This window comes from Prionailurus viverrinus, chromosome A1, assembly GCF_022837055.1.
Source record: "Prionailurus viverrinus isolate Anna chromosome A1, UM_Priviv_1.0, whole genome shotgun sequence".
Lineage (NCBI taxonomy): Eukaryota > Metazoa > Chordata > Mammalia > Carnivora > Felidae > Prionailurus > Prionailurus viverrinus.
In genome coordinates this window covers 85,077,085-85,221,263 of record NC_062561.1, presented here as the reverse complement: position 1 = coordinate 85,221,263, position 144,179 = coordinate 85,077,085, and the positions used below count along the sequence as shown (strand labels likewise).

The window sequence follows — 144,179 nt, the reverse complement described above, 5'->3', positions numbered from 1 at the left end:
TGATCCCATTTGCACCACAAAAAATAAGATACCTAGGAACAAACCTAACTAAAGAAATAAAAGATTTGTACAATAAAAACTGCAGAACACTTATAAAAGAAATTGAAGATGAAAATAAATGAAAAAAAAAACATTCCATGCACATGGATTAGAAGAGCAAATTTTGTTACAATGATTATACTACCCAAAGCAACATACAAATTTAATACAATCCTTTTCAAAATGCCACCAGAATTTTTTCACAGAGATGGAACAATCAATCCTAAAATTTGTATGGAACCACAAAAGATCTTGAATAGCCAAAGCAATCTTTTAAAAGAAAAATAAAACTGGAAGAATAGTTCTTTATGTATTTTGGATACTAACTTTGTACCAGATATATCATTTGCAAAGATCATTTCCTATTACATAAATTGCCTTTTACTTTTGTTGATTATTGCCTTCATTGTGCAGCAGCATTTTACTTTGATGTAGCCTCAGGTTTATTTTCACTTTTATTTCCATTGATTCAGGAGATTTATCAAGACAAAAATGCTGTTGGTGGCCAAAGTCAGAGACATTACTGCCTATGCTCCCACCTAGGATTTGTATGATTTCAGGTCTCACATTTAGGTCTTTTATCCATTTCTTTGTTTTGTGTGTGGAATAAGAAAATGGTCCAGTTTCTTTCCTTTGCATATTGCTGTCCAGGTTTCTCAAAAATCATTTTTCTTTTTCCCATTGGATATTGTTTCTTGCCGTGTTGAAAATTAATTAACAATGTAGTAGTGGGTTTATTTCTGGAGTTTCCATTCTGTTCCATGGGTTTATGTCTTTGTGTGTGTGTGTGTGTGTGTGTGTGTGTGTGCGCGCGCGCGCGCCAGTACCATACTCTTTTCATTACTACTGCTTTGTAATTTAACCTGACTCCATAATTATGATGTCTACAGCTTCGCTTTTCTTTCTAAGATTTCTTTGGCTATTCAGGGTCTTTTGTGGTTCCATACAAACTTTAAAATAGTTTATTATAGCTCTGTGGAAACTGCTGTTAGTGTTTAGATAGGGATTACTTTAACTGTGTCCCTATCTAAACACTAACAGCAGTTTCCACAGAGCTTGGTGTAGTATAGACATTACACATTTCTTGGTGTAGTATAGACATTTTAAGAGTATTTGTTATTTTAAACCATGAGCTGGGAATGTCTTTCCATTTCTTTGTATCATTTTCAATTTCTTTCATCAGGGTTTTATAGATTTCAGAGTACTCTATGGCTATGTATCTTATTTTTGGTGTAATTGTAAATATACTTATTTACTTGATTTCTCTATTTGCTGTTTCATTATTAGTGTATAAAATTGGAACAGATTTCTGCATATATATTTTGTATCCTGTGACTATACTGAATTTGTTTATTAGTTCTAGTAATTTTTTGCTGGAATTTTTTAGGTTTTCTTTACAAAGTATCAGGTCATCTGCAAATAGTGACTGTTTTACTTTTTCCTTATCAAATTGGATGTCTTTTTTCTGGTCCTGAGTGTTTTTTTTTATTGGGAACTATTTGTAAAATATTCAATTTTATAACTGATATTCTTTCTCTTCAATTTTTTCACTTCTTCCTGCCTCAGTTGTGGAAAACTATGTTTTTCTAGAAATTTATCTATTTTTTCTAAGATGGTAAATTTATTGGCATATAATTTTCATAATATACTCTCATAATCCTTCTATTTCTGTGCTGTAAATTATTTCTCCTTCATTTCTAATGTTATTTATTTGAATCATCTATCTATAATCTATGTATGTAGTATCTATCTATATATCTATCTAGTATCTATCTATCATCCATCATCTCTTTGATGACTATAGCTAGAGTTTTCTTAATTTTGTTTTTTTCGTTTTTTTTTTCCAAAAAAAAATTATCCTGGTTTCATTAAGCTGTTCTACTCTGTTTTTCTTTGTTTGTTTCTTAGTTTCTATTTCGTTTTTAATGTTTCCATCATTATTTTTGTCTTTATACTCTTTGGGGATTGTCTCTTCTTTTTCAAACTCCTTTGTGTGTAAGGTTAGGCTGCTTATTTGATATTTGTCTTGCTTATTGATGTGCGCATGTATTGGTATAATGTTTCCTTCATTCCAAAGATTTTGAAGTGTTGTGTTTTAACTTTCATTTGTCTTCTTGTATCTTTTGATTTCCCATTTGACCTCTTGATTGACCCATTCAATGTTTAGTGCAATGCTATTTGGCTTCCATGTATTTGTGTTCTTTCTAAATATGTTCTTGTAATTGACTTCTAGTTTCATAAAACTATGGTCAGAAAAGATGTGTTACATCATTACAATCTTTTTTAAAGATCTTTTAAAGTTTATTTATTTTTGAGAAAGGGGGAGAGAGCAAGCCGGGGAGAGGCAGACAGAGAGGGAGAGAGAGAGTGAATCCCAAGCAGGCTCCACACTGTCAGCACAGAGCCCATGTAGGGCTTGAACTCACAAACCATGAGATTATGCCCTGAACCAAAATCAAGAGTTGAACGCTTAACTGACTGAACTAAAAACTCTTTAGTTCAGAGTTTTAGTTGTGCCCCTAAAAATCCTTTTTGTCTTTTGTTTTGTTTTGTTTTGTTTTAGACTTTCTTGTGTCCTAACCTATGATCTATTCTGGAGAATGTTTATGCACACTTGAAAAAAAATTGCATTGCACTGCTTGGGATTGAATATTTTGAATACCTCTGTTAAGACTATCTGGTCAAATATGTCATTCAAAGCCATTTTTTTTCTATTTATTATTCTTTCTGGATAATCTACCTATTAATACAAGTGAGATCTTAAGGTCTCCTATAATTTTTTTTTGTCAATAACTCCTTTAACATCTGCTAATAGTTGCTCTATGCATTTTAGTGCACCCATGTTATCTGCATAAATATTTACAATAGTTACATCCTCTTTTAGGACTTTTATCTTTATCATTATGTAATGTCTTTATTTATTATTATAGTCTTTGATTTTAAAAAGTCTATATTGTTTGGTATAAATATTGTTACCCCTGTGTTCTTTTAATTTCTATTTCTATGGTAAATATTTTTGTATCTCTTACTCTCTGTCTGCATGTGTCTCCAGGTCTGAAGTGAATCACTTGTAGGCAACATATAGATAGTCGTGTGTGTGTGTGTGTGTGTGTGTGTGTGTTAATCTGTTCAGTCAACTTATACCTTTGATTGGAGCATTTATTTATGTACATTTGAAGGCATTATTGATAAGTATTTATTGCCATTTTGTTTTTTTTTTTTGTTTTGTGGCTGCTTTTATAGTTCTTTTGCTCTTCTTTTTTTCTCTTGCTCTCTTCCTTTATGGTTTGATGGCTCCCTTTTGTGATATTGGATTGATTCCTTTCTCTTTATGGTTTTTATGTTATCTATTATAAGTATTTTTGATTTCTGGTTAGCATTAGGCACATAAATAAAACATCTCATGCATATAACAATGTACATTAAGCCAGTGGTTGCTTATATTTAAACCCATTTTGAAAACATTAAATTTTTATCCCCTCCTTATGTTTTGTGTATATAATGTCATACCATACAGGCTTTTATTTTGTGAATCTCTTGTCAACTGTTAGACATATTATTTATTTTACTCCTCTTGTGCTTTAAGTTTTGTACTGGTTTTATAGTGATTAATTTACTACTTTTATTTTATGTTTGGAATTAACAGTGATTTTTATTTTTTGTTTCATAATTTTCTTACACATGTTTGTGGCCTTCTTTTCACTCAGCGTTCCCTTTAATGTTTTTGTAAGGCTGGTTTAGTGGTGATAAACTCATTTAACTTTTGTTAGCTTGGGAAATTATTTATTTCTCCTATGTTGAATGGTATCTTTGTTGAATATAGTAATCTATATTGCAAGTTTTTCTTTTTCTTTTTCTTTTTTTCTTTACTTTCAGCACTTTGAGTATATAATGCCATTTCCTTCTGGCTTGTAAATTTTTTGCTGAGAACTCCACTGATAATCTTACTGGCTTTCTAATGTATGCAACTGTTTTCTTTCTTTGTGTTGTTTGTAAAATTCTAACATTTTTTTTCTCATCTTAAGTATGATGTGACTTGTGTAAACCACCTTGAGTTAATTTTGTTGGGAGCTCTCAGTGCATTCTGGATCTAGATTTCTGTTTTCTTCCCTAGATTGGGAAGTTTTCAGCCAATATTAATTCAAATAAATTTTCCAACTCTTTATATCTCTCTTCATTTTCTAGGATCTCTATAATATGAACATTATTCCTCTTGATGATTGTGCTGATTTTCTTAATTTATTCTCATTTTTTATTATTCCTTTTTTTTTTTCCTTTTTACTCTTGGTTGCTTTCCATTTCTCTGCCTTCCAGGTCAAGGATCCATTCTTCTGCTTTCTCTTATGTGTTATTAATTCTCTGTAATGTATTTATTAAATTGCTGAGTTATTGGGGCACCTGGGTGGCTCAGTCGGTTGGGCATCCGACTTCGGCTCAGGTCATGATCTCACGGTCATGAGTTCGAGCCCCGCGTCGGGCTCTGTGCTGACAGCTCAGAGCCTGGAGCCCGTTTCAGATTCTGTGTCTCCCTCTCTCTCTGCCCCTCCCCTGTTCATGCTCTGTCTCTCTCTGTCTCAAAAATAAATGTTAAAAAAATTAAATTGCTGAGTTCTTTACCTAAGACTGGTTATATTTTTTATATTTTCTCTCTTTGTTGAATGTCTCAATGAGATCCTCCACTCCTTTATCAAAACCATTGAGTATCTTTAAGATCATTACTTGGATTTTTCATCAGTCTTATTTATGACTTATGTTCCATTAACCTCTTTGGTGCAGTTTTGTCTTCGTTTTAATTTTAGATATGTTTAGCCACCTCACAATTTTGTGTAACTCTTTGTGCTTGTGTCTTTAGAAAGTAAGTACATTTCTTGATGTTGAAGGTAGTGGCCTTATTAAGAAGTTACTGTGTGTCCTGTAGTGTAATGCCCTATGTTCACCAGAGCCCTGTGCTTTAAGGTTGTGTGTGTGCCTTATTGTTGTGCCTGAGCTATATATTCCTTCAGTTCAGCTAGCTGTAACCAGAGCCTTAGGTTGACATTCTTGTTAAATGTAATCTATTATCACTGTAAATTCTCCTCTTAACATTACTTTAGTTGCATCTAGTAAATTTTGGTACATTATGTTTTATTTTATTTTCTGATATGTTTTTTTTTATTTATTTTAAATTACATCCAAATTAGTTACTATATAGTACAACAATGATTTCAGGAGTAGATTTCTTAGTGGTCCATACCCATTTAGCCCATCCCGCCCCACAACCCCTCCGTAACCATCAGTTTGTTCTCTACATTTATGAGTCTCTTCTGTTTTGTCCCCCTCCCTGTTTTCATATTAATTTGTTTCCCTTCCCTTAAGTTCATCTGTTTTGTCTCTTAAAGTCCTCATATGAGTGAAGTCATATGATTTTTGTCTTTCTCTGACTGACTAATTTCACTTAGCATACTACCCTCCAGTTCCATTCACGTAGATGCAAATGGCAAGATTTCATTATTTTTGATTGACAAGTAATACTCCATTGTGTGTGTGTGTGTGTGTGTGTGTATATATATATATATAGCATATATATATGGCATATATATATGGCATATATATAAACACACATATATATGCATATATATAGCATATATATACACATATATATAGCATATATATATATATGGCATATATATATGGCATATATATATGGCATATATATATATGGCATATATATATATATGTATATATATATATATACACATATATATCACATTTTCTTTATCCATTCATCCATTGATGGACATTTAGGCTCTTTCCATACTTTGGCTATTGTTGATAGTGCTGCTATAAACATGGGGACGCATGTGTCCCTTCGTAACAGCACACCTGTATCCCGTGGATAAATGCCTAGTAGTGCAATTGCTGGGTCATAGGGTAGTTCTCTTTTTAGCTTTTTGAAGAACCGCCATACTGTTTTCCAGAGTGGCTGCACTAGCTTGCATCCCTGCCAACAATGCAAAAGAGATCTTCTTTCTCCGCATCCTCGCCAACATCTGTTGTTTCCTGAGTTGTTAATGTTAGCCATTGTGACAGGTGTCAGGTGATATCTCATTGTGGTTTTGATTTGTATTTCCCTGATGATGAGTGATGAGCATTTTTTCATGTGTCAGTTGGTCATCTGGATATCTTCTTTGGAGAAGTGTCTCTTCATGTCTTTTGCCCATTTCTTCACTAGATTATTTGTTTTTTGGGTGTTGAGTTTGATCAGTTCTTTATAGATTTTGGATACTAACCTTTCATCTGATGTGTCATTTGCAAGTATCTTCTCCCATTCGGTCTGTGACCTTTTAGGTTTGCAGATTGTTTCCTTTGCTGTGAAGAAGCTTTTTATTTTGATGAGGCCCCAGCAGTTTATTTTTGCTTTTGTTTCCCTTGCCTCCAGAGACATGTTGAGTAAGAAGTTGCTGCGGGCAAGATCAGAGGTTTTTGCTTGCTTTCTCCTCGAGAATTTTGATGGCTTCCTGTCTTACATTGAGGTCTTTCATCCATTTTGAGTTTATTTTTGTGTATGGTGTAAGAAGGCGGTCCAGGTCCATTCTTGTGCATGTCGCTGTCCAATTTTTCCAGCACCACTTGCTGAAGAGGCTGTCTTTCTTCCATTGGATGTTCTTTCCTGCTTTGTCAAAGATTAGCTGGCCATACATTTGTGGGTCCATTTCTGGGTTCTCTATACTGTTCCATTGATCTGAATGTCTGTTTTTGTGCCAGTACCATATTGTCTTGATGATTACAGCTTTGCAGTATAGCTTTAAGTCTGGGATTGTGATGCCTCCTGCTATGGCTTTCTTTTTCAAGATTGCTTTGGCTATTTGGGGCCTTTTCTGGTTCCATACAAATTTTAGGATTGTTTGTTCTAGCTCTGTGAAGAATGCTGGTGTTACTTTGATAGGGATTGCATTGAATATGTGGATTGCTTTGGGTAATATCGACACTTTAACAATATTTGTTCTTCCTATCTAGGAGCATGGAACCTTTTTTTTTCATTTTTTGTGTCTTCTTCAATTTCTTTCATAAGTTTTCTATAGTTTTCAGTGTATAGATTTTTCACCTCTTTGGTTAGATTTATTCCTAGGTATTTTATGGTGTTTGGTGCAACTGTAAATGGGACTGATTCCTTGATTTCTCTTCCTGTTGCTTCATTATTGGTGTATAGGAATGCAACCAATCTAGCAGTTCTTTGGTGGAAGTTTTTGCGTTTTCCATATAGAGTATCATGTCATCTGCAAAGAGTGAAAATTTGACCTCCCCCTGGTTGATTTGGATGCCTGTTATTTCTTTGTGTTGTCTGATTGCAGAGGCTAAGACTTCCAATACTGTGTTGAATAAGAGTGGAGAGAGTGGACATCCCTGTCTTGTTCCTCATCTTAGGGGGAAAGCTATCAGTTTTTCCCCGTTGAGGATAATACTAGCATTGTGTGTTTCATATATGTCTTTAATGAGCTGGAGGTATGATCCTTCTATCCCTACTTTCTTGAGTTTTTTTTTTCAAGAAAGGATGCTGTATTTTGTCAAGTGCTTTCTCTGCATCTAGTGAGAGGATCATATGGTTCTTGTCCTTTCTTTTATTGATGTGATGAATCACGTTCATTGTTTTGTGGATATTGAGCCAGCCCTGCATCCCAGGTATAAATCCCACTTGGTCGTGGTGAATAATTTTCTTAATGTATTGTTGCATTTGGTTGGCTGATATCTTGTTGAGGATTTTTGCATCCATGTTCATCAGGGAAATTGGTCTATAGTTCTCCTTTTTTAGTGTGGTATCTGTCTGGTTTTGGAATCAAGGTAATGTTGGCTTCATAGAAAGAATTTGTAAGTTTTCCTTCCATTTCTATTTTTTGGAACAGCTTCAAGAGAATAGGTATTAACTCTTTCTTAAATGTTTTGTAGAATTCGCCTGGAAAGCCATCTGACCCTGGACTCAAGTTTTTTGGCAGATTTTTTATTACTAATTCTGTTTCCTTACTGGTTATGGGTCTGCTCAAATTTTCTATTTCTTCTTGTTTCACTTTTGGTAGTGCATATGTTTCTAAGAATTTGTCCATTTCTTCCAGTTGAAAAGGAACTTTCTTCCAGAGAAAATGAATTAATGAGGTAGAAAAATTGAAATAAAAAAACATAAAATTAAAAATATTAAAATTAAAAATTAAAAACACACCCACAAACAAAAATCGAATAGATGATGCTAGATCCTAGGTGTGTTTTCGTCTGGGTGACGAAAGTGGTTTGACAGATTAGAGGGAATAAAAGGGTCGGGAGGGAAATAAAAGGAAATAGGTTGAGAATTTGAAAAAATGAATACACTGAAATAGACTAAAATGAGATGATGGGGGTAAAATAGAATTTGAAAAAATATACACGAAAGTAAAGAATATAGTAAAAAATTAAAGAAAAATATTTTTAATAAAAATTAAAGATAATTATGATTTTTTATGTATTTAAGAAAAAAGAATGGAAATGAAAAAGAGAAAAAAGTAAAGAAAGAAAAAAGGAAAAAAAGGAAATCGTATGAAATTTGAAAAAGTGAATACATTGTAGTAGACTAAAATAAAATGATGGAAGTAAAATAGAATTTGAAAAAAAAATTACACAAAAGTAAAAAATATAGTAATAAAAATTAAAGAAAATATTTTTAATAAAAATTGAAAATAAAAATGATTTTTTATCTTTCTGTATTCAAGAAAAAGAATTGTAAAAGAGAAAAAAAAGAAAGAACATTGAATAGATGAACCTGCTTCACAGATTGAAGACTGATATTGATTTGTTTTCCCCTAGAAGTCAGTCTATGTAACTCTTTATAGTCCATAAACCAGTCCAGAGGTGAGACTTGTGGTCTTGAAGAGCAAAGTTGGCCCAGTTGGGCGGGGCTCAGTGTAATAGTTTTGCTCTCCACTAGATGGCGCTGCTAGCCTACTGGGGTGGATTGTTGTACAGCAGTGGAACAGCTTTTCCCGTGGGCCTGAGAAAGTCCCAGATCCCACTCTGTTCCTGGGGATTCACTTTTCCCAGCAGACCACCACCAGATATCAAACTGTGGAGTTGCAGCCTTTGCGCTCCCCTTGTTTTCAGTCTTAATGGAATTTAAACCCTCCCCTTTCTCCTTTATCCTTTCTCTTTTTTTAGTTTAGTCCCTGTGGTTGTTTCCAATTTTCCACTTTCTCTCCAGCTGCTTTTGGGGAGGGGTGCTTTCCCCGTATTCTACCCCCCCTCCCCAGTCTCTGTCCTCTCTCCACCCGCAAAAGCAGTTCCCTACCTTTTGTGGCTTCTTGTTCCCCAAATTCACCTCTCCATGCTGTGTACCTGATGAATTCTGTGGTTTGGGTTGTGTAGAATGTGTTAATCCTCCAGTTTTCTAGGTGTGAAGGATGGTTTAGTGTTGGTTTGGTTGTATTTCATGGACGCTAGACACACAAAAAACTTCATGTTGTTCCGCCATCTTGGCTCCTCCACCTGTTACTAATTGTTTTATGTGTTGTGGGTGTTCAGGTTGGGACCATAAATATTTACAATTGCTAGATCTTGTTGTATAGTCCTCTGTCTTTCATATAGTGCTCTTCTTCATCTGTTCTTACTGTCCTTGGTTTGAAATCTACTTTGTCTAATATAAGTATGGCAACTACAGCTTTCTTTCTGTACCCATTAGCAAAATAAATCATTCTCCACCCTATCACTTTTAGACTTTAAGTATCTTTAGGTGTAAAGTGAGTCTCTTGTAGGCAGCATATAAATGAGTCTATTTTTTTAAATATATTTTAATGCTAATTCAGTGTCAGGTCATTACTTTTTTTAATGTTTTATTTATTTTTAAGACAGAGAGAGACAGAGCATGAGTGGGGATGGGGCAGAGAGAGAGGGAGAATCTGAAGCAGGCTCCAGGCTTAGCACAGAGCCCCACGCGGGGCTCGAACTCACGAACTGTGAGTTCATGACCTGAGCCAAGTCCGACGCTCAACCAACTGAGCCACCCAGGCGCCCCGAGTCTCTATTTTTTAGTAAATTCTGATATCCTATATCTTTTGCTTGGAACACTTAGTTCATTTACATACAGAGCGATTATTTATAGATATGAATTTAGTGCTATTGTATTACCTGTAACTTTGTTGTTTCTGAAGGTTTCTTTTCTTTCTTTCTTTCTTTCTTTCTTTCTTGGCTTTGTTGTTTTGTCTTTGTTTCCCACTCAAAAAGTCCCTTTTAAAATGACTTGTAGGTCTAGTTCAATGGTAATGAAATGCTTTGGATTTTGTTTGTCTGGGAAACTCTACATCTCTCCATCTATTATGAATAATAGCATTGCTGGATACAGTATTACTGGCTGCATATTTTTATGATTCAGTTAATTGAATATATCATGCCATTCCCTTCTGGCCTACCAAGTTTCTACTGTTAAGTCTGAAGCTAGCATTATGGGTCTTTCTTTGGAAGGGGATTTCTATTTCCTTCCTGCTCTCAGGATGTTTTCTCCATCTCTGTATTTTGCAAATTTTATTATGACATGTCTTGGTATTGGCCTGGTATTGTTGATGCAGATGGGAGTTATTTGTGCATCCTGGATTTGGATGTTAGTTTCCTTCCTCAGATTAGGGAAGTTTTCAGCTATAATTTGCTCAAATAGTACTTTCCCCCTTTCCCCCATCTTCTTCTAGGATTCCTATTGTATGAATGTTATCATGCTTTATGGAGTTGCTGAGTTCCCTAAGTCTACATTTGTGATCCAAGATTTTTCTTTTCCACTTTCCAGTTTTATTATTTTCCATAATTTTATCTTATATATTACTTACTCATTCCTCTGATTCTTCCAGCCTTGTGGTCATTACCACTAGTTGGTTTCATATCTTAGTTGTAGCATTGTTTATTTTACACTGACTAGTTTTTAGGTCTTTTATCTCTGAACTCCCTTGTGTCTTCTATGTTTTTCTTAAGCCCAGCTAGTATCCTTATGATTATTGGTTTAAACTCTATTTCAGACATTTTACTTACCTCTATTTTGATTAATCCTCTGGCCGTGAACTCTTCTGTTCTTTTTATTGGGATAAATTCCTCTATCTTGTCATTGTTTGCAAGTGTCTGTTTTCTCTGTATTAGGAAATCTTGTTTTGCCTCTTGCTCCTGAGAGTAATGGCTATATTAAGAAATGTCATATACTCACCAATAGCCTGGTGTTTCAATAAGTGTTTCTGGTGTATGCTGTGTGCACTCTGCTATTGTGTTGTGGCTGCTCTTTCCCTCAGGTCGGTCCTCTGCAGAGTTTCCCTTTGCATATAGTGGGAACTTCTTGGGCCTTGTCCAGTGTGTGGCAAATTTTAATGTGATGTGCTTTGGCCTGTTTGTTAAAAAAAGGCTACATCCAATATCCACTAGATCTGAAGATTTGCAACAGTTAATAGTCAGCATACTTGGTGCAACATGGGTATTTGTGCTGGCTTTCTGAGGAAGGGGCCCAGTGTTGCTCTGGATCTCAGACACACTTGCCCTCATAAAAAAGCACCTTCAGAATGCAGAGGGGTAGGGTTGGTTTAAGCAGATCTAGCATCCACTGTGGGTGCAGTATTGCTCACTGAAGTCAGTTTATGCTGATTTGCAGGGCATAAAAATGGAGTCAGTCCCAAGAGAGGGAAGTTCCTGCCATTGCTATTCAAGAAGCTCTCACAGAAGGGTCAGTCTCCCCTCGTGTGGCCCAGGTTTCTTTCAGATCCCTACCTTCACCCTGTGTCTGAACCATCTGAGCATCTGGAGAAACAGTGCTCCTGTATTTTATCTCAGGTACACCAGCTGGGTTTCAAAACTCCACATTTTAAGGACCTGGCATGAGTCAGAACCACATTGATCTTCTGGCAGGAGGTAGTTCTCACTGCACTGAGGCTAGTGCCAGTTTGTCCCCAGTGGACAGTGGCATGATTGCAGGGGCTTGGGGCTCATGATAAAGTTCAGCAAAAAGCCAGAATCCAGGTTAGCTGCCCTCAGTATGCCATTCTGTGCCTATGCTAAAGAAAGAGGCAGCTTAATGGCACCAAAGGGCTCTTTTATCCCTTGACAAGCAGTGCCATCTCTCACAAATGCACTCCAGGAAGGGGAATCTTCTTCTAATGTGATTCAGGGGATCCTCAAAACATGTTGTCTGGGCTTGGGAAACTGCTTTCCTACTCAGGTGTACAACTATGCTTGCCAGTGTGAAACCCAGCAATGGCACAGACTTCTAAAACCAGAATTTGAGCTCCACTGCATATAAAAATTTACAAAAATCACCTCTCATGTTTTCTGAGTCAGTGCTTTTGCGTGTTTTATTTTTCATTTTCTTTTTTCTTCAATTTATACTAGGATTTTTTATATGTATTTATTCATTTATTTATTTTATTTATTATTATTTTTTAACATTTAAATTTTAGTTAGTTAACATAGAATGCAATATTGATTTCAGGAGTAAGAGTGTAATTCAACACTATGTCATATGTAACAACATCCAGTGCTCCTCACAAATGCCCTTTTTAATACCCATCACCCATATCTCTACTCCCACCAACCTCCTTCCATCAGCCCTCAGTTTCTTATCTATTATTAAGAATCTCTGTGGTTTGTTTCCTTCTCTTATATTTCCTCCTTCCAATGTGTTCATCTGTTTTCTTTTATAAATTCTACATATGAGTAAAATCATATTGTGTTTACCTTTCTGTGGCTGGCTTATTTTGCTTGCATAATGCATTCTATCTCAGTCCACATCATTGCAAATGGTAAGATTTCATTATTTTTGATGGCTGAGTAATATCCCATTGTGTGTGTGTGTGTGTGTCACACCTCACTTCGTCTTTATCCATTCCTCAGTGGAAGGATATTTGTGCTCTCTCCATAGTTTGGTTACTGTTGTTTATATTGCTATAAACATCAGGGTGCTTGTACCTCTTCCAATCTTCATTTTTTAATTCTTTGGGTAAATATTTAACAGTACAATTACTGGATCATAGGGTAATTCTATTCTTAGTTTAGCTTAGTTTAGCTTTTACTGTTTTTAGGAATCTCCATACTGCTCTCCTGAGTGGCTACAGCAGTTTGTATTCCCAGAAACACTCAAGAGGGTTCCCGTTTGTCTGCACCCTGCCAACACATGTTCTTACTTGTGTTGCTAATTTTAGCCATTCTGACAGGTGTGAGGTGAAATGTCAAGGTACTTTTGATTTGCATCTCCCTTATGAGGAGTGACATTGACCATCTTTACATTTGTCTATTAGCCATCTCTACATCTTCATTGGAAAACTGCCTATTAACAACTTCTGCTCATTTATGAGCTGGACTGCATGTTTTTTGAGTGTTGAGTTTGATAAGTTATTTTTTTGGATACTAACCCTTTATCACATGTTGTTCAAAAATATTGCCTCCCATTCTGTAGACTGCCTTTAGTTTTGTTGACTTGTTTCCTGTGATTTGAAAAAGCTTTTATCTTGGTGAAGTCCCAATATTTCATTTTTGCTTTTGCCTCGTTTACCTTCAAGGACATGTCTAGTAGGAAGTTGGTATGGCCGAGGTCAAAGAGGTTCCTGCTTGTGTTCTCAAGGATTTTTATGGTTCCCTGCCTCACTTTAGGTCTTTCATCCATTTTGCATTTAGTTTTGTGTATGTAGCAAGGAAGTGGTTTAGTTTCATTGTTCTGCATGTTTTGTGGTCCAATTTTCCCAGCACCACTTTTGAGAGATATTTTTTTACCATTGCATACTATTTCTGACTTTGTCAAAGATTAATTGACCATAGAGTTGTGGGTTCACTTTTGGGTTTTCTATTCTTTTTCATTGATCTATGCGTGTATTTTTGTGCCAGCACCATACTGTCTTGATAACAACACCTTTCTGATATAACTTGAAATATGGAATTGTGAGCACTGGGTGTTATACAGAAACCAATTTGATAATAAATTATATTTAATAGAAAATATGGAATTATGATGCTTTAGTTTTCTTTTTCAAGATTACTTTGGCTATTCAGGGCCTTTTGAAGTTCCATACAAATTTTAGGATTGTTTGTTCTAGCTTTATGAAGAATTCTAGTGGTATTTTTATAAGAATTGCATTAAATGTGTAGGTTGCTTTGGGTAGTATAGACATTTTCACAATGTTTGTTCTTCCAATCCATAAGCATGGAATGCTTTTCAATTTCTTTGTGCTTTCTTCAATATCTTTCCTGTTTTCTATAGCTGTCAGAGTACAGATCTTTTACCTCTTTAGTTAGGTTTATTCCAATGTATCTTATTGTTTTTTGTGCAGTTTTAAAAGTGATTGATTCCCCTGTTTCTTTTTCTTTTACTTCATTATAGGTGTGTAGAAATGCAACAAATTTCTGCACATTGGTTTTATATGCTGTGACTGTGCTGAATTCAGGTATTAGTTCTAGCAATATTTAGTAGTCTTTCAAATTTTCTACATAGAGTATTATGTCATCTGCAACAGTGAAAGTTTGACTTCTTTCTTGCTGATTTTTATGCCTTTATTCATTCATTCATTCATTCATTCATTGTTATCTGTTTACTAGGACTAAAACTTTCAGTACTATGTCAAATAGTAATGCCAATGATGGACATCCTTGTCTTTTTCCTCAGCATAGTGGAATGGCTCTCAATTTTTCCCCCTTGAGGATGATAATTGCTGTGGTTCTTTGTTTTAAGGCTTTTATGCTTTTGAGGTATGTTTCTTCTACCCTTATTTTGTTCAGGGTTTGTATGAAGAATGGATGTTGTATGTTTGTCAATTTCTTTTTCCTAATCTATTGACAGGATCATATGGTTCTTATCCATTCATTTATTAATTCTTTGTATCACATTTATTGATTTGCAAATATTTAACCAGCTCAGCAGTCCATGAAAAAATCCCATTTGATGATGGTGAATACTTTTGTAATGTACTGTTGAATTTGATTTGCTAGTATCTTGTTGAGAATTTTTGCACCAATATTCTTCAAGGATATTTACTGGTAATTATTCTTTTTAGAGGGCCTTTCATTTTGGAATGAAGAAAATGGTGGCTTTGCAGATTGAGTTTGGAAGTTTTTCTTCTATTTCCATTTTTTTTTAACAGTTTGGGATGTATAGATAGTAACTATTCTTCAAATGTCTGGTAAAATTCCTTTGGAAAGGCATCTGGCCCAGAACTCTTCTTCATTGGGAGATTTTTTATTATTGATTCAATTTCCTTTCTGGTTATGGGTCTTTTCAAATTTTCCCTACGTCAGTTTGGCAGTTTTGTATTAGTTTCTAGTAATTTGTCCATTTCTTCTAGATTGCCTAGTTTGTGGGTATATAATTTTTCATAGTATTCTCTTATTATTGTTGTTATTTCTGTGGTATTTTTTGTGATCTCTCCTCTTTAATTCATGATTTTGACCGGTCGGTTCCTTTCTCTTTTGTTTTCAATAAATCCGGGTAGGTGTTTAAAACTTTTCTTAATTCTTTCACAAAACCTGCTTTTAGTTTTGTTGGTCTGTTCTAATGTTTTTTTTCCTCCTATATTGTAACATTTCTTCTTTAATGTTTATTATTTTCCTGATTTTTCTGGCTTTAGAATTTATTTGCTGTACATTCTATAGTTTCTTTAGGTGTAAGGCTAGGTTGTGCATTTGAGACGTTTCTTGCTTCATGATATTGGCCTGAACTGCAGTATGCTTTCCTATTAGGATTGCCTGTTCTTGGTTCCAAAAGTTTGGAACCTTAGGGGTCTGACTGTGGCCCTGCCTACCAAGTTACACCTGACAACACAGGGGAAGTGCCCTGCGGATTGGAGCCACTGTAGAGACTAGCCAAAATGATGAAATAGAAGAATTCTCCTCAAAAAAAACTACAGGAAGTAATGACAGCTAATGAATTGATCAAAAAATTATTTAAGCAATATAATGGAACACGAATTTAGAATAATAGTCATAAAATTAATTGCTAGGCTTGAGAAAAGCATAGAGGACAGCAGAAAATCTATTGCTACAGAGATCAAGGGATTAAGAAATTGTCAAGAGGAGTTTAAAAAATGCTATAAATGAGGAGCAAAATAAAATGGAGGCAGCCATAGCACGGATTGAAGAGGAGAGGAGAGAATAGGTCAATTAGAAGATAAAATTATGGAAAAAGAGGAAGCTGAGAAAAAGAGAGATAAAAAAAGCCCAGGAGTATGAGGGGAGAATTAGAGAACTAAGTGATGGAATCAAACTGAACAATATCTATATCATAGGAATTCCAGAAGAAGAAGAGAGAAAGGGGCTGAAGGTGTACTTGAAAAAATCATAGCTGAGAACTACCCTGATCTTGGTAAGGAAAAAGGCATTGAAATCCAAGAGGCACAGAGAACTCCCTTCAGACGTCACTTGAATTGATCTTGTGCACGACATATCATAGTGAAACTGGAAAAATACAAGGATAAAGAGAAAATTCTGAAAGCATCTAGGGATAAACAGGCTCTAACCTACAAAGGGAGACCCATAAAAGTAGTGGCAGACCTATCTACTGAAACTTGGCAGGCCAGAAAGGAATGGCAAAAAATCTTCAATGTGAAGAACAAAACAATATGCAGATGAGAATCTTTTATCCAGCAAGTCTGTCATTCAGAATAGAAAGAGAGATAAAGGTTTTCCCAAACAAAAACTCAAGGAATCACCACTAAACCAGCCCTACAAGAGTACTAAGAGGGACCTTGTGAGTGAAATGTTGTAAGTACCACAAAGTACCAGAGACATCACTACAAGAATGATACCTACAGATATCACAATGACTTTAAACCCATATCTTTCAATAATAACATTGAATGTAAATGTGGTAAATGCTACAAACAAAAGACATATGGTATCAGAATGGATAAAAAAAAAAAAACAAGACCCATCTAACTTCTATCTACAAGAGACTCATTTTAGACCTGAGGACACCTTCAGATAGAAACTGAGGGGATAGAGAACTATCTATCATGCTACTAGAAGTCAAAAGAAAGCTGGAGTAGCCATACTTATATCAGACAAACTAGACTTTAAATTAAAGGCTGTAAAAAGAGATGAAGAAGGACATTGTATAACAATTACAGGGTCTATCCATCAGGAAGAGCTAACAATTGTATATGTCTATGCACCAAATTCAGGAGCCCCCAAATATATAAAACAATTAATCAAAAACATGAACAACCTTATAGATAAGAATGTGGTAATTTCAGGGGACTTTAATACTCACTTACAACAATGGATACATCATCTAAGCACAGGATCAATAAAGAAACAAGAGCCCTGAATGATACATTGGATCAGATGGACTTAACATATATTTAGAACTCTGCATCCCAAAGTAACAGAATATACTTTCTTCTCGAGTGCACATGGAACATTCTCAAGATAGATCACATACTGGGTCACAAAACAGCCCTTCATAAGTATAAAAGAATTGAGATCATACCATGCACACTTTCAGACCACAATGCTATGAAACTAGAAATCAGCCACAGGAAAAAGCCTGGAAAATCTCCAAAAGCATGCAGGTTAAAGAACAACCTACTAAAGAATGAATGGTCAACCAGGCAATTAGAGAAGAAATTTAACAATATATGGAAACAAATGAAATTGAAAATACAACAATGCAAATGCTTTGGGATGCAGTGAAGGCAGTCCTGAGAGAAAAATACATTGCAATCCAGGCCAATCTCAAGAAACAAGAAAAATCCCAAATACAAAATCTAAGAGCACACCTGAAGGAAATAGAATCAGAACAGCAAAGACACCCCAAACCCAGGAGAGGAAGAGAAATAATAAATATCATAGCAGAAATAACCAATATAGAATCTAAAAAAAACTGTAGAGCAGATCAATGACACAAAGAGTTGTTTTTTTGAATACATACACAAAATTGGCACACCTCTAGCAAGGCTTCGCAAATAGAAAAGGGAGATGACCCAAATAGATAAAATAATGAATGGAAGTGGAATTATTAGAACCAATCCCTCAGAAATACAAGCAATTATCAGGGAATACGATGAAAAATTTTATGCCAACACCCTGGACAACCTAGAAGAAATGGACAAATTCCTAAACACTAATTGATTGGAAGAATAAATGTCGTTAAAATGTCAATACTACTTAAAGCTATTTACACATTCAATGCAGTCCCAATCAAAACTGTGCCTTCATTCATCTCAAAGCTACAACAAGCAATCCTACAATATGTTTGGAACCACAAAATACCCTGTGTAGCCCTGTGTAGTAATTTTGAAGAAGACCAAAGCGGGAGGCATCACAATCCCACACTTTAGCCTCTCCTACAAAGCCGTAATCATCAAGACAACATGGTATTGGCACAGAAACAGACACATCGACCAATGGAATAGAATAGAGACTCCAGAATTGGACCCACAAAAATATGGCCACCTAATCTTTGACAAAGCAGGAAATAATATCTCATGCAAAATTGACAGTGTCATTAACAATTGGTGCTGGGAGAACTGGACAGCAGCATGCAGAAGGTTGAAACTAGACCACTTTCTTACACCATTCACAAAAATAAACTCAAAATGGGTAAAGGACCTGAATGTGAGACAGGAAACAATCAAACCCTAGAGGAGAATGCAGGAAAAAAAACTCTCTGACCTCAGTCTCAGCAATTTCTTACTTGACACATCTTCAAAGGCAAGGGAAGCAAAGGCATTAGAAGCAAAAATGAACTATTGGAACCTCATGAAGATAAAAAGCTGCTGCACTGCAAAGGAAACAATCAAAAAAACTAGAAGGAAACCTACAGAATGGGAAAAGATATTTGCAAATGACATATCAGACAAAGGGCTAGTATCCAAAATGTATAAAGAACTCACCAAACTCCACACCCCAAAAACAAATAATCCAGTGAAGGAATGGGAAGAAAACATGAATAGACACTTCTCTGAAGAAGACATCCAGATGGCCAACAGGCACATGAAAAAATGCAAAATGTCGCTCCTCATCAGGGAAATACAAATCAAAACCACACTCACATTCCACCTCATGCCAATCAGAGTGGCTAAAAGGAACAAATCAGGAGACTATAGATGCTGGTGAGGATATGGAGAAATGGGAACCCTCTTTCACTGTTGGCGGGAAAGCAAACTGGGCAGCTGATCTGGAAAACAGAGTGAAGGTTTCTCAAAAAAATTAAAATTAGGGGCTCCAGGGTGGCTCAGTTGGGTGAGCATCCAACCTCAGCTCAGGTTATGATCTCACAGCTCATGAGTTCGAGCCCCACATCAGTCTCTGTGCTGGAAGCTCAGAGCCTGGAGCCTGATTCTGCTTCTGTGTCTCCCTCTCTCTCTGACTCTAACCCAGTCTCATTCTGTCTCTGTCTCTCTCAAATATAAATAAACATTTAAAAAATTAAAAATAAATCTGCCCCATGACCCAGCAATGGCACTGCTAGGAATTTACCCAATGGATTCAGGAGTGCTGATGCATAGGGGCACTTGTACCCCGATGTTTATAGCAGCACTCTCAACAATAGCCAAATTATGGAAAGAGCCTAAATGTCCATCAACTGATGAATGGATAAGGAAATTGTGGTTTGTATATACAATGGAATACTACTTGGCAATGAGAAAAAATTAAATATGTTGGATGGAATTGGAGAGTGTTATGCTAAGTGAAATAAGTCATACAGAGAAAGACGGATACCATATGTTTTCACTCTTATGTGGATCTTGAGAAACTTAACAGAAGACCATGGGGAGGGGGAGGAAAAAAATGTTAGAGAGGGAGAGAGCCAAACCATAAGAGACCCTTAAAAACTGAGAATAAACTGAAGGTTGATGGGGGATGGGAGGGAGGGGAGGGTGGGTGATGGGCACTCAGGAGGGCACCTGTTAGGATGAGCACTGGGTGTTGTATGGAAACCAATTTGAAAATAAATTTAATATTTAAAAAAATAGAAATATAAAAAACGTCACATGGGATTGTGTTGGGTGTGTATGAGGGGATAGCCAGCCCTACTGTCACAACTTCCCTTTCCTAACTGTGAGTTGTTCAAAATTAGACAACTGAATTCAGACCTGTGTGAAAATCAACCATGAATTTTATCCCAATACACTTACTACCTCCCCTTTTCAAAAATGAGAATATTGAATGTACCTCCTCAGATTATGGCGATCATTAAAATAAAAAAATGAAGGTGAAATATTAAGCAAAATGCATAAACTATTTAATGAACAAAAAACATTTTATGTTTATTCTTACTGTTGTTATTTATAGTTATTTTATGGTGTTAAACTATTTTTACTCCCCTCAATGAAGGTTTAAATAATTCATCTTATGTTTTTTTTTTTAATTTTTAATGTTTATTTATTTATTTTTGAAAGAGAAACAGAGCATGAGAGGAGGAGGAGCAGAGAAAAGGAGAAACAGAATTCAAAGCAGGTTCCAGGCAATGACGCCCCTCACTTTATGCTTCTTAAAGTGACTATAGAAATAAAATATTTAATGAAATTCCCCTTTGATCAAAGTATGGCCTGGGCGCCTGGGTGGGTCAGTCGGTTAAGCCTCCGACTTCGGCTCAGGTCATGATCTCACAGTTTGTTAGTTCGAGCCCCACATTGGGCTCTGTGCTGACAGCTCAGAGCCTGGAGCCTGTTTTGGATTCTGTATCTCCCTCTCTGCTCCTCCCCTACTCAGGCTCTGGCTCTGTCTCTCTCTCTCTCTCAAAACAACAACAACAACAACAACAACAACAACAAAGTATGGCCATGTGTAGAGGAACAAACAAGGTTTAAAATACAAAAAAATTTTGACCTCAATTAGAAAAGTTGAACCATGACATTCAGGTTTCAGAAAAAATTCCTCAACTAGCCCTTCTAACATCTGTAGGTGCCGTTTCAAAAATACTGCAGAAGCCTGTAAAACTGGATCTTTCCAGTATCTCTGATATTATTTTAACTTTATTATTCCCCTTTCTCATTTATGTGAGATAGAGAATACAATTTTGATTAAAATGTCATCAAAAAAGTTCTGAAAGGCAGGTTAAAATTAAGCAAAATAACAAAGCGAAAAAAAAACCCTAATTTCTAAACTTCATATTTTAAACTATTGTATTAAATTACATTTCTTATTTTGTTGTTAGTTCTTTGCAGAAGACATAAATATAAAATTTAAAATATAGAGTTGTATTAATAAATATATATTTATAAGTATTTTCTTTGCGAAAACAACAACCTCCCTAAAGATGCCAAATTTCTTGGGGTGCCTGGGTGGCGCAGTCGGTTAAGCGTCCAACTTCAGCCAGGTCACGATCTCGCGGTCCTTGAGTTCAAGTCCCGCATCAGGCTCTGGGCTGATGGCTCAGAGCCTGGAGCCTGTTTCCGATTCTGTGTCTCCCTCTCTCTCTGCCCCTCCCCCGTTCATGCTCTGTCTCTCTCTGTCCCAAAGATAAATAAAAAAAAACGTTGAAAAAAAAATTTAAAAACATGCCAAATTTCTTGGCTGCAGATGTGTATATATATATATGTGTGTGTATGTACATATGCATATATATATTTCTTGGCTTATAGGTATATAATGATTTACTGGTACAAGTTTAGAAATATACACTGAAAAAAACACTAGAACCCTATGTTCTGTAACCTATTTTTTATCCTTGCTCTTTAGGCAAAAAGTACTTACTAGGGAAGAATGTAGCAGATTTTCAAGACATGATAACACCAATGGAATTGAAATATATTATGATGCATAATCAAAGCAAATAAACATATAAACTTTTAATCCAAGCCCAATGGATATTGAGGAAGAGATGTTTTACAAAAGTATCAATTTTAATGAAAATAATCTTTGAAAATGGAATAAAAGCAGTTTTCCAGAAAAACATAGCAAGTAAACCAAATGTAATTTTATTTAAAAATTTCCAAATAATCTTATTAACATCATATTCTGTATATTATGTTTTTTCCCCAGTATGAAAATTGATAGTTCACAAAGAAAGATGCACATATGGGCCGTGAGTTAATACGAAAATCCTCAGGAACATTAATAATTAGGAAAATGTAAATTGAAACCAAAATGAGTTAGTCTATCCATGCTAGAATAGCGAAAATGAAAATGGTTGACAGTACCCACAATTGGTACCAATTGGAGAAAGTGGCATTCTTGTGATTTGCGGCTGAGCATGTAAAATTGAGCAAACATTTTGTTGCATTTCATACTAAAATTTTAGTCATGCATCTACCAAGTGAAATAAACACATGTGATCACAAAAAGGAAGTTAAAGTTATTTTAATCAAAATAGTTCCAGATTCAAAATAGCTCACATATCCATCAAAGTAGTAGATAAACAAAGAGCAGTAGATTCAGAGATGGGCATATTATTTAGGAACAACAACAAAAATAAAGAATAAAAAACTGCTGATAGATGTAAAAGTGTGGTAGAATCTTTAAAAACATATTAAATCAATAAAAATAAAAATAACCAAGTTATTAAAAAATACCTATTTTATGTTTTCATTGAAGCAAAATTCTAGAACAGACCAAATTATAGGACAGAGATACAAGTGTGACTAATTTTTGTATCTGGGTTGAGTGATTTTACTGGAAAAGTGCATGAAAAAAAATTCTGATCTGGTCAGAATTGCCTTTTACTAGTGGGCTAAATCCAAGTTGTTGACACTGGGTGAATAGCAAGCTTCAGATGTGAGCATTCTAGTGTTTGTAAGTTATACCACAATTAAAAACAAATTAACAACTAATGTTGAAAATTGACTACTTGGCTCATTCTTTGAACAAATATTTATTGTGTGGTGTGATGTAAAAGCGTTTTAATGATTTTGATTAACAGACTTTCAACAATCCACAATTTGATGTACTCATGAGAGCATAGTAAAAGATCCAAACTATAGAGGCCTGTTAGAATTTCAAAGTAAACTAGTAATGGATATAGATATAATACATATATACCTTTTCTCTAGAAAATCCTACACAGTCACTTTATACAGACTTTAAATTTAGAGCAAATCTATGTAATCTTAACCCTGACTTAAGGCAGAACACTGACCCATACACTTTCTCAAGGCACCCTTGACTTCACTGTTTCTCAGACTGTAGATGAGGGGATTGAGTACAGGGGTGAAGATAGTATAGAACACTGACACTACTTTATCATGGTGAGCTGACCTGTAGGATTTGGGTTGCATATAGGTAAAAATTGCAGCTCCATAAAAGAGTCCCACCACAGAAAGATGTGAGGAGCAGGTGGCAAAAGGCTTTTTGCGGGCTTCTCTAGAATGCATCTGGAGAACTGCAGCAAGGATGAGACTATAGGAAATCAGAATGAGAGAAAATGGGACCAGGAGCATTAACACACAGCATACGTACATCACATACTCAAAGACAAACGTGTCGGCACAAGCTAAACCCACCAGAGTAGGGGCCTCACAGAAGAAATGATTGATCTCATGTGCATCGCAAAATGGAAAACTCAGGGTAGCAGCAGCCTGCATGAGCCCATCAGCTGCCCCCAGGACCCAAGACCCCACAGTCATTTTCAGGCATAATTGCCAGCTCATGAGGGCTGGGTATCGCAGTGGGTGACAAACAGCCACATACCGGTCATAAGACATGGCTGCTAAGAGGAAACACTCACCCCCTCCTAAAGTTAGAAGGAAGAATATCTGCAACCCGCACTCAGCAGGGGAGATGGACATCTTTCCAGTCAAGTAGTTAGTAGACATTTTGGGCACAATGGTAGAGACCAGCATCATGTCCATGAGGGAGAGTTGGCTCAGTAGGAAGTACATGGGTGTGTGGAGCCGGGCATCTTGGTGAATCAGGAGAATCATGAGGGCATTTCCCACTAGGGAGGCGAAGGCAATTGTGAGAACCATTGCAAAGAGAAATAGATGGGCTCCTGTGTGGTTAAAGAGTCCTAGGAGAATGAAATCAGAGGTGGTGTTCCCATTTTTCATGATTTTCAAACTGGAAATGAAGAAATAGATGACAGTTTTCATCATTTGCAGTGCTCCATTTGAATTACAATCTGAAAATGATAAAACTTATTTCAAATATTTTATTTGCCATTTTCAAAATATTTTAACGTGGACATAAAGTTAATTTCAACTTTTTCCACCTTTTCTTTCTTTAAAAGTTTCAAAATAAGTACCCTTTATTAATTGGCATAATGAATTAATTAATTCATTAATTAATTGACATAATGAAATTTTTTTGGTAAATTACAATAATATGAAGTGTGTCTTTGCAACGTTTATTTATTTTTGGGACAGAGAGAGACAGAGCATGAACAGGGGAGGGGCAGAGAGAGAGGGAGACACAGAATCGGAAACAGGCTCCAGGCTCTGAGCCATCAGCCCAGAGCCTGACGCGGGGCTCGAACTCCCGGACCGCGAGATCGTGACCTGGCTGAAGTTGGACGCTTAACCGACTGTGCCACCCAGGCGCCCCATGAAGTGTGTCTTTGTACCACAGGCAGCAACATATGTGAGCAGGAGGATATTTTTTATATAATTTGTAATTTATGTTTGTGTTTTGCCTTATATCATGCATAGTCAATATTCTTAGGAGCTGAGTTAAATCAGTTTGTTTTAAATATATAAAATCAAGGTCCTTGATATAAGAGTTACACATGTAAAACATATTAAAATAAGATCATCTTTATTGATATCATTTAATTATGGAAGCCATTGTTTTTCCAAACAAGAGGACTTACATTTTCAGGTCTAGGAACTAAAGTACTGAGTCTGCAGAAAGAAACATAGTTTAATTTGGAATTGTTAGTGAATTAGTTTAACAGTAATGGCTTTAGAATATTTCCCTTAATGTGACACTGCAATACTAAATGCAGATTTTAATTAAGAAGATACTTTGTATAATCAAATGAAATTGTTTCCCCTCAAAGTCACAGAAACACAACTTTACTGAGTAAGGAAGAGGAGGTAAACATTTTTCATTCTTCACCCAACCACAGAGGTAAATTCTCTTCAGTCAGAAAGGAATCTAATCTTTAAAGGCCTTTTCATCTCTGATTTTGTCTAGCTTGTTGAATAAATAATAGCTGCAGACATGGGGATACTCATTATTTCTCAAAGATATTGTATACTTCAGTGAAATTATATAATAAAAGGAGTCCACCTCTTCCATGGACAATTCTCTTTGCCCTCACTTTACACAGGCATCCCTTAATTGAATGCATTCAGGATGGATAAAGGCAGTGCAAAAGGCTTATTCAGCCTCTAACTCCAGTTCTTGAGCATCATTACTGTACTGGTAGTATTCTACTTGACATTTTTAGTTGATCATTTCAAAATTAGACATGTTGAAAATACATTTCCTCCTGTTAAATGTATTTTGCATTTGCTAAAATTCTGTGATCTCCACATCCTTGAAACTCTAACATGCAGTCTGTACCTCTAGTAACTAAATGAAATCTCTAAATATAGAGTTCAGTATCACTTTCCTGAAGAACTTCAAAATCCTGCTATGTAATTTATTTGACGTGTAGGTTATTATTTTCCATCCTCCTATTGTTGAAGATTGACAGAACATTAAAACTATTTGAAAAGCAGCAGGCATCTTCGTAACTATAGGGTGTTGGACAAGCCTCTTAATTCTTTGCCACTATCTTACTTATTTTTTAGTGTACTGCCAGTAGAGTGGCATTAAGTATTTTCACTTTGTTATATAATCATCACCAATATTAATCCCCTGGAAAATTTTCATATTCTCAAACTGAAACTCTTGTATCCATTATATAATAACTTTCCTTCCTTATTCTCACAGCCACTGGCAAATGCCATTCTATCTTCTGCCTCTATATATTTGACTAACTTACATACTTCAGATAAGTGGAGCTATGCAGCAGTGTGTGTGTGTGTGTGTGTGTGTGTGTGTGAAAGAGAGAGAGAGAGACAGAGAGACAGAGAGAGATTGGCTTATTTCATACAACATAAAATCCTCAATGTTCATCCATGCTGTAAAATGTGCCAGAATACTCTTCCATTTTGAGACTGAATAATATTACTTTGTATGCCTAAACTACATTTTACTTATAAACTCATATCAATAAATGTCTATGGACATTTGTGTTTTTTCCACTCCAGTCATATACTTAAGTAACTATTTAATGGGATTTTGAGTTACAGATGCTCATTATTGGTTATTTTGATTGGATATATATATATATATATATATGGCATAAAAATATAGTAATTTGCACTAAATTTTGCTTGCATCATGCAAGATAAGTGTATGCGTTTTTAGAGAATAATTACAGTTTACATGAGAATAATCACAGTTTTCTAGGTTAAAAAATGCATTTCTTATCATCATGTTTCTACTTGTGGTTAAGTGTATCTTTAAATGTGAAATGGGGCACCTGGGGGCGGTTCAGTAAGTTAAGCATCTTATTCTTGATTTCATCTCAGGTCATGATCTCATTGTCTGTGAGATCGAGTCTTGCATCCGGCTCTGCACTGTCAGCACAGACAGTGCTCCCTCAATCTGCTCCTCTTCTGCTATCATGCATATGCTCTTTCTTTCTCTCAAAAATGAACATTAAAAAATGTGAAATAATTAAGTCTTTGTTTTTCAAAGGATATAAGTGATAGCTATACACTTTCTTTCTGGTGAAATAAATATATAAAAAACAATTGTCATAATCCTATTGACTACTTAGAACGCTCATAGCGTTTAGATTACTTAATGGAAAAATCAACTAAACATGTCAATTAAATACAATGGATAGAAGTATTTATATTTTCCTAAGATGTGATGATATTTATTTATATGTTTAATTAAAAATCTTATCTGGGGTGCTTAGGTGTCTCAGTCAGTTATGATGTCATGATGTCACAGTTCATGAGTTCCAGCCCTGCATCAGGCTCTCTGCCATCAGTGCAAAGCCTGCTTTGGATCCTCCATCCTCCCCTCTCTCTGCCCTTCCCCTACTCTCTCTCTCTCTCTCTCTCTCTGTCTCATACACACACACAAATAAGACTATTTGCCATTAATTGGAATGTTTATATATTTACACACATAAGATTATAAAGAATAATTTCTAAGAAAATTCACTATGGATATAAAGTGCAGTGGAAACTTATATGAGGAATTAGCTTGCAAGTAAGATATCTACAATGGTATTTAATAGAATGATGAAAACTCAACATTGACTAGTGTGGCAATATGAAAATTTAATACTGTGAAAAATAAACACTTTTTTTCACCTTTGATATATGGCTTGATAATATTAGAGGTTTTTGGTCTTTTTATCTGTTTCCCTAATATTTCACTTAGAATGGTGGTAAAGCTGTGATATCATTACTTTAAACCACAAACTCATCTCTTTTGTAATACTATTAGAAGGCACAAATACATCTTCTCTTTTCTCTCATAAAATAATCAGAATATTTAGGAGGTTATCTAGAATTTTCCCTTCTGTATTTTTCTGATCCCCGTTGCCATCACTTACTATTAAAAGTATGACTCTTCTTCCCCAGGATACTGAGATCAATCAATTCTTTCTGTACAAAATAAAATAGTAACAGATAAATCATTTATTTGACTGAATTGACAGGTTAGTACAAGAGTTTTAATTTTACTAAGCTAGTATTAATTTTAGTTCTTTGGATTGTAGGTTAGATAACAATGGATTTTATATGTAAAACTGTATAGAGGATATAGTATTACTATAGTTTTCTGGAGTGCAAAATCCATTAAAAATACTAAATATTAAGAGATTAGTGTGATCTACTCACATAAAATTATGACTCCCAGTAGGCTGCATCTGCATCCTCTTTGAGCAGCATCATCCTAAATACCTCTTCTAGTCTGGCCACATCAAACTTGCTCATATCAGTGTCTACTGTGACCTATTAAGGGGATCGCCCTCTTGACATCTTTTCTAAAAATACCTTCTTATTAATATGCCAATGCTGCATAAGTCTGACTCTTTCCATGACAATGGTATTTAATTGTTACAGATTTTAGATATTTCTAGAACTTAAATATAATTTCCTCTGCCCTTTCGGAAAGTCATGATTCACTAAAATAAGAGACAATCATTTACAAGGAAAAGTAAAATGTACATAAATGATCCTGGAAAGGGATGACTATTTAAAATACATTAAAGAGTAGATTTATCTGATTCTGACACTACTTTTTAAAATTTGATAAGGAAGAAAGATGAAAGAATTTGTTGTTAAGAGACAAGCTTTTGTTAAAGATAGTAATTAAAATGATGAAATGTATATATGGAATTTAAGAAACAAAACATATGAATATGGGGGAGGAAAGAGAGTCAAACCTTAAAGTAGGCTGTTATGTATAAAGAATAAACTGAGGTTTGCTGGAGGTGAGGTGGGCAGGGCGACAGATTAAATGGGTGATGGCTATTAAGGAGGGTACTTGTGATGAGCACTGAATGTTGCATGTAAATGATTCATCACTAAATTCTACACCTGAAACTAATATTACACTGTATGTTTAACTGTAATTAAAAAAAAAAGACTTGAAAAAGAAAAAGAAATGTGAAATTCATTTTGAAATTCAGCTATTTTTTGGAACTTAAATTGACAGAATCTCTGTGTTCCATAAGTTTCAAAGTTTATATTTATATTATTGTGGGGAAATACGTTCAAGAATTCCTTATACTTAAATAAATGGGTTAAAAAAAAAGCTTAGGGGGGAAAGTCACCACCACAGGGAAAAAGCACCCAAGGTTATTTAGTGAGATTTATAATGCAATCACAAGTAACTTGTTATATTACCTGCAGGAAACTACTTTACATCGGGTGCCAATATACTTTGATCACAACTTCAAACTCCACTTGCCCCCCAGACCCTTTGCTTCTTACACACTGAAGTTAATTACTATCTGATTGTTTCCTTCTGCACATTCACCACATATGCAAAATCTTGAAAGTTCAATAAATATGAAGATGAAACCTCTGCTGGGGGCTCTTGTCTCCTCCCAGAGATTGGCCTCTCTTGTATTCGATCCTGTGTCTGCTCTCTTACTGGACAAGAAAACTTCAGACAAATAGTCTGAGACATATTATGTCATTTTTATTTTAGAGTTTATGTTTCTTTGTATTTAAATAATAAAATAAATGGGGTGCCTAAGTGGCTCAGTCGGTTGAGTGTCCAACTTCGGCTCGGGTCATGATCTTGCAGTTTATGGGTTCAAGCCCCACGTCGAGCTCTGTGCTGACAGCTCAGAACCTGGAGCCTGCTTCAGATTCTGTGTCTCCCTCTCTCCCTGCTCTTCCCCCACTTATGCTCTGTCTCTTTCTGTCTCAGAAATAAATAAACATTAAAAAATTAAATAAATAATAAAATAAATGATAATTGAAACTAACCTACAACAGATTGCATCTGTTGTGCCAATTAAATTTCAGTTTGATTCTATCTGAGTTGTTTCTTCATATTTTATCAATGTTTGGAGTTTAGTTTCTGGGAAAATCTTGGTTCTTGGATTCATTTTTAACACTTCTGTGACTTTGAATTTTGTAAGAGTAAATATAAGTATCACATTCCACACCTGTTAATATATGTATATATAAAATACATGCATCGCAGAATATTTCATTGGAAAAAGGTACATCTGGACAAGAGTGTGTTTTAATTGCTTACTCCAGGTGATCTGTAATAATTGGTATTTTATTTGTTTATAAAGAGAGAACATCATAGATTTTAAATGTGCTTATGCCTTTGGATGTTGAGTAGACTTTTTTCAATGTATATCAAATTATAAGTTCCCAGAGAACATGATAATGAAGATCACAGAAGCTTCATATCAAGAAAAAAGTGGAAATACCTTTCAGAACTCCATAAGAAAACTGAAATCACAGTGAACTGGGATGTCTACATTGAGATGCATTTAGTATTATTTTTAATTATGTGGGAAAATTTAAAGAAACCAAGAAATGTTGTACTAGACCTTAATCTTAGCAAGAATAGGATGTATTGTCCACCACTCCTCCTGAAGAAATGTGGGATGGAATTTCCAGACATCACTAAAACAGATTGTGTGGAAAAGTCCATCTAACAAGTGCTCAGACCTGGCCAGAGTGCAAAACCAAGAAGCCAGCAGGATAAAATATTCTGTTGTTATCCTACCCATGCACAGAAAACATTTCATGATGTTTGGGACACAGACTCTGAGACAGAGATAGGCATGCAAGAAGTTATTGTGGAGTTCCCTTAGGAATAAGTCCCTAAGAATGAAGGAAGCAGAATTAGGCACAGGGAGATGTTGAACTGTCTTGCAGTTATAACAAAGTTATCAGCTACCCCAGGAGGAGTTCTAACATGTTCCTTCTAAGTTGTCTTGCTATAGGGAAAGGGGTTCCTCTTGTGCCCCAACAAGAGCATTGGTAGGATGTGGCCTGTCCCCAGGAAGGGAGCATGGCCTTGGCCTAGGCAGTGTTCCTCAAACAAGAACAATTCTTTGATAAAGACTTAGTTGAGGGTGTCTGATACTAGCACTCCTATCAAATGGGTAGCAATTAATTTAGTCTTGAAAGGGGAAGTGGAATATGGGAGCACAGAATAGTGAAGTGGATATTCTATGAGTTACACTCAGCCAGAAGTCAAAATGAAGGGAAACCTTAAATACCATTCACACAGTTTTATGCCTGCACATAGAAAGTAGGTCAGGTGATTGGTGTGCACATAAGACAACCAAGAATAATGACCAATTCTCAATAAAAATATGGTTTTCTTCCAATATAAAATATAAGGTAATTTGGAATTTGCCCACAAAGACTATGCTGGTATGTGGAGCTCAATACATCTACTGGCATTCCCAGGTTTTGGTTTAGAAGAACTGTTAATATGTCTCTTACAAACAAACATTGGTACTCAATAAGTAACCTGGAACTTTATTCAGAAGAGCAAAAGTAGATGTGATGGAGAGCACGAATTTCCCATATAGGTCAATTGTAGTGAGAAGGGCATTTCATTACAAAACAGAGTCCTCTAAGATTAGCTCAGATGCTGTAACTAACAGTTCTCAAGAGATATCAGGATTTTGCTTTCCCTAGGGTGTCTTGCTCTGTGCATTGCACCATCTCAAATTTCTATGTTGGATACCCTAACTGCAAATGAAGAGGGATTTGGGAATAAGAATGTTATAGAAGTAATTAAGGTTAAATTAGCTCGTATTGGTATGGCTTTGATTTAAGGATTAGTGTGCTTTTGAGGGATACCAGATATAATTCTCCTTCTCTTCATAATCATGCAATGCCATGTGAGGCGGCTTTCTGTAAAATAAGAAGAGAGGTTTCACTGGGAGCCAAACTGGCCTGTAGCTTGATCTTAGAATTCCTAGCCTCCAGAACTTGTGAGAATAAATATCTGATATTTAATCTACCCAGTCTATTGTATTTTTTCATGTAAGCCTGATCTGACAAATCCATTCTTCTATGTAGGTGCAAGTTTCTTTGGAAAAGGATTGATATATAGTGCCCACATACAATTATTGTGGCATTGTTGGACCTTTCTTCAAGGTGAACTGGTGACTTTTTAATTGGATAAGTTCTGGGACTGAGTATGGATTCAAAATAGGAGATAAGAATTTAATTTTTCCTGATGACAACTGTCATCTGATTTCACTCGTCAAGTCTTTATTTTTAATTAATTTTATAAATTAAGCAATATTCCTGGTGGCTGCACATATATCTCAGCTTAAGAGTATCAGCGTCCATGTCCCTTTTGTAACCTATGTTCACTATGCTTTTAAAGTGTTTATGGCACCACTTGGCCCATGTTATTCCTGTGTAATTTCTTTACCACTTATATATGTAGCTCTGGTTACACAGCAATATATTTGTCCATTAATTTTGGCCAAAACGGGCAGCTGAATATGAAATTCTCAATGATGTTTTGGTATTCCCAGAAAGCATTCCATAGAACTCTGGGGTCTTCTGGGGATCATAGTCAGATTGCAATGCGTAATAAATGCAAACATGTCCTCTGCTCTTTACTTTTTAATATTTTATTAAGTATTAACAATACTTAATAATACTTAATAGTTAATAATACCTAATAATAATAATAATGCTATGATCAGTCAGGTATTGCCATATTACCTACTGTAGGTCCTTGTGGTGGTCACTTTTATATCTCAAAAAATATATATAGTGTACTTTTATACCATATATAGTATACTATATACTATAGTACCCAGTTACTTTTTATTCTTAAGTAATTCTGCTTTTAAAAATATTTTTATTGAGATATAGTAGACATATATCACTGTGTAAGATTAAGGTGGACAATATTATAACTTGATACATGTATAGATTCCCAAATGGTTACCACAAGAAGGTTACTTACACATTCTACCCCTCGCATAGTTACCATTTTCTTTGTTGTTATGATGATAACATTAAATCTCTACTCTCATAGCACCTTTAAAGTATACGTTGCAGTGATTCTAAGTGTTTATTATAGTTATTATGCTATACATTAGATATAGAAAATGTAATTCTAGCAGTTAAATTCCAGGGCTGCTAAGTTGTTTGTCAATAATATCTGTGACAAGAAAAAGAGGGAAGTTTGCAAAATACAAATTAATTCTGTCAATTAACCACATTTTTTTCTTACTAATAGAGTATTTATTTGTCTTTCCTCTGTTAAACCCTGAGCCAATCACTCTTCCAAGTCTGCCTGGGGAGGTACAGGAAAAGGATAATACAGGGAAGGTGATTGGGGAAAGACCTATGGGAAATGGAGATGGCTCCTTCACATGGCAATAAACACTTTGTTATTATAGTTGTTGATATAATTTTTATAATTGAGATAAAATTGGTGTATAACATTATTTTAGTTTCAAGAGTAAAATATAATAAGACAATATTTGTATACACTATAAAGTGTTCATCACACTCTAGTTACCATTTGCCACCATTCAATTAACCCCTTTCATCCATTTTCCCATTCATGAAACCTGTTTCCTCTGTTCTCCCTGTTCCACCAATCTGTTCTCTGTATCTATGAGTATGATTTTGTTTTGTTTATTTAAATTCACCCTATAAGTGAAATCATGTTATTTTTCTTTCTCTGACATTTTATTCAGAAAAATACCCTCTGAGGAGATTGGAAAGTGGTTGCAGACAGGGAGATCTTAGGCATGCCTTTTCCCATGAATATAACTATATAACCATTAAATCATCCTAAATACCTCAGAAATCAAACTGTCAGAACCAGACTGGCAGAATAAACTCCACAACTAAAGTAAGAGAAGAGGCCGCATCAAAGAATGTGAAGACATGCTTTAGGAGAGAAATGGATCATAGTTTCTGCAGTTAGGAGGGAGCAACAGACATGTAGAAGGGCAAGAAACAGAGTAACATACAGGAGAGAGTACAGGGAAAACAAATCCCTATAGCAATTGTCTTGGAAAATGAGAGGGGCTGAATTTTGTGACTTCTGGCAACAAACTGGACTTCAGCCTGAAGTTTCAAAAATCAGCAGCCTTGGCTGGGATAGAGCCTGATGGCAATGGGGCTACTTTTAGAAAAAAGACAGGAAAAGAACTTGCCAACACACAGCATGGAAAGACATTATGTAGAGAACATGGAGCACAGAGTGGAGGTTATTTGCTCATCTTGGAGCCTCTCCCAGAGAAGCAGCATTAATGGAGAGAACTCTTTGGGAGAAAAGGAACTGGCAGACAGCACCTCCCTCTCCACCACTCAGCATAAGCTCAGGACTACCTGTGGGAACCTGTGTAGTACAATCACTAGCTACCTAACTGCTTACACCGAGCTGTGCCCCCATTCTCTAGTAAAGTACCCTTCCTGGTCACACTTGTTTCAGTGCCAACACAACATGCCCCACCCTCAGAATATCTGCCCAAACCACTGCCCACACCCCACTCTGAAGAGTTTTGTGGGTGTCAGTTCCAGTAGTGGTGGCAACACATCTCATTTCACAAGCAGACCAAAACACACCTATTTAAAATTCACCCCATTCAGGTAAGGGACCAAACACTGTTCACAACATGCAAAGAAAGCCTCAACAAATGATTGGACTGAAGGATAAAGTGATCAGAAGGGTATAAACCAAACACATTGGATATATTCCCAGAAGGGTCATACCCTGGGAAATAGGGGACACTATGTGTATGTGTGGGGGGGAGACTACACCACTTATTCTCCATTAAGTGATCATAATCCTCATGAAAAGGAGATGTAGCAGACTTTCTTAATACACAGAAAGAGGCACAGAGATGGAGACAAAATGAGAAGACAGAGGAATTCATACCAAATGAAAGAACAACACAAAGGCATGGCCAGAGCAAAACAGATATGAGTAACATGAATAACATACCTAATGTAATATTTAAAGCAATTATTTTACATATATACCCTGGATGTGAAAAAAGAGTGGAAGACGTGAGTAAGACTCTTAATGCAGAAATAAGGATACCAAGGGCACCTGGGTGCCTCAGTCCATTAAGCGGGCTGACTTCAGCTCAGGTCATGATCTGGCAGTTTGCGGATTTGAGTCCTACATTGGGTTTTCAGATGTCAGTGCAGAGACTGTTTCAGATCCTCTTCCTATCTCTCTCTCTCTCTCTCTCTCTCTCTCTCAAAAATAAACTTAAAAAATAAATAAGGAATAACATATAAGAGATAAAGCATTCAGTAAAATAAATGAGAAACATGCTTGATGGAATGGACAGCAAACTGGAAGAAGTAGAATTAATTGATGATCCAGAAGACAAAGTATTGGAAAGTAATCGATTTGAACAAAAGAGAGAACAAAAAATGATGCAAAAAGAGAAAAGACTGAGAGAACTCAGTGACTCAGTCAAGTGAAATAACCTTCATATTATAGGAGTCCCAGAAGAAAATGAGTGATAAAAAGGGGACAAAAAATTATTTGAAGAAATAATACCAGAAATCTTCTTAATCTGTGGAAGGAAACAAATATGGAGATCCAGGAGGCACAAAGAACCCTCCAAATATCAACAAAAGCAGATTCACACCAAGACATATTCTAATTAAATTGGCAAAATATAGTGATAAAGAATACACCTTAAAAGCAGAAAGATAAGTGGCACCTGGATTGATCAATTAAGCATCTGACTCCTGATTTTGGCTCACGTCATGCTCTCACAGTTCGTGGGAATGAGCTCTGCAATGAGGCTCTGCACTGACAGTGCAAAGCTTGCTTTGGATTCTCATTTTTTCTCTCTGCCTCTCCCACATTCTTCCATGAGTGTGTGCTCTCTTTCTCTCAAAATAAATAAATAAATACATAAATAAATATTAAAAAATATATGGTTTCCCTGAGAGCCCAAGAGAGCCCACAGAATTAAAAGTTGAAATTTTCTGTATAATTCCCCTTTTTTTGATCAATAATCTTTCTTCAGGAAACATTGATGATGAACTTTATGTTATTACATCCCTCAAGGCCAGGATCTGCCTTGGATCCATCAATTCCCTCATTGCTAAGTATGAGTATGCATCTTTCCACCTAGGGTTCATTGCTGGGGCCTCATTTATACAGTAGATGATGAGAAGTGTAAATATTATATATGTTTTCTATTATTCCAATTGTTGAGCAAACATAATACGTGTGTTTGGTCTAGGTTATCTTGTTTCACATTTGATATAGAATTTATAACAATGTTATATGGACAGAAAAAGAGCTCCAATAAGTTACACCTGAAAAAATAAATGCAATGGTGGAATGGCTTTAAATAAACAGGAAAACAACACAGAAAATTAATCACATATAACTTGATATTTTTTAATTTAAATCCAAGTGAGTTAACATACAGTGTAATGATTTCAGGAATAGAATTTAGTGATTCATCACTGACATAAAACACCCAGTGCTCATCCAATAAGTGTCCTCCTAAATGTTCAACACCCATTAGCCCATCCCCCTACCCAGTAACCCACCAGCAACCTTCAGTTTGTTCTCTGTATTTAAGTGTCTCATATGGTTTGTCTTCCTCTTTGTTTTTATCTTATTTTTGCTTCCCTTCCCACATCTTCATCTTTTTTGTTTCTTAAATTCCACATGTGATTGAAATCATATATATATATATATATATATATATATATATATTTCTCTGACTTATTTCACTTAGCATAATACACTCTAATTCCATCCACATAGTTCCAAAAGGCAAGATTTCATTCTTTTTGATCCCAGCGTAGTGTTCCATTGTATATATGTATAGCACCTGTTCTTTATCCATTCATCAGTCGATGGATATTTGGGCTCTTTCCACACTTTGTCAATTGTCGATAGTGCTTCTCTAAACATTTGGGTGCATGTGCCACATCGAATCAGCAATTTGTATCCTTTGGATAAGTACCTAGTAGTGAAATTGCTAGGCCATAGGGTAGTTCTATTTTTAATTTCTTGAGGAATCTCCATACAGTTTTCCAGACTATCTGCACCAGTTTGCATTCCCACCAGCAGTGTAAAGTTTTCCTCTTTCTCCTAATATTTGCCACCATCTGTCATTGCCTTAATTTTACCCATTCTGACAGGTGTGAGGTGGTGTCTCATTGTAGTGTTGATTTGTATTCCCCTGATGATGAGTGATGAGCATCTTTTCATGTGTCTGTTTGCCATCTGGAAATATTCTTTGGAAAATTGTCTACTCATGTCTTTTGCCCATTTATTCACTGGTTTATTGGTGGGGTTTGTTTTGAGGGGAGGGTGTTGATTGTGATAAGTTGCTTATAGATTTTGGATACTAACACTTTATCCCATATTTTACTTGCAAATATCTTCTCCCATTCCATCAGTTGCCTTTTAGTTTTGCTGATTGTTTCCATCCCTGTGCAGAAGTTTTTTATCTTGATGAGGTCCAAATAAAAAATGTTCACTTTTTCTTTTGTCTCCCTTGCTTCTGGATACATGACAAGTAAGAAGTTCCTGCAGCCGAGGTCACAGAAGTTGTTGCCTGTGTTCTCCTCTATGATTTTAATGGCTTCATGCCTTTTATCTCTCATGCATTTTGAGTCAATTTTTGTGTTTGTTGTAAGAAAGTGGTCCAGGTTGATTGTTCTGCGTGTCACTATCATTTTCCCAACACCATCTGCTGAAGAGACTCTCTTTTTTCCATTGCATATTCTTTTCTACTTTGTCAAAGATTAGGGTCCACATGTATACATTTGTGGTCCATTTCTGGGTTCTTAATTCTGTTGATACATCGACCTATGTGTCTGTTTTTGTGCCAGTATCATACTGTCTTGATGATTAGAGCTTTTTTAATACAGCTTGAAGTCCTGAAGTGTTACGGCTCCAAATTTGGTTTTGTTTTTCAACATTACTTTGGCTATTAGGGGTATTTTCTGGTTCCATACAGATTTTAGGATTGTTTGTTCTAGCTCTGTGAAGAATACTGGTGTTATTTTAATATAGAATGCATTAAATAAGTAGATTGCTTTTGGTAGTAGTGACATTTTAACAATATTTGTTCTTACACCTCATGAGCATGGAATGTTTTTCCATGTTTGTGTGTGTGTCTTCATCAACTTTTTTCATATCTTTCTAGAGTTTTCAGCGTATAGATTTTTCACCTCTTTGGTTTGGTTTATTAATAGTTATTTTATAGTTTTTGGTGTAATTGTAAATGGGGTCAATTTCTTGATTTCTTTTTATGCTGCTTTGTTATTGGTTGACTGAAATACAAACAAGTTCTGTACATTGATTTTATATCCTGAGACTCTGTTGAATTCATGTATCAGTTCTAGCAGTTTTCTGGGGGAGTCTTTTGGGTTTTCCACATAGAGTATCATGTTGTGTGTGAAGAGTTAAAATTTGACTTCTTCCTAGCCAATTTGGATGTCTTTTATTTCTTTTTGTTGTCTGATTGTTGAGGCTGCACTTCTAATAGTATGTTGAATAACAGTGGTGAGAGTGGACATCCCTTTTGTGTTCCTATCTTAGAGGCAAATCTCTAAGCTTTTCCCCAATGAGGATGATGTAAGCTGTGGGTCTTTCATATATGGCCTTTATGACTTTGAGGTATGTTCCTTCTATCCCTACTTTTGTGAGGATTTTTATCAAGAAAGAATGCTGTATTTTATCAAATGCTTTCTCTGCATCTATTGAGAAGATCATGTTGTTTTTATCCTTTCTTTTACTAATGTGATGCATCACATTGATTGACTTGTGGATTTTGAACCAGCCCTGCATACCAGGAATAAATCCCACATGATCATGGTGAATAAATCTTCTAATGTATTGTTGGATCTGGTTTGTTAGTATCTTATTGAGAATTTTTGCATCCGTGTTCATCAGAGAAATTGGTCTGTAGTTCTCTTTTTAACTGGGGTCTCTTTCTGGTTTTGAAATCAAGGTAATACTGTCCTTTTAGAAAGAGTTTGGAAGTTTTCTTTCCATTTCTAATTTTTTTAATAGCTTCAAAAGAATGGGTGTTACCTTTTCTTTAAATGTCTGGTAGAAATTCCCTGGAAAGTCATCCAGTCCTGGACTCTTGTTTATTGGGATACTTGTGATTATTTATTCAACTTATTCAATTTCTTTTCAATCTGATCAATTTATTGTATTTCTTCCTGTATCTGCTTTGGCAGTTTATATGTTTCTAGGAATTTGTTCATTTCTTCCAGATTTCCCCATTTGTTGGCATATAATTGCTCATAGTATTCTATTTATTGATTCTATTTCTGGGGTGTTGGTTGTGATCTCTCCTCTTTCATTCATGATTTTATTTATTTGGGCCCTTTCTTTTTTTTTATTTTTGATCAATCTGGCTAGGGACTTATCAATTTTGTTAATTCTTTCAAAGTAGCAACTCCTGGTTCTTTTGATCTGTTTTACTGGGTTTTTGTTTGTTTGTTTGTTTGTTTGTTTTTGTTTTAATTTCTGTATCATTGACTTCTGCTCTAATTTTTATTGTTTCCCTTCTTTTGCTGGTTTGGGGCTTTATTTGTTCTTCTTTTCCCAGCTTTTTTTAGGAGTAAGTTAAGTTATCTATTTGAGACGTTTCTTCCACCTTTAGGAATGCCTGAATTGCTATTTACTTCCTTCTTCTGACTTTTCTGCATACCTAAGGTTTTGGATGGTCGTGTTTTCATTTTCATTGGCTTCCATGTACTTTTTAATTTCCTCTTCAATTTCTTCATTAACGCATTCATTTTTTAGTAGGATGTTCTTTAATCTCCAAATATTCATGGCCATTCCAAATTTTTTGTTGTGATTTATTTCGAGTTCCGTGGTTTTGCATATGTGAAAATACACAAGGTATGATCTTGATTTTTTTTGTACTTGTTGAGGGCTGATTTGAGACCCAGTATGTGATATATTCTGGAGACTGTTCCAAGTGCACTTGAGAGGAATGTGTATTCTACTGCTTTAGGAAAAAGTGTTCTGAATATATCTGTTATGTCCATCCAGTCCACTGTGTCATTCAAAGCCATTGTATCCTTGTTGATTTTCTGCTTACATGATCTGTCCATTGATGTCAGTGATGTTTTGAAGTCCCCTACTATTATGGTATTATTATCAATAAATGTATTTATGTTTTTGATTATTTGATTTATATATTTGTGTGCCTCACATTGGGGATATAAATATTACACTTTTTAGATCTCTTGGTGGATAGACCCATTAATTATAATGCCCTTTTTTATCTCTTTTTATAGTCTTTATTTTAAAATTTAGTTTGTCTGATATAAATATGGCTACTACAGCTTCCTTTGATGAACATTAGCATAATAGTTAGTTCTCCATCCCCTTACTTTCAATCTGAAGTTGTCTTTAGGTCTGAAATGTGTCTCCCATAAGGAGCATATAGATGAGTCTTATTTTCTCATCCATTCTTATACCGTATGTCATTCGTTTGTAGCATTTAGTCCATTTACCTTTAGAGTGAGTACTGAATTATATGAACTTAGTGCCACTGTGTTGCATATAGAATTGGAGTTTCTGGTGATTTTCTCTGGTCTTTTCTAGTCTTTGTTGCTTTTGGTCTGATTTGTTTTGTTTTATCTTTTCTTCATTTAAAGAATCCCCCCTTAAAAATTTTTGCAGGGCTGGATTAGTGGTAACAAACTCCTTTAGTTTTTGTTTGTCTGGGAAACCTTTATCTCTCCTGTTTTGAATGAAAGCAGTACTGGATAAAGAATTCTTGGTTGCATACTTTTCTGATTCAGCACATTGAATATATTCTGCCACTCCTTTATGGCCTGTCAAGTTTCTGTGGATAGGTCTGCTGTGAACTTCATCTGTCTTTGTTAAGTTAAGGACTTTTTTTCCTTGTGGATTTTTATGATTCTTTACGTTTATGTGTATTCTGTGAATTTGACAATAATAAGCCTTTGTGATGTTTGGTTTTTGTTGAATCTAAAGGCAGTTCAGTGTTTCTTTGATTTTGATGTGTGTCCTTCCACAGATTAGGAAAGTTTCCCCTATAACTTTCTGCACACTTTTCTCTCTGTTCATCTTCTGTGACATCTATGATTCAGTTGTTATTCCTTTTTAATAAGTCACTGAGTTCCCTAAGTCTTGTATAGCGTTCTTTTCCCTTTATTTTCCTCCTTTTTTTATGATTCATTATTCTCCATAATTTTATCTTCTATATCCCTGATTAGCTGCTCTGCTTCATCCATTCTTGCTGACATGGCATCTATTTGAGATTGCATCTTGGTTATAGCATTTTTTTTTTTTTTTTTTTCTGAAATTTATTGACAAATTGGTTTCCATACAACACCCAGTGCTCATCCCAAAAGGTGCCCTCCTCAATACCCATCACCCACCCTCTCCTCCCTCCCACCCCCCATCAACCCTCAGTTTGTTCTCAGTTTTTAACAGTCTCTTATGCTTTGGCTCTCTCCCTTTCTAACCTCTTTTTTTTTTTTTTTCCTTCCCCTCCCCCATGGGTTCCTGTTAAGTTTCTCAGGATCCACATAAGAGTGAGACCATATGGTATCTGTCTTTCTCTGTATGGCTTATTTCACTTAGCATCACACTCTCCAGTTCCATCCACGTTGCTACAAAAGGCCATATTTCATTTTTTCTCATTGCCATGTAATATTCCATTGTGTATATAAACCACAATTTCTTTATCCATTCATCAGTTGATGGATATTTAGGCTCTTTCCATAATTTGGCTATTGTTGAGAGTGCTGCTATGAACATTGGGGTACAAGTGGCCCTATGCATCAGTGCTCCTGTATCCCTTGGATAAATTCCTAGCAGTGCTATTGCTGGGTCATAGGGTAGGTCTATTTTTAATTTTCTGAGGAACCTCCACACTGCTTTCCAGAGCGGCTGCACCAATTTGCATTCCCACCAACAGTGCAAGAGGGTTCCCGTTTCTCCACATCCTCTCCAGCATCTATAGTCTCCTGATTTGTTCATTTTGGCCACTCTGACTGGCGTGAGGTGATACCTGAGTGTGGTTTTGATTTGTATTTCCCTGATAAGGAGCGACGCTGAACATCTTTTCATGTGTCTGTTGGCCATCCGGATGTCTTCTTTAGAGAAGTGTCTATTCATGTTTTCTGCCCATTTCTTCACTGGGTTATTTGTTTTTCGGGTGTGGAGTTTGGTGAGCTCTTTATAGATTTTGGATACTAGCCCTTTGTCCGATATGTCATTTGCAAATATCTTTTCCCATTCCGTTGGTTGCCTTTTAGTTTTGTTGGTTGTTTCCTTTGCTGTGCAGAAGCTTTTTATCTTCATAAGGTCCCAGTAATTCACTTTTGCTTTTAATTCCCTTGCCTTTGGGGATGTGTCGAGTAAGAGATTGCTACGGCTGAGGTCAGAGAGGTCTTTTCCTGCTTTCTCCTCTAAGGTTTTGATGGTTTCCTGTCTCACATTTAGGTCCTTTATCCATTTTGAGTTTATTTTTGTGAATGGTGTGAGAAAGTGGTCTAGTTTCAACCTTCTGCATGTTGCTGTCCAGTTCTCCCAGCACCATTTGTTAAAGAGGCTGTCTTTTTTCCATTGGATGTTCTTTCCTGCTTTGTCAAAGATGAGTTGGCCATACGTTTGTGGGTCTAGTTCTGGGGTTTCTATTCTATTCCATTGGTCTATGTGTCTGTTTTGGTGCCAATACCATGCTGTCTTGATGACGACAGCTTTGTAGTAGAGGCTAAAGTCTGGGATTGTGATGCCTCCTGCTTTGGTCTTCTTCTTCAAAATTCCTTTGGCTATTCGGGGCCTTTTGTGGTTCCATATGAATTTTAGGATTGCTTGTTCTAGTTTCGAGAAGAATGCTGGTGCAATTTTGATTGGGATTGCATTGAATGTGTAGATAGCTTTGGGTAGTATTGACATTTTGACAATATTTATTTTTCCAATCCATGAGCAGGGAATGTCTTTCCATTTCTTTAAATCTTCTTCAATTTCCTTCAGAAGCTTTCTATAGTTTTCAGCATACAGATCCTTTACATCTTTGGTTAGATTTATTCCTAGGTATTTTATGCTTGTTGGTGCAATTGTGAATGGGATCAGTTTCTTTATTTGTCTTTCTGTTGCTTCATTGTTAGTGTATAAGAATGCAACTGATTTCTGTACATTGATTTTGTAGCCTGCAACTTTGCTGAATTCCTGTATCAGTTCTAGCAGACTTTTGGTGGAGTCTATCGGATTTTCCATGTATAATATCATGTCATCTGCAAAAAGCGAAAGCTTGACTTCATCTTTGCCAATTTTGATGCCTTTGATTTCCTTTTGTTGTCTGATTGCTGATGCTAGAACTTCCAGCACTATGTTAAACAGCAGCGGTGAGAGTGGGCATCCTTGTCGTGTTCCTGATCTCAGGGAAAAAGCTTTCAGTTTTTCCCCGTTGAGGATGATGTTAGCTGTGGGCTTTTCATAAATGGCTTTTATGATCTTTAAGTATGTTCCTTCTATCCCGACTTTCTCAAGGGTTTTTATTAAGAAAGGGTGCTGGATTTTGTCGAAGGCCTTTTCTGCATCGATTGACAGGATCATATGGTTCTTCTCTCTTTTTTTGTTAATGTGATGTATCACGTTGATTGATTTGCGAATGTTGAACCAGCCCTGCATCCCAGGAATGAATCCCACTTGATCATGGTGAATAATTCTTTTTATATGCCGTTGAATTCGATTTGCTAGTATCTTATTGAGAATTTTTGCATCCATATTCATCAGGGATATTGGCCTGTAGTTCTCTTTTTTTACTGGGTCTCTGTCTGGTTTAGGAATCAAAGTAATACTGGCTTCATAGAATGAGTCTGGAAGTTTTCCTTCCCTTTCTATTTCTTGGAATAGCTTGAGAAGGATAGGTATTATCTCTGCTTTAAACGTCTGGTAGAACTCCCCTGGGAAGCCATCTGGTCCTGGACTCTTATTTGTTGGGAGATTTTTGATAACCGATTCAATTTCTTCGCTGGTTATGGGTCTGTTCAAGCTTTCTATTTCCTCCTGATTGAGTTTTGGAAGCGTGTGGGTGTTCAGGAATTCGTCCATTTCTTCCAGGTTGTCCAATTTGTTGGCATATAAGTTTTCATAGTATTCCCTGATAATTGTTTGTATCTCTGAGGGATTGGTTGTAATAATTCCATTTTCATTCATGATTTTATCTATTTGGGTCATCTCCCTTTTCTTTTTGAGAAGCCTGGCTAGAGGTTTGTCAATTTTGTTTATTTTTTCAAAAAACCAACTCTTGGTTTCGTTGATCTGCTCTACAGTTTTTTTAGTTTCTATATTGTTTATTTCTGCTCTGATCTTTATTATTTCTCTTCTTCTGCTGGGCTTAGGCTGCCTTTGCTGTTCTGCTTCTAGTTCCTTTAGGTGTGCTGTTAGATTTTGTATTTGGGATTTTTCTTGTTTCTTGAGATAGGCCTGGATTGCAATGTATTTTCCTCTCAGGACTGCCTTTGCTGCGTCCCAAAGCGTTTGGATTGTTGTATTTTCATTTTCGTTTGTTTCCATATATTTTTTAATTTCTTCTCTAATTGCCTGGTTGACCCACTCATTCGCTAGTAGGGTGTTCTTTAACCTCCATGCTTTTGGAGGTTTTCCAGACTTTTTCCTGTGGTTGATTTCAAGCTTCATGGCATTGTGGTCTGAAAGTAAGCATGGTATAATTTCAATTCTTGTAAACTTATGAAGGGCTGTTTTGTGACCCAGTATATGATCTATCTTGGAGAATGTTCCATGTGCACTCGAGAAGAAAGTATATTCTGTTGCTTTGGGATGCAGAGTTCTAAATATATCTGTCAAGTCCATCTCATCCAATGTCTCATTCAGGGCCCTTGTTTCTTTATTGACCGTGTGTCTAGTTGATCTATCCATTTCTGTAAGTGGTGTATTAAAGTCCCCTGCAATTACCACATTCTTATCAATAAGGTTGCTTATGTTTATGAGTAATTGTTTTATATATTTGGGGGCTCCGGTATTCGGTGCATAGACATTGATAATTGTTAGCTCTTCCTGAAGGATAGACCCTGTAACTATTATATAATGTCCTTCTTCATCTCTTGTTACAGCCTTTAATTTAAAGTCTAGTTTGTCTGATATAAGTATGGCTACTCCAGCTTTCCTTTGGCTTCCAGTCGCATGATAAATAGTTCTCCATCCCCTCACTCTCAATCTAAAGGTGTCCTCAGGTCTAAAATGAGTCTCTTGTAGACAGCAAATAGATGGGTCTTGTTTTTTTATCCATTCTGATACCCTATGTCTTTTGGTTGGCGCATTTAATCCATTTACATTCAGTGTTATTATAGAAAGATACGGGTTTAGAGTCATTGTGATGTCTGTATGTTTTATGCTTATAGTGATGTCTCTGGGACTTTGTCTCACAGGGTCCCCCTTAGGATCTCTTGTAGGGCTGGTTTAGTGGTGACAAATTCCTTCAGTTTTTGTTTGTTTGGGAAGACCTTTATCTCTCCTTCTATTCTAAATGACAGACTTGCTGGATAAAGGATTCTTGGCTGCATATTTTTTCTGTCTAGCACCCTGAAAATCTCTTGCCAATTCTTTCTGGCCTGCCAAGTTTCAAAAGAGAGATCAGTCACGAGTCTTATAGGTCTCCCTTTATATGTGAGGGCACGTTTATCCCTTGCTGCTTTCAGAATTTTCTCTTTATCCTTGTATTTTGCCAGTTTCACTATGATATGTCGTGCAGAAGATCGATTCAAGTTACGTCTGAAGGGAGTTCTCTGTGCCTCTTGGATTTCAATGCCTTTTTCCTTCCCCAGTTCAGGGAAGTTCTCAGCTATGATTTCTTCAAGTACCCCTTCAGCACCTTTCCCTCTCTCTTCCTCCTCTGGGATACCAATTATGCGTATATTATTTCTTTTTAGTGTATCACTTAATTCTCTAATTTTCCCTTCATACTCCTGGATTTTTTTATCTCTCTTTTTCTCAGCTTCCTCTTTTTCCATAACTTTATCTTCTAGTTCACCTATTCTCTCCTCTGCCTCTTCAAGCCGAGCTGTGGTGGTTTCCATTTTGTTATGCATTTCGTTTAAAGCGTTTTTCAGCTCCTCGTGACTGTTCCTTAGTCCCTTGATCTCTGTAGCAAGAGATTCTCTGCTGTCCTGTATACTGTTTTCAAGCCCAGCGATTAATTTTATGACTATTATTCTAAATTCACTTTCTGTTATATTATTTAAATCCTTTTTGATCAGCTCATTAGCTGTTGTTATTTCCTGGAGATTCTTCTGGGGGGAGTTCTTCCGCTTGGTCATTTTGGATAGTCCCTGGCGTGGTGAGGACCTGCAGGGCACTTCCCCTGTGCTGTGGTGTATACCTGGAGTTGGTGGGCGGGGCCGCAGTCAGACCTGATGTCTGCCCCCAGCCCACCGCTGGGGCCACAGTCAGACTGGTGTGTGCCTTCTCTTCCCCTCTCCTAGGGGCGGGATTCACTGTGGGGTGGTGTGGCTCGTCTGGGCTACTTGCACCCTGCCAGGCTTGTGATGCTGGGGATCTAGCGTATTAGCTGGGGTGGGTAGGCAAGGTGCTCGGGGGCAGGAGGGGCAGGCTTAGCTCGCTTCTCCTTAGGTGATCCACTTCAGGAGGGGCCCTGTGGCAGCGGGAGGGAGTCAGATCCGCTGCTGGAGGTTTGGCTCCGCAGAAGCGCAGAGTTGGGTGTTTGCGCGGAGCGAGCAAGTTCCCTGGCAGGAACCAGTTCCCTTTGGGATTTCGGCTGGGGGATGGGCGGGGGAAATGGCGCTGGCGAGCGCCTTTGTTCCCCACCAAACTGAGCTCTGTTGTCAGGGGGCTCAGCAGCTCTCCCTCCCTTTGTCCTCCAGCCTTCCCGCTTTCCGAGCAGAGCTGTTAATTTCTGACCTCCCAGACGCTAAGTCGCGCTTGTTGTGGGAACACAGTCCGTCAGGCCCCTCCGCTTTTGCAAGCCCGACTCGGGGGCTCTGCTTGGCCGGCGAGCCGCCCCTCCGCCCCGGCTCCCTCCCGCCAGTCCGTGGAGCGCGCACCGCCTCGCCGCCCTTCCTACCCTCTTCCGTGGGCCTCTCGTCTGCGTTTGGCTCCGGCGACTCTGTTCTGCTAATCCTCTGGCGGTTTTCTGGGTTATTTAGGCAGGTGTAGATGGAATCTAAGTGATCAGCAGGACGTGCGGTGAGCCCAGCGTCCTCCTAAGCCGCCATCTTGCCGCAACTCGGTTATAGCATTTTTAAATTTGGCCTAACAAGATTTTTTTTTTCTTTTATCTCTGCAGACAGGGATTCTCTGGTGTCTTCTATGCTTTTTTTCAACCCCAACTAGTATTCTTATTATCCTGGTTCTAAACTGTATTTCAGATATCTTACTTATATCTGTGTTGATTAAGTCTCTGGCTGTCATTTTTCCTGTTATTTCTTTTGGGGTGAATTCCTTTATTTTCTTATGTTGAAGACAAAATTAACAAAATAAATAATAAAAAATAAAACATTAAAACAAAACAAAAAATCATATAAAGGAAGTTAGATCCTAGGTGTGTTTTGGTCTGCTTGTTGAAAAAAGGTTTATAGACTAGAGAAAAATCTAAAGGAAAAAAAAAGTAAGAAAAAATTTAAAAATTAAAAAAATAATAATAACACAATTAAATAAAAGAAATAGTAGAAACATTTTAAAACCATAAAAATAATGTAAAAAGAATAAAAATATTTTTTCTCTTTCTGTATCCAAGAAAAGGAAAGAAAAGAAAGAATGAAGAAAACAATATAAGCAAAATCAGAAGCAAGAAAATGAAAAAGAATAAATGAACCAGCCAACAGAATAAACCCTAATGACATTGCATCCAGTTTCCCCTAGAATTAAAACTGTGAAGCCCGCTATAGTCTGTACACCAAGGAGGTTGACTGACTTGTAATGGTATTCTGGGGGTTGTGCTTAGAAGGCACAGATCATCAGGGTTTGTTGTAACAGCATAGCTCTCCACTAGATGGCGCTACTTAAATTGGATGGGTCAATGTGGTGCCCATGTGCATGTGCAGAGGAGGTGGAAATGGCTTCACCCAGCTCCCTAGTCTCTGGTATAGGTACTTCAAGCTCTCACTGACATGCAATCAAACACCCCTCCTCTGCCTCAGGCTTCTGTCACCTCCCCACCTCTAGCCTGTCCTTGTCCAAACTGTCCATCTGCCAGGCGGTACCTCATACCAGGGTTTTATTTCAGATAGGTCTGTGTTTCAAAACCCCACCCTTCAGAAATTACCCATGGCTTGGACTCAAGCCTACTTTCTGTGGGAGGGCCTCAGTGAGCAATGTCCAGGTGTTTGTTTGCCCCAGAAAATTTTCATGTGATCACACAGCAACAGAGGTTCAGAGATTATGACAACACAGCTGGCATCAGGTTTCACCGCACTCTGGTGTTTTAGTCCCAATACTAGCAAATATGGCTGCTCACCAGGGTCCACTGGGACCTTTGTCTGTGGGGAAGCTGTATAGCCTCTATCAAATAATCCCCAAGCAGGGCAATCATTTTTCCCTGTTTGGCACATGGGACCCTCATACCTCACTGTCTGGTCCTTAGTTCTTCACCAGAGCATCGCCAGGCACTGACTCTGAAACTTCAGACTCTGTGCTCCACTGTTTATAGAATCCTGGTGGTATTGAAACTCTCTTTTCTCCCTGTCAATTGTTTTGGAGAAAGATTTCTTATTCATTCCCCTGTGAGTGTTTTCACTCCATCTGTGTTTTTCTCTCCAGATACTTTTGGGGGGAATGGTTTTTATTGCACAATCTGATGTGCTGCACTCTCCAGGTTTCATTTTCTCCCTGTTGTCTCTCTGTGAAAACCACTCCCTACTTTCTCTGGCTTTTCTTTCCCCCAGTTCACCTCTCCACATTGCATACATGCTGAGTTCTATGACTCTGGTTATGCAGATGTTGTGTTTAATCCTCGGATTAATCAAAATGGTTTGGTGGTGAAGTAGCTGCGTTTCAGGGATAAGACAAGCCCAGGGTATACATGCTTTTCCACCATTGTATCTCCTCTTTATATTCTTGAATTAATTGTAAAACTTGTTTTCTTCTTTGTCAACAGTTTTTTATACTTTATAGAATGTTTGTGCTAATTGATTAACATTTTAATTACATTATTAGTTACTATTTGTACATATTCTCTGGCAAATTGGTTTTCATAGATACTATATCTTGGGTGTATGTAGTTTTACTTCCCAGAACATCTGATAATCAACATATGTATATCTGTTGGTAAAACTTTTATTAACCTGTGGTAATAGTGTTTGTGTGACAAATCTAGTTTTATACCAAATAGAGGTGAAATCATGGGGAAACATGGTTTCATTAAAATACAACATCAAGATTTTTATAGAGGTGTTCTGTTGACCTCCCCCCCCAACAGAACCTTCCTTTACTCTTATGCCATATGTTAGATTGAGCTGGTGTTATAACAATAAAGTTGGCTGTTGTAAATTCTGGACTCCTTTATTTTTCTGGACAGAGCTATATCCCTTTTCTCATCTCACAAACATATGTAGATATCCAGGTCCAAAAGGTATTATGATGCAGTAAAGATAATCCTGTTCCAATAAGAATACATGTAGAATTAATAATCATCCCAATATCAACAAATTCAACATGATAAATATGATTTGTGACTAATTTATGCATCAAGACAGTGACAGAACAAAAGTATAAGTTACAAGTTTGTTTAGTAATTTTTCATAGGTTAGGAAGACTATGTAATTTTCATAAAATCATATTTGGGGCTGTTGTTGTTAATGCAGATGACCACTGATTCATGGCCACTTTTGATCCCATATGAATTAACCTATCATATAAACCTTATTTCATTAAACTTCATGCCCTTTCCCATTGCTGAGTGCTGGCATTTGTTTCTATAAGGTTTTGGGCTTGGTTTATCCAATTTATTACTTCTAAGTTATCAGCCCAGGTAGCTTTACAACCTTGACTCTCACCTTGAAGTAACCACTCTAGTTTCCCCTTTTCTACAAATTTGTTTTCCTTTTTGGTGTACCTTTTCTTAGTAAAGACAAATTCTGTTTACCCTAAAATTCCAAGTTCAACCCCAAGGCTCCCAAAGCTCTTTGTTCTTTGGAGCTAATGTTGATTAATCCACCATAGGTGTTGTTGCCATTGTAAAGTAATAGCCTTAGTACAGTTTGGGTACAAATTTTGAACCCAAAAATTTTGAGCTCCCCATGTCAAAGTTAATTTGGTATTAGTTATTTTGAAGCACAATTTGTTTTGTGTGTATCAAAAGGCTTCCCATAACATTCATGGACTTATACTTGAATTAGTATATGGGGGAGGTTGTGACCATCAATTTATTCCTAATAGGTTTTTTTCTCTTTTCTTTTCTTTATTTTTTATATGTTTTTATTTCTTTTGTTTATTTGTCTTAATCTATTTCATCCAAACAGTATGGCTTGTGTATAGATTGAATATTTTGGCAGCTAGGGAAAGCTGCTGCTAATCGTTGTCTTTCATATTCTGCAGTCTATTGCAAAAAAATCATCCAAATTTATTGAAACACAGTGATCAGTTTTCTGAGTATTATGAATTATACAGGTAGGATTTGGATTTGGTGATATTTATTAGAACATTAATCCTAGCATGTGTTTCCTATAATAAATATATCCCAATAAGTAGGCACCAAAAGTTAAATGCCTATTTGAACTACTCTATGGAGTCATAAACATGTGGTGTAAGTTGTCAGTGTAGTGTATAGCTGTGGTGCTCTTCCGGTGACATTAGTAAATCTAGCATGTAAACAGAAGATTTTATCATGGTGTAATAGAAAAGGGGGTGGAGATAAATATGCAGGCTTACGATAATCTAAGTTTACAGAGTTGCAAAGCATACTGAAAAATAGAACAGGCTTGGTCCTCAATCTGGGGATTAGCTGTCTACTCACTTTTCATCTGTTTCTCATCCTGGTTAACAGCAAATGTTGCTTTAGGAGGAGCCCAGTGTCATAAATAGGAGTTGAAGTCCACTCAGGTGAAGGTGACTTTTTTAAAGTGATAAACATGGATCTGTGAGCTTATTTCCCTTAACTTGGAAGCACAGGAATATTTTAAGAGTACCTGGTGAGGTCCTTTCCTTTGTTCTCTCTCTCTGTCTCTCTCTCCTTCATTTGAGAACTAATTTAGGAAGTCAGAAATCAAACCAGTACTTTGTTTTGGGACCTGAATTAGGCCTTGACAATAGGATAGTATATTCCCTTTTAATAAGGTGGGCTATCACCCTTTTTTAAATCTCATAGGTCATCCTGTTATCATTTCAAATGGGTAAAGTTGATGTTTGGCTAAAGGAGTAGACCTGAGAATCAAACACACCAGTGGAAGAACTTTTGGCTATGGTTGGTTAAAAGCTTCAGAAAATTTTAATTAAATTTTAATTGCGCCATTAGTTCTTTCTACCAATCCAGAAGATTGAGGATGATAAGCACAGTGAAAATGCTGCATTATTGGCCAAACATTGCATATTGTTTCAATTATTTGTTCTGTGAAATGGGAGACTTTGTCACTATCTAGTTCTGAAGGAACTACCCAATCAGGAATAATTACTTTCAATTAATATTTTAGCTACTGTGAAAGCAGCAGCTCTCTAACAGGTGAAGACTTTGACCCAATGAGAAAACATGTAATTCATAATCAAAACATATTTATATCCTTGAGTAAGTGGTAAATGAATAAAGTCGATGTGCCATATTTCAAAGGGACTCTTTGGGAATGGAAAAGACCTTGAGATCCACTCAGTAATTGTGTTTAAGACAAATTGTACAGTGTTTATATAGCTTATAAGCAGCTTTTGGGACAATTTTCCAAATGTATTGTTTTCCTCGTTATTTTTCAGGTCCTCAATTAATTAATTGATGAAAATATAATAAAAGGGGCATCTGGGAACTAAGAAACAATGGGTTTTCTATTGGCCCTTCCCATATCTGTGATAGGCAGTCTAATTTGACCCCGCCTTTTTTTCTTAGAAATATTTTCTTATGCCTTCAAAATAAGATTTTTAAAGTTTATTTATTTATTTTGAGAGTAAAAGGAAACAGGGGAGGGGCAGGGAGCAAGGGAGAGAAAGAAACCCAAGCAGGCTCCATGCTGTCATCATGGAGCCCAACATGGACTTGATCTTTTGAATCATGAGATTATGCCCAGAGCTGAAATCCAGAGTCGATCACTTAACCAACTGAACAACCCAGGTGCCCCAAGATTTTTTTTTAATGAAAACTAATAGAGATTAAAGGAACACTCAAGAATATGTGTCAAGTCCACCTTCAAGGCTGCCAGGTTGGCAGCTGAATCAGCTAAATTGTTTCCTTTAACTTCTGTGGTGTCTGCATTTGCATGTACAAGAAGTTTTTAATAGAAAGTTGTTTTAGTAATTGTATAGCTTCTAGTAATTGGGCTACTTATTTTCCATTTTTTTTAATAGGTTGTCTAGTAGAGGTCAGAAATTCTCTTTATTTCCATAGTATGCCAAAGTAATGACTGACTCCAAAAATATAATGGCTGTAACTATACATATTAGCAATTTTATCTTTTGCTAGCTGGCAAGCTCTAATGAGAGCTATCAATTCTGCCTGTTGAGTTTACTTAATGCTTTGTAAATAAGAGCTTTCAATAATATCAGGTAGTGATATGATAGCATACCCAGCTTGGTAATGTCCTTGTTCATCCTTAGATAAAACTTGATGGTGGACCATGTTAGATCTTCATTATCAAGAGGCATTCCCTGTAAATAATTTCCTGGTGTAAAAAGATAATCAGTTAACATAATACAATCATGAGTATTAAGGTGTTAAGTGCCCTCTGGTGTGGGTAGTAAAGTGAAAGAAGGATTCAGAATATGCCATTGCATTAGGTGATGGTAGTTGCAGATAAGAATGATTCATAAGAAGCAAGTCAGCTAGCAGAGAAATGGGTATAATAAGCATTCAGAAGGGCTTCAGCTGAGTGAGGCACATAGATAAAGAAGAGCTCATAATTATTTCTCTAGTGGCTTTACAGTGGAGGGATGTGGCAGAAATAGCCCTTAAACAAGAGTGAAGGGACGCTTTAGCCTCTGAATCTAGTTGCTGCCTATGATATCCTAGTGGATGATAGTAATCACTATGTTTTTGAGCTAATACTCATAGGTAATTCCCTCTATTTTCATGTATAAAGGGGAAAAAAGGTAATTTATAGTTAAGGTGACCTGAAACTAGGGTCTGAGTTAATATATACCTTAGTGTTTCTGCAGATTTTTGTCCTTCAGGTGTCCAGATCATGGGTCAAGATTGGTTTGACTTTAATAGAGTTTTAAAAGTTTACTTATTTATTTGTGTGTGGGAGACAGAAATAATTTAAAGTAGGCCATGAACTGTCAGTGTGGAGCCCGACACAGGTTCAAACCCATGGGCCATGAGATCATGATTTGAGCCAAAATCAAGAGTCATATGCTTAACTGACTGAGAGACCCAGGTGCCACTATCTTAAATAGATTACATAAAGGTTGAATTATAATAGGAAAAATTAGGTATCTAGTTTTGGCAATAGCTTATAAGCCCTAGAAATCCTCTTAATTATCTCTTGGTTTTGGGCAAATGGAAAAAAAATCCTCTTATTTTTTCAGCATCTGTCAATAGGCCATCTTTTGATATCATCCTATTTTGATGGTATTTTACTATAGATAAGTAAAATTGCAATATGTTTCTTGAGACTTTATGGCACTGAGAGGCCAGTTGTTTTAACAACAAAAAAAATAGAGTCCTTTTGAGAATCTGTTTCTGTGTTTAAGCACAGCAGTAGGCGATCTACATATTGAATAAGAGTAGAGTGTTCAGGAAAAATTCATTTCTTCTAAATCAGCTCTTAAGATCAGAGAAAAATATCCCTGTGGCATTACAGTCCAATTATATTGACGACCTTCCCAAGAGAAGACAAATGGATATTGACTATCCTTACCTGCATGAATGTTAAAGAAGAAAAAGCACCACGTAGGTAAACTGGTTAAAAAAAAAAACATATCTGTCTGTCTATTTATCTATATCTATATCTATATCTATATCTATATATTTATATCTATATCTATGTCATATCTATATCTCTATCTATCGATCTAGGCATCAGTGGGTATAGCAGAAAGTATTGCATGGGGATTAGGAACTATAGGGTGGGTTTGCATGACAATGGTGATTATGGATCTCAAATCTTTGACAAATCTCCATCCTTTATCATGAGCTTTTGTTCCAGAAATATTGGAATGTTACAAGGGGTACTACAAGGAATGTTTCCTTTTTAAGTAATCTTGAATAATTGTCCTAATTCCATTTATAGCTTCAGATTTTAGTGAATATTTGAAAATACTGGGCAATGGTTTGGATTCATCTATATTTTATTGGAGGGTCAAACTTAAATTTTCCTATATCATTGGAAGAAGAGGATCATAATTATTCTGGCACCTGAGGTAAGAAATGCTTGTTAACTTTACAGCCTTGATTAGCTTGACATAAAACCATAACCCTTGAAGAAATATCCTTTTGAGCTTCAATTATATTTTCTAAATTTAAACACAATTTTCCTTTCTGTGAGAAAGAGATATGAGTATTTTATTTTTGTAAAAAAATCATCACCAACTAGATGAATTGGATCACAATGTACCAAATGGAAAATATATTGTCCTGTTACATCTCTGAGTGGGAAAGTCATAGGTTTAGATTTATATACCTGGAGGGGTTGATTTGAAACCCTATCATTTGGATAATTTCTTTACTCTAAAGAGGGCAGTGTATCACAGTAGGGCTAAGTACAAATAATGTGTCTCCTGTGTCCCTGAAGGCCTTATTAATTTCACCATCTATATTAATATCAATTTTTCCTAAAGTATTGGTAAGGAAAAAGGGGGATATCTCTTGATTTTATATTAGCACCTCTATTATTTCTTTTTTATTAAGTTGTTTTCAAATCCCATTTCAATTTATGACACTCTATTTTAATATGACCAAGCTTTTTATAATAATAACATGTATGGTCATAAGTTGAATTTTATTTTATCCTTTGGAATGATTTTTTTTATGAGCTTTAGTTAACTGTTGAAGTCGAAAATTCATGACCTTGATAGGTTTAGCTTTCTCTTTTTGCTATTGTTGTGTTTTAGGTGACTGATATAGAAAAGCTATGAGGGCAGAAGTGGCTAAGGAGGCCCATTCCACATCACATTGTCTAATGACGGTAGCCAACTTTTCATCTAAGTCTTCTGAGAAGGTAGAATTTAGCAATGGGTTATTTTGATGATTTTGAAAACTTACAGGAGACATCCCTGAAAACTTTAAAATCATAACAAATCAAACATGTATTCTCCTTATTTGTGTTTATATTGTTGAATTTTAGTCCAATCGATTTTTTAGGGAATATAGTAGATTTTGCCTGAGATAGTCTATGAGCAATATATCTGTCTCTTTCTAAACCAGATGATTCATATTTAGGAAAATCCTCTATAGATTTTTCCATTTCTATTTTTTTCATTTATACTTTGGCTTTGCTGTCAGAATCAGCATATGCATAAGTCGCTATAACTCATGATACCCTGACTTCTTTGCCTTTAAAATAAGGTAAAATTCCTGAACAAACTTATAGGGATCTGCAATACGTTGGGCAAGTCCTTAGTCAGATTTTTAAGTTCTGTCCTTGTTCATGGAGCATAAATGAGGGCTGGTTCACCTTTCCCTATAATGAGCTTTTCATTGAATGGAGCTGCAATAACCTTTATGTCTTTGGTAGCTAGGTTATGATGCTTAGAGCTTTCAGAAGAAAAAGATTGTGGAGGTAGGGTAAACGAGTCAAAATACGAGTTTAGTTAGAAGTGGGTATAGAAAGGTAGGGAGAAAAAGAATTTCAGTAGCTGTTTTGGGCCCTTTTCCAGTTTTTCTATCACTTCTAAAAGTGTCTCATTAGTTTCCTGTAATGAAAGCAGCTTATCATTTTCTCTTTTAAAAGTTACTATACACCAGTTAAAGTATGGTTCCCATTCATATAGTTTAGTTTTGTAGCTGATCTCTTAAATTGTACACTCAAGAAAATCAATTTAGACATGTCAAAAGAACCCCATTTGGACCATCTAAGGCTCAGGTTACCCTTGATTAGATCCTCTATTTAAACAATCACTTGCAGGGGCGCCTGGGTGGCTCAGTCAGTTAAGCGTCAGACTTCAGCTCAGGTCATGGTCATGATCTCACGGTCCATGAGTTCGAGCCCCGCGTCGGGCTCTTTGCTGACAGCCCAGAGCCTGGAGCCTATTTCAGATTCTGTGTTTCCCTCTCTCTCTGCCTCTCCCCTGTTCATGCTCTGTCTCTCTCTGTCTCAAAAATAAACATTAAAAAAAATTTTTTAAACAATCACTTGCAGGTAGAGGATCCACATGTGTTACAGACTGCCAGAGTTCCAGTGAGTGTTTGTTGCTTTCTTGGTTTTGCTTACCTTTGATGGATGGTTTCCCATTAATTTTCATTTCACTTTACATTTAGAATACTGCTTGAACCCGTCACCCATCCCCCAGCCAAAATCCCAAAGGGAACCAGTTCCTGCCAGGGAATTTGCTTGCTCCTGCAAACACCCAACGCTGTGCTTCTGCAGAGCCACCGCTCCAGCAGCGGGTCTGAATCCCTCCCACTGCCACAGGGCCCCTCCTGAAGTGGATCACCGAAGGAGAAGTGAGCTAAGCCTGCCCCTCCTGACCACGTGCACCTTGCCTACCCACCCCAGCTAATAGGCCAGATCCCCAGCACCACAAGACTGGCAGTGTGCAAGTAGCCCAGATGGGCCACACCACCCCACAGTGAATCCCGCCCCTAGGAGAAGGGAAAAGGAAGACACACACCAGTCTGACTGTGGCCCCAGTGGTGGGCTGGGGGCAGACATCATGTCTGACTGGGGCCCCGCCCACCAACTCCAGTTATACACCACAGCACAGGGGAAGTGCCCTGTAGGTCCACACCACTAGAGGGATTATCCAAAATGACCAAACGGAAGAATTCCCCTCAAAAGAATCTCCAGGAAATAACAACAGCTAATGAACTGATCAAAAAGGATTTAAATAATATAACAGAAAGTGAATTTAGAATAATAGTCATAAAATTAATCGCAGGGCTTGAAAACAGTATAGAGGACAGCAGAGAATCTCTTGCTACAGAGATCAAGGGACTAAGGAACAGTCAGGAAGAGCTGAAAAACGCTTTAAACGAGATGCAAAATAAAATGGAAATGACCACGGCTCAGATTGAAGAGGGAGAGGAGAGAATAGGTGAACTAGAAGATAACATTATGGAAAAAGAGGAAGCTGAGAAAAAGAGAGACAAAAAAATCCAGGAGTATGAGGGGAAAATTAGAGAACTAAGTGATGCACTAAAAAGAAATAATATATGCATTATTGGTATTCCAGAGGAGGAAGAGAGAGGGAAAGGTGCTGAAGATGTATTTGAAGAAATAATAGCTGAGAACTTCCCTGAACTGGGGAAGGAAAAAGGCATTGAAATCCAAGAGGCACAGAGAACTCCCTTCAGATGTAACTTGAATCAATCTTCTGCAGGACATATCATAGTGAAACTGACAAAATACAAGGATAAAGAGAAAATTCTGAAAGCAGCGAGGGATAAACATGCCCTAACATATAAAGGGAGACCTATAAGACTCGTGACTGATCTCTCTTCTGAAACTTGGCAGGCCAGAAAGAATTGGCACGAGATCTTCAATGTGTTGAACAGAAAAAAATATGCAGCCGAGAATCCTTTCTCCAGCAAGTCTGTCATTTCGAATAGAAGGAGAGATAAAGGTCTTCCCAAACAAACAAAAACTGAAGGAATTTGTCACCACTAAACCAGCCCTACAAGAAATCCTAAGGGGGATCCTGTGAGACAAAGTACCAGAGACATCACTACAAGCATAAAACATACAGACATCACAATAACTCTAAACCAATATCTTTCTATAATAACACTGAATGTAAATGGACTAAATGCGCCAACCAAAAAATATAGGGTATCAGAATGGATAAAAAAACAAGACCCATCTATTTGCTGTCTACAAGAGACTCATTTTAGACCTGAGGACACCTTTAGATTGAGACTGAGGGGATGGAGAACTGTTTATCATGCTACTGGAAGCCAAAAGAACTCTGGAGCAGTCATACTTATATCAGACAAACTAGACTTTAAATTAAAGGCTGTAACAAGAGATGAAGAATGGCATTATATAATAATTACAGGGTCTATCCATCAGGAAGAGCTAACAGTTATAAATGTCTATGCGCCGAATACCGGAGCCCCTAAATATATAAAACAATTACTCATAAACATAAGCAACCTTATTGATAAGAATGTGGTAATTGCAGGGGACTTTAACACTCCACTCACAGAAATGGATAGATCATCTAGACACACGGTCAATAAGGAACAAGGGCCCTGAATGAGACATTGGATCAGATGGACTTGACAGATATATTTAGAACTCTGCATCCTTAAGCAACAGAATATACTTTCTTCTCGAGTGCACATGGAACATTCTCCAAGATAGATCATATACTGGGTCACAAAACAGCCCTTCATAAATATACAAGAATTGAAATTATACCATGCATGCTTTCAGACCACAATGCTATGAAGCTTGAAATCAACCACAGAAAAAAGTCTGGAAAACCTCCAAAAGCATGGAGGTTAAAGAACACCCTACTAAAGAATGAGTGGGTCAATCAGGCAGAGAAGAAATTAAAAAATATATGGAAACAAACGAAAATGAAAATACAACAATCCAAACGCTTTGGGATGTAGCAAAGGCAGTCCTGAGAGGAAAATACATTGCAATCCAGGCCTATCTCAAGAAACAAGAAAAATCCCAAATACAAAATCGAACAGCACACCTAAAGGAACTAGAAGCAGAACAGCAAAGGCAGCCTAAACCCAGCAGAAGAAGAGAAATAATAAAGATCAGAGCAGAAATAAACAATATAGAATGTAAAAAAACTGCAGAGCAGATCAATGAAACCAAGAGTTGGTTTTTTGAAAAAATAAACAAAATGACAAACCTCTAGCCAGGCTTCTCAAAAAGAAAAGGGAGATGATCCAAAATGAAATGGAATGGAATGGAATGGAATTATTACAACCAATCCCTCAGAGATACAAGCAATTATCAGGGAATACTATAAAAAATTATATGCCAACAAATTGGACAACCTGGAAGAAATGGACAAATTCCTGAACACCCACACACTTTCAAAACTCAATCAGGAGGAAATAGAAAGCTTGAACAGACCCATAGCCAGCGAAGAAATTGAATCGGTTATCAAAAATCTCCCAACAAATAAGAGTCCAGGACCAGATGGCTTCCCAGGGGAGTTCTACCAGACGTTTAAAGCAGACATAATACCTATCCTTCTCAAGCTATTCCAAGAAATAGAAAGGGAAGGAAAACTTCCAGACTCATTCTATGAAGCCAGTATTACTTTGATTCCTAAACCAGACAGAGACCCAGTAAAAAAAGAGAACTACAGGCCAATATCCCCGATGAATATGGATGCAAAAATTCTCAATAAGATACTGGCAAATCGAATTCAATAGCATATAAAAAGAATTATTCACCATGATCAAGTGGGATTCATTCCTGGGATGCAGGGCTGGTTCAACATTTGCAAATCCATCAACGTGATACATCACATTAATAAAAGAAAAGATAAGAACCATATGATCTTGTCAATCGATGCAGAAAAGGCCTTTGACAAAATCCAGCACCCTTTCTTAATAAAAACCCATGTGAAAGTCGGGATAGAAGGAACATACTTAAACATCATAAAAGTCATTTATGAAAAGCCCACAGCTAACATCATCCTCAATGGAGAAAAACTGAGAGCTTTATCCCTGAGATCAGGAATATGACAGGGATGCCCACTCTCACTGCTGTTGTTTAACATAGCATTGGAAGTTCTAGCTTCAGCAATCAGATAACAAAAGGAAATCAAAGGCATCAAAATTGGCAAAGATGAAGTCAAGCTTTCGCTTTTTGCAGATGACATGATATTATACATGGAAAATCTGATAGACTCCACCAAAAGTCCGCTAGAACTGATACATGATTTCAGCAAAGTTGCAGGATACAAAATCAATGTACAGAAATCAGTTGCATTTTTATACACTAACAATGAAGCAACAGAAAGACAAATAAAGAAAGTGATCCCATTCACAATTGCACCAAGAAGCATAAAATACCTAGGAATAAATCTAATCAAAGATGTAAAATATCTGTATGCTGAAAACTATAGAAAGCTTATGAAGGAAATTGAAGAAGATTTAAAGAAATGGAAAGACATTCCCTGCTCATGGATTGGAAAAATAAATATTGTCAAAATGTCAATACTACCCAAAGCTATCTACACATTCAATGCAATCCCAATCAAAATTGCACCAGCATTAATCTTGAAACTAGAACAAGCAATGCTAAAATTCATATGGAACCACAAAATGCCCCGAATAGCCAAAATAATCCTGAAGAAGAAGACCAAAGCAGGAAGCATCACAATCCCAGACTTTAGCCTCTACTACAAAGCTGTCATCATCAAGACGGCATGGTATTGGCACAAAAACAGACACATAGTCCAATGGAATAGAATAGAAACCCCAGAACTAGACCCACAAACGTATGGCCAACTCATCTTTGACAAAGCAGGAAAGAACATCCAATGGAAAAAAGACAGTCTCTTTAACAAATGGTGCTGGAAGAACTGGACAGCAACATGCAGAAGGTTGAAACTAGACCACTTTCTCACACCATTCACAAAAATAAACTCAAAATGGATAAAGGACCTAAATGTGAGACAGGAAACCATCAAAACCCTAGAGGAGAAAGCAAGAAAAGACCTCTCTGACCTCAGCCGTAGCAATCTCTTTCTCAACACATCCCCAAAGGCAAGGGAATTAAAAGCAAAAATGAATTACTGGGACCTTATGAAGATAAAAAGCTTCTGCACAGCAAAGGAGACAACCAACAAAACTAAAAGGCAACCAACGGAATGGGAAAAGATATTTGCAAATGACATATCGGACAAAGGGCTAGTATCCAAAATCTATAAAGAGCTCACCAAACTCCACACCTGAAAAACAAATAACCCAGTGAAGAAATGGGCAGAAAACATGAATAGACACTTCTCTAAAGAAGACATCTGGATGGCCAACAGGCACATGAAAAGATGCTCAACGTCGCTCCTTATCAGGGAAATACAAATCAAAACCACACTCAGATATCACCTCACGCCAGTCAGAGTGGCCAAAATGAACAAATCAGGAGACTATAGATGCTGGAGAGGATGTGGAGAAACGGGAACCCTCTTGCACTCTTGGTGGGAATGCAAACTGGTGCAGCCACTCTGGAAAACAGTGTGGAGGTTCCTCAGAAAATTGAAAATAGACCTACCCTATGACCCAGCAATAGCACTGCTAGGAATTTACCCAAGGGATACAGGAGTACGGATGCATAGGGGCATTTGTACCCCAATGTTTATAGCAGCACTCTCAACAATAGCCAAATTATGGAAAGAGCCTAAATGTCCATCAAGTGATGAATGGATAAAGAAATTATGGTTTATATACACAATTGAGTACTACATGGCAATGAGAAAGAACGAAATATGGCCCTTTGTAGCCACGTGGATGGAACTGGAGAGTGTGATGCTAAGTGAAATAAACCATACAGAGAAAGACAGATACCATATGTTTTCACTCTTATGTGGATCCTGAGAAACTTAACAGAAACCCATGGAGGAGGGGAAGGAAAAAAAAAAGAGGTTAGAGAGGGAGAGAGCCAAAGCATAAGAGACTCTTAAAAACTGAGAACAAACTGAGGGTTGATGGGGGATGGGAGGGAGGGTAGGGTGGGTGATGGGTATTGAGGAGGGCACCTTTTGGGATGAGCATTGGGTGTTGTATGGAAACCAATTTGACAATAAATTTCATATATTGGGAAAAAAAGAATGGAAAAGAAATAAAAATAAAAAAATAAATGGATGGTAAAAAAAATTAAAAAAAATATCTTACATGTGGGTATTATATATATATATTACATATATATATATACAGTGAGATATATAGCGATATATATATTGTAATATATGATATATATAGTGATCTATAATGATATATATTATGATATATATATATATATATGTGTATATATGTATATATAAATGAAAAACATGGGTACTTCTTATGAGGTCATCTCCACAGTTTTGTTGAAAGACATTCTATCTGCTTTAGGATTCTATGTGATTGACAAATGCAGAATAACAAGTATCCCCATTACAGTAACAGAAATTGTGCACCAAATGTTCATGACAGCAGTATTCATGGTAGCCATAGAGACACCACCCAAAAGTACATCAAGTGATGAGAGGAAGAATAAAATAGCATCCATGCACACAATGGAAAACTATTCAGTCTTAAAAATTCTAAGTTTTACAATATGCTACAAAATGGCTGGACCTTGAATAAGATGCTTTTTGAAAGAAGGCTCACACGGAAAGACATACACCTATATGAGGAAACTACCATGGACAATTTCATAAACTCAGAAAGTCGAAAGTAGAGTGGGTGGAGCAGTGGGACGAGAGAGTCATTTCATCATGTGTACTGAGGTTATTTAAGAGAATGGAAATGCCTTGGATGTGGATGCTAGTGCTGAGTACACAGCATTATTCATGTAAACAGTGACACTGAGTGTGTACTTGCACAGTAATAGAAGGATCAAATTGATGTGCATTTCATCGTATATAAGCCTAATAACCGAACAGAATAGATGACATATATGCATATATGCAGGCCTGGAAACTGAAACTGTCCTGTGACAGGTGAATTAGTGGCTGTCTTTTCAAGTGGGCAGGATGAGTCAGGGGACTCCCTCAAGGAAACGCATTGTGCACTGTTTCCCTATTTGAGACTGATGATTTCACACCGAGTTGATTCCTTTGGCTTGAAAGCAAAGACTCTCTTTTCATTTCCTTCTTGTTTCTCTCCTCTTTCTTTCTCCACCAAGGAGGCTGGCCCAGCAGCAGCTCAAGCCTTGCTTGTTCAAGAATTACATTCATGCACTGTAGCTCTGTGTCCACATCAAGCAAACTCCCTGAGTAATTCCTGAGCAGCACAGCCAATGTCCTAACAGGTACTCTGTGTCCTCTTAGATGCCACACCAGGGCCATCTGAAGACCTTCCCAGAGACATGTCAGAACTGGTCCCATCTCTTTCCAAGGTAAACTCATCTCACTTTCTCTGAGATAGAAATGTTGCTTCATTTATTACCTTTTCAATCAAATTCAGAGAGACAAATCTGACAATGAACCTTAAAGATGAGATATGCAGTTTCCTTGCGTGGGGGAATGCTGAGTGAAAGTCTATTACCAAGTGACAGCAGCTACAAAAGGGCACTAAAACATGACAGCCCCCATTAAAAACTATATGCAAGAGAACACTTTTCTCAGCAGAAAATTTCCTCCTAAAATGAATTTTGTGTTTGCTGATGAGAATGAACTTGACAGATCTGCCATAAAAAGCTCAAGAGCCTTATATGTGTTTTCTTTAACTTGTGGGTGGGTAATGACTTAACCACTGTATTCTTTTATTTCCTGATCTTCACCAAACAGAAGACCTGTGCCAACAGTGTATAGGATGATGTGATCTTCATTGTGTTTTATTTTCTCAACTATAGGTCGAAGCTGGGACAAAGGAAAACTGTACATATTCAGGAAAATCTTTTTGTTTTGGAAAACTCTAAATGATAAAGAAGATTGCATCCTGATTCTGGGTTCCTCCTGGGAATAATGGTTATGTTTTACTGAGAGAGATTGTCCAGTAAAGCACTGTGACCATGTATGCTGTATGACCCCAAACCTTGCCCTTTTACATGGATAACCAAGGTCTTAACCCAGGAGTCAGTTGCTCTGGACTACTGATCTGCACCTAGCACTCAGCCATGCCGCCATTAGTCACAGAGCAAAGGAATTTTAACAATGTGTACATTCCTGGGAATACTAGACTTTACAAGGTCCCAAACATTCCCCAAACATACACAGTGGCCTGCATGTTCACATAATGAGGGTACATAAGTAAGTGAAGATGACTTGGGCATTTCGATGGTTTCAAATGCACATAGAAAGGCCACATTCTTCTGGTAAGCCCAGAGATTCTAGAAAGTGTGGCATTGCATGGAGGACAGTGCAGGTCCACATCTTTCATAGCTGGAGTCATTGCTTACACATGGCCAATAGCAGAAAAGGAAGAGAGAGATAACTTACTGTAGTTGATAACATTACCATAAGCAATGAAAATGCACCAATTCTACGGGATCTTTGTGGCACAGTCAGTTCAGCATCTTACTCTTTATTTCAGCCCAGGTTATGTTGTCACGGTTCTGGAGATCAAGACCTGTGTCAAGCTCTGTGCTTCCAGCACAGAGCCTGCTTGGGATGCTCTCTCATTCTCTCTCTGCTCTTCCCCTTTCATGCATTTTCTCAAACTAAAAAAGTAAACATGAAACAAAAAGGAAAGAAATACTACAATACTGCAAACACACATCCATAGGTCATTCTAAAATAGGAACTCTAAAACTGGGTGGTAAGCTACATGTCTAGAACGCCTATTTCGAACCTCCTGCACAGCAATGTTAGAGATTTTCAGTGCTCATTCCAGGCCTCCACTCTGTAACAAACTTCTCTTTTGTTGGATGCTGTGGGCCATGATGGACAGGCACTAACTTACAGGACACACATAAATTATATAGACCAAGGAAAAGTGGAAGGAGTATATCAAGGGAATCGATAGTTTTTCCTTTCACCCGATGGGATGTCAGTATTTTCAAGGTTTGTAGATGTAATAATCTCTATGACAAATGATTAGTGTGGAAATTTAAGAGGCTTATTTTCCTAGGATGAAATACAGCTTCACATTCAAGGTTGCTTTTCGTCAAGTACAAATTCCAAATTAGATATGATGAATTCAAAATCCTAGCAAATACATGATGGGGATTCTGGGGGAAGAACATATTTTCAAAGAGGCAGACAGTGATAACTTGTGTGGACTTCAAGCAATCAAGAGAGGCTATGAGACTCAATCTTGACTGACAAGGCATGTCAAGGTTTCCACAATTTTCATTAACTATCTCACCTTCATCAGGATCATCTTTGCTAGAAAGACAAAAGCCCTGTTGCCGATGTCTTTCCTGCTCCTCTTCTGTGCAATCCTTTGTCCCCCTAGAGAATGCCCAGCTGCAGCACAGTCCATAATTACTACTACCATAATTACTACTACATAATTACTACATAATTACCATAGAAAATAAGGATATTTTCTGTATCTGAAAGAGCACTATTGTTTTACTTCAATTTCAATGGAATTAAGATATGAACTTCTGTGCATATCCACCCAAGAGGTTATATACAATTTACTGCAGTTTATGGTTCTTTCTGAGATTCTATCACCAACTGACATGATTTGTCATGGGAAAAGAAATAATAATTACACTACCAGTGAGAAACTGTATGTTAGTGAATATCTGTCAGGAGATAATTTTCCTCTGTAAAAAAGAATTTTATATTTGCTGATGAAAGTGACTAGTGAGATGTGACCTTGAAAACTGGAGCCTTTTCACAGGTCACCTTTGTATGATTGTTTGAAGTCATTGACTCAAAAACTGCATCCCAACCAGTTGCTAACATCACCAAGAGAATAGAGTCCATGAGCAAACCCTGTGCACAGGATGGTGTGAACCTCGGAGCGTTGCCTTCTCTGTAATTGCAGGATGAGGCTACAGTAACTCTTTATTATACATATTCTAGAACTGGTGACTTCTTGAGGACAATACTAGCTGATGATGAAGGTGGGGCTTTTTCATCTGTTTTGGTCTGGAGAGACTCCCTGATTTCTGGGTTCCTGCTGGGAGTGAATTGTAGGGTTTGGTGAGTAAAAAAGGATTGTATGGTAAAACAATATAATCATGTTCTATAGTTCCTGACAGCACATAGGCCTTTTAGGTGATGTGGTTTTTGTGTATGAGGGTCGTGGGTTGTTTCTGTGTGAGTTTATGTGATATGTGTGTGGGTGTGTGGAGTGTGTGTTTCTCCAGAAGATATGTGCTACTTACACAGAACGATGCAGGTGTCCAATTTCCAGGACTATAAGTCATGCTCTCTGCACACACTGCCTACAACAGTATGTTGTTCACTCAGCACAGCTGCACCTGAAAGTTTGTTTCATATTCCCTTTCTGTAGATGGAGATAGAGGAGAAATAAATGGCCCAACATCTTTCACATCTAGGAGCATCTCTCATTTGGGGTCTAAGAAGAGAAGAATCAGGAAGATTTCTAGTCAATTTCATAACAGTATCATAAACCTTAAGATGTACTCAAAGTTTGTAGTGCACACTGAAGTGACACTGGTAAATAGGAATCCAGAGCAAAGCTTGGAAGTGAGGATTGTTCCCACCACCCTGGTTGCATATCTCCTGCACAACCAAGACAAAGACATTGACCTGAAAATGTCCAAACATAGGATCATTTCCTGAACTTCAAACAGGCAGTACAGTCATAGGACTCCATCAGCAAAACATAGCATGCATCTCAGTGTTTTGCCTTGTTTCCAATATTTAACATTGATCAGATTCCCTGCAGCTAAAATTAAGAGGCTCTGTTTCCATTTCCTTCCCTATTCCTTTCCATTACCTTCCTTTATCTATCAAGGATGGCCCAGCAGCAGTTCAGTTGATACTCCTTAACCACCAATCTCCATATACTTGTGTCCATGACCCCATCAAAGAAAGCCCCTGGAACAATTCCTGACCAGTCCCAGTGGAATCCTGAAACTATCTGCGTATCTTCTTAGGTTAGCTCAATGACCTAATGAAAGTAGTCTCCATTGACAGCAGAGATGGAGACACCACATCAACTGCCAAGGTAAGCTTGCCTTTCTTTGTGTAAGAATTAAGAATTCTTTACTTCTCTTTACATAGAATTAACGTATAAAACTCTTATCATGTGCACATCTGTTGGTATATACAACTTAATTAATAGGGAGAATGTCCAGTGACAGTATATTACCCATGGATACCTGATTGCAAAGGTATTTAAAAAATAGCAGTATCAGTTACCATCTGCAAGATAGTGACCTGTTCACCAGCAGCCAATTTTAATTCCTGGATATCATTTTTCCAAACCGACTTGGGTAGTGCATGGGTGGCTCAGTCGGTGAAGTGTCCAACCTTGGCTCAGATCATGATCTCATGGTGCATGAGGTCAAGCCCTGCATAAGTGTTTGTGCTGACAGCTCAGAGCCTGGAGCCTGCTTCGGATTCTGTGTCTCCCTCTCTCTCTGCCTTCCTCCAACTGCACTCGGTTTCTCTCTCTCTCTCTCTCTCTCTCTCTCTCTCTCAAAAATAAATAGACATTAAAACTTTTTTAAAAAAGACTTGGGACGTACCTCTGTAGGAATATTTGATGCCTTTTTCAATGTCTATGTTTGCTCTGCTCTTGCTTTGGGGTTCTCTAGCCTCTACTGTTCTTTTCCATCTGGTTTGCTCCTGTCACTAAGATAACAAAAGACCCGTGCAAACAAAACACAGCATGATCTGATCCTCATAGTGTTTTCTTTTCTGACATTGCAGAGCACCGTGCTGGAATATGAAAGCAGTATGTATTTTGGAGTCATTCACTTAGTGAGGAGAGATCTGGAAGATGAGAAAGTGGTGCATTCTTGAAGGCTTATTGTGTATAGCCACCCTGATTCCAGCTCCTGCTCGAATGAAAATTGGACACATGGAGGTCTAAGGGGGTTTTCCAGGAAATACCTATGGTCATATTCTAGCATCCCTGGAAGCAGTGGTACTACCATCAGGTGGTGTAGGTTTGTGTGCAGGTAATAGGTATGTCTACATGTGAATCCATGTGCTGTAACTCTCAGTGTGTGTGTGTGTGTGTGTGTGTGTGTGTGTTTAAGAGTTTGGTGTATGATGTGTTTCCCTAGATGTACATATACTTCCCTAAACATTACAATTAATGGTGTCGACTATCTCAGTAAAAAATCCCATCACCATTACATTATGACTGTTTATGCATATAAAAGTGTATCAAATAGTGAAATTTAAAAATATATTTATTTATATTTGAGAAAGAGACACACACACACAGAGTGTGAGCGGGGAAGGGGCAGAGAGAGAGGGAGACACAGAATCTGAATCAGGTTCCAGGCTCAGAGCCGTCAGCACAGAGTTAGACAAAGGGCTCAAACTCACGAACCATGAGATCAAGACCTGAACTGACGTCAGTTGCTTAACTGACTGAACCACCCAGCTGCCCTCAAATAGTACAATTTAAATTTGTTCATTGTGTGCCCAACACATGCCAGTGTACCAGGAAAACAAATATCCCATTGTACAATATTTGTCACAGAGTCTGACAATAGGACCTCACCTCCTGGTAGGTCTCATGGCATGATTGGTCTTGCCACTTTACTCACACACAACACTCTTCATCTCAGGCTCCACAATGAGTCTTCCCAATGTCAGTCAAGTCACAGGGTGCTGGGACAGGTTTTTTTCCCTCTGCAGGTGGCTTTTGGGGAAGCCACCTGCCACACCCAGATCTGGTAGGAATCTGAGAAAGCAGGAACTGCTAGGACTAGTTGGGAAGAAGCCACTCCTTCTGTATCCACTTGCTTAGAATGGGATCTAACATTTATCTTTGGATACTGTTGCTGAGGATAAATCTGTCTTTCTCAGATGGAAAATCAGGCACCCACCACTGACCCTAGTTGTTATTCTGTGTGCTGGGCAAAAAGTGTAATTCAAAGAGATGAACAAAGTCTTCTTCAGAGTTGGGACATCAGTGTGAACACTTGGATTTCTTCCAAGGAGAACCGCAGGGTAATTTTTGTACTGCAAGGTGGGGAAAGAGAACCTCACCAATGTGAAGGGAGAATTCCCATACACATTCCTGTCCATCTGCCAGTGGAACGAGGGGCTTGATGAAGTCTGAAGGCTTTTGCAAGTAAAAAACTTAATGTAGTTCTCATAAGACAATATGAATATAAATAGAACCTAATTACGACTTAGAGGCTAAATCTTTTGAAAAATATCTATTTTGATAGAATTTGATTTCCTTATGCCTGTTTCCACAAATAAACAAAAAAAAAAGAGAGATTACCGCATTTTTAAATATTATTATATACTCCAGAAACTGCCTAGTTGAAGCAAGGTTGTCCTAGAAATCTTATCTGTAGAGCATAATTTCAATTATTGACAGTTCATTACAAAGAGTCAAAATCAGGAGAACCTGTATTACCTGAGCTCACCTTGCCACACTTACCACGGTATTGGGCTCCTTGTTGAATGTGGATGAGAAAGGACAGGGACACCTTGTTGGTGTGAGACCTGTGTACAAATCTTCAGCACCTGGACAAACAGGCTTCCTGTAATTTCTCTCCATTAACCTCTATTACCCTTCCCACTGTAATGCATTTTTTTTTTAATTTTTAAAATTTACGGCAAGATGGCGGCTTAGGAGGACGCTGGGCTCACCGCACGTCCTGCTGATCACTTAGATTCTATCTACACCTGCCTAAATAACCCAAAAAACCGCCAGAGGATTAGCAGAACGGAGTCGCCGGAGCCAAACGCAGACGAGAGGCCCACGGAAGAGGGTAGGAAGGGCGGCGAGGCTGTGCGCGCTCCACAGACTGGCGGGAGGGAGCCGGGGCGGAGGGGCGGCTCGCCAGCCAAGCAGAGCCCCCGAGTCTGGCTGGCAAAAGCGGAGGGGCCTGACGGACTGTGTTCCGACAGCAAGCGCGACTTAGCGTCTGGGAGGTCATAAGTTAACAGATCTGCTCGGAAAGCGGGAAGGCTGGAGGACAAAGGGAGGGAGAGCTGCTGAGCCCCCGGACGACAGAGCTCAGTTTGGTGGGGAACAAAGGCGCTCGCCAAGGCCATCTCCCCCGCCCATCCCCCAGCCAAAATCCCAAAGAAACCAGTTCCTGCCCGGGAACTTGCTCGCTCCTCGCAAACACCCAACTCTGCTATTCTGCGGAGCCAAACCTCCGGCAGCGGATCTGACTCCCTCCCGCTGCCACAGGGCCCCTCCTGAAGTGGATCACCTAAGGAAAAGCGATCTAAGCCTGCCCCTCCTGCCCCCGAGCACCTTGCCTACCCACCCCAGCTAATACGCCAGATCCCCAGCATCACAAGCCTGGCAGGGTGCAAGTAGCCCAGAAGAGCCACACCACCCCACAGTGAATCCCGCCCCTAGGAGAGGGGAAGAGAAGGCACACACCAGTCTGACTGTGGCCCCAGCAGTGGGCTGGGGGCAGACATCAGGTCGGACTGTGGCCCCGCCCACCAACTCCAGTTATACACCACAGCACAGGGGAAGTGCCCTGCAGGTCCTCACCACGCCAGGGACTACCCAAAATGACCAACCGGAAGAATTCCCCTCAGAAGAATCTCCAGGAAATAACAACAGCTAATGAGCTGATCAAAAAGGATTTAAATAATATAACAGAAAGTGAATTTAGAATAATAGTCATAAAATTAATCGCTGGGCTTGAAAACAGTATACAGGACAGCAGAGAATCTCTTGCTACAGAGATCAAGGGACTAAGGAACAGTCACGAGGAGCTGAAAAATGCTTTAAATGAAATGCATAACAAAATGGAAACCACCACAGCTCGGCTAGAAGAGGCAGAGGAGAGAATAGGTGAACTAGAAGATAAAGTTATGGAAAAAGAGGAAGCTGAGAAAAAGAGAGAGAAAAAAATCCAGGAGTATGAGGGGAAAATTAGAGAACTAAGTGATACACTAAAAAGAAATAATATACGCATAATTGGTATCCCAGAGGAGGAAGAGAGAGGGAAAGGTGCTGAAGGGGTACTTGAAGAAATAATAGCTGAGAACTTCCCTGAACTGGGGAAGGAAAAAGGCATTGAAATCCAAGAGGCACAGAGAACTCCCTTCAGACGTAACTTGAATCGATCTTCTGCACGACATATCATAGTGAAACTGGCAAAATACAAGGATAAAGAGAAGATTCTGAAAGCAGCAAGGGGTAAACGTGCCCTCACCTATAAAGGGAGACCTATAAGACTCGTGACTGATCTCTCTTTTGAAACTTGGCAGGCCAGAAAGAATTGGCACGAGATTTTCAGGGTGCTAGACAGAAAACATATGCAGCCAAGAATCCTTTATCCAGGAAGTCTGTCATTTAGAATAGAAGGAGAGATTAAGGTCTTCCCAAACAAACAAAAACTGAAGGAATTTGTCACCACTAAACCAGCCCTACAAGAGATCCTAAGGGGGACCCTGTGAGACAAAGTCCCGGAGACATCACTACAAGCATAAAACATACAGACATCACAATGACTCTAAACCCATATCTTTCTATAATAACACTGAATTTAAATGGATTAAATGCGCCACCCAAAAGACATAGGGTATCAGAATGGATAAAAAAACAAGACCCATCTATTTGCTGTCTACAAGAGACTCATTTTAGACCTGAGGACACCTTTAGATTGAGAGTGAGGGGATGGAGAACTATTTATCATGCGACTGGAAGCCAAAAGAAAGCTGGAGTAGCCATACTTATATCAGACAAACTAGACTTTAAATTAACGGCTGTAACAAGAGATGAAGAAGGACATTATATAATAGTTACAGGGTCTATCCATCAGGAAGAGCTAACAATTATAAATGTCTATGCGCCGAATACCGGAGCCCCCAAATATATAAAACAATTACTCATAAACATAAGCAACCTTATTGATAAGAATGTGGTAATTGCAGGGGACTTTAACACCCCACTTACAGAAATGGATAGATCATCTAGACACACGGTCAATAAAGAAACAAGGGCCCTGAATGAGACATTGGATCAGATGGACTTGACAGATATATTTAGAACTCTGCATCCCAAAGCAACAGAATATACTTTCTTCTCGAGTGCATATGGAACATTCTCCAAGATAGATCATATACTGGGTCACAAAACAGCCTTTCATAAGTTTACAAGAATTGAAATTATACCATGCTTACTTTCAGACCACAATGCTATGAAGCTTGAAATCAACCACAGAAAAAAGTCTGGAAAACCTCCAAAAGCATGGAGGTTAAAGAACATCCTACTAACGAATGAGTGGGTCAACCAGGCAATTAGAGAAGAAATTAAAAAATATATGGAAACAAACGAAAATGAAAATACAACAATCCAAACGCTTTGGGACGCAGCAAAGGCAGTCCTGAGAGGAAAATACATTGCAATCCAGGCCTATCTCAAGAAACAAGAAAAATCCCAAATACAAAATCTAACAGCACACCTAAAGGAACTAGAAGCAGAACAGCAAAGGCAGCCTAAACCCAGCAGAAGAAGAGAAATAATAAAGATCAGAGCAGAAATAAACAATATAGAATCTAAAAAAACTGTAGAACAGATCAATGAAACCAAGAGTTGGTTTTTTGAAAAAATAAACAAAATTGACAAACCTCTAGCCAGGCTTCTCAAAAAGAAAAGGGAGATGACCCAAATAGATAAAATCATGAATGAAAATGGAATGATTACAACCAATCCCTCAGAGATACAAACAATTATCAGGGAATACTATGAAAAATTATATGCCAACAAATTGGACAACCTGGAAGAAATGGACAAATTCCTGAACACCCACACTCTTCCAAAACTCAATCAGGAGGAAATAGAAAGCTTGAACAGACCCATAACCAGCGAAGAAATTGAATCGGTTATCAAAAATCTCCCAACAAATAAGAGTCCAGGACCAGATGGCTTCCCAGGGGAGTTCTACCAGACGTTTAAAGCAGACATAATACCTATCCTTCTCAAGCTATTCCAAGAAATAGAAAGGGAAGGAAAACTTCCAGACTCATTCTATGAAGCCAGTATTACTTTGATTCCTAAACCAGACAGAGACCCAGTAAAAAAAGAGAAATACAGGCCAATATCCCCGATGAATATGGATGCAAAAATTCTCAATAAGATACTGGCAAATCGAATTCAATAGCATATAAAAAGAATTATTCACCATGATCAAGTGGGATTCATTCCTGGGCTGCAGGGCTGGTTCAACATTCGCAAATCAATCAACGTGATACATCACATTAACAAAAAAAAAAGAGAAGAACCATATGATCCTGTCAATCGATGCAGAAAAGGCCTTCGACAAAATCCAGCACCCTTTCTTAATAAAAACCCTTGAGAAAGTCGGGATAGAAGGAACATACTTAAAGATCATAAAAGCCATTTATGAAAAGCCCACAGCTAACATCATCCTCAACGGGGAAAAACTGAGCGCTTTTTCCCTGAGATCAGGAACAAGACAAGGATGCCCACTCTCACCGCTGCTGTTTAACATAGTGCTGGAAGTTCTAGCATCAGCAATCAGACAACAAAAGGAAATCGAAGGCATCAAAATTGGCAAAGATGAAGTCAAGCTTTCACTTTTTGCAGATGACATGATATTATACATGGAAAATCCGATAGACTCCACCAAAAGTCTGCTAGAACTGATACAGGAATTCAGCAAAGTTGCAGGATACAAAATCAATGTACAGAAATCAGTTGCATTCTTATACATTAACAATGAAGCAACAGAAAGACAAATAAAGAAAGTGATCCCATTCACAATTGCACCAAGAAGCATAAAATACCTAGGAATAAATCTAACCAAAGATGTAAAGGATCTGTATGCTGAAAACTATAGAAAGCTTATGAAGGAAATTGAAGAAGATTTAAAGAAATGGAAAGACATTCCCTGCTCATGGATTGGAAAAATAAATATTGTCAAAATGTCAATACTACCCAAAGCTATCTACACATTCAATGCAATCCCAATCAAAATTGCACCAGCATTCTTCTCGAAACTAGAACAAGCAATCCTAAAATTCATATGGAACCACAAAAGGCCCCGAATAGCCAAAGGAATTTTGAAGAAGAAGACCAAAGCAGGAGGCATCACAATCCCAGACTTTAGCCTCTACTACAAAGCTGTCATCATCAAGACAGCATGGTATTGGCACAAAAACAGACACATAGACCAATGGAATAGAATAGAAACCCCAGAACTAGACCCACAAACGTATGGCCAACTCATCCTTGACAAAGCAGGAAAGAACATCCAATGGAAAAAAGACAGCCTCTTTAACAAATGGTGCTGGGAGAACTGGACAGCAACATGCAGAAGGTTGAAACTAGACCACTTTCTCACACCATTCACAAAAATAAACTCAAAATGGATAAAGGACCTAAATGTGAGACAGGAAACCATCAAAACCTTAGAGGAGAAAGCAGGAAAAGACCTCTCTGACCTCAGCCGTAGCAATCTCTTACTCGACACATCCCCAAAGGCAAGGGAATTAAAAGCAAAAATGAATTACTGGGACCTTATGAAGATAAAAAGCTTCTGCACAGCAAAGGAAACAACCAACAAAACTAAAAGGCAACCAACGGAATGGGAAAAGATATTCGCAAATGACATAGCGGACAAAGGGCTAGTATCCAAAATCTATAAAGAGCTCACCAAACTCCACACCTGAAAAACAAATAACCCAGTGAAGAAATGGGCAGAAAACATGAATAGACACTTCTCTAAAGAAGACATCCGGATGGCCAACAGGCACATGAAAAGATGTTCAGCGTCGCTCCTTATCAGGGAAATACAAATCAACACCACACTCAGGTATCACCTCACGCCAGTCATAGTGGCCAAAATGAACAAATCAGGAGACTATAGATGCTGGAGAGGATGTGGAGAAACGGGAACCCTCTTGCACTGTTGGTGGGAATGCAAATTGGTGCAGCCGCTCTGGAAAGCAGTGTGGAGGTTCCTCAGAAAATTGAAAATAGACCTACCCTATGACCCAGCAATAGCACTGCTAGGAATTTATCCAAGGGATACAGGAGTACTGATGCATAGGGCCACTTGTACCCCAATGTTCATAGCAGCACTCTCAACAATAGCCAAATTATGGAAAGAGCCTAAATGTCCATCAACTGATGAATGGATAAAGAAATTGTGGTTTATATACACAATGGAATATTACGTGGCAATGAGAAAAAATGAAATATGGCCTTTTGTAGCAACGTGGATGGAACTGGAGAGTGTGATGCTAAGTGAAATAAGCCATACAGAGAAAGACAGATACCATATGGTTTCACTCTATGTGGATCCTGAGAAACTTAACAGGAACCCATGGGGGAGGGGAAGGAAAAAAAAAAAAGAGGTTAGAATCGGAGAGAGCCAAAGCATAAGAGACTGTTAAAAACTGAGAACAGGGGCACCTGGGTGGCGCAGTCGGTTGAGCGTCCGACTTCAGCCAGGTCACGATCTCGCGGTCCGTGAGTTCGAGCCCCGCATCAGGCTCTGGGCTGATGGCTCAGAGCCTGGAGCCTGTTTCCGATTCTGTGTCTCCCTCTCTCTCTGCCCCTCCCCCGTTCATGCTCTGTCTCTCTCTGTCCCAAAAATAAATAAACGTTGAAAAAAAAATTAAAAAAAAAAAACTGAGAACAAACTGAGGGTTGATGGGGGGTGGGAGGGAGGGTAGGGTGGGTGATGGGTATTGAGGAGGGCACCTTTTGGGATGAGCACTGGGTGTTGTATGGAAACCAATTTGTCAATAAATTTCATAAAAAAAAATTTACCTCCAAATTAGTTAGCTGGAGTATTACTCGGCAATCAAAAAGAATAAAATCTTGCCATTTGCAACTACGTGGATGGAACTGGAAGGTATTATGCTAAGTGAAATTAGTCAGAGAAAGACAAAAATCATATGACTTCACTCATATGAGGACTTTAAGAGACAAAACAGATGAACATAAGGGAAGGGAAATGCACCTTTTTAAATTTATACTTTATTTATATTTTTGTGGTAAAACACAGGGAACATGACATGTTTCCATGAAGATAGTGCATTATTGTTAAATTGATACACAGGGTTGTGCAGGATGTTTCCAGACTCTTCTATGTAACAGGAGAAATTCTCCACAAGAATGGAATAGCCACACCTCATTTCCTCCTCCCCAATCTCTTGGCAACCCCCCATCTGCACTCTGCTACTAGGAGTCCTTGACTATTTTCCAATCCTCATGTAAGTGCAGACAGACAGTATTTGTTTTCCTGAGATTGGCTTATTTCACTTAGATGAATGTCTTCCAGGACTTTCTGCATCCATAAATCATGGGATGTCCTCATCCTCTAAAAGGTAAATAATATCATGCCATATGAATATATCACTTTTTCTTTGAAATTCCTGTGTTGATGGGCACTGTACTAAAATTTCTATATACTGGCTATGGTGTACATACTGTGATGAATATGGGATCACAGGTACAACTTTGACATAATGAGTTCATTTTCATTGGTTGTATACTCAGATGAATGATTACTGGATGTTATGTGAGTTCTAATTGCCATTATTTGAGTAAACTCAGGACAGTCTTCTATGATGGCTTCCCTTTTAAATTACGATTAACCACAGTCAGTGCTTAAAATTTTCCCCATCCTTCCCAACACCCATTTTTTTGGTTTTTGGTTTGGATCCTAGCTGTGCTAACAGATGAAGAGATATCTCATTATCCTTGCATTTGCATTTCCCTCATGATTAGTTATGTCAGTATCTTTTCCTAAATCTGCTGCCCATTGATTTTGTTTTCCCTTGGAGCCATGACTATTCAAGTCTTTTCCCCATTCTCAAATTAGTTAGTTTCCCTTTCTTCCCATTTTGCAAATAAACACTTTTTTTCTGATAGAAGACTTGGAAACATTTTCTTTTATAGGTTGTGGGGACTCTATTCTTTTCCATGGTCTATCCTCCTATTAAGTATCCCACTACCATAGTGTTTGCTTTCTGCAGATTTCTAATGTGTTTTCCTGTCCACAAGTATGGAGCCACTGCCTTATTCTTCATTCTCCAGAATAGTTTGACTATGTGGACAACTTTGTGCTTCCATATGTATTTTAGGGTTTTCTATTTCTAGAAAGTGATATTGTGATTTTGATAGGTGTTTCATTGAACCTGTGGTCACTCTTCTAGAAAGTGCCTGTTGGCTTTCCTCTTTTGGTGTCTGAAGGCCTCAAATGGTGCCTGGCAGGAGCCCAGGAACTACTTACTTTCACATCAAATATCAGATCTGGCCAACAATTGTCAGAGGAATGAGCAGAGGAGCAGAGGTTATGTCTTCTTCATCTTTGTTTTTTTGTGATTTAGGGTGGAATCAGTCTAAAATAAATTTTACACAATTAATCTTTAACACAGTGCCCTACACTAAAATAATAAATAACATAAAACTTCTGATTGTTTCCTCACACTAGCCACATCTCAACTTGGAATTTGAGTTGGAATTTCTGGATGTGACACTTACAGAGGCAAAGTCTAATGGGCATGTAGAAATGATAGTATGAAGGTGATTTTGGCAGTTTTTCCATCTAATGGGAACATTTGAAACTGTGATCCATGATTTCTTTAAGGGCTCTGCCTCCACTGAGCCCAATAAATATTTGAGAACAGAATAGAAAGCTCAGGCAGATGCTGTATGACCCTCAGAAACCTCAACTTGAGTGGGACTGTTGGGTGAGCTCCTCTCACTCAGAACAAGATTTCTAATATTTGAATCTCTAATACAAATCAGTTCTTACAGATTTGTGTCTGGAGAGCATAGCAGACTCCAGCAGCGAAGAGGAAGACTCTGAAGGTAGGGGACAGCACTCAGGAGCAGAGGGCGAGGGCTTCAGGAACAGTGGGTTTGCAGCTGCTGTTCTGGAGACCAAGGAAGCTGGCCAGGAAACCAGAAAGGAAAGGGAAACAGGTGTAGAAGCCTGATTTGTTCTTTTCATAGTTTACAATCATACTATAAATGAAATTGTGTCCATGCGCATTGAGGGAGCTGTGTTTGTAAACATCGTTTCTTACTTTGCTATTTTAAATCATATTTCCCACCAAATCAGCGCTTCCCTCCCTTTACCATTGTCAAATGTCAATCCTTGGACTGACAGGGCTAGCACCTTGGTTAGCACCTTTCAGGAACTGTGCATGAGGGATTAGGGTCTTCCTTGTCATTGAAGTACAATACACATGACCTGACAACAAACATCCCTCTCCCAGATATGAGAACCAGGAGACTAAGTTCTAGTTTGAGCCAGGAGGTGGATGAGAGGTATACCCTCTCTGTCATAATCTACAGGGCTTGTAGCAAACCTTCACGTTTCTGTCCTGTTTGCCCTACCAGAATTACCACCCCCTGAGCTGGATAAGTCCCAGAAGATTTCCTCTGTGGTCATTACATATCCTGCCGTGTCCCTTAGCTCATGACAGCATTCACACCCCTGTGGAATCTGATGTGTGAATGTGCTTCCATGAGAAAGAGCCCTGAGCAGCTTCCCTGGAGATGTTCCATTTCCAGCAGGTGTTCTAGAGGCCTGTGTGAAGGGCATGCTGGGCCTGCTTCACATACTTGTCACAGCACTGTTGCCCTGTCACACTGCAGTGGTTAGGTGTAGGACAAAGCATCTATCTGGGTGGCAGGGCCATCGGGTCATCGTACCTCTCTGAACCCACTTTTCCTGCTTCACAGCGCCACTCCTATCCCCATACACCATGGTCATGCCCTCTCTGCAACCATTCCTTACTCCATCCCAGGGAAAAAGCCCTCCATTGTTTCCCTCAAGGACTAGTGAGATCCCTGGAAGTTACCATGTGTTTCTGTGGCCCCACTGTGGGACACTTTCCGGTGTCTCATGTAGAGATTCTGGGTAATTGGAGTCAATACTGTCCTCTCATTTCCACTCATTCTCTGCAAAGGTTAAGGGAAATATTGAGGCTGTTTTTGGATAAAGTGTGTCCCAAGGAAGGTCATCTCAGTGACAGAACAGGAACTGGATATGTGGGCACTGTCAGTACTCTCTCCCTCTCAGTTGCATGACGGGTGCTCCCCAAACAGGATAGACCAGGGATTGATTTAGTGGTGCCAGGAAGTCATCCATCTTTCCTCATATTTGAGAACCATATAAGTCTGGAGTTTGGCATAGGAAAGGAAATGGAGTGTATCTGGGAAAGGAGGAAGGGGAACATGGATGTGAGTATCAAGGAGGGACCCAGGCAAAGTCCTGCACAGTCATGGGGACAGTGACTGCAAGAAAATGGTCAGGATGATACAGTCTTAATTCCTGGTCAAGGAGAAAACCTGTGATGGAACAATTGAGTGTTACATATGAGACCCACTCCTCGCCTGAAGTGGTGAAGGGCCTGAGATCCAGAGGACTCACAACTGAAGACCCATCACCCTTTAATCAGGATCCATCATTCCAAGAGCAGAGGGCCATGGGTTCTCACCTCCACCATCTCTTCACTGCCCTTTTCATTAGCCACTGAACTTCATTGATTCCCTGTCCAAAGGAAGGCAACTCCAAGGATGGCAAGGATTCAAACAGAAAGAGCAACATGGTGCCTGTAATAAATCTCCTTCTCCATGTCTTACACAAACTCTCTCTGCCATTCATAAGCAATTCTTTGGAGCTCTTCTCATTCTCTCCTTTTATAATTTCCATCCTAAAATGCCTGGTCTCATATAGGCACTGAGGCCTTCCATCTGAAGCTTGTATAAAACCATCTGAAGAAACCCCCAGTCCTTTTCTTAGTGTCCCTCTGGACACTTAGTGTCACCCTGGTGCTGCAGCATGAAGTCTGGAGAAAATACTCCAAATGGCCCAGGATGGAGAGGGTCTGGAAGTCAGCAAGGTTGAACCCAAGTTGTTGGAGCTGCCTCAGGATGTGTGGATCTACCTGGGTGCCATCACTGTGTGTTTCCTGCATGGATAGATATGGTCACGCTGGATTCTGCTATTCCTTTCAGCTCCCAAGAAGCCCCCCTTTGCTAGACTTATGACTAAAAGCAGGGAAGCAGGTTTTCAGTCACAAGAGGAGCAAATGCAAATGTGGTGAGTTTGTCATGAAGGGGGTAAGGAAAACACGGGCACATGTTCTCATCTCTTCCATAGCTTACATGGCATTTCAGGAAAACCAGCCAAAACCTGGGATGTTGCCCAGGCTTGGGACCATAAAGAGGAGATAAGAATAATGCCATAATCCCTGTAGGTACTGAAGGATATCCTAAGCCCATTCCCTGAGGAACCTGAATTCAATCTATACAAGGTCCTGAAGTGGCTGGGCTATCATTCCACCAGCAGCTGCTGAACATAGAAGGAGTGCTGTGGTTCCCAGTAAGGGACCATGGGGGGCAGAAATCCAGGAGGTATATGCACTAAACTGTATGAGAAGAGAGCCCCAGGAGTTATTCCTCATCTCACTCCGCAAGACCCAGCCCTGTATTCCCAACCTGCTTAAATCACCCAAGAGCTTCCCCAGAACATCAATAGTGGGGATGAGACATTGGGCAGTTTTTGATCACCCCCTTCAAACATCCAGGAGTTGAGAGAACATAACAAAGTCCCCGAGGCTCATGCAAGCAGGACAGCTCAACTTGCTCAGCTGTGCATCCCTGGGGGCACGTAGTAGACACAGTATCAATGGGGAGGGGGCTTGTAGGATCCCTATATAATTGGGAGATTCTAGTGTCCTAAAGTCCCCTGAACCTCCAATAACCCTTGGGAGATATGGAGTTACCTCAGGGTACCACTTCCCAATATGAGTTTCAGATTCTGTAGATTCTGCCTCAATCTGTAGGCAAGTACATCAGAGAAGTCCACACTGTCTATTCCAAACACACTCATGTCCTGCAGTCAGTGTGTGTAAAGTCATGCCCATGTGTGCCAGGGTCCTTGAAAGCAGGGCATGTTGACAGCTCTCAAAGAGAGTGAGAATAGGACAGCAAAGCAGGAGAATGACTCAGCAGTCAAAAATGTAGGACAATCAGGGAAGGGCTCTGATGACACTGGGATGTAGATTTCATTCAGCCCTGGGAAAACCATAGAAGGGTCTCTTCCTTCATGCCAGCCATGGGTTCTGCAGGAAAACTTCCACCCCAAGACCTCAAAAGGCATGTTCCAAAATAAACCCTAGACCTGTTCTAAGATCTGCCCCAAACAACACGCCACATGATCTCATACAGCTCCTCCTGATGTTTCCTGAAGCTGCAAAAGAAAATAGATGGATCTTGTCTAAGATGCTCCAGATGCTGTAGAAGACCTCACAGTAAGTGAACCGGGAGTGCCCTGGGTCCCCAGCAACAACTTCGTTGGTGGCCCAGAAGAAGAACCAGGCCAAGATAATACGTAAGTAAAATTGGAAAAGAAACAATGCTGGAGGAACTCCTCTCATGCACCTGACACTTTAAGGCCATACAAACAAAATATTTTTGGGTTGCAATGAACAGAGAAGACTGTGACTCCTGGGGACAACAGGACCCTGCAAGATGGCCACCACACCTTGAGTGGGCACAGCTGATAACTGAGACTCTGAGGAGTAAGCAGCACTCCAGACCATCAATAGTGCACTGTAGGGTGAGTGTGTGCCCATTTGGGACCGTGGGCTAAGCATCTTTCCAGGGACTCCCCCTGCTCGCTGCAGGACTGCTCCTGCTCCTCCTGTCCTTCCAGCCACCAGTGGGAATGTGCAGCAGGAGAGATGCAGGAAAATGTAGCTCTGCCAGGGTCAATGGCCACCCTGGAATCTGCTACAGGGGCAGCCTGGCTGTATCCTTTGCATCAAAAGGCAGCAGGCTTAACTGGACCCCTCTCCACCCTGACAAATATGCTTCCAGACATCTCTTCACACTCACTGTCCTCAGCCCCTTACACCCAGATAGCCCTTGCTGACTTCCAAATATAAAGCCAAGCCAGTAAATCTTGGACAGCACCACAAAGGTAGCTTTTGATGATTTATCACCTATTACTTCTCCCTTGGGTACAGGCGTCAGCACCCATCCAGGCTTTGCTGCCACCCTAGCTATATTCCCCTGTGGCACAGCCCCTGAATAACTCCTGTTGCCTCCATGCATAAGACTGTGACCAGTGCTGGCCTTAACATTGCCGTAAGCACCACAAAACATACCTTTTTCAGGCTGGGAATAGCACCAATAGATTTAGGGAGGAGAGGCTGCCCCACATCTGAACTCTAACTTTGGAGCACTCATCACCACAACAGTACCATGTGTGGCCCCGAGCATCACACTGCAATTTTGCTAAGTATGGGCCTGAACATTTAGGACCCCCTTGCAGTATTCAGGAGACAGTATTACCCGAAGCTCATATCCCCAGGGCCTTGCCACATCAGAGCCCCCAGACTTAAAGGTTGGGGCCCAGCACCACTGTCTGAAAGACTCTCTTTAGAACTGTTTGTCCAGCGCCTACTCTTAGCGGCCCTTCTCCATTGGTAAACACAGTGAGGAGAACCTTACCAAGAGTACCCCTCATTACCTGTCCAGGGCTTGCTTAGACACAAAATGCTGGGTTATGTACCATGACATTTCTCTCCAGGTCAGGACCTACTTCCTTAGGGTCTAAGAGGAGAATGCTGGCCTTGGGGAACCACTTCCTTTAGAATTGGCCAATATCCACCTTCCTCCTGGGCTGAACTACATATGAGCCTTGTTTCAATTTGAAATGCATATCTACTGCTGACCTCTGTGATCTTGGAGAAAATTAGGGGCTCGCAGCACAGCATGCACAAAAGTGGGCAGTTTGAGGCTGTTGTTTGATTTTTGTGGTTGGAGCCTTTAGCATGGTAGACACAGGACCAGGTTCCTTTTTCCCACAGTTCCAGATCTGGATCTTTGACCTATATTTGACCCCTCCCTTCTGCCTTTGTTCTTCCCAGGACCCTGGTTTCTTCTCCATATTTGTCATAAATCCTGGTTCTTGTTCATCTTCAGAATTCTCCAGTGTGTGTGCTCTGTAAATCAAGTGTGGAAAAGCACGAGGGACAACATGGGAGAAAGACCTAATTAAAACTTCCTGTGGCTCAACTAATGAATTACAGAAAGTAGCAATCCTTTGTTTTAAATGTCTGTGTTTGGAGTATAAGGTTAACAGTTGGAAGATACCAAGAGCCCGAGGGAGGACTAAACAGGGACATTCATCCATGCTTATTGGAATTGGTACCTCTCAAACACCAGTCTAATGAGGAACCTCTTCTACCGTTTCAAATTGTCAGCAGGAGTCCACATTTAATGGACTCTACACAAGATTCCAAGACTAAAAGCCTTGTCTATGTAGCAATTTCATTTTTTTTAACATTGTTGCTTGAAAGTCCTAGGCAAATCACCTATGTACACCTCTCATCTACATGTTATGGTCCTGGTGGGAAACCTCTGGGCTGGGGAGACAATGGAAGGAGTTAATTCTAGCTTGCCATTGTGGGATTTGTGACATCCTAAGTTGAATATCAGTACTCCCTCCATTCTTCTCCTCCTTCCTGCAACAATAGGGATGAAAGGGAGCCATCTTAACAGGAACCAAGCCAAAATTAGTTAAGTTTTTAATTAAAAAAAAAAAGAGAGAGAAAGACTTCTAGTTTGTGGTCTGATATGTATGCAGGTAAGACATCATCGCTCCTGTCCTCACCACAAAAGAAAAGCAGAACAACCTTAAAATAAGCAATTTCTAAATCTGACAGAGAAATTATCTCACAGGGCAAACTATCATTGTAATAATTGGACAGATGGGTGAATACAGAAGAGTCAGAGACTCGGGAGCGGAGGCTTCTTCAGGAGCAAGGATCTGGGGTGCAATATTTCCACTCTGAATGATGAATTTCTGGAGGCTCAGTGTGCACAAGCTGCAAAGGGCAAATCTCCAGGGGCACAGAATGTGGGGCCTCCACACTTCCATGATTTACCTCCAGTAGCCCCTCCACATTCTCAAGTGAAAGTCAAAGTAAAGTCCATCAAACTTTGGACCAGGTATAAGAGAAGCAACCATTCTGAAACACACCCAGCGCCCTCTGTTCTCATTAAGGAAGCCTTCACTCAAAGAAACTGTTTTAGGAGAGCAACCAACTTTGGTGTGACTGGAGCATAATTGTCCTCAGGAAAGGGGATGCCCAAATCAAGTCCCTCTAGTTTCCATACAGAGGAAGGGACTAAACTCCAGCTCCCACTTGAATCCTCTCACCCCATGGAATGCAAAATTCTGAGAAGCACTGTAATTGTCAAATCCCAAGGACACAGGCTTACTTAAAGACCGAGATCTCATCATAGAACAATATGCCCCTTCTCCTATACATTTATGCTGCATGAAGAGGGCTCCTGTATCAAAATGAGATTTTAACTGAAGAACTCCATGTTTAAGACTTACTGAAGATGTATCAAAAGAAACCCAAAGCACACAGGGTAGACAAAGTGAATAACAGCAAAAAACCTTCAAATAAACAAAGGACCCCAAAGGAAATGGTAGCTTGTATACCTATCCTAGCAGTGAATTGTGAACATAGATTAGCTCCTAGAATATAAAAAAAAAACACCTCAATTAGAGAGCAAGTTATTTTAGTTGGTTTTGCCCAACATCTCATGTCCAGCTTTCAATAAAAAAAAATACAATGCCTGTTAAAATCAAAAGGTAACAGTTTGAAGAAATACAGCAATCATAATAATCAGATTTGGATTATGACAGAGAGCAGGGAGTTATTAGGCTATGGATTTAACATATAATTAAAACCTTAATTGGTCCAATGGAAAAGGTGTAATTAGCCATGTGAGGAGAGAGATGGAAATTCTATTGAATGTAAAGGAAACAGTAGAAATAAACACTATAATGGAAATGAAGAATACTTTAGATGGGCTTGTGGATAGTTGGGAGACAAATGAAGGAAGAATCTGTCAGTTGAAAACATGCCATTTGAAGCTTTACAAACTAAAGAAGAAAATAATGACAGAAGAAAATGGAAAATAATAAAATTGTAACATCTCTATAAAGAAAACAGGAGAGGAAGGATGGGGGGAAGTGAGGAATGTGGAGGGAAGGAAGGAAGGAAGGAAGGAAGGAAGGAAGGAAGGGGCAGAAGAAACATTTCAAGAAATTAGGGCTGAGAACTTCAACATGTATGAACCCACAGGTCCAGGAATGTCAGCACAAGATACATATGAAGTGATCAATACCTTTGAAAGCACATTCAGGGAGTAGTAAATCAAGACAAAAAAAAAAAGCTTGAAAGGAGCCAGAGGGGAAAAAGTTGTACCTGTAGAGGAACTGGTATGCATTATTTTGAATCTATCTTCAACAACCATGCAAGCAAGAGGAGAGTGGGATTGAAGTGTTGAAAGAAAAAATGAATTGGATGAATTCTGCATCAAATACATTTCTCCTTTGATAGTGATGGAGACATAAAGTCTTTCTAATATAAACAGAAACTGGGATTGCTAACAGTAAATGTTCCTTACAATGTATCTTAAAGAAGGTCTTCATAGGGAAAAATGATATATATGTCAGCAACTCTACTCTACACAAAGAAAGGGTTAACACCCTAGGTTAACACTCTAATGAGAAGGAATAAATGAAGGTAAAATTGTCCTTAGGGTCTTATTTTTTCTCCTTTTAAACTGATCCAAAAGATTCATTTTTAATATAATAATTGCAAAAATAAATTTGATTATGATAGCTTATAAATAATGAAAATATATAACAAATTTTATTCAGTGATGGGATGGAGAAATTGAAAGAATTCTCTTTTAAAAGTACTTGCTCTAACCATGAAGAAATATTATTGGATGAAGAAGAAGGAGGTAGAAAAGGAAGAAAAGGAGAAGAAAAAGAAGCAACAGCAGCAAGAGAAATTTCAGTTTTCCTCTAAATGGAAATGAAAATATACAACTTATTGAAAGTGTGTGGAATGAAGGAAAGCAGTTTTTAAGAAGAAATTCATAGCACTGAAGTCATATATTAGAAAGAAGACAGATATGTAGCAATAACCTTAGTAGGAAAAGAAGAACAACATAAACCTAAAGCAAACAGAAGAAAGAAATATCAATTACTGTAGAAATTCAACGAAGTTGAAAACGGGAAGACAATAGAGAAATCAACAAAACGAAGTTAAATCTTAGAAATAAAATGAGAGCAAACAAAAATTACTAATAAATAAATATTTGATCAGAGAAATGACATATTCTCTGATGAGATCTGTTGTATCTATACCAAATCTGAACAAACTCGAATCTTTCCCCCTTTCCCATGTGACGTTTAGTTTCTACAACCACAGTGCAGACACCGATATGTGATAATGTTTAAATAACTTCCAACTAGTAGGACTCCAATATATGTACATTAGACCTGACTAAAAGGTAAAACTTTAGTGATTCAAAGGACCCCATTAAGAAAGCGAAATGACACCCCACACTCTAGAGAAAACGTTGCAGTTCATAGAGCTAATGAGAAACATTGCTAGCATATATTACAACTCATTTATAAAAAGACAAAGAACTCCATTTAAAAATGGACAAATGAGTGCCAAAGACTATTCTCCACAGAAGCTACTCAGATGACCATTAAGCACATGAAAACGTGTCCAACATCCCTCATCATCAAAAACCTACAAACCAAAACCACCATATATCCTTTCATAGCCACAGGATAACTGTAACCAAAAAGGCAGATGGTGACTGTCAGTGAAACAATGGAGAAACTGAAACCCTCTCACATGGCTGGATGGAATGAAAAATGGTAGTCACACTGGAACACAGTCTTTCAGGTATTCAAATAGGGACATAGGGACTTAACTTTGGACCCAGCAATTGCACTTCTCTAAACAAATGAAAGATATGTTTACACAAAAACGTGTATATGAATGTTCACAGCAGCGTTATTCACAATAACCCTAAAGTGCTAACAACAGCAAATGTTCATCAACTGAGGCATGAATAAACTGTCCTATATCTATACAATGAAATATTATTCAGCAAAGAAGAAATTAAGTGCTGACCTATGTTACAACAAGGGCAGACCTTTTCAAAGGTTCAGAATTTTGTAAAATATTTTCAATAATGCAGTCTTTCTGAAAATATAGAGCCTCTCAATGTTTTAGAATCAATTTTATCTTATAAAGTGCAAACTTTTCATTGTACACTACCATACAATGAAGATAACTTATACCTATGCAATGAAGAAACACTTGACTTGTTCGTTTTAATTTCAGAATTTTTTTTCTTGCCTGCACCAGGATTTGGAGTTCTATGAAGACAAGATTGTATATTTGACACTTTAATCCTCATAAACAGTCCGATTTCTGAAGTACTGGAAGGTGTCATGAAAGAGTCATTAATCAATGAAGATTTGATAAATGAGTGAATAATGTGATTTAGATACTCCTACTTCTGCATGGCACATTGATGCCATTGAGTGCTCAGTCAAATTTTCCCTTGAGTATCAGAAAGATGCTGTAGACGTTTTCCCTCATTCTCCCAAGTATATATGTGAGTGTACAACCTAAAATGTTGCAGGCAACATCCTGTGCTTTATAGACCCCTTGAATAGCGTGTCTCAACCCATTTGACTTAAACAGACCTCAAGGATATAATAAATGTTTTGACCAACAATAAGAAAAGTAATTGATCTGAAAACAGTCCAGAATTCATCTTAGAGTTCCCACCTCCTCCCTACATTAGCATTCTTGCAGATGCAACTTACAAAATAGACATTCTCTCTATGTCGATCATTCTCCTAGCACTTTCTTTTTAAGACCATTCATTTACAGCAAAGAGTATATGCCTGCAGAGTACAATTCCGAATGGATCTCTGAGTGGAAGTGCTTTGTCTTTGCAGGAATGACCATATGTACCCACTGCTGTTCCAAGATGGAACTGGAATGGGACCCTTTCCAGTTCTGCAATGGTCTTTCGCTTTCTTACTCCCCAAGATACCTATCTTGGTGGGATGGGGTAGGATTTGTTAACACAGTCCAATATAGGGAATGAACCACCTCTTGTGTCACAGAAATTTTAGGAATTTCCGGTTCAGGTACACATAATTCTCCAGGACTAGCACCTGAAGATGAAGTTAACTTATAATTCTCTTTGAGGTTATAGTAAACTACTAAATGAAAATTTCACAATCATAGAATTAATGTAGCATCAGAGTTTCATCACAGAGCATGTGTTCATTTTTATTCATGTTACCATCCATTTTTGTCATGTATCGACGTATCTGAACACTAATATCATAATTAACACACATCATATCACGTTCTACATTTTCAATTAACATTCAAAGTTATCTCCTAATCAATCCTGGTTATTGTATTGATGAGTACACCTTCATACCAATGAGACAGTGGCGGTGTTAACCATGAAAGATATCAAAGGGAAACACTCACCGTTTCTGAGCACAATTTTCGTGGTTTTGAGAGACACACACCCACCCACTCAGTAGTACTGACCTGTTTGCAAGTTTTAACTATGGACAGCTTTTCTTGTTACATGTTCCCAAAAACTGCGATCAACATTTCTCAGAACGAATCATGATTCAAGTGTGCCTGGGTGGCTTAGCTGGTGGAACAACCAAACTCAGGTCATGATCTCATAGTTTGTGTGTTCGAGCTCCACATTGGGCAATGTGTAGACAGCTCAGAGACTGGAGCCTGATTCAGATTCTGTGTCTCCCTCTTTCTCTGCCCCTCCCATGCTTGGGCAAACTCTCTCCCTGTACATCTCAAAAATAAATAAACATTTTAAAAAACATTTAACATAAAGAAGCAAATAAATGAAAGAAGAAAAAATAAAGAAAATAAAGAAAAACATGGAGCTCATTCACTAAAATAAAATAAGCAGATCTTTATATAACTTTTTGAAAGTTCAGAAATTATATTCACCATATTCTTTAATAGTCAGTTTATTTTGGTGAATTATTGAGGTGAAAAAGAACAGCCTGACTGTCCACATGTTCAGCCATGTGTGTGAACATGGTACAATGTGACTGTGGAATGTTGAGATTTTAAATGCATCAACATTTTAACATTGACTAGTGACAAGGTAAGATCATTCCTTAAACAAAACTACTCTATGACTTAACTGAAATATAAATATAAATATATAAAATAAATATAAATATACTTGATTTGAATTTTTAATTTGTAGGGTTTTTCTTTCAAAAGATCATTTTGTTTTTGAGCCTTGTTATTAAAACAATATTTGAAAACTCACACAATAGGCATTTCTTAGTGTTGTTCCTTACAAGGTAAAATAGGTTCCTACACACATATTTGCAACCTGACTTTTCTTGGTCTCCCACTTTTATATGGAAAATTTTAATTGTGAATTGTAGTTTAAGTTTCCTCCCACTGTAATAAACAGGTATTTGCTTGGCTACATTGAGTGTCACACAGAGTCTGACCATGTCCCTTCTTCCAATGGGGGCACTCTGCTTGGTGGATGCCTCCCAGCTCTCAGGTTTAGGGTAGAGAGGGGAGCATGTGAACAACTGGCACTACCCCCCCCACCACCCATTCAGATCCTATCTTGGCCAAGTGTCATGTGGCCTGGGTGGTGAGGGACATGTCTGCAAAGGTAAGTATGTATTGGGCTCTTGCCTGGTACCAGGTGTGGTGGTTTGCAGGTACCCCAGACAACCTCACCCCTGCCTCATGACACTACATTCAAGAAGAAGCATAATGTTGGAAGCCTACAGAGGTACTTCCAAGCTCACCTTCATCCCTAGAGGCAGGGAGACCAGAGAGCCCACAATACACCCATGGGTCAGAGGAATGGAGGTAGCTGGGATTAGAGGGACCTAACCCTAACAATTCCTCGACTCTGGCCTTAGTATTTCCCTGTCTGAGCACTGAGAAATGAATGGACATGAGGACCATGACCTGCACCAAGTTGTCAAGTGAGGAACACAGAAGATGACCATAACATTTCATGTCCAGGATGGAACTCCAGAAATGGATCCAGAGTTAAGAGAAGCCTGTCCCACACAACTGCCCAACCCCTGAAACCAAACCTTAAGCCTGACATGCACACTCACATGTGCTCTCAATTCAACCTGCTGGGGGAAATCACTACACTGCTGACAGTTCATTCCCTTCCACCTCCAGGAACCAAACCCCAACCTTAACATTGGTTCTTGCCATAAGGGGGTCCATCAAGCATGTGTGAGAAGAGAAGTGACTTGGGACCCTTGACTGGCATGGAATTGCTTATGAGAAAGCATGATTTTCACCATGACATTTCCACATTTGGCTTGTTCTTACAGAAGGAGATTCTGATCCAAAGCATCTGCCTGGCCAACAGAGGTAGCTGGAGTTTGAAGTGAAACCCTAATGCACCCAATCAAGCGGCCTCCACTCAACCTCTGGGAAGAGTCCTGCACTGCTACTGGTTCATCTCCTGTCCACCGCCAGGACTTAAACCTAAACCTAGCCATGGATATGGCCTTTGGGGCACAAGCCCCAGCTGTGGGCCATAAATGGAACTGGTACTCGTGACCACCTGAGATTTCTTCAGGGAGGAAGCCAGAAGTTTGTCATGACATGTACAAATCCGGGATGGGCCTTCAGAAGTGGATCATGAGCCCAACTTTGGACTCGTGGACACTATTGGCCAGACCCTGAAGCCAAATGCTCAGCCTCACCAGAACACTACAGTTCACCCTTAATTCATCCCTCTGGGCAGACCACTGCACACCTTGTTTCAGAGGCTGTGTCCACCAGGGCTGGTCCTAATGCTAACCATGGTTCATGCACTCACGGGGGCCACCACCTAGGTCTCAGCAAAGAACAGTATGTGGGCCCTTGCCCACCAGAGAATGATTCAGTGAGAAGTGCTGCCACTTCCAAGGCAATCTGGAGCTACAGAAGGGGATTCTCAACTCTATACTAAACACTGCCCACACACTCAGCTGGCCCCTGAGCCCAAACCGTCTGCCTGACTTGCACCCGGACATGCACCCTCAACTAACTCCTACTTGGGAACCACTACCCTGCTGTTTTTTCCAATCCTTTTTCAGTATAAGACCTAGCCCTAACCCTAGCTTTGTGTCTGGTCTTAGGGGACCCATGTCATAGCTCTGAGGAATGAATGGGCTTGAGGACCCTGAACAGCATGAAATTCACCTGGGAGGAAGGTGGAAGATCACCATGACATTTTCATGCTAGGGATGGAGCTTGAGAAAGAGATCCAGATCTAAAGCATAAGCCTGTCCCACACCAACTGCCAACTCCTAAACACCAGTCCTAAGCCTGACCCACACCCTCACATATGCCTACAACTCACTCTGTTGTGTAAATCACTGCACTGCTGGCAGTTGGCCCCCTGCCACCTCTGGGAACCAAGCCCTCACTCTAGACATGGCTCTGGCCCTAAGAGGGTCCACTAAGCAGGTATGAGGAAAGAAGTGACTTGGGGCCCTTGACTGGTGTGGAATTTCTCAGCAAGAAAGCTTGATGTTCATTGTGACATTTACACATGAGGCTAGACCCTGCAGAAGGAGATCCTGAGCCAAAGCACCCACTTGGCATAGGAAGCCAGAATGTAAGCCTCACCTGCACCTTATCAAGTGCCCTCCATTCAGCACTCGGGGGAGAGCCCTGCACAGCTGTTGGTTCATCCTCTGTTCCCTCTGAGGACCTAAACCTAACCGTAGTCATGAAAGTGGGCTTACGGGCACCACAAATACCATATGATCTCACTCATATGTGTAATGTAAAAGTCAAATCAAAGAGGAAGAGCCAAGAAGGCAGAACAGCATTGAAGTTTTTTTGTGTCTCTTGTCCATGAAATACATCGCAGACCAAAACTAAACCATCCTACACACCTATAAAACTGAATGGAGGATTAAACCAACAATCTGCACAACCTGAACCACAGAATTCAGCAGGTACATGGCATGGAAGGGTGAACTTGGGGAAAGAGAAGCTGGCGGCGGGCAGGGAGCCACTTTTGCAGGCAGAGAGAGGACAGACCCTGGGCGGGGGTGGAGAATATGGGAAAAGCACCCCTCCCCAAAAGCAGCTGGAGAAAAAGTGGAAAATTGGAAATAGCTGCAGGGACTAAACTAAAAAGGGAGAAAGGAGAAAGGAGAACAAAGAGAGTTTAGATTTCATTAAGACTGTAAACAAGGGCAGCACAAAGTCTGCAACTCCACAGCATGATACCTGGTGGTGCTCTGGTGGGAAGGGTGAATCACCAGGAACAGAGTGAAGTCCGGGAGGTTCTTGGGCCACACAGAGAAAAGTGGCTGCGCCACTGGAAAGACATTTGGTAGAGACTGCTGAAGCCATCTGGTCCCAGCAGACCCCAGAAAACGGCCATATTTGCTGGTGCTGGAACAAGGTCGTTAAGGGGAATCCTGGTGCAAGATGTGTGTTGTGATTTTCCATAATCCCTGAAAAGCTGTTGCTACACTATCTCGTGAACTTTTTCTGTGGCTGGTTGGCACCTGGCCACAGTCTCAAGACACTGGCAGCAGAAGGGTCCTGCCAGCATTCCTGGGTGCAGCTGGCATTTGGCCATTGGGCAGTGAGACCCTCCTGCAGAAGGGCAGGACGGATCAAAGCTGCAGTCCTTCGGAAGTAAGAGGCAAGGGAAAACAGCTGCATCTGAGACAAAACTCGGGAGAGAGATACTGCCTGGGGCTTGGTCACAGACAGTGAAGAAGTGGGGAGTGGACAAAAGCTGAAGACAGAGGACAAATGCATGATTGCTGATCAGGGAGAACAGAGTTCCAATACTAGAGACTGGGAAGCTGGGTGACTCCATTTTCACCACTCCCATGCATGTGCATATATACCTACAAGCCCTGCAACAATCCACCCCAGTAGGCTAGCAGCACCATCTAGTGGAGAATGGAAACGTTACACTGAGTCCTGCCCAGCTGGGCCAACATTGTTCTTCGAGAACACAAGTCTCACTGCCTACGTAGTTTATGGACTATAAAGTGCTACATAGTCTGACTTCTAGGGGAAAACAGTGCAATTTCAGTCCAATTTCAATCTGTTAGCAGGTCTATCTACTCAATTTTGTTTGTTTGTTTCTTTTTTCTCTTTTACACTACTTTTCTTTCTCTTGAATACAGAAAGATAAAAAAATCTTTTTTTTCAATTTTTATTAAAAATATTTTCATTAATTTTTTTAAATTTTATTGTTTATTTTGTGTATTTTTTCAAATTCTCTCTTACTTCCATCATTTTATTTGAGTCTACTTCAGTGTATTCAACTTTTCAAATTTTCAAACAATTTCCTTTTTTTCTTCTTTCATTTGTTTTTCTTTTTGTTTCTTTTCTTTTTCTTGAATGCAGAAAAACTTCATTTTTAATTTCAATGTCTATTACAAATATTTTTTTCTTTAGTTTTTTACTATATTTTTGTTTTTATGTAATTTTTCTCAAATTCTAATTTACTTCCATCATTTTATTTTATTCTACTACAGTGTATTCACTTTTTCAAATTTCCAAATGATTTTTTTGTCTTTTCTCTTTTCATTTCTTTTCTTTTTCTTGAATACAGAATGAGAAACAAATCATTTTATTTTTAATTTTTATTACAAATATTTTTCTTTAATTTTTTCTACTATATTCTTTACTTTTGTGTAATTTTTTTCAAATTTTATTTTAATCCCATCATCTGATTTTAGTCTACTTCAGTGTATTCATTTTTTCAAATTCCCAAATGATTTCTTGTTTTCTCCCCATTTTTTCTCAACTCTGTCAAACCACATTCAACTCCCAGATGGAAGATCTAGCATATTTTATTAGATATTTGTGTGTCAGTGTGTTTTTAATTGCTTAATTTTAATATTTTTATATTACTTTTCTTCTATTTTAATTTTTCTATGTCATTAATTACTTTTCTCCATTCAAAATGACAAAACAAAGGAATTCACTGCAAAGGAAAGAGCATGAAGAAACGACAGTCAGGGATTTAACCAAGACAGATACAAGCAAGATGTCTGAAACAGAATTTAGAATCACGATAATAAGAATACCAACTGGAGTCAAAAATATATTACAATCCCTTTCTTAAGAGATAAAAGAAGTAAAAAATAGTCATAATGAAGTTAAAAATGTTATAACTGAGCTGGAATCATTGATGTATGCAACAGTGGCAAGGATGGATGAGGCAGAACACAGAATCACTGATATAGAGGACAAACAGAGAATCATGAAGCAGAAAAAAAAGAGGGAGATTAAGGCAAATGAACAAGATTTAAAAATTAGAAAAATCAGTGACACATTAAAAAGGAACAACATCAGAATCATAGGGGTCCCAGAAGAGGAAGAGAGAGAAATAGGGGTAGAAGGGTTATGTGAGTAAATCATAGCAGAAAACTTTCCTAACCTTGGGAAAGACACAGACATCAAAATCCAGGAAGCACAGAGGACCCCCATTAGATTCAACAAAAACCTATCATCAATAAGGCATATCAAAGTCAAATTCACAAAATACTCAAGTAAGGAGAGAATCATGAAAGCAGCAAGGGAAAAAAAAAGTCCCTAACACATATGGGAAGACAGATCAGGTTTGCAGCAGACCTATCCACAGAAACTTGGCAGGCCAGACTGGAGTGGTGGGATATATTCAGTGTGCTGAATCAGAAAAATAGGCAGCCAAGAATTCTTTATCCAGCAAGGTTGTCATTCAAAATAGAAGGAGAGATAAAATGTTTCCCAGACAAACAAAAATTAAAGGAGTTTGTGACCACTAAACCAGCCCTGCAAGAAATTTTAAGGTGGACTCTCTGAGGGGAGAAAAGATGAAAAAGAAAGAGAGAGAAAGAGAGAGAGAGAGAAATACAAAAAACAATAAAGATTGGAAAGGACTAGAGAACACCATCAGAAACTCCAACTCTATAAGCATCATGATGGCAATAAATTCATACCTTCAGTACTCACTATAAAGTCAATGGACTCAATGCTCCAATCAAGAGACATAGGGTAACAGAATGGATAAGAAAACAAGACCCATATATATGCTGTTTACAAGAGACCCACTTTAGATCTAAAGACACCTTCAGACTGAAAATAAGGGGATGGAGAATCATCTATCATACTAATGGTCAACAAAAGAAAGCTGGAGTAGCCATATTTATATCAGACAATCTAGATTTTAAAATAAAGACTGTATCAAGAGATACAGAAGGGCATTATATCATAATAAAGGGGACTATCCACCAAGAAGACCTAACAATTGTAAACATTTATGTGCCAAATGTGGCAGCACCCAATATATAAATCAATTAATCAATCACAAACATAAAGAAACTCATCGACAGTAATATCATGATAGTAGGAGACTTCAACACCCCACTCACAGCAATGGGCAGAACATGTAATCAAAAAATCAACAAGGAAACAAGGGCTTTGAATGACACACTGGACCAGACAGACTTAAAAGATATATTCAGAACATTTCATCCTAAAGCAGCAGAATATACATTCTTCTCCAGTACACATGGAACATTCTCCAGAATAGAGCATATACTGGGACATTAATCAGCCCTAAGTAAGTACAAAAGTATCAAGAACATACCGTGCATATTTTCAGACCACAACGCTATGAAACATGAAATCAACCATAAGAAAAAATTTGTAAAGGTAACAAATGCTTGGAGACTGAAGAACATCCTACTAAAGAATGAATGGGCTAGCCAGGATGTTAAAGAGGAAATTTAAAAAATTATGTAAGTCAATGAAAATGGTAACACCACAACCCAAAATCTCTGGTACGAATCAAAGGCAGTCATAAGAGGAAAGTATATAGAAATCCAGGCCTTCCAAAGGAAGGAAGATCTCAGATACAAATCCTAACCTTGCACCTTAAGGAGCTGGAAAAAGAACAGCAAATAAAGCCCACAACCAGCAGAAGACAGAAAATAATAAAGATTAGAGCAGAAATTAACCCTATAGAAACCAAAAAAAAACAAAAAACAAAAAACAAAAAACAGTAGAACAGATCAATGAAACCAGAAGCTGGTTCTTTGAAATAATAGGCAAAATTGATGAACTACTAGCCAGTTTGATCAAAAAGAAAAAGGAAAGGGCCCAAATAAATAACATCAAGAATGATAGAGGAAAGATCACAACCAACACAGCAGAAATAAAAACAAAGAGAATGTTATGAACAGTTATATGCCAAAAGTGTGGGTAATCTGAAAGAAATGGACAAAGTCCTAGAAACATATACACTACCAAACTGAAACAGGAAGAAATAGAAAATTTGAACAGACCCATCAACAGTAAGGAAATTAAATGAGTAATCAAAAATCTGCCCAAAAACAAGAGTCCAGGGCCAGATGGCTTTCCAGGGGAATTCTACCAAACATTTAAGGAAGAGTTAACACCTATTCTCTTCAAGCTGTTACAAAAAATAGAAATGGGAGGAAAACATCCAAACTCTTTCTATGAAGCCAGCATGACCTTGACTCCAAAACCAGACAGAGACCGCACTAATAACAAGAACTATAGACCAATTTCCCTGGTGAACTTGGATGCAAAAATCCTCAACTGGATCCAACAACACATTAAAAAAAATATTCACCACAATCAAGTGGGATGTATACCTGGGATGCAGGGCTGGTTCAATATCCACAAAATATTTCATGTGATCCATCACATCCATAAAAGAAAGGAAAAGAACCATATGATTCTCTCCATAGATGCAGAGAAAGCATTTGACAAAATACAGCATCCTTTCTTGATAAAAAAAACCTCAAGAAAGTAGGGATAGAAGGAGCATACCTTGAGATCATAACAGCCATATATGAACGACCCAATGTTAATATCATCCTCAATGGGGAAAAACTGAGAGCTTTCCCCCTAAGGTCAGGAACAAGACTGGGATGTCCACTCTCACTACTGTTATTCAACATAGTATTGGAAGTCTTAGCCTCCACAATCAGACAACACAAAGAAATAAAAGGCATCCAAATGAGGCAGGAGGAGGTCAAACTTTCACTCTTCGCAGATGACATGATACTCTATATGGAAAACCCAAAAGATTCCACCAAAAAACCTCTAGGGCTGATTCATGAATTCAGCAAAGTTTCAGGATATAAAATCAATGCACAGAAATCATTTGCATTCCTATACATCAACAACGAAGTGACAGAAAGAGAAATCAAGGAATTGATCCCATTTACAGTTGCACAAAAAACATAAAATACCTAGGAATAAATCTAACCAAAGAGGTGAAAAATCTATACAGTGAAAACTATAGAAAGCTTATGACAGAAATTGGAGAAGACACAAAGAAATGGAAAAAGATTCCATGCTCCTGGATAGGAAGAACAAATATTGTTAAAATGTCAGTACTAACCAAAGCAATCTACATATTCAATGCAATCCCTATTGAAATAACAGCAGCATTCTTCACAGAGCTAGAACAAATCAGCTCTAAAATTTGTATGGAATCAGAAAAGACCTCAAGTAGCCAAAGCAATCTTGAAAAAGAAATCCATAGCAGGAGGCATCCTAGACTTCAAGCTATACTACAAAGCTGTAATCATCAAGACAGCATGGTACTGGCACAAGAACAGACACTCAGATCAATGGAACAGAATAGAGAACCCAGAAATGGACCCACAAAAGTATGGCCAACTAATCTTTGACAAAGCAGGAAAGAATATCCAACAAGTCCCTTCAGCAAGTGGTGCTGGGAAAACTGGACAGTGACATGCAGAAGAATGAACCTGGACCACGTTCTTACACCATACACAAAAACAAACTCAAAATGGATGAAAGACCTAAATGTGAGACAGGAAACCATCAAAATCCTTGAGGAGAAAGCAGGCAAAAACCTCTTTGATCTTGCCCGCAGCAGTTTCTTAATCAACACGTTTTCGGAGACAAGGGAAACAAAAGTAAAAATGAACTACTGGGACCTCATCAAAATAAAAAGCTTCTGCACACCAAAGGAAACAATCACCAAAACTAAAAGGCAACCCACAGAATGGGAGAAGATATTTTCAAACGACATATCAGATAAAGTATTACTACCCAAAATCTATAAAGAACTTATCAAACTCAACACCCAACATCCAGTGAAGAAATGGGCAAAAGACATGAATAGACACGTCTCCAAAGAAGACATCCAGATGGCCAACTGACACATGAAAAAATGCTCAACACCACTCATCATCAGGGAAATACAAATCAAAACCACAAAGAGATACCACCTTACATCTCTCAGAATGGCTAACATTAACAACTCAGGCAACAACAGATGTTGGCAAGGATGGGGGGAAAGAGGATCTCTTTTGCGTTATTGGTGGGAATGCAAGCTGGTGCAGCCACTCTGGAAAACAGTATGGAGGTTCCTCAAAAAACTAAAAATAGAACTACCCTATAACCCAGTGATTGTTTTACTAGGAATTTTTATCCAAGGGATACAGGTGTGCTGTTTTGAAGGGACACATGAACCCCCATGTTTATAGCAGCACTATCAACAATACCCAAAGTATGGAAAGAGCCCAAATGTCCATCGATGGATGAATGGATAAAGAAGGTGTGGTGTGTGTGTGTGTGTGTGTGTGTGTGTGTATACATAATGGAGTATTACTCGGCAATCAAAAAGAATGAAATCTTGCCATTTGCAACTACTTGGATGGAACTGCATGGCATTACGCTAAGTGAAATTAGTCACTCAGAGAAAGACAAAAATCATATGACTTCACTCATATGAAGACTTTAAGAAACAAAACAGATGAACATAAGGGAAGGGAAACAAAAATAATATAAAAACAGGGAGGGGGACAGAAGAGATGAGACTCATAAGTATGGAGAACAGAGGGTTACAAGATGATTTATGGGAGGGAGGATGGGCTAAATGGGCAGGGGCACTGAGGAATCTACTCCTGAAATCATTGTTCCACTATATGCTAGCTAATTTGGACTTAAATAAAAAACAAAAACAAAAACAAAATAAATAAATAAATAAATAAACAAACAAACAAATAAATAAGCATATATAAATGGAGTAAATTGTTGGAGGAAATCCACCATGCTAACTACAATAAAGAGAAATTAGAGCTTGATATAGCAATATCAAATTACATTTCAAAACAATATAATATTGATAAATAAAGACATTGCATAATGTAAAAGGAACAATTTGTAAGACAATAAAACAATTCTTAATATGTATAGCCTCACAATGAAGCATCAGATTGTGTGAAACAAGCATATAAACACAGAAATGAAAGGAGGTCTAGACTAAACCACTGTAATATTTGGAGTTTTCAAACTACTCTATCACTAATGTTCAGATCCAGGTGTCAGGAAATCAGAGAAGACATGAATGAACTAAAAAGACCACCAATTAAGTGAATTCTGGAAAAGGCAAATTTGTGAACACAAATAATAATAATAATAATAAGTGTTTGACATTTTAGAGATGAAACAAATGACTAAGCAGGAAGAGAATTTTAAGGAAGTGAGTTACTCTGTGGAATTTTATAATGAGGGATGTATGTCATTATGCATTTGTCCAAATGCATAGAGTGATACCTAAGATGAACTACAAACTGATGATTGCAATGTATTCATATATGTTCATCCTCTATTACAAATGTATTCTGGTGAGTGATGTGGATAGAAGGAGAATCTATACATGTTTTGTGGTAGAGGGTATATGAGAAATATCAATACCTTCCTCTCAATATTGTTGTAAACTTAAAACTGCTCTAAAAAAAAAGGTTGGGGGAAAGGCTGAATAGTTTTCAAAACTTGATAAAAGTCTTAAATCTACTCCACCAAGAATTTAAGTGAGCTCCAAGTAGAAAACCTTAAGATGTTCAGAGAAAGACAAATTATAATCGTACTATCAAAAGTCAAAGACACAGGGAGAAACATGAAATCCAGGGGAAATCCAGGCCAGGGTGGTACAGAGACGTAAATCCATCGTTGGGTCAATCTCTGCTCCAAAGTAGGGGAAAATAAAACAAAAGTAGACAGAGAAGGACTTTCTGCCCCAGAGACCCAGGCCAGGGAGTGGTTTGTGGCTTGTGAGAATCTTGAAGAACCTAATGTACTACCACATTCTGGTAGGTGCCTCACAAGGAATATATAGTCACTCCTTTCCCTTTCAATTCTGTTTCTTTCTCTGAGGACATTCACTCCAGGAACTGAGATGATATTCACAAACATCAAATTTAACTTCTAAACATTGAAGTTCAGAAATAAATCCTAATTTCTTTTCTCCACCACCATTTGCACCACCTCAGGGAATGGCACCACTGTTATCAATCTAAGTGTTCAGGTCAGGGACCTAGGACTGTCAGGAGTCCTCGGCTCCCATTCAATCCTTCACTGAATGCAAAAGGTTCTACCTCAAAAGTACATTCCCTACTCTCTTTCTCACAGTTCACTACCACCCTTGGACTGTGGTAACCTCCTTCCAGGCCTCCCTGCCTCATCTGCACATGGCAGCCTGAGGGTCTTAAGCATGAATTTTACCTGCTCACTTAGGTAAAGCACAACATACTAACTGTCCTGAAAGTCTCTGCCTGCCCTCCCCACAAGCAGAACTTTCTTAATTCTTATGAAATAAACTAAGTGTATCCTGCCTCAGAGACTGGTCTTACGCTCCCCTTCTCTCATCCTCTGGTCTCTTCTGAGGCCCCTTCCCGAAGAATATTCTTGATTCCTGGACCACCATCCAATTATCTCAAATATCCTTCATTATTTATGGGCTTGTTTATGTATTTCTTATTGAGGCATCAAGTTTCATGAGTTTGGGATCCTCATAGCAAGTGCCTGGTGCTAAGAACTAAATTAACAATTACTAAGGAGTAGCAGGTTAAGGAGTGCAGAAACAAACAAAAATCTTATGAAATAGCTGTTATTACTTCCTTCTTTCAGGGAAGGTACCTGAGCCATCATTCCTATCTGGCACTCATCCTGTGTAAGTACTTATGGAGTTTTAGAAGCCTCTGATGCACCCTTTGTATGTGGTTTGTGACATGGACAGCAAGATATACATCTAGAGAACAGAGTTTTCATTAACTCAGCATTGTGTAGGCTGTGCACCCCTTTCTGCTTCCTAGGAGACTTCTAAATTTCAGGACTTTCCACCTTCTTCATCAAGGGCATCCTGTCATTCTTTGAGGACATGGAACATTCCAAAGTGCTATTCCTATTGTCTTCCAGAAAGCAGTCCAGCTTATACAAAATCCACAGTAGACACAGGTTATTGATCTGATCTATAAACTCCCTAGCATTCTCAAGCTGAGTGTAAAGACTTAGAAATTCAAGTGGAAAACTGCTGCTAGGAGGGCACCTTACAAGAAGATTTTCAACCCCAGGACATATGTCCTGCATGAAAGCTCTACCTTGCATAAAATTCACTCAGTCATTTCCACAAAAGCATTTTATAAGATATTTAAATGACCAAGATGCTCATTCCAGAATTTTTTATAACCACAAAAAATGATGAATAGAACTGTCCATTAATACAGGATTTGTTGAGAAAGCATTTTATGTCCCTCCATTGAAATGTTACCAAATTACTAGAAGTAAGACTTACATAGGCTTTTAATGACATAGGAATATGTTTATGAAATTATACACGATAAAACGAATCATTTAAAAGCAGGAATAAATAACTAAAATAAAAGTTATACTGCATAATCTTAAATTTTGAAATGCATAGAGGAATGACCAGTAGAAAACATGCTAATTATGAATGGTGTGTTATATCCAAAGAGAAGCTTCTTGTCAGTAATTTAACACTTTATTTGTTCTCCATCCCTGTTGTAACACAGTCTATAAGAAGATCTGGCAAGGATTGGCACCACTCCAAAGTGACTCCTTTAATGAGAAGAAAGGAATATAAACTCACACACCAATGTCCCCAAGTTCATACAACTAAACCTTAAAACCTTCAGGGAAGAAAGACTGCCTTAAAAATCGCTGTGATGCAGCCCTGGTAGATGGACTGGGGATACTTATGTGGTCTGACTTCAATAATTGCTCACCAAGGGGAAAGAAACAGGGAGAAAGCCCTACACTTCAGTGTGACTACAGCCACAATAGACACACTGGGGATAGGCATCTGTGCTGAATGCAGGTCTTGCCCACCAATGAAAGCCTCTCAGGGGACAAGGCAAGGAGAATGTCTTGCAATTTGGTGCAACTGCTTCCCAGCGGAAGGATAATGGCAGGCATTTGGTTTGATGGCTGACACCACCCAACTACATGCACACAATGGCCCCACCCAAGCCTCTAACCAGCAAAGGGGCCAAACCTTGTATGGTACACACATAGCAGGCTAAGTGAGGCCTTACAAGGGAGCCTTGGAGGAGGATGATATAGAAGGATCCTAGAATGATGTTGTCCCATGTATACAGCAGGATAACAGCTATATCAGTGCAATTAAATCAAAAAAATGACAGATGACATACCATAACAGACTCCCCACAATTAATCATGGTGAGGAGACTACTTAAAAAAATAGAAGCTAAGACACAGGTGGGTACCAGACTTCCAGATAAACTAACCACAAATGAAAAGGACACCACAGAAGCAGAGAGGGGAGAGGAATAGTCCCTACATAAGGTACCACAGATATGGACAACTTGAACTGGGAAGATGAGTCCCCATAATATCTGACTTTGAAACCCAATGGGACTTAACTTTGCAAGTTTATACACTGCAGAGATTAACTCGGGTATGTTAAAAATCAGTGAGCTTACCTCTGGGAGAGCCAGAGGGCAATAAAAAATCCTTTAAAGAGCCAGCATTACAACCCCTCTGACATACAGCATAGAAGCATCAGTTTGAAAAATACCCGGGGTAAAATTGAAAGATATTTATTTACTAACCTCAGAGCATGCACTGAAGTGGTAGAGATGTTTAGAAGACTTCTCCAAAAACAATAAAGCAGGGACCATCATTTCTTTTGCACCCCACTCAGCCTAGATAACCAGACACCTTGGGAACCAGTGTCAACCTTCCCCACCTACCTTGCTGATATTTTGGGCCCTGCCTTTTCCCTTAGCACACATCCCTTCTAACTTGCTTCAATCAGTATGAGATCCTCCAAAATGGGCTCGTTAATGCTCTCACTCTACAAACTGATCCAAGAGCAACCAGTGTCACTCTGAAGTAACACTTTCCCTGGGGAGAGGTGAAAATAACCACACACAAGTTCGAATTCAGCCTCAGGAGTGGGCTGATGGCAGACATCTGATCTGACAGCTGACCTCACTCACCAATAAAAACCTCACAGTGGGGATCACAAAGACAGAGAATTGTAGTTTGGGGTCATTGTAACCCCAACAGATTAGGATCAGACATTGGGTGTGACTGCAGGTCCTGCCAATCAATGAATGCCTCTTAGGGGGCAATGCAAGGACAGCACCCTGCAGACTGGTGAGATGGCAGCACTGACAAAAAGGTTGAGAGCAGCCATCTGGTCTGAACCAACTACAAGCCCAGGGTGGCCAAAGACTGGCCCTTTAACAGAATGGGAACTTAATACTGCCCACAACAGAGAAAGTGGGCCATGGCATCAAACTGTACTGAACACAGACACAACTCAGCCACAATAGTAGGCCACATACAACACATATAGGAGACATCCCCAAAGTCCCTGAAGTGCATACTTCTGGTGATGAGGAGACATTGCACTATAGGGCACTGCAAGACTTTTTCTACAGAAAGCCAGAACTTTTAAGTACAGAAGACATACCTGACAATCCTAAAATGCAGGAACAAACTCAGAAATTCAGACAAAATTAGGAGACGTAGGAATGTCTCCCAGATGATAAAACAACACAAAATCACAACAAAGGAGCTAAATGAAATGGAGATGAGCATATACCTGATAGAAAATTCAAGGTAATAGTCATAAAGACACATCTTGGACTTGAGACCAGCATGAGGATCTCAGTGAGCCCTTCAACAAAGAAATAGAAAATATATTTAAAAATAATCTATCAGATATGAAGAACCCTATAACTTAAATTTAAAATACACAGGAGGCAGAATAGGAGTTAAGATGTTAGAGTAGAAAGGATACCTTGGGCTTGTCTTGACCCTGGAACACAGCTAGATCAACATCAAATAATTTTGAACACCTAGGAAATCAATCTGCAGATTAAGAGAACAATCTGCATAATTTGAGATAATGAACATGGCAGGTATGCAGTGCAGTGAGGTGAATTGGGAGAGAGAAGGGCTGAGGTGCCACAGAGGGGAGAGATCCCCTTTTATGGAAAGGAGAAAGAGAGAGGAGGCAAGAGAATAGCGCATAGGGTTCACACAAGGAAAGCACTCCTCCTGAAAGTAGCTAGAGAGAAAGCGAAAACACATATGGGGGACTGCACAAGAAAACTTTTCCCCAAAAACACTGGTGGGGAAAAAGGAGAGGGTTACAATACCAACAGTTTTTATAAACAGAGGTATGCAAAGTCTGACGTTTTTGAGCTCATGGCCCGGTGGTGCTCTACTGAGGAAGTAGGGGAGAGACCCAGGATTGGGCAGCATGGTCTGAGGATCCCGTGGGTTCAATGGTGAGAAGTGTTTCCCCTGCATGGAGTGCATTTAATACAGGCAATATGGCTTTTGCATGGTCAAAAGATCCTGTGGGCACCATAGAGTTGCTCTGTTCGTAGACATAGCAACAAAGATGCTCAGTAAGAGCAGGAAACCCTGGCACCAGCTATGTGTTGTGATTTACTATAAACTCCAATGTTGCCACTGAGCAGTTCCATGACCCTTTTCTGGGAGAAGTCACCCATTGCTCAGTGACATCCTACCCTAGAGGATCAGTGGGATACTCAGCCACAGGATTCTCTGAAGTGTGGGAGTTTGAAACACAGCAGAGCCTCAGATGAAACTCTGGATGGAGATGCCGCCTTGTAGGTAGACTGTTCTGACACAGACAGGGGGAAGACGGAGAGCTGACGGCAGCCAGACACACAAGAGGGGTGACTTATTGTGCATCTGTGAGGGCAGGAAGTTCTGCTCTGGAAACTAGAGGGCTAGGAAAAGCCATTTTCAACCATTAGCTCAACAGCACTAATTGACCTCAGTTAGCTAAACAGAGCCACCAAGTGGAGAATGGGCCATTACACAAAGCCCTGTCTCTACCTCCGCCCCCCCCCCGCCCCCCCCCCGCACCCTGCAGCCAGTAGGGCAAGAGGGCCTGAAAATCAAACCAGCAGGCCCCTCCATTAGAAGACCATCACAAATCCCTTCCAAGTGTTTAGCTTACTGATCATAGATTACTGCAAATTTTCAACTCTAGGGGAAACTTGATCTAGCTTCCATTGGTTTGGTTTGTTTGTTTTGCTTCTGTTTGTTTTGTTTTTCCCTTGAATAAAGAAAGATAAATTTTTAAATTTACCAATATTTTGTCTTATTTAATTTTATTTATTTTCTTTTTTTTTAACCAATCATTTATTATCAACCAGATCAAAACACACCCAGGATCTAGCTTCCTTTATTTGATTTTTTTCAACTAAAATTATTTTTTTTTCCAAAATGAAATGACTGAGGAGTTCACATCAAAAGAAAGAAGAGGAAGGGGCACTTGGGTGGCTCAGTCAGTTTACCGTCCAATTTCTTTTCAAGTCATGATCTCATTATTTGTGAGTTCTAGCCCCACCTTGGGCTTTGTGCTGACAGCTCAGAACCTGAAACCTGCTTCAGATTCTGTGTTTCCCTCTCTGTTCCCATACCCCACTCACACACTGTCTCACTTTTCCTTAAAAGCAAATAAACAGGAAAGGAAGAAAGGAAGAGAAAAAGAGAAAGAAAGAAAGAAAGAAAGAAAGAAAGAAAGAAAGAAAGAGAAAGAAAGAAAGAAAGAAAGAAAGAAAGAAAGGTATGACAGACAGCGATCTAATCAATACAGATAAAAGTAAGATGTTTAAACTGGAATTAAAAAAAAATTATAAGGATCCTAGCTGGGCTTGAAAAATGAATAGAAGATACCAGAGAATCCCTTACAGCAGAGATAAAAGAACTAAAATCTAGTCAGGATGAAATAAAAATGCAATAACTGATATGCAAACCTCAATGGATGCCATGACAGTTAAGATGGACAAAGCAGTGAAATAAATTGGTAATATAGAAGATAAAATAATGGAAAATAATGAAGATGAAACAAAGAGGGATACAAAGGTAAGAGATTATAAAGGTAGAATTAGGGTTCTCAGAGACTTATTAAAATGGAATAACATTCTTATCATAGCATTTCCAGAAAAGGAAGAGAGAGAAAAAGTGGCAGAAGGTTTATGGTGAACACAATATAGGTGAAAATATACTAATGTGGGGAAAGAAAAAGACATAGAAATCCTAGAAGCACAGAGCACTACTATTCAATTCAACAAAAGTTGGGCATCGCCAAGGCATATCATAGTAGAATTCACAAAATAAATAGACAATGAAAGAATCCTGAAAGCAGCAAAGGGAAAAAAAATGTCTTTATCCTACAAGGGAACACAGATCAGCATCTTCAGATTTCTCCATAGAAACTTGACAAGCCAGAAGAAATTCCATTTTGTATTCAACGTGGTGAATGCGAAAAATATGAAGCCAAGAATAGTCTATCCAGCAAAACTATCATTCAAAATAGAAGGAGACATAAAGAGTTTCCCAGACAAACAAAAACTAAAGGTGTTTCTGACTGTTCATATAGTGGGCCGGGGGTGGGGTGTGGTGGCAGAGAATGAAAGCAAAAAAGACTAGAAAGAAACAGAATATCACAAAAATCCACCATTTTACAGGTAAAACAAAGGCACCAAATTCATATACTTTAGTAATCACTTTGAATGCCAATAAAAGACACAGGAAGCAGAATGGATAAAAACAAGACCCATCTATACACTGTCTACATGAGAATCATTTTAGACCTAAAGACATTGGCAGAGTGAAAGTGAGGGGTTGAGAACTATCTTTTATGCTAATGGGTTATTGGAATATCCATACTTATATCAGGCACGCTATATTTTAAAACAAAGAATATAAGAAGAGAGGTAGAAGTGCACTGTATCATGATCAGTTGGTCTATCCACCAAGAAGATCTAACAATTGTAAATATTTATGCTCTCAACTTGAAAACATACAAATGTATAAATCAATTAAAAATAACATAAATAAACTAATTGATTAAAAATACAGAAATAGGAGGGTACTTTAACACCACCTTTACAACAATTGACAGAATATCTAAGCAGAAATCAACAAGGGGACAATGGTGTTGAGTGACACATTGGACTAGATGGACAAAACATATATTCAGAACATTCATCCTAAAACAAAACAAAAAAAATGCACATTATTTTTAAGTGAACATGGAACATTCTCCAGAATAAACCACATGCTGTGTCACAAATCAGATCTCAACAAATACAGAATGATCATTCCATGCATATAAAATTTGAAGTCAACCACAAGAAAAATTTTGGAAAGCACTCATATCCATGGAGGTTAAAGAACATCCTACCAAAGAATGAATGGGTTTACAAGGAAATTAAAGAAGAAATTAAAAAAAAATACACGGAAGGCAATGAAAATGGAAACATGACAGTCCAAATCCTTTGGTATTAAGCAAAGGCAGGCCTAAGAGGGAAGCATTGTAATTCAAGCCAATCTCAAGAAGCAAGAAATGTACCAAATGCACAACCTAATTTTACACCTAAAGGAGCTAGAAAAGGAAAAGAAAATAATGTCTAAAGCCATCAGAAGAAAACAAATAATAAAGATTAGAGCAGAACTAAGTGATATATAAACTAAAAACAAAGCAAAACAAAACGAGCTAGTACTTTGAAATATATTATATATATATATATATATATATATATATATATATATATATATATTTTTTTTTTTTTTTTAAATGGGGGCCTGGGCAGCTCAGTCAGTTAAGTATCTGAATTCGGCTCAGGTCATGATCTCAGAGTTTGTGAGTTCATGACCCTGATTAGGCTCTGTAGTGACAGCTCAGAACCTGGAGTCTGCTTCAGATTCTGTGTCTCCCTCTCTCTCTGCCCATCCCCTGCCTATGGTTGTCTCTCTCTCTCAAAAATAAATAAACATTAGGGGCGCCTGGGTGGCTCAGTCAGTTGAGCATCCGACTTCAGCTCAGGTCACGATCTCGCGGTCCGTGAGTTCGAGCCCCGCATCGGGCTCTGGGCTGATGGCTCAGAGCCTGGAGCCTGCTTCCATTCTGTTTCTCCCCCTCTCTCTGCCCCTCCCCCGTTCATGCTCTGTCTCTCTCTGTCTCTAAAATAAATAAAACGTTAAAAAAATAATAAATAAATAAATAAATAAATATTTAAAAAATAACAAAAAATTGATTAACCCTCACCCAGACTTATTAGAAAGAGAAGAGAAATGAACCAAAGAAATAAAATCACATCTTCTTTGGAAGCAGGGGAGATCACAGCCAACACCACAGACACACAAACAAGTATAAGAGAATATTATGAAAAATTATGTCAACAAATTAGTCCATCTAGAAGAAATGGACAAATTTCTGAAAACATACATACTGCCAAAATTAAAACAGGAACAGATAGATTTGAACAGACAGATAACAAGCAATCAAAGTGAATCAGTAATCAAACATCTCCCAAGAAACAAAACTACAGTGCCAGATGGGTTCCCAGGGGAATTCTACCAAAAATTTAAAGACATTTGTGAACCAATAGTTCACAATAATTGAAATGGAAGGAAAACTTTCAAACTCATTCTGTATGGTCAGCATTACCTTGATTCTAAACCCAGACAAAGACCCCCACTAAAAAGGAGAATTACAGGCAAATATCCCTGATCCATATGCAAAAATTCCAATGATGATGCAAGAATTCCACCTGAATCCAACAGTACATTAAAAGAATTATTCACCATGACCAAGTGGGATTTATTATAGGGCTTCCAGGCTGGTTCACTACTCTCATACCAATCAAACTGATACACCACATTAATAGAAGAAAGAACAAGTACAATATGATCCTGTCAATAAATGCAGAAAAAGCATTTGACAATATACAGCATCCATTCTTGATTAAAAAACAACAACAACAACAACAAAGTAAGTATAGATGAAAAGTTACATATGAAAGATCCACTGTTAATATCATTTTCAAAGGGAAAAAAACAGAGCCTTTACTCTACAGTCAGGAACAAGGCAGGGATGTCCACTCTAACCATTACTATTTAACATAGTGCTGGAAGTCCTAGCTCACCAATCACAAAACAAATATTTTGCAGACTATGATTCTGGATTTCTCTCTTGTCAGCAAAAGAATGGACACAGAACTGAATATGAGGGAGGCGAATGTCTGGGAAGAGACAAGAACCCTGAACAGGGCTTTTGTCCCTGTATTTATGGAGCACTCAAGATCTTACACAAGTGGTGAACATGAAGAAAATAAGAGGTTACACACGTGGTGAACATGAAGAAACAATCAGACAGTAATCACTAACTTGTGTGAGTAAGAAGCAAGGTGTTCGGGGTTGGGGGGGCAAGCGTAGTTTGTGATCAAGGTTCATTGGCACCAGATGGAAAGTATTTTCCTGCACATGATATAACAATTTACTTGTGATTCCATTATAATATCTCGCTGGCTAATCCTGGGTGCTTTCACCCTGTGGTGGCATCTTTTCACCCTAAGCTTTTTCCTAACCCATTTATAGAAGTGGAGTCTATCCCCCCACACACACACACACAAATAAAAGACATTCAAATCAGCAAGGAATAAGTCAAAATTTCACTATTCCCACACAACATGATATTCTATGTTAAAAACTCAATACACTACCACCACCACCACAACAACAACAACAAAAAAATCACTAGAACTGATACATGATTTCAGCAAAGTCTGAAGATATAAAGCCAATATACAAAAATATTTTCCATTTCTACACACCAACAATGAAGACGCAGAAATAAAGGAATCTCTTTTACACTTGCACCAAAAACCATAAGATATGTAGGAATAAACCTAACCAAAAAGGTAAAATATCTGCATTCTGAAAATTACAGAATACTTAGGAAACTGCAGGTGACAGGAAGAAATTTAAAAATATTCCAGGCTAATGGGTTGGAAGAACAAATGTCGTTAAAACGATTATCCTACCAAAAGCATTCTACACATTTACTGCAGACCCTATCAAAATATCACCAGCGTATTTCAAAGAGCTAGAACAAAGATCCTAAAATTTGTATGGAACAACAAAACACCAAGAATAGCCAAAGCAGTGTTGAAAAGAATTGTATGGTAATTTGTGGGGAACAACAAGAGCCCATGAGTGGCCAAATAAATCTTGAAAAGGAAAACAATTTGGAGAGCCTACGTGTCTCCATCAGTTAAACGTCTGACTCTGTCTCAGCTCAGGTCATGATTTCATGATTTTATGAGTTTGAGCCCCACATCCGCCTCTACGCTGGTGACTTGAAGCCTGTGGGGATTCTCTCTCTCCCTCTCTATGCTCTCCCCCCACTCATGCTGTCCCTCTCTCTCAAGACAAATAAACATTATTTTAAAAAAAAAAAAAAGAAGAAAAGAAAAAGATGCTAGAGCCATCACAATACCAGACTTCAACCTGTGTTACAAAGCTGTAATCATCAAGACAGTATGGTACTGGCAGAAAAACAGACCAGAAAACCCAGAAGTTGACTCACAACTCTATGGTCAACTCATCATCAACAAAGCAGGAAAGAATATCCAATGGAAAGATAGACAGTCTCATCAAAAAAATTGTGTTGAGAAAACTGGACAGCAACATGCTGAAGAATGATACGGGACTGTATTCTTACACCATAAACAAAAATAAATTCAAAATAGATGAAATAACTAAATGTGAGAAAGAAAAGCATCAAAACCCTAGAGGAGAACACAGACAGTAACCTCTTTTACCTTAGCAATAGCAACTTTTCAAAAGACATGCCTCAGGAGGCAAGGGAAATAAAAGAAAAAATGAACTAGTGGGACTAGATAAAAAATTTCTGCATAGTGAAAGAGACAGGTAAACAGAGGTAGGGACTCATGTCTTCTGTAAACAACCATTTGCCTGGCGCCAGGATTTTGTTTTCTATTGAACCAAACCCCTATCACTGCATATCTTCAAAATCCCCTTTACCCCACATCCATAAGTTAATGTTCACAGTTTCATTGTCTCTTTGTGCATGTCTATCATGCTTGTAAGCCTTCTGATCTTAATAAAAACAGAGCAAAGACCCTTATTTGGGGTCTTGTCTCCTCCCGGACATTAACCTCTCTTGCATTTTTAATCCTGTGTCTCACTCTCTTGATGGACAAGAGAGAACTCCAGACCCAGAGTCTATGACAGGAAATAATCAGCAAAACTAAAAGCCTCTGAGATGGGAGAAAATATTTACAAATGACATATCTAATAAAAGGTTACTATCCAAATTTATTTTAAAAATTATCAAACTCAACACTTCCTAAAACAAATAATACAATTAAGAAATGGGCAGAAGAGGGGCACCTGGGTGTCTCATTCTGTTAAGTGCCTGACTTCAGCTCAGGTCATGATCTCTCAGTTTGTGAGCTCAAGCCCTGCATCAAACTGTTATCATTGCAGAGCCTTCTTGGGATCCTCTGTCTTTCTCTCTATGCCCCTCCTCTGCTCATGCTCTCTCTCAAAAATAAATAAACTTTAAAAAAAGAAATGCACAGAAGACATGAATAAACATTTTTCCAAAGAATTCCAGATGTTTAGCAGACACATGAAATGATGATGAACATCACTCATCATCAGGGATATATAAATCAAGACCACAATGAGATACCACCTCACACCTGTCAAAATGGCTAAACTTGACAACATAGGAAATAAGATGCGCCCATGAGGATGTGGAGAAAGCAAAAACCTCTTGCATTGCTGTTGGTGCAGTCATTCTGGAAAACAGTATGAAGATTCCTCATAAGTTAAAAGTAGAACTACCATGTGAACCAACAATTGGATTATCAGGTATTTACCCAAAGGATAGAAAAATGATTCCAAGGGAAATGTGCACCCTGTTGTTTACAGTAGCATTATCAAGAATAGCCAAAATATGGAAACAGCCCAAATGTCCACTGATTGATGAGTAAATAAAGAAAGAAGAGGTGGGTTTTCTTTTCAATAGAATATTACTTGGTGATCAAAAAGAATGAAATCTTGCCATTTGCAACAATGTGGACAGAACTAGAATGGATTATGCTAAGCAAAATAAGTCAAACAGAAAGACAAATGTCATTTTATTTCACTAATATGTGGCATTTAAGAAATAAAACAGATGAACATAGGGTAAGGGAAAAAAGAGAAGAGAAGGATGCAAACTGAAGGTTGTTGGAGGGGAGGTGGATGCGTGAATGGGTTAAATGAGTGATGGGTATTAAGGAGAGCACTTGCTTTGTTGAACACTGAGTGTTATTTCTAAATGATGAATCACTAAATTCTACCCATGAAACCAATATTACACTATTTGTTAACTAAGCAGAATTTAATACAAAATTCAAAAAAGAAAAAAGAAGCAACACGTTTAAACAAAGTAAACAAATAAAATGAAGTCAATTTTAGTCTTATTTCATGAGTTTAATTAGCAGCAGTGCCACTGGAGGAAGGAGTGTTTGGGAAGCACATGGAAGGAGAAGCATAAAAATGGGAGAAAGGGGATGAAACTATCTCAGCCTTCAAGATCTGTTCATCGCCTTTTTCCCTAAGAACTTATGTCACCTTCCCCACTGGGGATATCTTGGATTCTGGCTGGAGACCGCTGCCTGGAATCCATTGTCTGGGACACATGCCTAACCTAAATTTTAAGTAACTGGTGACTGCCCAAAGATAAGTCTCCCAGGGCACACTGGCACCCACAGGAAGCAGTGCAAGAGCAGGACCCACCAGGGCCATTGACCCACTGCACGGGAAGAAAATTGGGACCTCCACACAAGCCTCAATGTTTTTATTTTAAATGAAATAAAGGGTCAAATAATCAAAAAGGAAACAAGCCCCAAAGAAGAACTACACTTACTATGGGGAGGCTCACTATCCCTGCCTCAGTGGATGCAAATTCTGGAAAGAATTTTGGGTTAAAGAACAATAAATGGTATTTGTTTTGTGATATGCTCTCCCAAGATATTTTTGGAAAAGTCAATGCCCAAGGTGTCAGCTGGGATTTCAGCCCTGGCCTTGAACCTCCTAATGGCACTAATTTTCCAGAATCACCGTCTCCCCACAAGGGTTAAAATTCTTGTAAAGCCAGTTTAATTGTAATTATCTCCTTTATCTTTTGTTTGTCTGGAAACTCTTTATCTCCCTTTCAATTCTGAATGATAAGCTTGCCAGGTAAATTGGTTTTGGTTGCCATCTTTTGTTTTTTGTTTTTTGTTTTGTTTTGTTTTGTTTTTCCCTTCAGCATTTTGAATATATCTTGACACTCCCTTTGGCCCGCAAAACTTATGCTGAAAAAAAAGAAAAGAAAAAGAAAAACAATTGATATTTTTGTGGGGTTTCCCTTGTAGGTAACTAATTGCTTTTCTCTTGCTACTATCAAAATTACTTTTTATCGTTAATATTTGATATTTACTTTATTATGTGACATATTGTGAACCTCCTTGTGCTCATCTTGTTTGAAACTCTCTGACCTTACTCAACCTAGACATGTATTTCCCTTCCAGGCTGGGGTAGTTTCCAGCCATTATTTTTTTCAAGTGAGTTTTCTGCCTCATTCTGTATGTTCTCCTTCTTGGACCCTATAGTGAAAATTTTTATTTACTTGATGTTGAACAAAAGATTCCTTAACCTATCCTCATTTAAAAATATTTTCTCTTTTTTTCTTTTTTGGCTATTCAGCTTGGGTGTTTTCCATTAGCTGTCTCTAGATTTCTGATTTGCTCTTTTGCATCCCCTAATCTAATATTGATTTGCTCTAGGGTATTATTCATTTAAGTTATTGTAGTATTAAAAAATTATTGATTCTTTTAAAATATAATTTGTATCTCTTTTGAAGATACAAATTGAAGAGTGTTGAAGAGTTCATTCATTCTTCTCTTCAGTCCATTATGTCCATTACTTTGAACTATCTATCAGGTGGATTGCTTATTACTGTTTCATTTAGCTCTTTTCCTGGGTTTTTGTCTTTTCCTTCATTTGGAGCATCTTTATGTCTCCTATTTTTGCTTCACTCTCTGGAAGAACAGGTATTTCCTCTCAACTTGAAGGAATGGTCTTATATATGGACATCCTATTTGTAGGCTGTGTGTGATTGTTGTCTTTGGCTGGCTCACTTGATATGTGGTTCATGTTGGCTGTGCATCCCACTGAACTCTCTGCTGGGGTTTCCCTGCTGTATTAGCTGGAGATGAACTAGGAGTAGGCAAGGGCAGGCTGGACTCTCCACAGAAAGCTGGGCATAGCAGGACAGAATTAAATATAGTGTATACAAGCCAACAGGTCCTGGGGCTCCTTGTGCAGTAGTACCACTGGTGGGTTGCCTGAAGCAGAGGCAGGTGGGGACTGGGTGACCTCAGCCACTCTGCTCAAAGAGCACTCTGGGAAGACACTGGGAATTAAAGTGGTGTAGGCTAGGAGTGATAAGGTGTGTTTTGTACTTGTGTCACCTTGGTGAAACAGCCGGAGACATGGTGAATACTAATCAGGAGTATTTTGGTGTGCACTGTGTTGGGGTAACCTCGGTGGAATGATTAGGACTGGTGTGGGATAGGGGCCTGGAGCTCAGTGAGGCAGCAGGGAAGCTGCGTAAACTGAACGCTGCTTCTGTTCACACTATCAAGGTTGATGGGAATGTAAACTGTGGAACTCATTAAAGGTTACTCAGACCTTTCAAATTGGAAACAGTTCTAACTGCTCCCATGCTGTTGGAAGTGTTCTTGAGATGGTTCCTTTCTATTCTAGCTGTCATTTATACTGTGACCATTTACTAGTAATATAGGACTGGTTCCTTTATATGCCAGTTACCAAATAAAATGCAGCTTTTATTGTTTTATCCCGTGTCCCATGTCAGAGGAAGCTCTTCAGGGTACCTCAGTACTATCCCTCCCTACTGCATCTTATGATGTTGGGGTGAGAATTTCCTTCTGTCTGGTGTCTTTATCTCTCTTGCCCTTCTCTGTGTGCTGTCTCTATTTGTTGTGTAGTTCTTCAGTACCACTCAGTTCTTCAGGGATAATTGTTCTATAAATAGGTTTATATTTGGTGTGTCTGTGGAGGTGGTTAGTGCAAGGTCTTCTTATATCAACCTCTTGGACATCATTCCCTATATACACAAATATAAAAATAATGAGGACTTCCAAAGTCATGCATGTTTCAGAAATTAGAACCCAGACAGCACGTGGGTGGGGAAAAGTGTGTTTCTGAAGTAGTAGGGCCAAGCCAGTAGGACATTATGTGTCATAACAGACTTATCATTGACTGGTAATAATTTCTGGATATTATCTATAATTTATTTTGTATTCCCCCATTCTCTTAGTTACCTGTACTTTTATTTATTTTTTTGATTTCTAGGTAAAATTAGTCTAAACATTTGTCACAACATTTCACCTTCTTAAAAAAACCCAGGACCAAATAACGATAAAAGGGCTTTCTACTCTATTTCTGAAAATAGTCTGGAAGGATTAATCAATTATTTCAAGAAGTTGGCACAGGACCATTTATTACTAGTTGGAACAGGGATCCCTGACAGTGTGAGTGATTCTTTGATGAGTTGGTTACCCCATGTGTATGAAAAATCCTCAACCAGCCTCACTGTCAACCATAAGTATTTTCAGCTTTGGTAATGCAGAACCCTGGCTTAGTGCTTGGTAAAGTAGTCAAACTGTAGGGAAGTCAGACCAGGACATTCTGGATATTCATACTTTTATTAATAGAGCATTATAGAGCCTGGATTAAGTGCAAGACAATATGCTTAGGACAATTAAAATTGCCTGTCGTGTAAGCAATAAGTCAACTACCCTGTAGGAAACACATTTTAGTTGGATGCTTTTAACAGCTCTGTTTTATAGCAACCAACATAGAAGTGTGTTCAGGGAAAGGAGACGTGGTAAGGTAAAGAAAGTGAGATGAGGAGTCAGGCGTAGGGGGTTAGATAGTTGCCAATGGTAATGGACTGAAAAATGGGTGGGTATGGTTATGGGGAAACAGAAGGATCCCAGAAGAGGAGCAAGATGAGGAAGGGCAGAGGGTAAGGGACACATACAGGAAGTCTGAGGAGTTTTCACAAGAAGGGAGAGTCCAGGTGGGAACCAGAATGTGTGTGTCCCTTGCCATATATCTCCTACATGTTGCCTTTTGTAGAAGATGAAGAGTTTGGAAGAAACGTTTGAGAAGGAAAGTGGGTGAATCAGAGCTGAATTTTACAGTAGTTATATGGCAGTATTGTGTACGAAGATTGGAACTCAGAGTTTAATATAAAGTAGACTTTTTATAATAATTCCTTTCAAGCTTTGGTTCTGAATTGTAAGCCTTCCACTTCTTTGAAACTGAAAGAGAGATGGCCTTTCTTAGAGATACTTTCAGCTTCTTACATTCAAGCACTAATCTAGTTTCCCTCATTAAATTTAATTTTAACAAAGGCAAGGAAGATAGGATAAATCTTCTCAATCATAATGTTTCAGAGTTACATCTCATGTCTCCTACTAGTTTTTAGAACATTCCATGTACTATTCAGGGCACTCCTGACATCCCTGATGTATCCTGTGTACAGAGGTAAAACTTGCATTGATGAGAGGGGATTCCTAAATTCCTCTATTCTTTTTCTGAGGAAAGAAAGTGAGGATGGTGCCAATGGACTCCCTACCTTTCTCATTACCATAGAGACTAGGTTTTGCAGCCACATTTGAAGCTTCACAGATCCTAGGTGACTTGAATTGTACTTTCTGCAAAAAGTATTATGACTGGGTCTCTGGGCACAAAACCTTCCTCTACTTGGTCAGGGCAACAGGATGTCGTGGCCCCAGGATTTTGGTAAGCTTAGAGATGGAGATTGATGGGAGCCTGCTGGTTCTGTTCTACATTATTTTTTTTATTACCTAGTATTTTCTATTTTATTAATACACCATATTTTATCTGTTCAATTCAAAATGGATGATAGACCTAAATGTGGGATAGGAAACTGTGGGGAATAAGCTTAGAAATTCCCTGAGTTTACACCCATGGGTTCACAAGGCATAAAGAAATACATAGTCATAGGATGCTTATACCCGAGTTTGGGTAAACAAGACTGGTACCACAGAATAGGGAAGTGCAAAGGCACCAAGAATAAGGAGGTGCAAAGGCACCTCAAAATAGAGAGGGAGTGCAGACCCCCCAGAATAGAGAGGGGGCAAAGGCCCCAGAGGGACGGAAAGGCACCCAATACAAAGGTATATGAGGTAAGCAAGATTAGACGTTCTGGGTGGAAGAATCCCCCAATTTAGTGCTATAGCAAAAAGCTGCTGTCACAGGAGGAAAAGACCAAGTTAGGTAAACAGGTAAATTGAGCTACAGACCGTTGCACTGCAGGTGAAGCATTCCAGAGTGGAACTGGTTAACAAAAGAAAAGGTGCCTTGTTAACCCTGAGGTTATTACCCCTATCTGCCTTATCCCCTAGGATACCTAAGATAAACAGACATGGCGCCTCCTGTCTGACATTAACAACCATTGGCCCATCTGCCTAGCGCCAGGATTTTGTTTAATATTGACCCATACTCTAAACACCGTATATCTTCAAAATCCCGCTTTTCTCTCACATCCCCAAGTTAATGTGCCCATTTTCTTTGTCTCTTTGTGTGTGCCCATCATGTTTGTAAGCCTTCTGATATTAGTAAATATGGGGCAAGGACCCTTACTCAGGGCTCTTGTCTTTTCCCAGACATAGCCATCTCTTGCTTCTCATCCTGTGTCCCACTTTTTTGCTGGCCAAAAGAGAACTTTAGACTTAGAGTCTATGACAGGAAACCATTAATATCCTTGAAGGGAACACAGACAGTAACGTCTTTAACATTGGCTGTAGCAACTTCATACTAGACAAGTCTCCAGAGGCAAGACAAACAAAAACAATGATAATCTATTGGGACCTCATCAAGATAAAATCTTCTGCACAGGGAAGGAAACAATAAGCATATGTAAATGGCAACCTTCAGGATGGAGAAGATATTTGCAAATGATATGTCTGATAAAGGGTTCTTATCCAAAATATATTTTTAAAAAATTTATTAAACTCAATCCCTGAGGGGCACCTGGGCAGCTTAGTTAGTTGAACTTCTGACTCTTGGTTTTGGGTCAGGTCATGATCTCAGAGTTTTGTGAATTCAAATCCTGCATCTGGCTCTGTTTGGTATTTTCTGTCTCTTCATCTGTCCCTGCACCTCCCCTGCTTGCATTGCCTCTGACTATCTCAAAATAAATAAACTAAAAACAAACGAAAACAAAAACTCAGCACCTGAAAACTGAACAATCCAATTAGAACATGGGCAGAAGACACGAATAGACAATTTTCCAAAGAAGACATCCAAATTTCCAACAGACACATGAAAGATGCTCAACATCACTTATCATCAAGGAAATACAAATTAAAACTACAATGAGGTATGACCTCATACCTTTCAGAATGGCTAAAATCTATATCATAAGGACTTTGGCAAGGATCTCAGTTACATTGTTGACAGCAGTGCAAACTGGTGTAGTCACTCTGGAAAATAGTATATAGTTTACTAAAAAATTAAAAATGGAATGACCCAGCAATTTCACTAGTAACTACCCAAAGAGTATAAAAATACTAATTTGAAGGGATACACGCACCCTGATGTTTATAGCATCAATACCAACAACAACAACAAAAAATATGTAGCTAAATTATGGAGAGCCCAAGTGTCCATCAACTGTTGAAATGATAAAGAAGTTGCTCATATATACAATGGAATATTACTGAGAATAAGAAAAGAATGCAATTTTTTTTCATTTGCAATGACATGGATGGAGCTAGAAACTACAATGCTAAATGAAATGAGTCAGAGTAAAACAAATATTGCATGCTTTCAATCATATGTGGAATTTAATAAAGAAAAGAACATGGGGATTGGGGAAAGAGAGACAAAGGAAAAAACAAACTCTTAACTATAGATGACAAACTGATGTTTATTGGAAGGGAGGTAGGGATTGGGTAATATAGGTGGTAGGTATTAAGGAGGGCATTTATGTGATGCAAGTTTTATCAATAATCGCAGACAGGCCAGAGCTCAGGGGCATGTGACTTGCAGCAAACAGAGTAGACAGCAAGTGCTGCACTGAGCTCCTCTCAGGAGGTGGTTCTTCATCTATGCTGAGCAGCATTGGAGGGAAATATCTGCTGAGTATTCTTTTGTCCCTGGAGAGACATCTATGCAAATGCCATTCTCACAGATATGCTCCAAGAGTGAACAATGTCTTCCCTATGAGCCTTAGGTGTTCCTCAAATAATACCTTGTGCCCTTAGGTTGCTTGCCTGTCTTTTCACCAGGAGTAGGACAGAGTCCTCAGAGGTCTATCCCAGGCAAACACACTAACCTTTAAAAATCCAGTCTGAGCCACACTGGTTTCCAAAACTGGTGAAAATCAGTCCCTCCAGGTTTCCCAGCCAATGGTTTTGAGGAAGTGTTGTCCTTGTGCATTAGCCTGTGTTCCTCTTTCTCTCTGCCTCTCTCCTTTCTATATTACCAGGGCTCCCTCCCCTCTGCATAATCTGTAATCTGGTTCTCCCCCAAGCCACATCTCTGCACTTCCTACATTACTTGATGTGGTATCTTCTCTCCCTCTACTTGTGCTGTCTGTTCTGTCAGTCCTCAGGTAAAATTTATGGGTATTCAGAATGGTTTCATGATTATCTAGTTCTGTTAGAGTGATGAGACCAGCTTAGGGTGTACCATCTTAGCTCCCTCTGAGGGTTCTATAATGATTGGGTCTTAGTTTCAAATGCTTTTAATATTTTTTTAATTTTTTTAATATTTATTTATTTTTGGGAGACAGAGTCAGAGTGCAAGTAGAGGTGGGACAAAGAGAGAGGGAGACACAGAATCTTAAGCAGGCTCCAGGCTCTGAGCTGTCAGCATAGAGTCCGACATGAGGCTCGAACTCATGAAGCGTGGGATCATGACCTGGGCTGAAGTCGGACGCTAGACTGAGCCACCCAGAAACCTGAAGTGCTTTCAATATTTGTTGAAAGTATTAGTTTTAGTTCTATAATCTATTAATATGGTGCATCACATTGATTGATTTGGAAATGTTAAACATTTGTCTTTGAGAGATAATACGTGTTCATTGTATGTAATTATTTGTAATTTCAATTTTATTAGTTAACATATAATGCAATACTGGTTTCAGGAGTAGAATTCTGTGATCCGTCACTCACTGTATGTAATTGTTTTTATATGCTGCAATTTGCACGTTTTTAAAAAAATAATTCATGTGTCTACATTTATGAGATAATGGTCTGTAATTACTCATGATGGTTTTATCTGACTCTCTTTTCTGGGTCTCATACTGGCAGGTCTCATAAAATGAATTGGCAAATGATTGGTCAATTTCCCAGTTCATTCTCTGTTTTTGAAGGGTTTTCAAAGGATTGGCATATATTTTTTTAATCTTTCATAAATTAAGAAGAAATCCATGTGAGTTTGGACTTTTGTGTGTGTAAGAAATGTTTCTTTACTATTTTTACTTTTTATAGATTTATTCATATATAATATTCCCTCTTGAATTTATTCAGATAATGTGTGTTTATCTATATAGAAATATAAATTTAGTTTGGAGTATTTCATGTATGTATATACTCAGTTGAGATGGATAAATAAGGAATAATAATATAGAAGAATGAGATTTTGGGGAGACAATGAATACTACTTTCACAGGGTTTTCTGTTTTAGGAAACAAGTATAACTACCACTGGTGTACTTTTTTTTTAATTTTAACTTTATTTATTTTTTATTTTTTAAAAGTTACATCCAAATTAGTTAGTATATAGTGAAACAATGATTTCAGGAGTAGATTCCTTAATGCCCCTTACCCATTTAGCCCATAGCCCCTCCCACAACCCCTCAGGAAACCCTCAGTTTGTTCTCCATATTTATGAGTCTCTTCTGTTTTGTCCCCCTCCTTGTTTTTATATTATTTTTGTTTCCCTTCCCTTATGTTCATCTGTTTTGTCTCTTAAAATCCTCATATGAGTGAAGTCATGTGATTTTTGTCTTTCTCTGACTAATTTCACTTAGTATAATACCCTTCAGTTCCATCCATGTAGTTGCAAATGGCAAGATTTCATTCTTTTCGATTGCCAAGTAATACTCCATTGTATATATGTATATATATACCACATCTTCTTTATCCATTCATCCATCGATGGACATTTGGGCTCTTTCCATACTTTGGCTATTGTTGATAGTGCTGCTATGAACATGGGGGAGCATGTGTCCCTTTGAAATAGCACACCTGTATCCTGTGGATAAATGCCTAGCAGTACAATTGCAGGGTCGTAGGGTAATTCTATTTTCAGTTTTTTTGAGAAACCTCCATACTGTTTTCTAGAGTGGCTGTACCAGCTTACATTCCCACCAACAATGCAAAATACATCCTCTTTCTCCTCATCCTCACCAACATCTGTAGTTGCCTGGGTAGTTAATGTGAGCCATTCTGACTGGTGTAAGGTGGTATCTCATTGTAGTTTTGATTTGTATTTCCCTGATGATGAGTGATGTTGAGCATTTTTTCATGTGTCGGTTGGCCATCTGGATGTCTTCTTTGGAGAAGTGTCTATTCATGTCTTTTGCCCATTTCTTCACTGGATTCTTTGTTTTTTGGGTATTTAGTTTGATAAGTTCTTTGTAGATTTTGGATACTAACCCTTTATCTGATATGTCACTTGCAAATATCTTCTCCCATTCTGTCGTTTGCCTTTTAGTTTTGCTGATTGTTTCCTTCGCTATGCAGAAGATTTTTAGTTTGATGAGGTCCCAGTAGTTCATTTTTGTTTTTGTTTCCCTTGCCTCGAGAGACGTGTTGAGTAAGAAACTGCTGCGGGCAAGATCAAAGAGATTTTTGCCTGCTTTCTCCTCGAGGATTTTGATGGCTTCCTATCTCAGATTGAGGACTTTCTTCCACTTTGAGTGTATTTTTGTGTATGGTGTAAGAAGGCGGTCCAGGTTCATTCTTCTGCATGTCATTGTCCATTTTTCTCAGCACCACTTGCTGAAGAGACTGTCTTTATTCCATTGGATATTCTTTCCTGCTTTGTCAAAGATTAGCTACCCATATGTTTGTGGGTCCATTTCTGGGTTCTCTATTCTGTTCCATTGATCTGAGTGTCTGTTCTTGTGCCAGTACCATGCTGTCTTGATGATTACAGCTTTGTAGTATACCTTGAAGTCTGGGATTGTGATGCCTCCTGTTTTGGTTTTCTTTTTCAAGATTGCTTTGGCTATTTGCAGTCTTTTCTGGTTCCATACAAATTTTAGGATTCTTTGTTCTAGCTCTGTGAAGAATGCTGGTGTTATTTTGGTAGGGATTGCATTGAATATGTAGAGTGCTTTGGGTAGTACTGACATTTTAACAATATTTGTTCTTCCTATCCAGGAGCATGAAATCTTTTTCCATTTCTTTGTGTCTTCTTCAATTTCTTTCATAAGCTTTCTATAGTTTTCAGTATATAGATTTTTCACCTCTTTGGTTAGATTTATTCCTAGGTACTTTATGGTTTTTAGTGCAACTGTAAATGGGATCGATTTCTTGATTCCTTTTTCTGTCACCTTATTGTTGGTGTATGGGAATGCAACCGGTTTCTGTGCAATGATCTTATATCCTGCAACTTTGATGAATTCATGAATCAGTCCTAGAAGTTTTTTGCTGGAATCTTTTGGGTTTTCCATTTAGACTATCATGTCATCTGCGAAGAGTGAAAATTTGACCTCCTCTTGGCTGATTTGGATGCCTTTTATTTCTTTGTGTTGTCTGATAGCAGAGGCTATGACTTCCAATATTATGTTGAATAACAGTGGCGAGAGTGGCCATCCCATCTTGTTCCTGACCTTAGGGGGGAAGCTCTCAGTTTTTCCCCATTGAGGATGATATTAGTGTTGGATCGCTCATATATGGCTTTTATGATCTCGAGGTATGCTCCTTCTATCCCTACTTTCTTGAGGTTTTTTATCAAGAAAGGATGCTGTATTTTGTCAAATGCTTTCTCTGCATCTATTGAGAGGATCATAAGGTTCTTTTCCTTTCTTTTATTGATGTGATGAATCATGTTAATTGTTTTGTGGATATTGAACCAGGCCTGCATCCCAGGTATAAATCCCACTTGGTTGTGGTGAATATTTTTTTAATGTATTGTTGGATCTGGTTGGCTAATATCTTGTTGAGGATTTTTGCATTCATGTTCATCAGGGAAATTGGTATATAGTTCTTGTTATTAGTGAGGTCTCTGGTTTTGGAATCAATGTAATGCTGGCTTCATAGTAAGAGTTTGGATGTTTTCCTTCCATTTCTATTTTTTGGAACAGTTTCAAGAGAATATGTGTTAACTCTTCCTTAAATGTTTGGTACAATTCCTCTGGAGGCCATCTGGCCCTGGACTCTTGTTTTTTGGCAGATTTTTGATTACTCATTCGATTTCATTATTGGTTATTGGTCTGTTCAAATTTCTATTTTTTCCTGTTTCAGTTTTGGTAGTGTATATCTTTCTAGGAATTTGTCCATTTCTTCCAGAATGCCCATTTTATTGACATATAATTGCTCATAATATTCTCTTGTTGTTTTTATTTCTGCTGTGTTGGTTGTGATCTGTCTTCCTTCATTCTTGATTTTATTTGGGTCCTTTCCTTTTTCTTTTTGATCAAACTGGCTAGTGGTTGTTTATCAATTTTGTTAATTCTTTCAAAGAACCATCTTCTGGTTTCATTGATCTCTTCCACTGTTTTGGGGCTTTTGATAGCATTAATTTCTGCTCTAATCTTTATTATTTCCTGTCTCCTGCTGGTTTTGGGTTTTATTTGCTGTTCTTTTTCCAGCTCCTTAAGGCATAAAGTTAGGTTGTGAATCTGAGATCTTTCTTCTTTCTTTGGGAAGGCCTGGATTGATATATACTTTCCTCTTATGACCACCTTTGCCACATATCAGAGGTTTTGGGTTGTGGTGTTATCATTTTCATTGACTTCCATATATTTTTAAATTTCCTCTTTAACTTCTTGGTTAGCCCATTCATTCTTTAGTAGGATGTTCTTCAGTCTCCAAATATTTGTTACCTTTCCAAATGTTTTCTTGTGGTTCATTTTGAGTTGCATAGCATTGTGGTCTGAAAATATGCATGGTTTGATCTCAATCTTTTTGAACTTACTTAGGGCTGATTAGTGCCCCAGTATATGATCTATTCTGGAGAACGTTCCATGTGCACTGGAGAAAAATTTATGTTCTGCTGCTTTAGGATGAAATGTTCTGAGTATATCTTTTAACTCCATCTGGCCCAGTGTGTCATTCAAAGCCCTCGTTTTCTTGCTGATTTTTTTATTAGATGATCTTTCCATTGCTGTGAGTGGAGTGTTGAAGTCTCCTACTATTATGGTATTACTATCGTTGAGTTTCTTTATGTTTGTGATTACTTGATTTATATATGTGGGTGCTGCCACATTTGGCTCATAAATGTTTACAATGGTTAGGTCTTCTTGGTGGATAGACCCCTTGATTATGATATAATGTCCCTCTGCATCTCTTGATACAGTTTTTATTTTAAAGTCTAGGTTGTCTGATATAAGTATGGCTACTCCAGCTTTCTTTTGTTGACCATTAATATGATAGATTGTTCTCCATCCCCTTATTTTCAATTTGTAGGTGTCTTTAGGTCTAAAGTGGGTCTCTTGTAAACAGCATATAGATGGGTCTTGTTTTCTTACCCATTCTGTTACCCTACATCTCTTGATTGGAGCATTGAGTCCATTGACATTTAGAGTGAGTACTGAAAGATATGAATTTATTGCCATCATGATGCTTGTAGAGTTGGAGTTTCTGGTGTTGTTCTCTGGTCCTTTCTAATATATTTTTGCTTTTGGTATATATATATATATATATATATATATATATATATTCATCTTTTCTCCCCTCAAAGAGTTCCCCCTTAAAATTTCTTGCAGGGCTGGTTTAACCACCACTGTACTTTCTACTTACATTTACTGTGTGGACAAACACAGTACATGATCAAAAACAAAACAAAAAAAAAATAGGGAACTGTGCCATTTGATTGTGAATTTTATCAAGACCGGAGACTAATCTGACCTTCTCTTCTACATCAATAATTAGAGAACCAAAATAAGTTTGAATAAAGACATACAAAATGACATGAATAAAGAATGGTGTTGAGATGTGAAAATTTTATGCAAGAAGTGGTTAACGATTACACATACGGGACACCTGAGTGGCTCAGTTGGTTAAGCATCCTATTTCTACTTAGGTTATGATCTCATGGCTCCTGATTTTGAGCCCTGTTTCAGGCTCTGTGCTGACAGCTCATTGTCTGGAGCTTGCTTTGAATTCTGTACCTCCCTCTCTCTTTGCCTCTCCCCGGCTCACACTCTCTTTCAAAATAAACATTAAACAAAAATTTTAAAAAGGGGCACTTGGATGGCTCAATTGGTTAAGTATCTGACCTCAGCTCAGAGCATGATTTTGAGGGGCCCAAGTTTAAGCTCCACATCATAGTGCTTGCTCAGTCTCTTTCCCTCAAAAATAAAAACGCATTTAAAAATTATTTAAAAAATAAAAAAACAATTACACATGCAAGATGTATACTCATATAGATATAATTCAAATGAGTTCAATATTTAAAACAAAAATTCATGTAAGACAGACACTAAGACATTTAAAATTACATTAGGTGACAATAAAACCATCATAGTCATAAAGTAGTTTGTATATATGGCAAACAAAACACTCTTTACAAGTGCTAAATAGCTTTATTAGAAAGTTTGAGTAATTCAGGAGATAAATTGGAAGCATTTTTGATGAGGAAAAGGAGGATGCCAGAGAAACACATGCCAGAGTAATTAATTCAAAAGGCACATTTTAAGGCTTAAAAAACCATAAAATATATGAAAGTAGAAATCTTACATGTCATATTTCTGGGCTCTGTGAAATGACAAGAGAAACTATCAATTTAAGGAAAATCAACAAGTAGCATCTCACTAAATATCTCAAATAACATCTTTTGCATAACTACCAGGTAGAAAATCCAAATCGAGATTACTTCTACAACAACTTGTATATACTAATAAAGCATATTAAGTGAAGCAAAAGGACTTGAATACACAAAGTAGTTCTACCAAGATTAACATAATGTTATAGAAAAACAGTAATTCATTGTGATACACAGACACACTCCATTAATAGTGACTGATTACCCAATCAGAAATTTGTGCAAAACACAAAAATACTTACAAGTATTATTAAATTAATTATGTTGTAAAAATTATATTGTGATACAGTTACTTAAAATATGGCAGAAATTTCCCATATGTATAAAAGAGAAATATTTATAAGATGTTATTGTCTGTCAAAAAGTGTGTATATGAAATATTTTCCTCATGTGTACTTGTGAATATCTGCAGTTTTAGTAAAATAATAATAATAATAAATGTGTTTCAAATTCCTTTAGTGCAGATAACTAAAAGTACTCAAAATTTAAAAGAACCCTTAAAATATCCAACAAAGCTAATAAAATATAAGAACATTCCAGGACCTGAAGTGAGTCCATAGCAGGATCTATAAGAGTAATCAAAGTAAGAACCCACTTCTCCATCCAGATCCTGGTTGACCACAAGGCAATAGATTGAACCTGTGTCGATTTTCCAATCTGCCCTGAGAGTGAGTGGAACAAACAGAGAGAGTGGAGAAATCCAAAATGTGATATGTAAAAAATTTGTAACCAAATTAGAAAGGGTGAGACACGCAGATAAATAAGCTAATGAATAAAGGGTCACATAATACAGATATAATCAATATATTCAAAATATTTAAAAAAATAAGTTTATTTATTTTGAGAGAGAGAGAGTGCACAGGAGCGGGGAGGAGCAGAGAAAAGGGGAGACAGAATCCTAAGCAGGCTCCATGCTGTCAACACGGAGCCTGATGCAGGCCCAAATCCATGAGCTGTGAGATCATGACCTGATCCAAGATCAAGAGTCAGAGGCCCAACCAACTGTGCCACCCAGGTGCCCCTGTTCAAAATATTTCAATAAATACAATGGAAAAATAGGAAATCAAAATACATGGAAAGAGAAACAAGCTATACTCTGGTGAAGAATATTGGTAAAAGAGCTTATATAATTAGGCTAAAATAAGTTAATTTAGAAAAAAAATTGTAATTAAACATTAAATGAGTCCAAGTTGATGAAAGAAATAGTAAACTAGAATATTGAGCAGAAATATCACAGCCAAGGACATTAAAGACTGGACATTCATGTAAAATACAGTAGTCACTACAGATAAATAAAGATCAGGAAAAGAAGAAAAATCATTTAATTGTTGCACTAGAGTATACAATAACAATAGTATAAAATACAAGAATGATTAATAAGTTTCTAATTTAAAAACTAGACAAAGATGTTCAAATCAGAAATGCACTGTAACAAAATAGATAAATAATGAAACACCAAAGAAAAGGAATATCCATAGGGTATACTAATTGAAAGGGATACATGCCCTCAGATATTTACAGCAGCATTATCTACAGTAGCTAAATTCTGGACACTGTCCAAAAGTCTATAGACTGATGAATGGATAAAGAAGATGTGGTGTGTATACACGCACACACACACACACACACACAATGGAATATAACTCTGCCATTAAAAATGAATGAAATCTTGTCATTTGCAACAATAGCAATGGAGCTAGAGCATATTATGCTAAATGAAATAAGTCCGTGAGAGAAAGGCAAATACCATCGGATTTTACTCATATGTGGAAGTTATGAAATACGACAAACAAGTAAAGGCGAAAAAAGAGAGGCAAACCAAGAAAGAGACTCTTAACTATAGAAAACACATGGCTACTAGAAGGAAGGTGGGTGAGGGGATGGGTTAAATCTGTGATAAGGATTAAGGAATGCACCTGTTGTGATGCATACCAGGTGTTGTATGGGAATGTTGAATCGATATATTGTACACCTGAAAATAATAGTTCATTGTATTTAATTACCTGGAATTCAAATGAAAACCTTAAAAAAGGAAAGGAAAAAAATAAAAGCATTTAGAGAAAGAGAAACACATTTGAAAGTAGTGAAAGGTAAAATAGAGAAAACATACAAATGTGGGAGCAAAAATCTTTGTAGCCTTAAAAGAAGCCAGAACATAAGAGAAATAAATGTAAATCGTGCAGAAAGAAAATGTCATTTCATCTAAAATTGTATACATAACTAAATATCTTGAAATTAAAATTGAAATTAATATAAAAATATTATGCTATCTATAAGGAATATCAACATTGTACTAAAGTACAATAGTGCTGTATTAGAGTATAACTTCCTTGTATAGAGAGAAAATTTTCCTTAAGGGAGATGAGAAATAAAATGCAAAATGAATGACCTTGTAAACATGGGACTACCAAATCTTCCTGAATACTAAACTACTGACACTGGAATGTCCTTGGCATCATAAGTTTCAAATACATATAGATAAATTAGGATATGATGTTAAATTATACTTAAATTAAAATTGAATTTTAAATGTTACATAAATACTCTGCTGTTTGAATAAAAGCAAAATAATCAGTTTTGGAGGCAACTATTTCATTAATATGTAGTTATACATTGGTTGAAATTTTTCCACACTTTTGAAGCACATTTTTATCCTTTTATCAGGACAAATTACCACCAATGCTTTGACAGTGGCATACACATTGGACACAAGCTTCTGAAAATCCAGGATGACTGGATAATATCCCCGTAACAAACATGAAGACAATGAGATGATGACGTCCACCCAGTATATGACCACAGAGAAACTCACCAACAGGACAGTCTGGGTGGCCCTTCTCTCTGTGAAGACTCTTGAGGAGGGGCTGGTACTGTGAAGGTGCTGGTACTGCCTCTGATGAATGGGCAAGAGAATCGCCATGTATTCACTTAACAGCATGACTCCTATAAAGAAAACATCCCTGGGTAATGTCAAAATGAGGAGTTCCCTGTTGATAGAGCTTATGGAGGAAAGTGAGCCATATTTACTGACATGCAGTAGATATCTCTGGGTCACAGTAGAAGAAGCAGCAGTATAGAAGATGCAGTTACTATTAAGAGACAAACAGAACTCCTAGGATGATAAAAAAAAAAATGGAAGATGTACTGTATGCACTTATGTTTAAACCCTGCCAACCAGGAGGTGCTAGGGCTGCTGCTGATGTCCTGGAGGATGATGTAGTACTCATGGAGAGACCACAAAATACAGGCCTCTGCTCACTTCGGCGGCACATATACCACACAATACAGGCCACAAAACTCAATCTCACAGCTTACATCATGCTCAGTGGTGGAAAAACTAAAGCTTTTCCTTATATAATTTAAATAAGGAAAAAAATGTCCATTCTCATGCCTCCTATTCAATATTATATTGTAATTGCTAGCCAAAGTAATTGGATTAAAAAAAATAAGGGCATCCAAGTCTGAAAGGAAACAGTAAATATATATTTGTTTGCAGATGGCTTAATTCTAAATATATGTACATAAAACAACCACAGTTAGAACAAAAACAAATTTAGTAAAGTTCTAGACTAAGATCAACACATAAAAAGTCTTTATACTACCTAAGAACCCTAAAACAAAAAGATTAGTAAAACTAGGCAGGACGAGGCAGGTAAATTTGTGAGTTGTATGGGGTAGTGTTCCCCATCAAGGGGAGAATTAGGCAAAGGCCAGGAATGGAAACCATATGGACTGAATAATGACCTAATGCACCGGAGGATACGGGTCAACAGGGGAGAGTTGTGGGATGCAGCAGGAGAGGCAAATGGGAGTCCCACCAGGTAGGACCTTATAAACATGGTATAAGGTATTTGAACTGCACTACAAAGATAGCGGTGCCTCTGGAAACAGGTCCTCTGGGAGCTGTGAATTCATGCCCACTCCCATATGTCCAGGAATTGGTTATCTCCATAGGGATTCAATGCATGGTTCACCCAACAATGGAGAAGGAGCACACTGTGTCCTGGGAAATACACTGTCCTGTTCACTGGGACAGTGCTTTGTGGCACAGGCACTTAATACAGTTTAAAGAAAGAACCTGGATGGATAGCTCCTGTTCAACTACAACTCTATACTGCATAGTACTAAATTGGCTTTGTTTCTTTAAATGTGGCCTGCCCTAAAGAACAATGCATCTGTTAGGGCAAAATACCTACTCTGCATGGACTAGATTGAGGAGTTCAGTCCCTGTGCCCTCGGAGGTCACATTCTGGGGGTGAGGAACTATAGATAGAAGAAGCAATCAGATTTACTGTAGCATCCTGATGCCACCAGTGTGTGTGCACAGGAGAGGGGCAGGGTGGTCTGGGATATAGGCTAGATTGGGCGGGGGGGGCGGCGCTCTCTGTGAGGATCCTAACGGAGGTCGCCAGGGGATGAAGAAGATGGAGGCAACAGAGAGCACATGCTCTCAGGTCATGCACTCATACAAAGAAGAGCATATGAGCAGATGGAAAGAAGTTCTTGTTTCAGTTTCCTTGATGTCTTCTCATTTTTATTTTTTCCTTCCTTCTGCTTAGCTTGGGTTTATTTTGCTTTTCCTTTTTCTAGTTTGTTGTAGTACAACTTTAGCTCATTGCCATAGACACTTACAAAACAATCCTACCAATAACTACAAAATTTATATTGTTTTCTAGTGCCTGCAGAACATATAGGAAGTTAGGCTGTATCTTGGGTCATAAAACAAACCTCAACAAATTTGAAAGAATTAAAATCATACAGACTATATTTTTCAACCACAATAAAATCATACTAAGGAATGAAAGAAAAAATATAAGAAAACCCCTAAACAATTAAAAGATAAAATAAAACTCTATGTAATCCATTGGTGGAAGAAGAAGTCTCCACTGAAAGTAAAACAATTAAATTATAATAATATATGGCATACTAAAATTTGTGGGGCACAGTTAAAGTTGCCTTGAGAGAGTGTTAATGCAAGGATTAAGTGCTTACATTGAGGAAGAAAAGCCTCAAAGCAATAATCAAAATTCACATCGTGAGAAACATAAAACAGAAGGGCAAAATTACCCCAAAATAAGTAAAAAATAATATTAATAATAAAAATTAGAGCAGAAATTAATGAAATTGGTTGAAAAAAAGAGGGAACTCAGTGAAAGAGTGATCCGTAAAGTTAACCAAACTCTGGCAAATGGATGAAAAAATAAAACACAAATTCTCAGGATCAGGAATGAACTAGTGGTATGAATTCAGACTCTGCACATACCAAAAGATTAATAAGGAAATACTGTACCTATACAAATAGGACATCTGAGAAGAAAGGACCAAGATTGCAAAAAGCACATACTACTCCATGCCCTACATTGAAATAGGTATTTGGGATACTCCTATAACTATGAAATAAATCAGATTTGTAATTTTAATATTCTAAAAATGTTACATCCAGATGTAGATTATTTAAATGGAGAATTCTTCCAAGCATTTTAACAAAATTGACCTCTGTTTTGCATATTTTCCAGCAAATAGAAAGAAAATAAGGAAGTACACTTCTTTTTTTTTTTTGATGAAGCTGGCATTACCTTGAATCTAAACATGAAAAAGAATATCAATAAAAAAATACAGGCTAACATATTTCATGAATACACCTCCCAAATTCCACACAAAACATTATCAAATAGAATTCATTCCTACAGAAAAAGATCCATACACCATGCCCACATGGAGATTATTTCAGAAATGTGAGACAATTACAATACTTAAAAATCAATTAAAAAAATAACCCATCCTATCCCCAGGCTACTAAAGAATAACCACATGATCACATCAGGTGATGCAGAAAATCAATTCACAAAATTCAATACACATTCACCAAAAAAACCTCAGAAAACAGAAAAATAGAAGGAATTCCTCAACTTCATGAAATATCTCTATAAAAAAGCTCTACCCACATTATACACAATAGTGAAAAACTGATGCTTTCTTCCTAAAGATCAGAAACAAGTCAAGGTCATGTTCTCCCACCATTCTTATTCAATGTGGTGCTAAAATTCTAGACTAGCAATAAAGGAAAGAAAGGTGTGAAGGAGGTATGTAGACTGGAAAGAGAAAAATAAAATTGTCCATACATTAGTATAGCATGTTTGCATACGTAGAAAATTCCAGCAATTATCTATCTAGAAAGTTCTAGTGAACCACAACAAAACAGAAACTGCTTTAGATCTAACATGTGAATTCAGGAAGCTGTCAGGATACAGGAAAAACATAGAAGAATACCTTTATTTCTATTCACTAGCAATGAAAACATTGCAGATGAAATTTTAATACACAATTTGTCATCATTACAACACTAAGATCAAAGACTAAAAACCATGCACAAGACTTGTATGCTGAAATCTATACAGCACTGATGAAAGAAATCAAACATCTAAATAAATGAGAGACATATCATGCTCACAGGTAAGAAGATACAACATAGTAAAAATGTCATCTCTCCATATTGATAGATAGGTTTCACACATTTCCTGTGGAAAGCCAAGTAATATTTATTTTATAGACACAGCTTCATTTTCTAGAAATGAAAAATGAAATGGAATGGAATGGAAATGAAAAGGAATTAGGAGAGGTCAAACAGCTTTGAAAAGGAATAAAATTGGAGAAATTAATATGCTCCATCTGAAGATGTGGTGTTGGTGGAGACAAAGACACAGATTCAATAGGGAAGAGGGGACAAAGAAATAGAACTATGACAATATGAATCACTGATTTTTGGCAAAGGTAAATAATGCACTTTGTGAGGAGAGTCTTGTCAGCAACAGGTGCTAAAGCCATTAGACATGCATTGGCAAAGAAACAAAAACAAAAGAAACAAAAATACCTTGATCTAAACTTCACTTCTTATACAAATGTGAACTCAAATTATCACAGCATAGATTCAAAACAAAACATAAAGCTATAAAACTTTTACAGTGGAGGCACAGGAGAAGATCTTTAAGACCTAGGGATTGGTGTGTTCTTAACCCAAGCACTAAAAATGAAAACACTTGATAAACACAACTTTACCAAAATTGAAAACATTTATTCTAATAAGAGCATTTGCTCCTACAAGGAGCATGAAAAGACAAGCTATAGACTAGGTAAAAATATTTGCAAACCACATATCTGATAAAACAAACAAACAAACAAACTTCTCACTAGAATATTTAAGGAACATTCAACACTCAAAAGGAAAAAAAAAAACTACTCAAAGAGAAAATGGGAAAAACAAATGAACAGACATTACATCAAAGAGAACATGTAGGTGGCAAATAAGCACATGAAAAAAAAACAAAAAAAAATCAACATCACAGCCATGAGGGAAATGTAAATGAAAATGCCACCTGTTAGAAGAGCTGGAAAAAAAAAAAAAAAAAGTACGAACATGAAATGTTGGAAAGAAGCAGCTCTCTCAAACATCATTGGTGGGAATATAAATGAAATGGCACAGCCACTCTGGTAAGAGAGTTTGATACGTTCAATACAAGCTATTTTTAAACTTTAAAACACAGCAATCAGTCTCCTGGACTGATTGAGATACCATAAAACACTGTGCACAGATGTTCACTGAAGGTTTATTTGTAATAGCCAAAAGAGTAGAAAACAAACAAAATATCCCTCAAAAGGTGACTGGATGAACAAACTGTGACATATCCACACTAGGGAATTCTACTCAGTGATAAAGAGGCCATAAAGCTGAAGCTGTGATACACAAAACTTGGATGGATCTGTAGGGTATTACCCTGAGTGGAAACAAACAAACAACATCACAGGTCATGGCTGTAGGATTCCCTTCATGAAACAAAAAAGACAAACTCCCCAAATGTAAAATAAATGGTTAATTTTCATGGCCAGCGATGTTGGGGGGGGGAGGGGTGAGTAGCGTGAGGGGGATCTTTTGGATGATGGAGCTGTTCCACACATGGATTGTGCTGTTGGATATGTGAATGTACATGACAAACTGACAGAGTCAGACATGCCCATTGTGCCACTGTCAGTTTCCTGATGTTAATATTGTCCTGCAGTGATGTAAGATGTTACACTGGGGCAAAATGAATAGATGCTGCCTTTGTGAAATGACCTTTCTGTACTATTTTCAGCTTCCTGTTAATCTATAAATCTACCTACCTACATACCTACCTACCTATATTAATGCTCTACCTGTCATCACTTCTCAGAATAGTTGCCTAAATCTAGCAGTCCCACCCTGGCTCCCTGGAGCTCCAAGCCTCCCCAGAACCATAACCTGTGGGTGTCAAGCAGCAGGGAAAGAGATAAAAGGGGTCTGGTGCTGGGCTGTGACTGGGCAGGTGCTGAGCTGTGACAGACTTTAACCAGGTGTGTAACAGAAGCAGAACCCAGACTACTCCTCTAGAGCTGATGCTTTTCCTTTGAGATGGATGGGCCAGAAAAAAGACCTGGCTCACAGTGGACTGTCCCAATTTTTATCTTTCCTTAGGAGACCACCTCTCATTTGCCCTTTTTATCCTCTCCTGAACCCTGACATCTCCTGTGTCTCCTTTTCACTTGACAACACCCCCACTCCAGGTTGTCTGCATTTTACATATAAAGGAATGGAGACTCAAGGAGTGAGGAGTTCTGAGCTCTCAGCCCATCCAGGAGCCTGATGTTTCTGGAAAACCAGGGTGTGCTGAACAGAGCCTGAGCTGCTATAACCAGGAGTTTCCAAAGGATGGGATCACAAAAGCGACCCACATCCCCCTTACATCTAAGTGACTTGGACTCCACTGGCCTCCCCACAGGCTCCTAAAATCAGGAGCCCTCATGTCATGTCAGATACCACCCATCTTAGAGAAACAAGCTTCCTACTTCCCATGTCCCCCTGAAATTCATGTTCCACCTCCAGAGTTATCTTTCTCATGGTTTCCATCAGTTTATGCCCAGGTGCAAGGAGCACCCTGTCCTGAGCACAACTCAGTAGCCATGGGACTAGACTCTTCCCCTGCACCTCAGCTGGAGTCACAGATAGGCCCCAGCCTACTGTGATCTGCACCTCACCTAAGCTTCAAATCCACATTCCTGGAGCTAAGAGGGACCATTTTCCAGGAAGAGCTGAGCCTGGAACCTTATAATTGAATTCCCTTCTAGTCCCAAGTGCCCAATTCATCATGGACTCTCAACTCTGTTCTTTTTGTTTATTTTTTTTATCTTTTAAATATTTATTTAATATCAGAGAGACAGATTGTGAGTGGGGGAGGGACAGAAAGAGGGAGGGAGACACAGAATCCAAAACAGGCTCCAAGATGTGTCCAAAACAGGTTCCACAGAGCCTGATGTGGTGCTTAAACCCACAAACCATGAAATCATGACTTGAGCTGAAGTCCAATGTCTGACTGACTGAGTCACCCAGGTGCCCCAACTCTGTTCTTGAGAGTAGCCACTTTCCTTCATGCCCATGCACACCCTACAGTCTCCAAGGCACACCTGTTCCCACCTCTCTCACTCTCTGCCTTACTCTGCCTCCCAAACCCTTAAAGACCCAATTTGAATCCCACATGTCCCTCCCAATAACTGAATTGCTTCCTTGGTCAGAACAAAGCCCACCATCATAGCTCCTCACACCTCTTTCTTTGCCTACCACACTGATACCACACACTCTCAAACAGAGACAGGGAATGGTACAATGCCTCTGTCCTCCCTCCATCCTGGTTCTCTGCTCTTGTCACATTTGCTCTCATACTGCTTTTTACTTTCTATCAGAATGTGCTGACCTCAGCAGCTGTCCTTGAGTTCTATAAGTCAATGTTTGAGAAAGTGTTGATGCGTACAGGCAGGTTGTACTCAGTGTCAGCTCTCTATAGTTCAATGACACATTCTCAGAGCTGTAGAGACCCCTATCCACCACCATGACAATATGATGAGTCATAAGATGCAATATTGCCTGCAACCTGGGACGTGCATTGCAATAACCCACGGATTGTTTCTCTTAATTATTCTGAAATGATCACCTTAAATTATTTATTTAAAATTCATGTAAATTGTAAACTCATGCAATGCCCCCACTTCTGGAGATGATCACACTTTTCTCAGCCCCCCTTTTATGCCATCTTTGGTGGGTGGGAGTACGTTACCCCTTGGACAATATTGCCTAGGAAGCAAAATCTTCCAGGAAGTCCTTTGTGTGCACAATGAATCTCTGCACTTCATGGAGCTGAGTCTTCCTGTCACCCCACTACTACACCTGTTCTAAGGTCTGCACCTCTCCCTCCAGGTGGAAGCACCTCCCTTTAATCTGGAGGACCTCAGACAGTGACCCCTCTGTGCTAAGGGCCTGGGTCGCCTCTACAAATTCCTCCCAACCCCCTCTTCTCCTGTCGTGAAGTTTAATACAAAGTCTTCAAATTACTGGTTTGTCTCATCTTTTAGGGCCTGGTATTGTTTTATTCTGAGGAGAACTCCCTGAAAGAGGAAAAATTCAGGTGACAGGCCAAAAGGACTTAAGGCTGAAGTCAATCCTGGGTGATAAGGACTCAATTGTCCTGTGCTCTACTGGCATGCAGAAATTTTGGTGGAAACTCTCCTGGTCAGCACACTGTCCAGGGGACTCATTGGCCCAGTGCCAATCTAGAACAGAAGGCCTGGTCTCACAATGCTCTTAGTGGGCCTGTTGTCCTGGGAAATCAATTGCTTACTTGTCTGCTGAGTTGGAGGGCTCCCAGTCAAAGAGCTACCAGTTCAGGCTGGTTTCCCAGTGAGTTTTCTGTCCAATGCTAAGCTGAGATGGAGGGCTTATAGTTTTAAGGCTCATAGTGGGCAATGGGTTTGCCATCAACAGGGGAAGACAACCCAGGCAAACAACAGGAGGAATAGCGGAACAGTTGTGGCTGAAGTGTCATCACTCTCCTCAGTGCCACCTGGGTCTTGACTGGCTTTTAAAACAGCACTGGTGTGTCACAATGCCTTTTAGTGATGTCACAACCATGCCTGTAAAATCACCAGGGCTCCCTCAGGTTGGCCTTGTTCAGCGGGCCAATCACTGAAGGCTTTCTCATTGGCCTTCCTGACATCATCACCTGGACACTACATTTTAAAGGAATGTTAACTTTCCTTCATGATGAAAAATTAATATGTGAGATCTATTTTTACTAAAGTCATGGTGAGGCCAAAAGAGTCAAACAATACAAACCCAAATGTGTCACTCAGAGTCATCTTTAAATACAACACAGCAAAATGAATCAATACATGGATCAGGAGACCCCATGAAAGGTCACATGTCAGTATTAAATCTAATAACATGACTTTAGAACAAATGCTAATCTCAACTCATCCATCAAAGCCTAAAAATAAGTCGAGAAAATGGTACATACTATGCATTGTATATCTTACCATAATAAAAACATTAAACCTAGAGAAGATGAAGCTGAGACAGAAATTATCAACTAATTGCCAAAATGACATTCAGCACTCATAAGAAGGGTATAAAAAAATCCAGATTTTCAACACTGTCACAGTCTCATGTCCACCCTCCAATAAAAAATTACTTGACATCCAAATAAGCAGGGTAATGGGACTCGTGACAATGAGAATAAGCAGTCCACAGACAAAGACCCCAAATGGCAGGTGAAAATGTGAAAAGAGCCATTATAAATATGCTCAGGAATTAAAGGAAAATATATATGTGATGCGGGGACAAAGGGAAATCATAAAGAATAATAAAATAGAATTTACAGAGCTGAAACTAGGATATGTGAAATGAAAAACTATACCAAATGGGCTTTAAGAATGAAGGGATGAGTGGCACCTTGGTGGCTGAGTCAATTAAGCATCTGACTTCATTGCAGGTTATGATCTCATGGTTTGTTGGTTCAAGCACCACGTCTTGTTCTGTGCTGACAGCTCAGAGACAGGACCTTGCTTCAGACTCTGTGTTTCCCTTTCTGTCCCTCCACTACTCATATTCTGTTTCTTTCTCAAAAATAAATAAACATAAACAAAATCAAACAAGAAAGAATGATGGGTTGATGCAGACAAATAAAGTGTGAGAACTTGAAGATACAGCAATAGGAACTATGCAAATGGAAGCCCAGAGACACTAAGAGATAGGAGATAAATGTAAAGGGCATCAGTGACTCGTGGGACAACACAAGAATGGGTGAGACACAACAGTAATTGCCTTAAATCTCCAAACTGGATAAAACCATAAACCCATCCATGCAAAAGTTTCTGTGAACCCCAAGTAGAAAAACACAAACACAAAATCAGACTGTGACCTATAATAATGAAATTGTGGAAATGAGTGAGAAAGAAAAATCTGAAAACATTCAGAAAGCACACATGATACATATGGGTAAAGGCTAAATGGGCTGCCAACTCTTTATTAGAAGAAATTATAAACCAATAATGTTAAATGACATCTTTAAATCATGAAAGAAGGAAAATGCCAATGACAATCTCAAATTCCACATCTAGAAAAATTTCCTTAAGTAAATGAAGACAAATAAATCCATTTCAGGCATATCAACACTGCAAGTGTCATAGAATAGACTCACACTACAAGAAATGTCGATGAGAGTTCTTCAGGCCAACAGACAATGGTAACAGATGGGCACTGGTATGTAGGAAGTAATGAAGAGGGTACAAATAGTAACTGGAAAAATATCAGACTTTCATCATCTCATTTAAAATTTTCCTCTAAAAGATACTGTAAGGTTTAAGGAAATGTAAAAGCAACATACTGCTTAGTCTATAGCAAGTGTCAAGTAAAACAGAAGACATGAATGTCACAAAGGTCAGAAAGGGGAAATGGAAGTTTATTATTGTGTTCAGTTGTATATTGTTCATCTAGTGAAGTAACATATATATGCGAGGAAATATTATTTGATGGCAGAGGTGACAGATTAAAGAATCAAGTTATAAATCCTTGAGCACATACACCCCAAAGTTTATAGCAGTTATATGAATAAAATCTAAACTATGGAAAGAACCCAAATGTCAAAGAGCTGATGAATGGATAAAGAAGGTGTAGTGTATATAGGCAATGGGATATTACTCAGCCATAAAAAAAGAATGACATCTTGCCATTTGCAATGACATGGATGGAGTGTCAGTCAGAGAAAGACAGATATCATATTTCACTCATATGTGGAATTTAAGAAACACAACAGATGAACACAGGGTAAAGGAATGAAAAATAAGATAAAAACAGAGAGGGAGCAAACCATAAGAGATCTTAAACACACAGAAGAAACTAATGGTTGCTGGAGGAGGGGTGGGTATGGGAATGGGTTAAATGGGTAATGGGCATTAAGAAGTGCAATTTATGGATTGAGCGCTACGTGTCATATGTAAGAGATGAATCACTAGGCTCTACTCCTGAAGCTAAGAATACAATTTATGTCAACTAACTTTAAATTGAAAAAAGAAGGAGAAGAAAAATGAGGAGGAGGAGGAGAAGGAGGAGGAGAAGGAGAAGGAGAAGGAGAAGGAGAAGGAGAAGGAGAAGGAGACAAGGAAAACAAAAAGGAAGTATGCTTAGGATGGAGCCATTGCCTCAATAGTCAGGATACCTAAGTGCTGGTCCTCATTTGCACAAACCAAGGGTTTGTCTTTGGGCAAGTAATTTATCTGCTGAGAATCAGTTTGTCTATCCATAAAAGGAGGGGATGAACTCCAAATTTTCCTCCCACAATAACAGTACATGATCACAACAAAGTCATTCCACCACAAGACATTTACCAAGCAAGTAGAAGGAAAAGCCAGAGACCTCAAAGGGAAGTATACTCATAGAAATTAAAAGCTGGCAAGCAGCTGCCATGACCCACTGGAGGGAGTATAATAGAGGCTCACACAGATCACAAGGAGGGAGATAAGAAATGAGAATGAGGCCATGGAGCTCAGTCTTGAGAGAAGACAGGGTGGGTGATTAACCACCAGCAGAGGGAGCCTACAGTAACTCCTCTCTCTTCCCTTTCCCCTAGCTTTGTGCAAATGCCCTTTTGAGTTTCCTTTTCTCTGTGAAGGTGTTTTTGACAGACACACCCATGTGTTTTCTCAGAGTGCCCTGGGTTTTCTTCTGCTAGAGCACTGATCCCACAGCACAGCTATCTGTTTCTTCCACTGCACAGTCAGGAGTTCCTTGAAGACAGGGATGAAAGACAGGGTCTGACACAAAACTACCTCCTTCCCTGATTTGCGAACACTCCTCAAGCACTTGTTATCTGCTACTACTGTATTAGCAAAGAGACACATGAGGGGCAGGGGGAACACAGGTGGTCTCTGCTTCATGGAACCTGGTTTACTGGTACATGTTAAAAAGGGCACCAGGGACAAGTCCACAGAGGAGGCGATGCATGTGTTGGGGGAGGGTAATTGGAAGACCAAAGGAAAAAAAATGCCTCATTGGTCAGAGGAGGGATTGGTTCTGGAGTAAAGAGCGGAATACACAGAGCTAGGGAGTCCATGGTCAAAATTTGGTCTTATCTCAAGAAAACATGTAGCCACTAAAAGGTTTTATGTTTTACAACCCTAGTGGTCAGCTTTGGTCAAGACATCTACAGGGCTAGTCTTCCAGCAAATACTCATGACAGAGCCACCTCTGTCATGCTGCTAGATGCTGCTTACTTTCAATAGCCAAATTACAGAAACAGCCTAAATGTCCATCAACTGATGAATGGATAAAGATGTGGTTTATATATACAATGAAATATTACTTGGCAATGAGAGAGAATGAAATCTTGTCATTTGCAGAAACATGGATGGAACTGGAGGGTATTATGCTAAGTGAAATAAGTCAGACAGAGAAATACAGATACCATATGTTTTCACTCATATGTGGATCTTGAGAAACTTAACAGAAGACCATGGGGGAAGGGTAGGGGGAAAATGTTACATAGAGGGAAGGGAGGCAAACCTTAAGAGACTCTTAAGGACTGAGAACAAACTGAAGGTCGATGGGGGGGTGGGGGAGAGGGGAAAGTGGGTGATGGGCATGGAGGAAGGCATTTGTTGAGATGAGCACTTGGGTGTTGTATGGAAACCAATTTGAAAATAAATTGTATTTTAAATAATAAAAAATTAAAATTTACAAAAAGCTAAATTCTGCTCTACATCTTTCCCACCCCTTTTCTTTATGGTGTAGCACACCACAAATATGTCCCATCCTCCCCCCAGACAGAATAGATTCATCTGTGCTATAAATCAGTTATCTCAAACCTTTGAATGTACATTCCAACAGGAAAATCTTTTTGCCCATGCAGCCTGAAACACACATCCATTTTCAAACTATATTCATGCTCAACTGTGTTTTTATACACAGCGTCAAACTCACACGACCAGGATTTAAGATATGGGGAAGGTGGCGGCAGTTAAAGTTTCTTTATCCGCACACAGGAATGTCTCTTTTTCTCTGAGTCTGACTCCCATTTGTGAGCTGGACGTGGGCATCACCAGGAGACAACCTGCCCCTGTGCCACTTACTAAAATCCCCTATCTGCTCATAACATAACTACTACCAAAATACAAAAGCAACTCCAATTACAAAGAGATATTACACAAAACAGCATGGTACTGGCATAAAAATAAGCACATGGATCAATGGAAAAGAATGGAGAGAATAGAAATGAAACCACATACATATAACTAATGAATTTACAATGAAGGAGCCAAAAACACACAATGGGGAAAGGACAATCTGTTCAATAAATGGTGCTGGGAGAACAGACAGCCACATGCAAAGCAGACAAACAAAAAAAAAGGAGCCTGGGCCCCTGTCGTCAACCACACCCAAAAGTCACTTCAATATGTGTTAAGGAGTGAAACATAGACCTGAAACTATAAAACTGCCAGAAGAAAACATAGGTGGGAATCATCTTGACATTAGTCTTTGAGATGATTTTGGGGGGGGGGGGGGGGGGTTGAGACCACAAGTAAAGGATAAATATAAAATAAACAAGTGGGACTACATCAAACTAAAAAGTTCAGCACATCAAAAGAAACAATCAGTAAAAATTAAAAGACAACCTTTTGAATGGGAGAAAATATTTTCAAATCATAATGTGAAAAGAAACTTGTGTATATACTGGATAGGACACAATAGCCAAACAATGAAGCTGTGGAAGGTGCTGAAATTACTAACCAGCATGGAAATGACAAGCAACATCACAAAGGCTATCACCTCACACCTGTCACAACAGATCTTACTAAAAAAGACAAGAAATAACAAAGTTTGGCAGGACTGTGGATAAAAGGAATCCTGTGCACCATTGGTGTGAAAGTAACTTGGTACAGACCCTCTGGAAAACAGCATGGAGGGTCCTCAAAAACATTAAAAATGGAACTACCATAAAATCCAGCAATTCGCTTCTGGGCATTCATCTGAAGGAAACAAAAACACTAATCCTAAGAGATATACCCAACCTCACATTCACTGCGGCAGTATTTACAATAACCAACATCTGGAAACAGCCTATGTGACCATAGATGGATGAATGGGTACAGGAGACATCACACACACACACACACACACACACACACACTCACACTGCAGTTACTATTTAGCCATGAAAAGAATGAAATCTGACCACTTTGTCAACATGGATTGACCTTGAAGTCATTATGCTCATGGAAATAAGAGACAAATACACACGATCACTTATATGTGGAATCTCATAAAGAGAAAAAGCTCACAGATACAAAGAAGAGATTAGTAGTTGACAGAAGTGGGGTCAGGAGGTGGGCAAATTGGCTGAAGGTGGTTAAAAAGCAGTTTGGTGACTCTAGCTAGTGATCTTGTCTAATACTTGCTAAAAGTTGATTTTCACTATGAGAGATATTGTGAATATTCATTGTGGTGAATATTAACATGTATTTTGTTGATATTTTTACACTATATATAAAATCATTATTTTGTACACATAAAACTAATGTAATACATCATTTACATCTCAATTTAAAAAACACCATACAAGGTGTAAGAAGATACATTGGAAGAACATGAATATTTAATGATTAAGGGTATATTACCCTTACTGGTGATCCTTATTGGGTACTTTCTTAGGATAGACAATGTGCTCAGTATTTAACTCAGATTATCTCATTTAAACAATAAACAACCCTAAAAAGACCTGCACACTAGCTCATTTTGTAGACAATGACACTCAGGCTTACTGAAATTAAGCAATTTTCCCAAGACAGCAAACAGTAGGGCAAGGATTCAAACCCAGGACCTTCAAATAGCAAAACTAATTCAGAGCACAAGTGATGAACATTCCCTAAAAAGTAACTCACCTGAAGCAAATAACTGCAGGCTCAGGTGACAGGATATCTGAGGAGATGTGGGAGGGAGGGACTCCAGGGGGTGGAACTACAGGAGCTATGCTGCACGCCCACTGTGGGGAGGTTCCCAGGTCCAGGACTGTGGGTACCCTGGAAACTCCTGCTTCAAACTCTGCCTTCACTCCCAACCACCGCCACCCACCAGAGGACCACAGGCTGGGGAGGATTCTGATTGGCTGGTCCTCTATGACATCATGTATGCCCAAGGCATACTGCTTGGGATGTTGCCATGATGTCATTTGTGATGCAATCCTCCATTATTCTTCCTAGTGCACATGCCTAGCACACACTAGCGTGCGCACACACACACACATATACACTAGTGTACACAGGGGTGTACATTAGTACACATCTAGGACACACAGTAGACCACAGCATCATGTCTAGCACACTCTACTACTCACTAGGATACAATAGCACACAAATTAGTACTCATATTAGCACAAATACAAGTAAATGGCTAGTAAACACATGAGTACACGCTAGTATAAAATTGCTATGTCAGTACACAAAATAGTATGTCCAGTACATACTACTACGCACTAATACACTGTAGCACACAAGCTATGCTCAATGTAGCACAAGTACTAACACACAGCTAGAACACATGCTAGCTAGCACACAGAGTTGTAAACCTATTACACACTATCACACACTAGTATATATGTTAATATTAGTGCACGCTAGTATATACACTGTCATTTACTAGTACACACACTAGTACATACTAGCATATATTAGCACATCTCATATACACTCATACACACTTGTACACATGCTAGTTCCCAAATATTATTTCACACGAGTACAACTATTAGCACACACACAAGCATATGCAAGTACACATTAGTATAAACAAGAGCACACTCCAGCATTATTTCTACACTCACTGGCACACCTAGTACACATACAAGCAAACACAATAGCAGACACAAGTACACTTGCTATATATACATGAGTGTGCACTAGTGCTAGTTGTACACTCATTGGCACACTTAGTACACATACTATCACACACTCTAGTACATATGCTGGTATACACACAAGTGCACACTGGCACACCTACAACACATTAGCACACACACGTATCACATGTTAGTATACACATTATGACACACTAGGATTAGTTGTACACTTACTGGCACACTGAACATACATACTAGTACACACACAAGCACACACAAATACACATGCTAATATGCACAGGAGCGCACCCTAGCACTAGCTGTACACTCACTGGCACACCTAGTACACATACTAGCACATACTGTAGTACATATGCTATTATACACACTAATACACACTGGTACACCTAGAACACATTAGCACACACAGTGGCAG

At 38.3% G+C, this 144,179-nt stretch overlaps 1 protein-coding gene and 1 long non-coding RNA gene across 3 annotated transcripts; both read right to left on the bottom strand.

Annotated features, from left to right (window-relative positions):
- Nucleotides 1-23,030: 23,030 nt before the first annotated feature.
- On the bottom strand, nt 23,031-23,984 carry LOC125168013 (olfactory receptor 2T8-like). The gene has a single exon (XM_047863004.1). The coding sequence runs from the start codon at nt 23,967-23,969 to the stop codon at nt 23,031-23,033; it is 939 nt and encodes a 312-aa protein (XP_047718960.1). The 5' UTR covers nt 23,970-23,984.
- A 24,879-nt stretch (nt 23,985-48,863) lies between these two features.
- On the bottom strand, nt 48,864-142,954 carry LOC125168005 (uncharacterized). Of its 2 annotated transcripts, XR_007153025.1 has the most exons (5): nt 142,791-142,954; nt 128,329-128,459; nt 77,115-77,251; nt 52,080-52,175; nt 48,864-48,974 (listed from the first exon to the last, which is right to left on the bottom strand). It is a non-coding gene; the product is annotated as an uncharacterized LOC125168005 (long non-coding RNA). The 2 variants fall into 2 exon arrangements; XR_007153022.1 differs by lacking the exon at nt 77,115-77,251.
- Nucleotides 142,955-144,179: the final 1,225 nt, after the last annotated feature.

Excerpts from the sequence above, each read along its gene's own strand:
- LOC125168013 (XM_047863004.1), bottom strand. The coding sequence starts at position 23,969 with ATGAAAAATGGGAACACCACCTCTGATTTCATTCTCCTAGGACTCTTT.